This window comes from Nycticebus coucang, chromosome 1 (genome assembly GCF_027406575.1).
Source record: "Nycticebus coucang isolate mNycCou1 chromosome 1, mNycCou1.pri, whole genome shotgun sequence".
Classification (NCBI taxonomy): Eukaryota; Metazoa; Chordata; class Mammalia; order Primates; family Lorisidae; genus Nycticebus; species Nycticebus coucang.
In genome coordinates this window covers 162,233,667-162,377,845 of record NC_069780.1, presented here as the reverse complement: position 1 = coordinate 162,377,845, position 144,179 = coordinate 162,233,667, and the positions used below count along the sequence as shown (strand labels likewise).

Genomic DNA, 144,179 nt, shown 5'->3' with positions numbered 1-144,179 from the left:
TCACGCCTGTTGGCCTAGTAATTCCATTACTCAGAATCTATACCATGGAAATAATCTTCAGTATGAGATATCTCTATTCCCAACATTAAAATATATAAACCCTTCTAAATAATCACAATAAAGAAATTATCAAGTAAATTGCAATATATCTACATGGTAATTTGTATACACTGGTGTTGAAACTATTGATACAAAATCTTCGTGCCTCTAGGAAAAGGCCAGAGGGACTCGTGAGTGTCTGATAATATCCTATTTTTATTTGCTCAGTTACGTTGATTTTAAAAAATAGATCACAAAATAGTTAAAAGTTATAGAATATAGCTCATGTAAAAGGAGATTATAATGGTCAGTACAAAGACAGTTACCCATCTCAACTATTACTTGATATTGTGGTGAAGATCTCGGTCAAGAATTCCTCTCAATGGCGGCTCACACTTGTAATCCCAGCACTCTGGGAAGCTAAGGCAGGTGGATTGCTTGAGCTCAGGAGTTTAAAATTATCCTGAGCAAGAGTGAGACTCTGTCTTTACTAAAAATAGAAAAACTGAAGCAAGAGGATTGCTTGAGTCCAACAGTTGAATGTTGCTGTGAACTAGAGCTATGTCACTCTACCTAGGTTGACAGCTTTAGACTCTGTCTCAAAAAAAAAAGAATTCCTCTCAAGAAAAACTGAATTGAATCCAAAGAAGGGGATAGGGAGGTGGGGGGTGGGGGGTGGAGCAGGTTCCTTCCCAGCGGGAACAATGTTGAGGGTGTGGCACACTTCCTGTGTGAGGGACATAGCTACAACTTAGACTTTGCCTTACAAATGCAAGAAAGGTGGCCTAAATGTATGTATCCTCATATTAACTGGAAATTTTTTTTTATAAAAGAGTTTCTCATAAAAACAAATAGGTCCTGTGTGGTGGCTCACAGCTGTAATCCTTGCACTCTGGGAGGCTGAGCTGGGAGGATCCCTTGAGCTCAGGAGTTTGAGGCCAGCCTGTGTAAGAGTGAGATTCCATCTCTACTAAAAATAGAAAGAATGGCCCAACATGGTGGGGCAAAATAGGCAAAATATTTTAGCATAATGGCTAATGAGGTTGGATTTTTTAAAAGACCAATCTCAGCTACTTGGGTGGCTGAGGCAGGAGGATCACTTGAACCCAGGAGTTTGAGGTTGCTGCGAGCTGGGCTGAGGCCATGGCACTCTAGCCTGAGCAACAGAGTGAGACTTTGTCTTTAACAAAAAAAAAAAAAGAAGAAGAAGAATGAACACACCTAAACTGATATTCTTTTCATATAACTGTGTATCTAGAACATGCAACACAATCAATTGACAATGTACTAATAGTAAAAAGAGTTTACTAATCTGACAAAGAATCACCTTAGATATCAACAATTTCTGAGAGCTCTGTACCAAGCACTGAATAAGGGCTTTTTATGCATTAACTCATTTAATCCTAATAGATGTTGCTGTTGGTGTTGTTATTATTATTATTATTATTATTATTATAGACAAGGTCTTGCTACCCAGGCTGGAATGCAGTGGCATCATCATAACTCACTCCAACCTCAAACTCCTGGGCTCAAGCAATCCTCCCAACTTGGCCTCCCAAAGTTCTACAATTACAGGCATGAGGCACCACACCCAGACAAGAAGTTAATATTATCTTAATTTTTTAAATTAAGGTACAGATAGGTTAAATAACTTGTGTAAGGTCACACAGCTAATAAGTGACAGAGCCTAGAAGAGTTTATACTCATAATCATTACATTAAATTATTGTTCCAACAATAAGCAGCCAGAAAATCTAACAGGTTATAGTATCCTATTTCTAATACAATCAAGTGCCATTAAAACAAACAAACAGGGCGGCGCCTGTGGCTCAGTCGGTGGGGCGCCGGCCCCATATGCTGAGGGTGGCGGGTTCAAGCCTGGCCCTGGCCAGACTGCAGCCAGGAAATGGCCGGGCGTTGTGGCGGGCGCTTGTGGTCCCAGCTACCCGGGAGGCTGAGGCAAGAGAATCACTTAAGCCCAGGAGTTGGAGGTTGCTGTGAGCTGTGTGAGGCCACGGCACTCTACCGAGGGCCATAAAGTGAGACTCTGTCTCTACAAAAACAAAACAAAACAAAAAAAAACAAACAAAAAACACTAGGGATGATCTAACAAAAAGGAGTCATAATTGTTTAAAACTTAAAACGAGACCAAATTAGAAGACTAAAAATTATATGAATGTGACTTTTCCAAAACAACAACAAAAAAGGGGGGGGGGAGGGGATGGTGGATGAAAAGTAAGCCTTGCTCTCCAAATAGTCTAGTGTTTGGGCCAGTCAGCACTTAGGGAATTCATTGGAACTACCCATGGTATTCCAATCATATGAAGCGGGCTTAAATTCAGGAATCTGGGCCCAGTAGGGGGGCACATGCCTATAATCCTAGCACTCTGGGAGGCTGAAATCAACAGATTGCTTGAGCTTAGGAGTTTAAGACCATCATGAGCAAGAACCAGACCCTGTCTCTACTAAAAACTAGTCAGGAGCTGTGGTGGGTGCCTGTAGTCCCAGCTACTCAGAAGGCTGAGGCAAGAGGATCACTGAAGTCCAACAGTTTGAAGCTATTGTGAGCTAGGATGACACCACAGCACTCAACCCCAGAATGAGACTTTATAAAAAAAAAAAAAAAATTCAGGAATCTGGTTCAGTTATTTTGAGAAAAGAGCTTAAAGAAGAGAGGGGGAAAACCATGAACCCCAAACAGTGAATGGTATAGCATGAAGGGTTCTGCATCAGTTGCCATCCAAGATTAAAGCATGAGTGTGACAGCCTAATGATGCTAAGGTGTGGTCAGTGTAACCTTTGGCCACTGTTTTCCTGATAAAGACGAGATATAGGTTACAGTTCTCCCATTGTGAAGAAATAAAACAGCATTCCCTGAGTCTTAGAGTACCCGAAGAGGGTAATCAGATCAGACCATTGCTGTAACCCTTCCATTTATTTCAAAGTTATTGAGCTGAAGTCAACCACAGATGTGTTCCAATCAACTCTCCCTATTTACAGACAAGGAAACTGAGGTCTAGGACAGGTTTCTTCTCTCATTGCACAAAATTACTTTAAGGCAGAACCAGAGAGCTGACTAACCATCCCACCTTCCCCATGTTTCCCACATATAATATATATGTACATATATATACATATTACTGCACCTCTTTAAGCACATGGTATTAAATTTCTATGTATAGACTAAACAAGCATTTCCCAACCATTAGACATTCGCTTATCACTTTTGTGATTTTGTCATATTTGTATACTATCTCTACTATTATTCACTTCATATATTTTTGAATCTACACATTTTTATATAAATTAACTTAGCTTCATCCTGAGAAATATCCATAAAATCAGGAATGAGATGTGTATTTTTCCTAACACAATAAGACAAATATGTGTTTACTAAAGTCACAGTGTTTGTCTCTGAACCACTCAACAGAAATATAAACCATTCTCTGCCATATTTGGAAAGATTCTCTACATGTGTTCCAAGGAATTCTAATCTGTTTCATGTTAGTAGGTGTTATTGATGAAAGAGTGCTTGATTGGGCGGTGCCTGTGGCTCAGTTGGTAAGGCGCCGGCCCCATATACCGAGGGTGGCGGGTTCAAACCCGGCCCCAGCTGAACTGTAAACCAAAAAATAGCTGGGTGTTGTGGCGGGCACCTGTAGTCCCAGCTACTCGGGAGGCTGAGGCAAGAGAATCACTGAAGCCCAGGAGTTGGAGGTTGCTATGAGCTGTGTGATGCCACAGCACTCTACCGAGGGCTATAAAGTGAGACTCTGTCTCTATAAAAAAAAAAAAAAAGAAAAGAAAGAGTGCTTGATTGAATACATCTGGTGATGATAACTAAAACAAAGCATTGTTTTTTTTTTTTTAATATTATTAAACATCTCAGGGCCTTTCATAACATTTGTAATGAGATTTTTCTAATAAGTAAAGCACTTGCAAAATTTATTTGACTATAAAAACCTATTTTCTAGGCAATATAAGTATTAATAACATGTTCTAAGCTGTATTAATTATCACAAGGCTATAGTTTTTATTGGGCCTATAAATGATAAAAGTTGATACCATCTGAGAAGAAATTTAAAGAGTCAATACCACCCACTATAGCAACAATGAAAATAAAATACCTAGGAATATACTTAACTAAGGAGAAGAAAGATCTCCACAGGGAGGACTATGAAACTCTAAGGAAGGAAATCACAGAAGATACAAGCAAATGGAAAAACATAGCATGCTCAAGGATAGATAGAATAAACATTGTTAAAAATGTTCACTCTATCAGAAGTAATTTAAATTCAATGCAATCTTCATCAAATTATCAATGCCATACTTCCTAGATCTAGAAAAAATAATTCTCTGCTTTGTTTGGAACCACAAAAGAGCCAAAATAGCCAAAGTCATCTTAAGCAAAAAGAAAAAAATCTGGAGACATCATATTAACAGACTTCAAACTATCCTACAAAGCTATAGTAACTAAAACAGCATGGTACTGGTACAAAAATAGAGATATAAACCAATAGAACAGAACAGAATCCAGATATAGAAGTATAGACCTACAACATCTGAGTTTTGACAAAGCAGACAACAGCATACTTCTTTCTGGGGGAAAGAAGCCCTATTCAATAAACTGTGCTGGGAAAACTGGATATTCACAAGCAGAAGAATGAAACAGGAGCTCTGTCTCTTAACACTTACAAAAATGAATTCAAGATATGTAAAAGATTTAGATTTAGGAATAAAACTGTAAGAATTCTAGAGGAAAACATAAGTAAAACTTTTATAGAAAGAATTTTTGATTCTAGGCAAAGAATTTATGATTAAGACCCCAAGGCAATCATAGCAACAACAAAAACTAATAAATGAGATTTTATTAAACTAGAAAGCTTCTGTACAGCTAATAAAAGAACAAATAAACAATCTACAGAGTGGAAGAAAATATTAACCTACAAATTTAATAAAGAGCTAATAACCATAATTTACAAAGAACTCAAGCAAATCAGCAAGAAAAATCAAACAACCCTATTAAAAAATGGGCAAAAAACATAAACAGAAGCTTTTGAAATATAAGAAAGACAAATGTCCAATAAACATATGAAAAAAATTCTCAATGTCACTGATCATCAAGGAAATGCAAATTAAAACCACAATGAGATATTACCATACCCTAGTTAGAATGGCATTTATCAAAAAGTCCAGAAACAACAGATGCTGGCATGGATGCAAAGAGAAAAGAATACTTATACACTGTTGTTGAAACTGCAAATTAGTATAACCTCTTTGGAGAGCAGTATGGAGATTCCTCAAAAAACTAAAAGTACATCTACCATTCAATCCAGCAATCGTAAATGTTGGGTATTTACCCAAAGAAAAAAAATACTTTTCACCAAAAAGTCACCTGTACTCAAATGTTTATTGCAGCACAATTCACAATTGCAAAGATGTGGAATCAACTCAAGCGCCCATCAAGTTATGGGTGGAGTAATAAAAGGAGGTATATGGGGCAGCACCTGTGGCTCAGTGAGTAGGGCGCTGGCCCCATATACCGAGGGTGGTGGGTTCAAACCCGGCCCAGCTGAACTGCAACAAAAAATAGCCGGGCATTGTGGGGGGTGCCTGTAGTCCCAGTTACTTAGGAGGCTGAGGCAAGAGTAACACCTAAGCCCAGGAGTTGGAGGTTGCTGTGAGCTGTGATGCCCCAGCACTCTACTGAAGGCAATAAAGTGAAACCATCTCTACAAAAAAAAAAAAAGCTGGTGTACATATACCATGGAGTATTACTCAGCCATAAAAAGATGAATTTATACCTTTTGCAACAGTCTGAAATGAACTGGAGATCAATCTCCTAAGTAAAGTGTCTCAGATTGGAAAAACAAACACCATATGTATTCACTATTAAATTGGAACTAACAATGAGCACACATGTGCACAGAGGGAAGTAAAACTCAGTGGAAATCAACCAGGGGGGAGGGAGGACAAGGGGAGGGGCAAAAAGGTACTATGAACACTATTTGGGGAACAGGCACACCTTTAGCCAGGACTCAAGCATTACCACAGTGATCCATGTAACTTAAAACATTTTTATACCCTTAATGTTTTGAAAGAAGAACTAGATACTGTATATAATAATTTACACTGATTCCTTACTGGCATAATCAGAGTATTTTTGTGGTGGGGAAAAAATAATGGGTAGAAAAGCATAATATTTCCTCTTGTCATTTTCAAAAGGTCACTCTCTTAGAGAAAGGTGATGCATTTAGTTCAGAATGAAATATTTCCAATAAACTTAAGGCTGTTTTTCTTTTTGTCTTTTTTTTTTTTTTTGCAGTTTTGGGCTGGGGCTGGGTTTGAACCTGCCACCTCCAGCATATGGGGCTGGCGCCCTACTCTTTTGAGCCACAGGCACCGCCCAGGTTTGTTTGTTTTTTTAACACTAAGAGAAAACTTGACCTCTATTTTTTGAAGCATTTCTGAAAATAAACACCACACTAAGAGGGTATCCAGATAACCTACATTGTTAAGGCTTTCCATTCGTGTTTGGTTTTGTAGCCTTGGGGACTTCTAAACGTCTAGGAGGAACTTCAAGAGTAACATGCCCATAACATCACATTTGATCTGTGGGTATGACTGTGAGAAAATGTGTCACTTATTTACCACCCATCATTTCCTCTTTCTTTCTCTTCTCCTGTCTGTCTTTTCTCCCTCTCTGGCCTTCCTTCTTTTCACCCTCTCTCTCCTTCTTTCCTTTCTCCCACCCCTTTCTCACTCCCTCCTTCCCTCTCTCCCTCTCTCTTCTTCTCTTTCTTCAAAGGCTTTAATATAAAAAAGGAAAGGAATATTTATTGCATTTTTATCTTTAAGTATTTCAGTTATCATAGGGAAAACATCCCATAGTTACCAAACTAAATGCTTTAAACCACAATATATGAATACTTCTTTCTACTGCATGTTCAGTTAAAATCAAGAGCTAAGATTCAAGGCAAAGAAAATGCTGTACTACTCTTTATTTGGTATTCATGTTAATGAAATTAAGTACTGTATTATAAGGAAGGAAGAATGGTCACGTGTTGAGGACAAAGTATTTCATCATCCAGCCACACATGAATTCACAAGCCTGTACTAATCTTAAATACTTATTTTTCTTTTTCCAGCAACCAAAGTTTCTTTTTTTTATTTTTTTTTTTTTATAGTTGGGGATTCATTGAGGGTACAATAAGCCAGGTTATACTTATTACATTTGTTAGGTAAAGTCACTCTTGCAATCGTGTCTTGCCCCCAAAAGGTGTGGCACACACCAAGGCTCCACCCTTCTCCCTCCTTCCCTCTCTCTGCTCTTCCTTTCCCCACCTCTCCCTCCTTCTTTCTCTCTCTGTTCTCCCCTTCTCCCACCCCCACTGTGACCTTAATTGTCATTAATTGTCCTCATATCAAAATTGAGTACATAGGATTCATGCTTCTCCATTCTTGTGATGCTTTACTATGAATAATGTCTTCCACTTCCATCCAGGTTAATACGAAGGATGTAGTCTCCATTTTTTTAATGGCTGAATAGTATTCCACGGTATACATATACCACAGCTTGTTAATCCATTCCTGGATTGGTGGGCATTTAGGCTGTTTACACATTTTGGAGATTGTAAATTGAGCTGCAATAAACAGTCTAGTGCAAGTGTCCTTATGATAAAAGGATTTTTTTCCTTCTGGGTAGATGCCCAGTAATGAGATTGTAAGATCAAATGGGAAGTCTAGCTTGAATGCTTTGAGGTTTCTCCATACTGCCTTCTAAAAAGGTTGTACTAGTTTACAGTCCCACCAGCAGTGTAAAAGTGTTCCCTTCTCTCCACATCCATGCCAGCATCTGAAGTTTTGAGATTATGTGATGTGGGCCATTCTCGCTGGGGTTGGATGGTATCTCAAGGTGGTTTTGATTTGCATTTCTCTAATAGGGATGATGAACATTTTTTCATGTGTTTGTTAGCCATTCACCTGTCTTCTTTAGAGAAGGTTCTATTCATGTCTCTTGCCCATTGATATATGAGATTGTTGGCTTTTTTCATGTGGATTAATTTGAGTTCTCTATAGATCCTAGTTATCAAGCTTTTGTCTGATTGAAAATATGCAAATATCCTTTCCCATTGTGTAGGTTGTCTCTTTGCTTTGGTTATTGTCTCCTTAGCTGTACAGAAGCTTTTCAGTTTAATGAAGTCCCATTTGTTTATTTTTATTGTTGTTGCAATTGCCATGGCAGTCTTCTTCATGAAGTCTTTCCCCAGGCCAATATCTTCCAGTGTTTTTCCTGTGCTTTCTATGAGGATTTTTATTGTTTCATGCCTTAAATTTAAGTCCTTTATCCATTTTGAATCAATTTTTGTGAGTGGGGAAAGGTGTGGGTCCAGTTTCAGTCTTTTACATGTGGATATCCAGTTCTCCCAACATCATTTATTGAATAGGGAGTCTGTCCCCCAAGGTATATTCTTGTTTGGTTTATCGAAGATTAGGTGGTTGTAAGTTAGTTTCATTTCCTGGTTTTCAATTCGATTCCAAGTGTCTATGTCTCTATTTTTGTGCCAGTACCATGCTGTCTTGACCACTATGGCTTTGTAGTACAGACTAAAATCTGGTATGCTGATACCCCCAGCTTTATTTTTATTACTAAGAACTGCCTTAGCTATATGGGTTTTTTTCTGGTTCCATACAAAATGCAGAATCATTTTTTCTAAATCTTGAAAGTATGATGTTGGTATTTTGATAGGAATGGCATTGAATAGGTAGATTGCTTTGGGAAGTAGAGACATTTTAACAATGTTGATTCTTCCCATCCATGAGCATGGTATGTTCTTCAATTTTTTAATATCCTCTGCTATTTCCTTTCTGAGGATTTCATAATTTTCTTTATAGAGGTCCTTCACCTCCTTCGTTAGGTATATTCCTAAGTATTTCATTTGAAACTATGGTGAAGGGAGTTGTGTCCTTAATTAGCTTCTCATCTTGACTGTAATTGGGGTACACAAGGCTACTGACTTGTGGACATTGATTTTATATCCTGAAACATTACTGTATTTTTTGATGACTTCCAGGACTCTTGTGGTTGAGTCTTTGAGATTCTCTAAGTATAAGATCATGTCATCCATCAGCAAAGAGGGAGAGTTTGACCTCCTCTGCTCCCATTTGGATTCCCTTTATTTCTTTGTCTTGCCCAATTGTATTGGCTAGAACTTCCAGGACTATGTTGAATAGTAAAGGTGACAGAGGACAACCTTGTCTGGTTCCAGTTCTAAGAGGAAAAGCTTTCAGTTTTACTCCATTCAGTAAAATATTAGCTGTGGGTTTGTCATAGATAGCTTCAGTTTTAGAAATGTACCACCTATGCCTATACTCTTCAGTGTTCTAATTAGAAAAGGATGCTGGATTTTATTGAATGCTTTTTCTGCATCTATTGAGAGGATCATATGATCTTTATTTTTGCCTCTGTTAATGTGGATAACGTTTATAGACTTGCGTATGTTAAACCAGCCTTGCATCCCTGGGATGAAACCTACTTGATCCTGATGTATGACTTTTTTGATGATAAGCTGTAATCTATTGGCTAAGATTTTGTTGAGATTTTTGCATCCATATTCATGAGTGAAACTGATTTCAATCTATTCTCCCTCTAAGCCTTACAGAGGTTATCAAATCATAGAATGGTTTTTATTCTGAAGAATGTTTTTTTAATCCCCTAAATCACAAATATTTACTAATATTTACTAATTCCAAGCGTTAGCTGTGTTTTTCTGAGGTTCCCCACAAATCCCTGGAAGTCAATTAAGCATTTGGGGAAATGGTTCCGCTCTTACAAGTGTAGCACAACAGAATAGCAGAGTAAGCTTGATTCTCTGAAATAGTCAAGGCTGGTACAAACTGAGACTAAAAATTGAGCTTTCTCTTCTCTCTTGTTTTAAGGTCCATTGTGCACTGCACTGCATTTATAATAAGGAAATAAATAGTATTTTACTCTTTAGTATTGAAGGTGAACAAGAGTTCAACTAGTATAAATATAATTTAAGGTAAGTATTCTACTTTATACAAATGAGAAATATTAAAACACACATGCATCAAAAACAAAAGATAAAGTAAATATAATTAACGTTCAACTCTTCAGGAAAATATGCCTCCAAGATATGTATTAAATATACCAGAGGTTTTTAATTAATCAATTTTCCAAATATTCATTTTTGTGTATGTTTAAATTCCGTAAGGTACTTACTGAATAAAGTAAAATTAGGTTTTACTTATTTTCACCCTTATTTAATTCACCCTTTTTTCCAATCATTTACTTTCTAATTAGCTCTCAAAATTCTATTTTGGATATTAGAAGATTTAGCTACTTCACAACAGCTGAAAATCTTCAGACTTAAATGTCACAGTTTGACCCAAGTGTGATTGATTCCTGGCCCCTTTGGTTTGTGTCCTGTTGTTTCTCAAATAGCAAATGTGAGCACTTCACATCAAAGGCATTGATTAGGTAGGATACATTCCGGACACTTATAAAAAGTATCATTTTTATATGTGAATATGCTTTGCAGGACCCTCTCTCCTAGGTGAGATTATTTTTATAGCTACATATTTAATGATCATAATCACTCTCTTTTATGCCCCTTTCATATTCTGCTGGCACAAAGTTTGCCTTCCAAAGCAAAAATATTTTGATTGAAGATCTTCATAGCCCTTCCATATTCACCCAGGCAAAGAGGACCTCATACCTTCACAGGTTGGCAAAACACTGCCCCTTAGGGTCTCCTAGAATCAGTTCCATGCACATCTATGTTAGGTTAAACATGGCAAGTAAGTTTTATTTTTTGTGCCATCACTAGTAGACTAATTCAGGCCCTTGAAGAAAGCTTTTAGGGTGTTGATTAGCAATGTCTGTATGTGCGTAGGAAAGAGAAGAGAGGTAGATGTATCTCGCCCTTCCTCCATTTTCAGCCCTGACTTAATGATAATCCTTCTCTCTGGTACCTATTCTCACCCATTTCCCATAAAAGAGATACCCCAAACTGAATGCAGATTTTCTTACTAATTTTACATCTTCATAGACCTACAGGTTGATAAAGAATGTATTCTTATGGATCCTAGAAGCCTCATATGTGTACTTTTACCTGTTCCTGTCGAAGCCATGAATAAGCCTGCATGAGCTACTTAGTGAGGAAAGCAAGCAGAAGTTTGCTCTATTAGAGGTGATCTTGGCAGTGACATCTGTTGACAGAACTAGGAAACCACATAGTTCCAGTAAGTTCTAACAGCACAAGAAAAGGGGACATTCAGGAAGTTAATTTACCCAAAATCACACAGCTAAAGAAGGCTATATAGGCTGATGTTCCCTTAATCATGCTAGACCATCCCTCAGTAACTGAGTGGTTAGGTAATCACTCTCCAGTCTGGTCCTCTCACTAACACACTGAAAGCCTCTTTCTAAGGCTCAGTTCACTCATCTGTAAAATGGGGCAATAATGTTCCCCCCCAATTCTGTGGGTTTACCATAGACTTAACTAAGCAAATATTGAGGGCTTAGTAAATCCCTGGCACATAGCTTTCACTTGTCCTATGTTTTTTTCATGTTATTGACACAACTCTCCACTTAATCACTATGCAAATGCTCAACCTAAGCAGGAAAGTTGATTTCTGCAATGTTTGTGAACAGAATAAGCCAAAGATTCACAAGGAAGTATTCAATCATTGAAATGTCATAGAATTCATCATCAATCCACTGGCAGTTGCAGAAGTGTTAAATTAACCCCACATAAAACAGAAAATTAAAATAAGTGTCTGTAAGATCAAATCAGAAACATTGCGAAGAATGTTCTTCCTATTTCCGGCACCTGCTTCCTGGCGCCACAAAGGTAGGCAGTGGGTGGCTTAAATATACCATTAGTTTCAGGAAAAGTTTGACTTTTATTACTTTGTTGAAATGTGGATATTTTGTTTCCTCGGTTTTTAAAGGATGGAGTGAAAAGTTTAGGAGTGAGCCAGTATAATTCAGGGGTCAGTCATACATATACTCTCTGCCATTACACAACTTCTGTCTCAGTTTCCTCATTGATGAGACAGGGAAAATAATTCACTACAAGCACTGTGCACATTGCCTAGAATGTAACAGTACTTAATAAATGTTAGTTACTGAGGCTGCTGATAAAAAGTGAGAAATGAAGGGAAGAATGAAAAAAGACAGGGAGACAACTAGAAGAAAGGAAAAGAGCGAAGCCCTGTTTGGCCGAACTCAGCAAATCATTTTGGATGGTGCCTGGAATGCTGGTCATCTGGATTTCTGGATTTGCTACTTCAGCCCTCAATCCATGACTGCTATTCCAAGGAAGAACAGCGGGCTTCACCATGGTTGCACAGAGGTTTTTAAGGAAGGGATTGTGTAAAAGGTATGCTCCCAATAGTGACTCTTCATATGAATTCTAGGAAAGCTTTTCTATTACAAATGGAAGAGAAAATGGAAGCATCTGCCCCAAACTTAAAATGTGACTACAGTTAACATAGGGTTGATACTAGCTCTGTAAAGGAAATGATTCCCCCAAGCCTCTACAAGTAAACAAGTGCCTTTGAAGTCAAAGTTATAAGTGTGCCCTCACCCAGAGAGCGTAACTTATACGTGTGAATTTACCCATCTCCTCCTCCTATCTCTTAAAATGTACAAAAGCAAAGTATGTAACCAAAATGTTTGTATCCTGGTAATATTCTGAAATTTAAAAAGAATAAAATATATAGTGAGGCAGTAATATATTTTACGAACTTAAAGCGATTAGTTTTTTTAAATTTGAGGGGAATAAAGGAAAAACAAGCATGGTCCCCTAAACTTCACCTAGTAATCTAGTGATCACCTGGACAGAATTGAATGCTTTCTGGTAAATATAGCTTTCATGAAGCTATAGAGATCTCAGATACTCTTCTCTAAAAGTGAATGTGTTTGTGCAAATCTACAAACAGCGGTCCTGATTCTGTACCACCTCTTGTACAAATCTCATCCCAGAAAAACTGTTCACACCTAATAGTTACACTCTCTGGGTGAAGGGCACACTTACAACTTTGACTTCAAAGGCACTTGTTTGCTTTTAGAGGATTGGGGGAATCATTTCCTTTACAGAGCTAGTATCAACCCTATGTTAACTGTAATCACAAAAGCACATTTTGCCCAATTCTGAAGAGAGTGATCTAACCCTTATAAAATGCCAATAGAAAATCTTTAAAATATAGAAATTACTAATTTTTTTATTTCAGAATATTAAGGGGTACACATATTTTATCCACATGCTTTGTTTTTTGAACAGACTGTGTCAAAGTTATAAGTGTGATCTTTACCCAGAGAGCATGCACTATACCCTATAGGTGTGAAATTATTAAATTTTTAAAAGACAGATTGTTAAAACTTTCCTCCCTTAGGACCAGCCTTTGGTAAGGATTAAAAGATTTGACTTGGAATTAAAAGGAAGGAAGTATTGTCTGTCACCCTTGGACTTTCTTTGACAATCAAGGACAATGGGCACTTCATAAAATGGGCATTTCTAGTGCCACACCTTGAAGTTCAAGTGACTATGCCACAGGTTAGAACCTAAAGGAGTCTATAAAACAAGATCTCTGAAGTTATGTAAGCCCAGGTAAAACCTCATCTAAAGTATAGCCTCCTTAAGAGGAAAATATATTTTATTTCCATTCTCTTGGAGGTATTTTTTTTTTTTTTTTTGTAGAGACAGAGTCTCACTTTATGGCCCTCGGTAGAGTGCCGTGGCCTCACACAGCTCACAGCAACCTCCAACTCCTGGGCTTAAGGCGATTCTCTTGCCTCAGCCTCCCGAGTAGCTGGGACTACAGGCACCCGCCACAACGCCCGGCTATTTTTTGGTTGCAGTTTGGCCAGGACAGGGTTTGAACCCGCCACCCTTGGTATATGGGGCCAGCGCCTTACCGACTGAGCCACAGGCGCCGCCCTTGAAGGTATTTTTTTTAAATGTTCAATTTGGGAAACAAAATTAAAAATGAGATACAAGCCATTAAATAAAAAAAAACCTAAATAATACTTTTTCTTTTTTATGGCTTGTTTGGCTTTCAAAAAAAATTGCTTTCTGATGTATATAAAAAACAAAAAAAATTGCTTTCATCCATAGGCAAAATACTTACGTAAGAGCTGGCTGCTGTTGAAGTTTAAGTTGAACAGAGTGCAATTAGTTTCAGAGCAAGCCACATTTTAGACAACGTACTGCTATCATGTCTTACCAAATCCCTAGCAGGGATGGAAGACCATCAGAGATGAAGACAAATCATTAACACAGCAATACAATAATGAGTGTACGAAAATTTCACACATTTTTTGGTTCCTACCAATTGACACTTTTACACTAATTCAGGACTGAGAAAAAAAATCCACATTTTATTTCTCAGCCCTCAAGTTAGATACCCTCAAAAAAAGCCCTTACTTTTCTTCTGTTTGATTAAACAAAAGAATCTTTCACAGATTTGCTTTCTGACTCTTCTAATACACAACCAATAACTTTTTATAATTTTATTATATCGTTTTTTATTTCAAATTAATATGAGGGTACAGATGTTTCAGTTACATTGTTTCCAATTCTAAGGTAAAGTTCAAGTTGTAGTTGAAGCCCTCCCCAGGAGGCATGTGGAACACCCTCACAGACAATCGATAATTTTATAGGACAATATATACTCAAAATCATTTGGCATCAGAAAGGCTTAAGTTAACAAAACTGTTGTTTATATGAACAATCACATCTCATTTCATGTTATATCAAGCACTGTAGCTATTTTTTTAAAAGAGTACATTTTCCTATAGAAACAAACAGCACATCTAATTCATTTATTTTGAAGGGGATTACCTTCCTCATACTTTTCATACCTTCAAATCTTCTTAAACTACAGCAGAGTTTTGACTCATAACTTCCATTTCCTTTGTGATCAATATCCATTAATCTGAAAGGCAAGGAGCACATGGGGCCTAGAAGAAATTCTTGGCCTGAATTTCAACAGATGGTGAAGTTGGTATTACAAGTTGCCCCCAAAATCACCGTACATAGGGAAAAGAGAACATTGGGGTTAAATGTACCTTTACTTACAAAATATCCATTACAAAATTTTGCAAAGAAGTGGCCAACATGTAGAAAATATTTTGTAAATATTTTGTAAATTTTTTTAAATTATTTTGTAAATAAAAGTACATTTAGCTAGAATATCCCATTTTCCCTATGTATGGTGACCTGTAGGACATCCTGTATTATCAGAAAAAAATTCTACTTCATCCTCCCCACCCTCCAACCTCCCAATTAAGAGATTTGAACTTCTGTTGCAGGGGTTTGCTAAGCATCATAGTTAAGTGACAGATTCTCTCAAGTCATGGGTCCCTTTTTTCAAACTTTTCAATTATCCTCACTCACGTTTATTCAGTTCCTAATTACCATAGGATCTACTTTCTGAATTTGCAGAAACCTTTTACGCCTTACTTCTTGACTGTAGGATCTCAACCTGTCTTCTCTAAGGCATTAGATGGAGTAAATATGAAGCTCTGACCCAGAATGTGCTTAAGGCTTCCTGTACTTGGGGTGGAAGATAATCTGTTCTTATTAACTAGAGAGGAATTTTAAAGAGGAACCAACAATAGCCTCATTAGAATATCCCACTTCTTCAGAAGGGCCATACCTGATCTCAATCTGAAGAAAGCTGGTCATGTTTTTTGTTTCATAGCATTGATCAGAGTTTGTAAATGCTTATTTATTTGTGCTTATCTATACATTTAATGTCTGTTTCCCTTTCTGGACAGTAAGCCTTCCCCTATTACACAGTAAGCAGCATGAAGTCAGGAACTGTCATTCTGGTCAAACACTGTACTCAGAGACTAACACAGAGTCAGACACAGTCACCTCTCCATAAACACTTGTTCAATGGATGAATGAATGGAAGGATGGAAGAAAGTAATGTCTGTGGTTGGCCAGTTAAAGCACAGTGAGTACATCAGTCAAATACCCCCTGCTCACTGGGGAATGAAAACATCACGCTTCTCTGTGTTCTGGGTCGACAGGAGAGAGCTATGTCTGGGAATGCACGTGGGATGTGTTTATTGGTGGGATAGGGCAGTGACTTGTGCACACACCTCTAGGTTGGATGTATATCTATGTATCTATAGGTATTGGAAGCAGATTTTTGTGAGACAAGGTGCAACATGGAACATGCGCAATCAAAAGGTCAAGAAGTTAATACCTCGAACACTCATGTGACCCTGGATGAGACAAGCACTGTGCTGGAGCACAAAAGTTTTTGTAGGACAAGGTCCCAGCTGTGCCCAGAATGAACTGATGCCAGGGCAATAAACTTCATAGCTACAGTATCCGATAGGGCAAGCCGAGTCCTTTTGCCTTCAAATAACAGCTTCTTTCCTAGACACATCTTTGCTCACAAAGACACTTGTTCTTTTTCTTTCCATTCTTGACTGGAAAATCTTCCCCTCAATTTCCACCCCCGTGACACCTGCAAGGCCACCATGTTCACTCCTCCTTGCTTCCAAGCAGATCTGCAGTCATCTCTCCCAAGTACTTTTCAGTTTTTCTGATAGATAATCTCAAAATTAAATACCAAAAACTTTCAGTTTTTCTTACAGATAATCTCAAAATTAAATATCAAAAACTTATTCTGAGAGAAAGCCAGAAGAATTCTATGTCTGGGGTAAAATTCACTAGTTTTTCTCTGTAATAGCTGCACTGTAATTACATAGTCAATACCAAGTGTACTGCTGAGCAATTGTCTGTGAATTTAAGCAGTACAAGGAGGCAATGGACATCATCTCATTGAAAGTAATTCTCTCCTCTGATCAAAAGAGAAGGAAGGGGTTGTCTAAATTATCAGAATAATTACCTTAATCCTCTCTTTGTGGATATTCAGCCTAAGGCAGAGGCAAAAATAAGTTTCATCAAAGTCAACTTATCACGACACCTTCTAAACATTTTGTGCCCAACAAATAACTATGCAGTCATTAGAAGTGAATTTTGGGAACACAACTGTGTATACTAATAATAACTCACTATAATAGGCCAATATTTATTAGATTTTTAATATATACCAGACATATTATTTGTATAATTTTATTACTTAATCTTTTAAAGAACCTACTTTTTTTTGAGAGTGAGTCTCACTTGTCACTCTGGGTAGAGGACAGTGGCATTATAGTTCACAACAACCTCAAACTCTTGGGCTCAAGTGATCCTCTTGCCTCAGCTTTCCCAAGTAGCTAGGACTACATGTGCCTAGCATAATGCCCAAATATTTTTACAGACAAAGTCTTGCTCTTGCACAGGCTGGTCTCAAACTCATGAGCTCAGGAAATTCACTGTCTCCACCTCCCAAAGTGCTAGGATTACAGGTGTAAGCTACCATGCCCAGCCTTTAAAAGAACCTACTTATAGCTAAAACTCCTTTTCACCAAGAATTAGGTAACTTACCTGCCATGGCCTTGAATACAGATTTTCTTTATCCCAAAGCCAATGACATTGAGGAGAAAAAAGAGAACTATGTGGTTGAAGGTCCAGTTGGAGCTAAGAAACATAAAGGCTAGAGGTACAGGTCTGGAGATCAGGGAGACGTAGATTAAAATCCTTGCTGTGCCATTTATCAGCACTGTGATCTTACATAATTTACTCAACTTTTCTGTGCTAGGTAGGGCTATTATTTGAGAGCAACAGAAACTGAAAATTGTCAATTGAAGGAGGAAAGCAATTACCGGAAAGACAGTAATATAGTTGTCAGTCAAGCCAAAGACTCTTGGCAATAGCCAGTCAAGCCAAGAGTCAACCAGCTGATAGCAAGAAATTCAGCCAAGGTCACACCATCCTAACTGAGTAGTTAGAAGGCCTCTACCAACAGCCACTGACACTGCCAGCCCCATACTCAGTGCCACTGTGAATGACGCCTGGAATTGCTCTTCGTCTTTGTGCCATTTCCTCAAAGTGAGATATCTGGAGAGTAGTATCTGATCAGCCAAGCAAAAGTTACATGCTCAAACCCGGGCATGGGTTGGAAAAAGAGAAACCGACCCATTTAGATTCTCTTCTGGCAAGTCAGGTCTTGCCTCCAACTAATATGACATAGTGGAGAATTCCCACAAATGTGAAAGGGGTTCAGATGCTGGGCAGTCTTTTTGAAATGACAATTTGCCCCATATTCCTTAACTGAACTTTAGTCTGCTCATCTTTAAAATGGGCATCCAACTGCCTAGAACCTTCCTTTTAGGTTTGTTGTGAGAATTAGCTGATGCATTTTAGCATTTAGCACAGAGCCTGGGTAAATTTCAGCTACTCTTACTAATTCTTGTGCATCGGAGCACGTCATGTAGTATCTCTGTGCCCACATTCTCAATCACTGAAGTGAGCACTATGTTAGCCAGCATATAGACTACCTGCTAAAACAAGGAGCCCCTCAAATCGCAGTGGGTTATTTCTCATTTGCTTCATTGTTCAGTGAGGGTTGCTGAGATTTCAGTCAGGTCCCCATTCCCTACAGGCATTCGAGAACTCAGTCACCTTCTATCTAGTGACTCTGCCATAGACTAGAGATTTGCATTTTGCTGGCAGAAGAGGAAAAACAGGGAAACTGAGGATAGGGGTGTTATAGGGACAAGGCCTGTAAGTGGCATACATCTATTCTACCCCTATTCCCCTGGCCAGAATTCAGTCGCATGGGCTATACCTAACCACAAGAACCCAGTCTGGGAAATAACAATCCAGCTACTTGTTCCAAAGGAAATAGAAACAGGGTTTGTTGAAACATGGCAGTGTCTATCACACCTACCTAATCTCCTGAAGGGGTTATAATATGAATACATGTGCATGCAAACGTGAAAGTGCTAGAGAAAATGATAAACTAATTCAAGCTACAGATGATGCTGGTATTAATAGTTAAACCAGGGAGTGTTTATAGCACTCCTCAGAAGTGTTCAAACATATAGCAATTCAAGTGTGAGAAGAAACTGAAATATAATCAGAAGGTCCTGTATAATAGACTCCTAAATCAGTAAAATCAGCAAGGCTTTCTCTCTACCCTGTATCTTTTAAAATTGGGCCAAAGTAGATAAATAATTTCTTTTTTTTTTTTTTTTTTTTTTTTTTTTGCTCATTGGTCCAATCCATAATGGGAATGTGATGGATTATTTGCTGAGGCGGGGGAGGGAAAAAATAAAAGACGAGAAAGACATTGTTTTGAGGAGTATACATGTTGGAGCAGGAGGCAGCTTGAAGTCATCACTTGGTGGAGACCAGCATCCACAGCAATAATTTGTCACCACATGAAGATGTTAGAGAGTTAATCACAGCACTGACATGTGTGACAACTCCAGGCACTAGACTCAGAATAAAATTCATGCTTAGAAAATGAAAATAATTAGGAGACCACACATTTGAAATGTACCACTAAAAAGGGAGGACTGTCATTGGGGCCACAACCATAATGGTGGGCCTCTTTGCATGTCCAGGGTCAAGTTAATGCCATATGTGTAATCCACTGAACCAACCAGATGAGCGTGCCAAGGGCAAATGTGTAGGGCACTGTGTTATTTGTAGCACTACAGATGCCTTTTACACTCTGTTTTGAGTCTCCACATGGCCTGTCATGAAAGACAAAAGCAAACACAATTTGCACAGGCTTTGCTCATGAATGTTAGTGCTTCAGGAATGTGCTAAGATTCTGCAAGCTGCAGCATAGTTAGGGATGAGGCCAGATCTGATTCATCCTGCTGCCTTCCTCCCAGGGATCATCCCTTTTATTTCTCCATTCGTGCTAGTTGAACCCATATTTCCTTTGATTCAAGGACAATTCAACCAAGTCAAAGTGAAAGTGATTAGTAGGAAAAAAAAAAGAAAGAAAGAAAGAAAGTGATTAGTAGCCCCTGAGTAGCTTTTGCTTTTAAATGGATTCCTACCATAAAGTATTGACTCAAAAGAGCAGTAAAATAATTAGCAAGAACAGAGCAATCAAATTGATAGGTTAGGCATTTCCTGGACTAATTCAAACCTTCAATAAGGATTTCACGACCATTTTAAAGAGCTAAACTCAGGTCCTCCAGTGCAGAGAAGTAGGTATTGTGGCAGAAACTGCAAGGGAGAAGAGAAAACTTTTAGAATAAAAATCTCTTAACAATAGGGGGAAGTGGGAAAGGGAGGCGAGGGAGGGGGGTGGTGGGTAGAGGGAGGAGGATCGGTGGGATCACACCTGTGGTGCATCTTACAGGGGTATTTGCGAAACTTGGTAAATGTAGAACGTAAATGTTTTGGCACAGTAACTGAGATAATGCCAGGAAGGCTATGTTAACCACTGTGATGAAAATGTGTCAAATGGTCTATGAAGCGAGTGTATGATGCCCCATGATCATATCATTGTATACAGTTATGATTTAATAAAAAAAAAAGAATAAAAATCTCTTCATGGAAACATATAAACAAGGACAAGAATTGCCCACGTAATTATGGCAATGCTTCCTTTCTTTTGCGATGCAGATTCTTGGCATAGTGCAAGGGAAATTAAACTCCACTGTCTCTGTTTTCAAACTAAGAAAATAAAATAATTATGTTTCCCAAGCTTTCAACTTCTACTCTGAAGGCTAAATCTACATTTTAAGAACTTTGCACCAAAAGAGAGTACAGATAAATCTCAATACATTTTTCAGTCCTGAGCATTGTATTCTTATTTATTTTCCATTTTCCTAAAACTATTGTCAAAATAAAATTTAAAGAACTAGAAAAAAAAAAGAGCTCAATTGATACCCAGGTTATCTATGATATGTTAACACCTGTAATAGTTACTAATTGCCACAGCACAGTGCCTCAGTTTTCATATTGAATGTACTCTTCACTGTGATAAATTCGCAAGTGCCAAAACAATTGTTTTCCATTTTGTGGCTTCAAAAGGAAAGAAAATGGAAAAAATATTTTTATTAGCAGAAAGTGAGTATGAGGAACTTCCCCCTCCATATATTTACTGACCAACTGACAAGAGTGATAGAAAATCAATGTGTGAGGAGCCAGGAAAAGTGTGCAGTTTCCTTTTTTTTTCTAGTGTTTGTTTTCTATACTGACAGAATCCTAGAATTTACTGCTCTAAGGAAGCACAGACAACAGAAGTGGTTATTGCGGTGCCTAAAAAAAGACTGTGAGAAAATGACCAATCACTACCATTTCTTTTTGTATTGGCTAACATGTATGTGATTTTCCTTCTGATATTTACAAGGAAATAGTATAGATTATAGAAAGATGCTATATTCATATGTAATATATCCGTATACTGCTTTATGCCGGTAAGATAAGATTCCAGATATTTTATGACCTGTAATTAGTTGAAATCTGGAATGCCCTTTTTTGTTTCTCTTATTACTCATTTGTTACCGAGACTAACTTAAAATCAGTTAGGAGGTTTGTTCGTTTGTGAAATGACATTTAAAAATGAACGCCTTATTATCACATAAATGAATTATTTACTTACCCTGAGAGGAGATGTAATATGTTAAAATGCATGTGCACTGCAGATGGAAAGAGGTTTCTTCAGGAATTTAAATTGTGTGAAGGCCTACACAATCTTACTTTAAAAAAAAAAAAAGGATGAATCCATTATAATGACACTATAAAGTTTTACAACTTCTTTTTCAGTTTTTAGTTCGGATTTCAGGAAATAGAGTAGAAAGAAGTGAATAATGAATACATGGAAAAATTGTTACCCTCCAGACAAGAAGCCAAACTGTGAGCAAAGGGAAGAACGAACAGACTCTCTCGAGAATTAGGGGTCAGGTGCTGCCTGGAGAACACCTTTCCTTTCCTCTTTAGCCTTTCAGAGAATTCGTGGTGCAGGTGTCTAACGCGAATATAACAGGGCCCAAGGCCCCAAGCCCATTCTACCCGGAGGGAAAGGTCTCAGCAGCTGGACGGAGAGACCTCCCACGGTCACCCACTCTCTCTAGTGCCCTGGTCTCCGCGCGCCACTTCTCTCCAAGCCCGCAAGGCACCTGCGCCGGGAGACGTCGCCGTCGCTGCCTCCTTGTCTCCTCTCTCTCTGCCTCTCTCTTTTTGCCTGGGGTGCCCTACCAAGCACAAGTCGCAGCCGGGCACTGCCAACTCACTCCTTTTATGGTGAGAGCATGGATTCTTCGTCGTTTCCCCGCCCAAGCCTGGTACCCACACACCCATCCACCCACCACGTCCGCTGTGCGCATGTAGGTCTGGCCCGGGGCACACGCGCTGGCGCGCACCCCCTCCCACCTCTAGGCAGCTCCAGGGTAAGGGTAGAGCCCCAAAGCGGCCGCCCTCCCTTCCCAGGACCCTGTCATTGCGGCCCACTCAGGTCGGCAGGCAGTAAGGAGAAAGGGTAGCTGGTTTCAGTGCTGGCCCTAGTGGATGCCGAGCTCTGGGGTAGCTGAGGAAGTGCCCAGGAAAGCACCACGGTTCCCGGGGGCTTCGCTGGGCTGCTCCTTCTCCTCACCTCTCTGGGCGGGAAAGCCACAGGAGCCTCCCGGAGCAGCGCGGGTCCGGCCCCCGCCCCCGCAGCACGTCCCGGGCGGGGGAGCGAAGACAGGCTCCGCCCCCTTCCATTCCGGCCAATGGGCGCCGGGGCCGCGAGCTCCGCGACTCCGCCTCCGCCAGGGAAACTTGAAGGAGGAGAAAAGTTTGTACAGAGGGTGGAAGGGCGGGTGGGGAGCTCGAAATCCGGCAGCAAGAGAGGAAGATGAACAGCCCCAGGTCAGAGCCCCACGCCGTGTGGACCCCGAACCGCCCCCAGGGCTCCCGGAGTGGCCTCAGCGGCAGCCGCCAACCTCAATAGCCCCCAATACTGCCCGCGGCTGGGGACGAGGGCGGCGGGAGCCGGGAACCAGGGCTCGGTGCCACCTGCGCGCGCGGCCGCACACCTGGACGCTGTCCCCCTGCGGACTAGACCTGCGGGACTCCTCTCTGAAGGAAGGACAAAAAAAATTAAACAAGACATCCAAGACCTGTCTTCGCTGACCCATCCATCCGCTGCCCTTGTTTTCCAAGAGTTTGAAAGCTGACCACTCTGACCGCAGTTCTGAAATACTGGCAGCCACTGAGACCTGACTTCGAGAAGCCAAAGACTTGGCAAGTTCCAGACTGAGCGGGACGAGAGTGAAGGCAAGTTAGAGAGGGTCCAGGACATCTGAGGCCTGAGCCTGGGGGCTTCCGAGGCTGCCGCCGCTACAGCTGCTACAGGTGAGATGGGGTTGGGGTTGGCGTAGTCTGGTAGAGAGCGCGGAGGACAGGCGCTCCTCTCGAGGAGCCAAGGAAGGGAGAGTGCCCTTTCCAAATTGTCTTCCATAACTTGCTTTCAGTGAGAATTTTATTGACTCCGAATCTGTCGGGAATAACACTTTTAAGCTACTTTTCCCTTGAGATGGGTCTTGTTCATCTTGGCAGTGGAGTGAGTGGAGTGGGGGAGGGTAGGGACAACAGTATCAGTTTATAAATATTAATGTCAGCAGAGTGGTGCTGCGGGCAGGACGCGTTGGGAACCTAGAGATTGCAGTAGCCGCAGCTGGAAAGTGGCTAAAATCTAGAAGTATAATCAAGTTGCGCCTCCTGTCTCTGTTTCTTGGGCAGGGGTCTAGCGCCTTGCAAGTGGTGATTTCAGCTCACAGCGCCATTGTCTCTCTTATACATTCTCAGGCCCACCCTGGAACGCCACGGCTGTGCACCGCCGGCCACTATCATGTCCACTCCCGAGGTCAATGTGTCTGCCTCCTTAATTCCCACCCAGCTGAACAGCCCCGTGACCATCCCGGCAGTGATGTTCATCTTTGGGGTGGTGGGCAACCTGGTGGCCATCGTGGTGCTGTGCAAGTCGCGCAAGGAGCAGAAGGAGACGACCTTCTATACCCTGGTATGTGGGCTGGCGGTCACCGACCTGCTGGGCACGCTGCTGGTGAGCCCAGTGACCATCGCCACCTACATGAAGGGCCAGTGGCCCGGGGGCCAGGCGCTGTGCGAGTACAGCACCTTTATCCTGCTGTTCTTCGGCCTGTCCGGCCTCAGCATCATCTGTGCCATGAGCATCGAGCGCTACCTGGCCATCAACCACGCCTACTTCTACAGCCACTACGTGGACAAGCGGCTGGCGGGCCTCACGCTCTTCGCGGTGTATGTGTCCAACGTGCTCTTCTGCGCGCTTCCCAACATGGGCCTCGGCAGCTCCCGGCTGCAGTACCCGGATACCTGGTGCTTCATCGACTGGACCACCAACGTGACAGCGCACGCCGCCTTCTCCTACATGTACGCGGGCTTCAGCTCCTTCCTCATCCTCGCCACCGTGCTCTGCAACGTGCTGGTGTGCGGCGCGCTGCTCCGCATGCACCGCCAGTTCATGCGCCGCACCTCGCTGGGCACCGAGCAGCACCACTCGGCCGCCGCGGCGGTGACCTCGGTCGTCTGCCGGGGCAACCCTGCGGCCTCCCCGGTCCTGCCGCGCCTCTGCGACTTTCGCCGCCGCCGGAGCTTCCGGCGCATCGCGGGCGCTGAAATCCAGATGGTCATCTTACTCATCGCCACCTCCCTGGTGGTGCTCATCTGCTCCATCCCGCTTGTGGTGAGTGACAACGCGCTGGCGGGGTTCGGCACTTCGCCGGCATTCACCTTGCCCCTCCGCTCCCGCTCCCCTCCTCTCCCTCTGATTCTCTGGCCGTGAACTTGTGTTCCCCCGGCCGGGCTGGGATCTCACACGTGGCTTCTCAGAGCAGGCCTGACCTACTGAGACCGAACAGGTGCTTTCCCCCTACATCCCCAAGTCTCTTTCCCCGAAAGCCTGGGTTCCTTTCTCTCACGGGACTGCCTTTACCCCTTCTGCCTGACACTGGCCTTGAGGCTTCCGGGAACACCCCGCCCCTCTCCGCTGGAAGTGCGGGGAGCCCACCGGGAGTGTGACCTAGCCTTATCCTAGGGACTGCGCGCTGGGAACTGCAGAGCCTAAGACTCCAGGGATGATGATCTCTGCGTGGAAACGATTCCTTAGGAGTGCAGGGGCTTTGGTGTTTTGATTTATGCAGGATTTAGGGTACCCCTCCCCATGGATTATGGCAAATTTTAGGACTGGAAGGGATACCAGGTACTTTTACTAGTCTAACTCACAATGACTTGCTTAAAATAATCCAACAGAAACTTTCTGTCAAGCTAGGTTTCCTGTTCCCCATTGCGTGCCCTGGGAGAACATCTTAAGGTGCACGACAGATAATTCCTACACAGGGCATGGCCAGACACAAGTCCCTTCATTCTGCCTAGAGGCCAGGAAAGCAAGATTGGGGGGTGAGGAAGGGGGGGCTGATTATGGAGTCGTGTCAATGGAGTATTGAATTTGCATTCTCAACAACCAACCGTAAGAGGTACAGTACTGAAGTTTACAGATAGATGTCTTGTTGACTGTCAAGCCAGAGCCTCTGCAGCTTGTAATGACCTGAGGACATCTGACTCCAAACCCTGCTCATGTAATGTCAGGCCACGTCTCCCTTCTAGAACGCTTCTAATTTCTGTCTTTGTACAGTGTGGGTTTGAGTTTTGGTGCACTTCATTTTAAAGACAGCATCTTTAAAATTGTCTTTGGATTAACTTTTAAAATTTTACTAACAGAAAGGCTGAAACTCTACCTAGTTCTAGACCTTGCCTGCGGTTAACACGGAATGTCCCAGAAGCAGATAGGCAGAAGAACTTGAAAGTAACTAGTTCTGAGTTCTTTCGTCTCTCAAAACACTGCATTCCTGTAAATTCTAAACAACCAGACCGACTAAAAAGAGATGACTTCTCTTTCTGATGCTTATTGAGAGCAAGAAAAAAATAAATCTAATAAGGTATTATTCCTTCCTTTCTCTTATTAATACTATCCAGAGATAGTTGATACAAAAATATTGTATCTCTGATAAAAGTGACTGTAAATGGAAGGAACTTAGAGGTGGCTGAGTGCCAGCATACAGTAGCTTCTTGCCAATTTGTATAAACAGAAGTAAATATAATTGGCTAGGAGAGCCTTTAAGTCATTCCAGGACCCAATATAATTTACTGAGTTAAGTCACTCTTGAGCCACATAAATATATTTTACTATCTGTAATGGCAACACAGAACAAAGTGAGATGTTGGAAGAAGCAGCTGTGCTTCTGCTGGGGCCTCAGGTCCCTGTCCTCTGCCTTACATTTTACAGAACAGTAAATGACAAAGTAAATGGTTTTTATTTACAGAAGACCATTTTAAGGAACTGAGGAATTAGAGCTAGAAGGCTAGCAACATGCACATACTTTATAAACATGTTTTAGTTAGAGAAAAGATGTGAAACTATGGATTCCAACACAGTCACAGAAGAAGTATTTTCCTCCAGCATCCAAAGATGCATACAAGCCTTAATTCATCTTATGGGCTAGAGTGGTAGACCTGGCCCTCAGGCTTAGGGCTGTTTATCACAAAGCCTTTGAAATTATTTGAGGACTTAGAGGCAAGAAATTATAGGAGCAATATTTGTGTTTTGCAAATTAACCACATTTTAACTAACAAGATATACTTTCCACTCTGTTTAAGGCCAGTAACATGTAGTTGACAGTAAGTAATCTCAGCCTGAAAATTGAAACTAGCTCAGTCAAGCAGTAGTCACATTAATCAAACCTTTGCATACCTTTTTGTGAGAAACAAGGAATCATACAAGTAGCAGGGACATCAGTTTTTAGCCTTTAGTTTTGGCTACTAAAATAATTTCAGAATCAGTTGAATTTTAAATTAGTGATAAATAATGGGGTTATTATACTACCCACCCACCCACAATTCACCAGTTCATTTAAGATTCAAAAGAGAAACTCATCCAGCAAGATAGTCTTTCTTGGCTTACTTTTACACCTTCCTTTTTCATGTTTCTCATATTGATATTGTAATTTAAGATTAATAATGCTTCTGAGCTCTCTGACATTTAAAGCAGTTGGGCCTATCTTCAGATCCAAAGAAACTAACCAAGCATCTGAGTTTAACTTTATCAAATCCAGTGGATTTATAATCCCATTTGAGGAAAATCACACAACCCCTTGGAATCACTTATGCTTTGGAAAGACTAACAGCAAATATGGTTTGTCTGGAATTTTTGGAATCTTCACACAATATGTAAGGAAAATAAGCAGGTACTGAAAATCAGCCAAGTTTTTGTCTTCTGGACACCAGGAAAGAATAAGCTACAGTGCCTCTTAGAGGGTAGTTGATGCCGAGTTTGGCATAAAAGGCAAATTTTAATTTGTTATCCAAAATATACATGTCTCATAAATAGAACTACACTCAGAAAGGAGACTTGAGAAAGTTTGTAAAATTAGTTGTGCATATAAGGAACTGTGCTAAACTTGCAAAATTTTTTGAAGTGGGTCATAATCAATGAACAGGGAAGGTTTAAGTACAACCTCCAGGAACATTGCATGACAAGACTTAGTGGGTAGGAGACTGTTTCAATTTTGTCTGTGCTTCTAAACACAGTCTCAGGTTATTATAAATATAGGAGAAGCTGAAGAAATGAAAGAGTCTATATTTAAATAAAAGGGATAGCGTTGTCTAGAAATACCCAAGCAAGACGGCCTCCTCAAGTCCTGGTGTTAAGTGCTGTAGCTAGATCAGTTTCTGATGTCTAATTTTGCTGTTGCTAATGGATGTGAAGATAACGTTTATAATCAAATCTTTTGCCTTGGGCCAAATTAGTTACACTATAGGATTTAAAAAGACATTTCCCCCCATCCATAGGCAAGCTGAGGCTATATTTATTGTTTCTTTTATTTTCTATTCTTCTTCTTACTCTGAAATAAGTATTCATCTTTGTTAGGGATAGAATGGCTAATGTGATTAGTCTTCTGCCTTGGTTGAGTAACACTTAGGTCTTTAGGAAAATAGTTTCCTGTGAATGCGTATTGATTACTTACTATAAACTAGTTGTCTCTCCCAGGGGGAATCTAACCTGAGGCCTCTAAGGTGGGCTGCATGCTAATTTTGTGAGAACTATTTTTTTATTTTTGCTTAGAGGTATCAGATATCACAAAATGTATGCAGGGATTACTAAGCATCTTTTGTTACGGGATGTGTATTTACTGTGTGGCCCAAGACAACAGTTTTTCTTCCAATGTGTGACCAAAAAGAAAAAAGATTGGACACCCCTGCAAACCTTCACCGGCATTGGATGAGCAGAAATTTATAAAGACAGATGAAAACTGTGTAGATAGATGCACTTTTGTTTACTGTAGGCAAACTGGAAGTGGGATCATGAAACAACTGATGCAATGTCAGATAAGTAAAAATCACTTCTCTAGCTACAAGAGTTAATGCCATAAATTTGGGTACAAGTATAGCACAATCAAAAGGATTTTACTATTTTTTTCAAATACATTTGGCTAAGTTAGAAGAAAAAATAACATATCCTAGAAGCAGGTTTTAGTCACAATATAAAATTATAGACCCAGTAGGAATACCTTGAAGACTGTTGAGTAACACATAAAGGTAAGGTATTTCCACATCCGGTATCTCAAGAGAATCTTGCAAAAGCTCTAGGAAAATGCAGGCACAGTGCCTCATGCCTATAATCCTAGCACTCTGGGAGGCTGAAGCAAGAGGATTGCTTGAGGTCAGGACTTCCAGACCTGCCTGAGCAAAAGCCAGACCTTGTCTCTACCAAAAATAGAAAATAATGGCCAGATGTGACAGTATGGGTGTGAACCTGTAGTCCCAGCTACTCAGAAGCCTGAGGCAAGAGGATCACTTGAGCCCAGCAGTCCGAGGTTGTAGTGAGAAAGGCTGATGTCACTGCACTCTAGCCAGGGTAACAGAGCAAGACCCATCTCAAAACTAATAATAATAATAATAGGAAGAAAGTATAGCAGAAAAGTAATTTTGCTCTTTCTACATATTAGTTTCCCCAGCTATAGATAAAGAATGTAAGATCATTCTGCAACTTCTGGGTAGCTACAGGGGAGTCCTCACCTAATGCTCATTTCTCTGTGCTTTGTTGAACTGTTAAGCTTAGGTTTTATTGAATATCTATGAACAAGATTTTTTTTTCCCTCAGAGCTAAAGTGATCCCTCAGTCTCCTACTAGAATATTCACAATGAGAGTTTAAAAAAAAATTTTCAACTCATTGTGACTATTCTAATGGATGGGGGAGAGGAGGAGAGAGGGAGTTTGTGTGCTCCCACTTAATGGGCACAATGTAAGGGTATATGACACACCTCGCGATACAACCACAACAGGACTCTACCTAACAAATGCAAACCTTGTAACCTGTTTGTACCCTTACATTAATCTGAAAAAGAAAAGAAAGGGAAAGAAAAGAAATTTTCGATGTAGATTATTGGCCTGTAGAGATTAAGCAACTTGCCTACAGTAAACGGGCAGATAGTGACCCAAAAGGAATGAGAACCAAATTCTTATAGCACTACCCAACTGAGAACTCTTTCACTATTCTTTACTTAAAAAAAAAGAAAAAAAAAAAAAGGTGGTGAGAACTTCTAGTAATAGCTCTGTCAGTTTTGGATTCTTCACAAAACAGTGAGATAACTGAGCACATACAGATAATTCCTTTTATGTGCTTGGAACAGAACAAGTAGCTCACACAGACAAATCCAATTACAGATCTTGGCATTTATTGGAAAGCATCACTATTTTGACAGTTGTTACTAAGTCTATCTTGTCACCATTTCAACATTCTTTATTCAACATTCTCGGCAAACAGGTTGTTATTAAGTAGGAAGTCCATGTTTTTGATATCATATCATTGATTCATTCCCCAAAGTTACCTCTATGCTACAGTTTTCAAATTATTGATACACAGTGGCCAAGCTTCCACATACGGGTCACAGAATGTAATGAGAGCCAGCATTCATATTATATAGTAGGCACCGTACTAAACACGTTAATAATTTGTAAAAATTATAAGGAGCAGAACTGGGATTTGGACAGAGGATTCTTTGATTCTAAAGCTTGGGCATTTACCCATAACATACAGCCTCATTAACAGCTTTCTTGTCACCATAGCTTCTTATAAAGTTACTGCATTTTCTCCAAGTTATGTTTTAATATTCCTAATCTCTAATCAACCTCAGAAAGGTATAGAATATTGTAATATATGTCAATATTAGCAACAAACCACTTGCACAAATCAGCAGCTACTGAGAAAAAGACTAGCTTTAACATTGGAAGAAAGAAGACACATTGATTATATTCAGTGAAGTTTTTACGATTTTTTTTCTTCTGATTCAGAGATTCTGTCCTTATCAGAAGTACAGTCTTCAACACTGAAAACTGCCTGAACTTGTTTATGTGTGTAATGTGTAGGGCCATTGGACAAGAATTCCAGAAAAGAGCTTTCACTCCCTGGCTGCCTTTAAAGTACTCCTCTGAATATTCCCATCTGAATCTGAGTTTTTCTGGACAGAACAAATCAAGTAGCCTTTAAAATGAAGCAGAGGTTGCTATATGTCTTCAAACCTTACAAAATAAGCAGCTGGGCATGATGACTTTTGTCTGTAATCCTATCACTTTAGGAGGCAGAGGAAGAGGATTCCTTGAGGACAGGAGTTCAAGACCAGCCTGAGCAACAAACAGAGTGAGACTCCTGTCTCTATAAAAATAGACAAAAAACAGCAGGGGGTGGTGGTGCACACCTGTAGTCCCAGCTACTGAGGCAAGAACATCATTTGGGACCAGGAGTTTGAGGTTGTAGTAAGCTATGATGACACCACTTAACCTCTAGCCTGAGCAATAGAGTGATGCCTGTCCTGAAAACAAAAACAAACAATATAAGTTACAAAGTGAATGTAGTTTTTATTGTTGTCTTGTTTTTTCTCTACTTGAATAAAAATATCCATTGAGAATGTGACACAAAGTAAAATTCATACTGATTCTTTTCAAATAATTAATTGGCCAACTTTTGAGAATGTATTTACTTGAATTTGGGGTTTTGCTATCTATACTTTTTGCTACTCTGTGAACTCCCCTTTACTGAAAAGCTATTAAATGACCAGGTTAAGTGGCATATACTGATTGTAAGCTTTTCCCTGTGGATAGAGCATACTTTTAATACAGTTTCTTTTCATTCCTTTCTATAGTAGTCAAAATTAATTTCCATAGTGGATAAAGTGATGATTCTTTGCCTGCTTCTCATCACCTTTGATTATGAAAACCCATTATTTATTTTTTAACAACACACTGACTTTTCTAAAATGCAACAGAAATTTAGAAATAAAAAGCTAATGCTTAATATATATGTTTAAATAACTACAAATTTTATTCCATTTTAATTGTTCACAATTTCCTTCCTTTCAGTAGTAACCATGTTTGTTTGGTAATGGTGTGAGAAGCAAGCAGTAACAAAATATTTCAATGTTAAAAATCTCAGAAATGCAGTATTCAAACTTAGCCAAGATTCTATTCTGAGAGTTAGAGATGGCTGTACAAAATGCTTCTTAGGCCCCTCATAGGAGTGAGAATATGCAAGATTTATGGAAGCTAAATATTAAAAACAATTGATGTCATGGAGACAGAGAGTAGAATGATGGTTACCAGAGGAAGTGGGGAATAAAGGGATGGTTGATGGGTACAAAAACATAGTTAGAATGAACAATATTTGATAGCACAACAAAGTGACTATAATCAACAATAAGTTACAGTATACTTTAAAATAACTAAAATTGGAGTTGGAATGTTCCTAACACAAAAAAATGTTAAATGCCTGAGGTGATGGATACCCCATTTACCCTGATTTGATTATTACACATTTGTATGCCTATATTAAAATATCACATGTACCCTATAAAGAAGATGCAATTATTTTGTACATATAATAATTTCAAAAATTTTTAAATAAAATAGTTTGGGGGGGGTGGCACCTGTGGCTCAAAGGAGTAGGGTGCTGGCCCCATGTACTGCAGGTAGTGGATTCAAGCCTGGCCGTGGCCAAAAACTGCAAAAAATAAAATTAAAATAAAATAGTTTGGGGGGGGGGAAGAAGTTTCTTGGAGAAGTACTTGAGTACCAAAATCTCTCAAGTGGAGTAACACTGCCACCTAGTGGTGTAAAGTCTCAAGTTCACACAAACCGCTCCATAGGTCATTTCCAGAGGGCCACAGGAATTGATTCTAACAAATTTAAATCTATCATTTCTTCTACCTTAAGAAACATAATATGTGATGAGAGTAAAACATATATCTCACACGTTTTGCTAATAATTAACTAGTCCTGAAATAATTCTTAAATATAAATTCAGCCTGGTCAAACAGAAAAAGGAATGTGAAGATCACCTAGAACCTGGAGCCCAGACCAGCATTGGCCACCTGTAGGAACCTTGATAGATCTTCAAAACTTTTGGGCCTCAGTAACAAACACTTCATCTGAGAAAAGGACCGTAGACTCAAGGGAACTTCCCAGTTCACAGGCAGAAAGGAAGAAACTAAGATGCCAGTTTTTGTAAACATTTAAAAAGAAAATGCTGTGTCTTGATATTATCATTTATCCCAGCCTAGTTTCCAAAATTGATTTAAGACATCATATATTGCTATTCATTCTAGTTCATTATTTAGATGTCTCTGAGAGATCAAGATATACATTTCATCTTAGTTAGAGGCATCTGACCATTTGTTCTATGAGATTTACAAGCGCATTATTCCTTTTCAGAGCATTTAGGGGAAGATGTGTTTCAGAATTCACAATTTCTGGCTTGGCGCCTGTGGCTCAGGTGGCTAAGGCACCAGCCACATGCACCTGAGCTGGTGGGTTCGAATCCAGCCCGGGCCTGCCAAACAGCAATGACAGCTGCAACCAAAAAATAGCCGGGGGTTGTGGTGGGCGCCTGTAGTCCCAGCTACTTGGGAGGCGGAGACAGGAGACTCGCTTGAGCCCAGGAGTTTGAGGTTGCTGTGAGCTATGGCACCACGGCACTCTACCCAGGGCAACAGCTTGAGGCTCTGTCTCAAAAAAAAAAAAAAAAAGAATTCACAATTTCTTGGCTTTTAGAAAAGTAATCATTAATATACTGTATAGTATATACTATCTTCATCAGAATTGGGACAGTACTCCTGGAGCAAAACATAGGAATATTCACTCTCACTGGAATAAATAAAACTATAAATAGCATCACAGTCTAATTCAGTTCAGGTTAAAGTAAATTTAGGTCAGTCTTTGTAAATAAATAAGTTCCAAAAACAGAATGAGAGAATAACAATAAAACAATAACAAATGAAACAACAAAAATCTTTTGATAAAGGATCATGGACTTATAGCTAATTAAGATCTAAATTAAGGATGAGATAGAAATACAGTTATATCTCACTGATCCAGCACCATCCAGGAAAAGGTTTCATATGAGTTGAATTTATCAGAATGATGAAATTTATTTCTTTAAACATTTTAAATTTTCTTCTTTAATCCAAATTGTTATAATCTCTTAAAATATCCCTACTGAAATATGGTCACATCTGATGAGTGCCAAAAGAAAGCACTAAATTGGTCAATAAATCACCTTTTCCATTTTGAATTGCCACTTACCAACCTCAACTAAACTATCCCTACCCTTTCTTGGTGATTTATACACCATGAATCATTCACTATGACGCTGTGAGGTAGTGATATCCTCAAATCTCGGTAGAGATATTTGGCCCTAGTTAAATGGCCCCACCTATGCTTCAATGAGTTCTTGCTTACTCCTTTTTACGGTTTCTGTGCATCTTCCTTGGCTTTGAGACTCAACTTCTTCTCCATAACCTAAAATAATTATAATGGCAAGTGATAATTACCAAAGACAGATGGTAGTTATCTTAAATCCCCTATTTCTATATGAATTACAGATGAGATTTTTATAGAAATGATCCTAGTAGCATCAGAAAGTCTAGGCAAAAAAAGAAATCAATACTTTAAGGGTAAATTTGAGAGTGTGTATTTAACAAGTGTATTTTTCTTTAAAGAATAAAATGATGATCTTCCTTAAGTTTACACAAATTCATGCTGTCTTTGCTGAATCATTTGAAGTTCCCACATATTGACATATCATTTCATTCTTTCATGATTTTGCACATGGCACTACCTCTATTAGAAATCTAATGTCCTTCTTTCTATATTTAGAAAACTCTCACTTATCCATCAAACTCCCACTCATCCATTATCATTATTACAACTGGGGAACAGGGTCATAGAGAAAATAAAAAATTTGTATTTATTCGCTATGATAGGAAATCCTGATGTTGGTTTAAAAGTGTCCAGCATATTTTGTCTAGGCTTGGAATAAAGGAATCTTGGCTTTTCTGTTATGATTAGATGGTTAGTTGACTTACAAAGTAAGTTTCATTTAAATTTTATAAAATAGAAGCTGAAATAAGGGTAATCAGTGGCTTCTGGAGGAAAAAAAAGACATTTCATTAAAATTGCAAAAACTTCAAAGCACTTACAGAAATGAAGTAAATGAACAGCTTTTCAAGGAGACTTTACGTACATGTTACTCCGCTCAGACTGTATTTTTGTAACCATCTCTGCACATGACTTTGACCATGACTTTGCACGTGGAACAACCTCATGTGAAATCTTGTGTCCTTCCTTGACCATCTTTGATCTAGGGAAGATATTCATAATGCGGTGGTTCATGCCTGTAATCCCAGCACTGTGGGAGGCTGAAGAGGGGGAATTGCTTGAACTCAGGAGTTCCAGACTTGCCTGAGTGAGACCCCAACTCCTAAAAAAATAATGAAAAACCCAGATGGGCACCACAGCCAGTGCCTGTAATCCCAGCTGCTTCTGGAGGCTGAGGCAGTGGTTGCCCACAGCCCGAGTGTGAGGTTGCAGTGAGCTATGATGCCACTGCACTCTGCTCAGGGCATAGGGTGGGACTCTTGTCTCAACAACAACAACAAAATAAATAAGGAAACAACAAAAACAATAAAATAAATAAAAATAAAATAAAATCTCAACAAAATAAATAAAAATAAAACAAAATAAATAAAAATAAAATCTCAACAACAAAATAAATAAATACGAATATTTAAAATTATAATAGCTCAAAAGATGTAACTGTATTTTCGCAATTACTGAGTTTTCTGAGGCTATTTAGGCTGCTCTTTTCTTGAACCTTGTTATCAGAAAAGAGGGTAGCAACCCAGTGTTGCTAAGGTAGACATAGAATTTAAATGTTTTCCCAACTTATTAATGATAAAATCTAAACGTGTGCATCTCATTTATGCAGGTGCGAGTGTTCATCAACCAGTTATATCAGCCAAGCTTGGAGAGAGAAGTCAGCAAAAACCCCGACTTGCAGGCCATCCGAATCGCTTCTGTGAACCCCATCCTGGACCCCTGGATTTACATCCTGCTGCGGAAGACAGTGCTCAGTAAAGCCATAGAGAAGATCAAATGCCTCTTCTGTCGCATCGGCGGGTCCCGCCGAGAACGTTCGGGACAACCGTGCTCGGACAGTCGAAGGACATCCTCTGCCATGTCCGGCCACTCTCGCTCCTTCCTCTCCAGGGAGCTGAAGGAAATCAGCAGCACGTCTCAGACCCTCCTGCCAGACCTCTCACTGCCCGACCTCAGTGAAAATGGCCTTGGAGGCAGGAATTTTCTTCCAGGCGTTCCTGGCACGGGCCTAACCCAGACAGACACCACCTCACTGAGGACTTTGCGAATATCAGAGACCTCGGACTCCTCACAGGGGCAGGACTCCGAGAGTGTTTTGCTGGTGGATGAGGTTAATGGGAGTAGCGGGGCTGGGCCGGCCCTGAAAGGGAGCTCCCTGCACGTCACCTTTCCCTGCGAAACACTGAACTTGTCTGAAAAATGTATATAGTAGCAAAGGAAAGAAATACAGCACTGTCTCGGAAGCTGTGCAATAGACAAATAAAGGAGGCATTTGGCTGTGCTCAGAAGGGCTATGTCCATCCCACAACTCACATTAGAGGCTTTTGAGCACTTTTCAGACTATCAAGTTGATTCACACGGGTCCCAAGATTGAAGCACTTTGACTGAGACCCCACATTGACACGGGATTGTGGTCATAACTTGCTCGCTGGAAAGATCAACTTTTTCTACTGGATAGGAGGCTGGAAGGAGTTTGGCTGTTTTCATAACATCTGGACTTTATCCCTGGCACCCAGCAGAAGCCCAGATACTGGAAGGGCTCTAATTCCAATGAACTATGAGGACTACCTTATAGATGATTTAAGTGTCTCACTAAAGCATGAAATGTGAATTTTTATTGTTGTAAATATGATTTAAGGTATTTAAAGTATTTTCTTCTCTATGAGAAGGTTTGTGGTTAATACAAGGTATAACAAAATTATGGTAACCCCTCTCCTCCCAGTATAACCAGCTCGAGTTGCAGATGTTAGATATTTTTCATAAACAATTTCAGGCCAAGGTGTTGAAAATTCACAATAAGACTAGTGTCTATAAAATAGATATAAATTTTTAAAATGAAGAGTTTAATATTATCAAAGGAAAAAAGAAAAAAATGCTATTTAAGATGTGAAAATTATAGACCAAACTATTAAAGTTCTTTCCAAGCAACACATAGTGAAAATGTTTTAGTGGTAATATACTTATTTATCCGGGAAACTGTGATTTCAGGAGAACCTAACATGCTGGTAAACATTTTCAACTTTTTTCCCCACTAATTGGTACTTTTTAAAACAACAAACTTTTTTTAAAAATCTTTCATAAATAACCCATAATTGAAGTAATATAAAAGTCTAAACAGCTTGTTTTCCCTCCAAACGTGTGCATAGTGTTACTGAATGAATGACCTAGAACATCCTTTAAAATCTAAGAGTAAGTCTAAGTGCACAATAAAGACCTTTATTTTGAGATGTGGAAGGATCTCAAATGTGATTAAATCAGCCTTTCATGTATGTCAAGGGTGCGGGATTTGAGCACCTAAGGGTCACCTTTTAACAGTTTTGTGTAATACCCAGTGATACTGTACACATATGTGAGGAACTTTCTCAAAGAAATATTAAGCATGTTTTGTTGCTCAAAGTGTTTTTGTGAATTGCTTGGTTGTAAGTAAATTCTGAGCCTGATATTGACATGGTTTGAAGCAGTTGTACCAACTGAAATTATTTTGGAGATTATAATAAATGAATACATTCAGTCTGAGTTCCATGTCCTCAGTTTGAGAAAAATCGTGTGGTTTTTGTTTGTTGCTGGTCATCATTATATCCTTTCCAATTGAAATTTTTAAAATTTACTTTGCAACTTTAAATTTTAAAAAAAGTTACAAAAATAGTATAAACTCTTGGATCCACTAAGTGGAGAATGGTATTTACTCAAAGTCCTCAGTTTCTTTGGGTGGTAAAGCCACTATCATGCTTAGCTCACTACATATAAAAGACCCAAATAATTATTACCAAAACAATTCATATAAATGCTAATTTTAAACTTCTATTTTTGAATGTTTAAATGCTAATTTTTGTTTGTATTTTAATTGAGTTATATGCCAGCATTAGATGGCTAAGGCTACTATAGCAAAATATCATAGTAGGCTAGGCAAGATTGCTCATGCCTAGCACCCTGGAAGGCTGAGTCAGAAGAATTGTTTGAGCTCAGGAGTTTGCAATCAGCCTGAGCAAGACTGAGATCTTATCTCTACTAAAAATGAAAAAATAAGCTGGAAAAAGAAAAAAGAAGCTGGATATTGTAGTGGGAGAGCTACGATGACACCACTGCACTCTTTTGGGGCGACAGAAAAAGACCCTATCTCAAAACACTCCACACACTGAAATCTGAACACTTAGGTAAGGATATCTCCTTCTTGAGAAAAGGTGAAACAAGATTTAATAGAAAGAAGCAGCAAAGAGAATTCTAAAACCAAGGAGGAAAGAGAGCTCAAAGCAACAGCTCTGCAGAAAATTTCACAAAAGTCCAATGAAACCAGCCTAGGGCAGGAGAGGAGGATTAACAGATTATGTGATGTTTGGTAATATTGAGGAGAGTATTATAGTTTTATTAGATAGCCAGGAGAAAATGAGTATGAGTAATATGGAAAACTGAAGAATAACAAAAAAGAAAAAAGGCAATTATTTAATCCATTAATAACAGAGGTACAAGAAAGGCAAAACAAATAATATATGAGCTGAACTCAATTATTTGAAATAACCATATTAAATATCAAACATAGATTGAAACCAAAGTTATAAATAATGATACTAAGAATGGAGGCAGAAATAGTAAATATACTTATGGAAAGAGAGCATTTACTAAAATTATGTATGGTAAGAAATCAAGTCAATGTTTAAAAAAAATTTTTTTTTAATGAAGAGCAGTGAAACCACATACCCTTATACTCCAATCATATTTACAAAAATTTTGAAATCTAAAGATACCAAGTATGCTCAGAAAATTTCATATACTGTTGGTGTGATTGTAAAACTAATACCTCTACTTGAAAAATGAACTTAGTATTATCTACTACACTTCAGGACTAGAGTTCACCATCAATAAGAACATTAAGCACAGAAATTGAAACAAACACATCTCAGTGCATGACTTTGTAAAAATACAACAAAACAAAACACCTCATTGGTGATGTTCAGAGGATGCTGGGGAACCAACTCACTCATTTTCAAAAGTGATAAAGAGAAAAAAATAAGCCTTTACCATATAAAATGCCTTTTATTACATAAATTATTTTCCCACATAAAAAAATAGTGGACGAGAGAAAGTTTTTCTTTAAAGTTTTTTTTTTCACCACAAAGCTAAAAGAATTACCACCATGTTGCAGCCTCTAATGAAATAATGGACCTGGGTCATGGTAGTCAACAGCTGCTGACACTGCAGAGCGAAAGAGGGGACCAGAAATATGGAACCCAAAGATACCCATGAAGTACTCTTGTCAAAAAAAATGAATGAATTTGATAAACTGGTGTATTAGTACTAATTTATTGAGAACATGGATACAGAGGAGCATTAATGACATCAGATGTGCTGCAACAACCAAGATATAAAATGTGAAAAATTCTAAAGTACACATGATACAGTTCCTTTAAAAATAATTTGAAAAAAAGAGGAAGGAGAATCCATAGAGTATAAAGGACAAAGAAATGTATTAACAAAAGCACTATTTGGATCCTGATTTAATCAAACCACACTAACACCCAGTGTGACATAATGAGTAACAGCTACATTATGACTATTTTTAAAACTCAACTTGTAATTAAAATCTTTACCCAAAGAAAACTCTTTTCCAAATGGTTTATAAGTTCTGTTAAACATTACAGAAAAAAAAAAAACGAAATCTGTAGAAACTTTTTGAAAAAACTAGGTGGAAATACTTTTCATCTTATTTTTTGATGTATTATCATGATTCAAGAACTAGACAAAGATATTAAAGAAAAGAAAAATATAACCCAGTATCCTTCATGAACACAGACACAAAAATCCTTAATAAAGGGGACGGCGCCTGTGGCTCAGTGAGTAAGGCGCCGGCCCCATATGCCAAGGGTGGCGGGTTCAAACCCGGCCCCGGCCAAACGGCAACAAAAAAATAGCCGGGCATTGTGGCGGGCGCCTGTAGTCCCAGCTACTCGGGAGGCTGAGGCAGGAGAATCGCCTAAGCCCAGGAGTTGGAGGTTGCTGTGAGCCGTGTGACGCCACGGCACTCTACCGAGGGCAATAAAGTGAAACTCTGTCTCTACAAAAAAAAAAAAAAAATCCTTAATAAAATATTACCAAATAGAATCAAGCAATATCTATCTAAAAGGATAATCCGTCATGATTTAGTAGGGTTTATTCAAGAATAAATAAGTTGCCGATATAACATTTGAAAAATAAAAGTAAGTGAACACACAAAGACAATAAAAGAGAAACGTCATACAATCATGTCATAGGTGCAGAAATATAATTAACAGAATTCAGCACCTACTCATAAAGTGCTCAACAGACTAGGAAGGGAAATTCCTCAATTTAATAAAAAGCATGAATTAAAAATCCACAGCAACCATCATTCTTAATAGTGAAAGACTGAAAGAATGCAAACAAGACAAAATGTTCATTCTTAAAACTTCCATGTAACATTGTAGTGGGAAGATTTAGCAATCGCAATCAGGCAAAAGAAGAATATAAAAGGAACATAGTTTATAAAGGAAGAAAGAAAGCTGTTTTTATCCACAGAGACATGATAATTTTATAGAATATTCTAAGGAATTTGTAAAAACGCTAATGCAACTAAAAAATGAATTTGTCAAGTTTGCATAGACTATAAGGTCCATGTATAAAAATCAATGGTATTTCTATGTAATAGTTAATCAAAATTGAAAAATGAAGCCCTCTTTGCCTACTTGCCTTGCCACTGGAGGCCCATTTGCTGTCTATGGCAAATGCATGCTGCTCTGTAGGCTTTCTTACTCTGTAAGCCTATCTTTCTCTTCTTCAATAAACTTTGTTTCATGTTTGCCTTAAAAGAAAAAAAACAAATTTAAACACTCTCTATAATAGCATCAAAAAACATGGAATACTTAGGGATAAACTTAACACAATATGGGCAATACTGATACACTGAAAACTGAAAAGCATTGCTGAGACAAATTAAGTACCACAGGCTTGGGATCAAAGCCACAGTAACTGTTCCAATGGCAACACTTCCCAAACTAATCTATAGATTCAACACAATCCCAATCAAAATCCCAGCAGGCTTTCACATAGCTATAGATAAATTGATTCTAAAGCATCTATGGAAAGGCCAAGAAACTAGAATTAAACAGCTGAGGGGTGAAGGAGACGAAGTAGAAGGAATCATATTGATTTTTTAAACTTATTATAAAGCTACAGTAGTTAAGACAGTGTGGCCCTGGTATAAAAATAGACATAGAGATGAATCAGTGTAACAGAGCTCAGACAGACGCTCAAATACATCGTGGATGCATTTTCCATAAGGATGTCAATGGGGACAAAACAGGTTTTTCAGCTAATAGTGTATGAATAATTACAAATGAGTCTTGACATTTACCTCATACCCTACACATAAAAATTAACAAAAATAGGCCTAAACCTGAAAGAACCTAAATGTTATTAATGGATGAATAGCTAAATCAATTGTGCTATATCCATATGCTGGACTACTACTCAATGATGAAAAGGAATTCTATTACTTGATATACACAATAATGTAGGTGAATGGATCACAGACTTAATCATAAAAGCTTAAATTATAAAACTTCTAGCAGAAAACAGAAAATCTTTGTGATTTTGGAGCAAGCTCAGATTTCTTAGTATACCAAAAGCAAAACCAAAAGAGAAAAATCCTTATAAATTAGATACCATCAATTATCATTAACAAAACGAAGAAGCAATGTGTACAATGTGAGGGTGTTCAGCATGCCCCTTGGGTGAAGGGCTCAACTGTAACTTGAACTTTACCTTAGAATTGAAAATAATGTAACCTAAAAATTTGTACCCTCATATTAATTTGAAATAAAAAGAAAAAACATATGGGGGCAAGACATGATTGCAAGAGGGACTTTACCTAACAATTGCAATCAGTGTAACCTGGCTTATTGTACCCTCAATGAATCCCCAACAATAAAAAAAAGAAAAAACAAAGAAATATTAGTAAAGGAAAAAAGCAATATGAGGTAGCAAAATGTATGTAATCTAAAAATTAATACATATGTATTCATTACAATGGTTTTTGTGTAATGGGAAGAGTTTATGGAAAATTTCCTCCGGTTATTTTTAACACCCAATTATTTTCATCTAAAAATACTATTAATATCTTGTGTTTTATTATCAAAAGAGATTATTCCACTTCCTTAAAATTAAAAAAATACAAATTCTTATTTTTTCCTTATTGCTAAAAGCAAGCCATAAATGGGAAGAAAAATAAACTACAGATATATCTCACAAAGGACTTTAATGCAGTATAAAAGAAAAATTCTTACAACTCAGTGAGATAACCTAAATAAAAAATGGGCAAAATGTCTGAACAGGCACTTTCCAAAGGAAAATATGTAAGTGTCACATATGAAAAGGCTATGAAAAGATGCTTAACATCATTAGGGAAATGTATATTATAACCACAATTAGACACCACTGCATCCACTGAAGTGGCTAAATTTAAAAAGACTGACAATAAATACTAAGGACACCGAGCAACTGAAACTTCTTTAACACATTGCTGGTAGGAATGTAAAACGATATAGCCACTTCAGGAAACAGTCTGGCAGATTCCTCTAAAGTCACATATACTTGTCATAAGACTCAGCAATTCCACCCCTAGGTATTTACTTAAGAGAAATAAAAACATATGTCCACACACAGAATTGTGATTTACATACATAGCAGCTTTATTCATAATGGGTCAAAACCTGAAACAGCCTAAACGTTCATAAATAGATGAACAGCTAAACCAATTGTGGTATGTTCATATGCTAGATTACAATTTTATGATGAAAAGGAACATATTACTAATATACACAGTAACATGGGTGAATATCAACATGAATAGATTTCAAAAGCATTATACTGAACAAAAAATGTCAGACATAAAGAGTACACATTGTATGGCCTACTTATTTGAAATTCTAGAAAAGTCAAGTCTAATTTATAACCACGGAAAGCACATAAGTAGACAAGTAAGGGTGGCTGTCAGGGTGAAGGGGAACTGGCCGCAGAAGGGCTATCGAGAACTTTTGTACGATAGATACATACTACATCTTGGTAGTGGTGGTGAAGTAGGTGCCCACATTGTCAAACTCTCCAAATTATAAACTTAAAATACTTGGATTTTATTATATCTAAATAATTCTCATTTCAGAAAATTAATAAAGGTGGGCAGAGAGTATCATCAGTTGTCTCATATTCTTCCCTTCCAATTAAATCTAGAGTCAACAATATGGTCTATCACAATTCTAAGTAGACCTTTTAATATCCTGAACACATTTTTACATGTTGCCTTATAGTTAATAATACTCATTTGCAATCAAATTTCCATGATAACAAATTCTAAAATTAGAAAAGAATCCCTACCTTTGGTTTTTAATATATTTCATGCTTACTTTGAAATACAATCTGTACTAATCTCAGTTGCAGTTTGAGGAAGTCATAAAATAAGACCCTCCATTCCCTCCTGACCTCTGAACCATTTGAGAGACAGATAGATGCAGCTTCTACATCAGATTAATTGCTGGAAAAGGCTAGGTTAGAGAATGGAATTTAGCTTTGTGCCCACAATGGCCAGCTAATAACAAATGCATAATTCAAAAAACTTGTTCACCAAGGCATGGGCAGTTTTGCACACGCACAGGGCTCCCCACACGGAGGCAGAGAACAGTCACCACAAGGCTCACAACATTGTGTTGTCAAGAGACCACAACATAGCTTCTCTGCAGGTCTGACAAACCCAAAGAGGGGAAAAGGGCCTGGATGCCCAGTTGTGTGTCTTAAACTTTCTTCTTTCCTGCAGAGGTGGGAGAGATCAGGACTCTGGTTTATGTATGTCCTAAGCTCTATGAAAAGAATCCATCCCCATCCTCTGCTTTTTCACCAAAGTATAGATCAGCATTTCTCAATCTTTCTTCTACCTTGACATATACAACAGGTGAAGTTCACATATATCACATATTAAGGCACAATTCATGGTATGCTAGCTATAGGGCCACACTTTCTCTTCTAAAGTGGCTATATTAAATTGCAAGTGACATTAGGGATACCTCCTTTATTTCATTTTAATTTACTTTGGTAAGGAGGTAATTTACAAATTTCCACATTTTATGGTTGGTTTAAAACTCTTTATTTTCTCAATCTCAAAATGCCACCAAATACAAGATACACTATCAGTTTAATAATAACCCCTCAGGAACAAAAGAAAACTCATCTAAAATACTCTAAGATAATTATGATGGAACTATGGTCCTTGTGCAACTTACAACTCACTTAGAGATACACATGCTATGAAATCACAGCTCAGAATTGCTGATCCAGAGTCAATTTAGAAGGACATCTGACTCAGGAAGTTATAAGAAATGATTGATAATTTTCTTACTGCTGGGAAACGCAGTGAAACAAGCTTTTAAATTGTTTTGTAAAGCATGATGTTTAAACTGAAGTTATAATCACAGAAGCCCTAGTTTTCTGAGACAAAGCTTTTTAAAGTCTTCATTAGTTTTATCATATAGCATCAATTTACAACAGTTTCATACTTAAACCAATCTCACAAAATTTTGTATGTAGGCCCCAGTTGCAGTTGATCTCGGTTCTCCAAGCTATCAATTGCATGCTGTTCTCTGTTTATTTAGTATTTGTTAACATGTTTAAGGTAAATACTCTATAATCAAAGAGCTTATTTCCTAGAGAATAATATATGACTTTTGGGTTATCAGGCATGGTCTGAATGTATAGTGTTCTCACTAATGGATATGTATGCCATATAATTTTCAAATGATAATATAAATTATATTCAATATTATATTCAATATAACTTGAACACGGAACACTGTTACTTCAGGAAATATATTAAACATCTCTAACTATATATCATGAATATCAATTATTTGTCTTCAGATTCACAAAGATTTATTAGAACAAGCTTAGTAAATGTTTGCATATGAGTATTTACATCCTTGCAAAATAACAGAGGCATTTTTCTTCATGCACAGAAGAGCATATTGGCTAAAATAAGCATCTTTTGGGGAGCTAGAGAAGTGAGCTGCCTTCCTCCTCATAACTCCCTTTTCTCTTCAACCTTATGTCCATTTATGACTTACATCTGGGTAAGGAAGAGACTAACTTGGCCCACCAATGCCAATACACAGGAAACACAAGGTTAAGAGGGTCGAGTGGCCATATGCACTGTACCCGAGGTCTTGCCTCTTTGGGGGTTGCGGCATAGACCTCACATAACAATAACCCCCAAGTGATAACCATGTGTCCTACAATATCAAAAGTAGTGACTTCTCACTTTCAAATAAGGAAAGAATTGTAAAACAAGTTCTCCTTTCTTAAAGCAGAAGAAACTGAGGTTAAATATCACCAAATTAATTGAAGTTCTTCACAAAAATTGCTAGCACTTCCTGAGCACTTTGTGTGCAAGGCACCAGGCAGGGCACTTCACATACTTTATGTTCACATAAGAAATTAAGTAGATAGGCCTTTTTGTCACAACAAAGGGGGCCTGTTGTCTATGGTGAATATATCTTACTCTGTAAAACTGTATCTTGCTCTTGTTCAGTAAACATTTTTCTTTCTCAAAAAAAAGAAAAGAAAAATTAAGTAGATCAATCTAATTTTTCAAAAGTTAACAACACAAAATAAGTCTTCAAAACACAGGAAAAAACTATTTATTCACAAATTATACAATAAACAACCATCCATTGCTCAAGACAACGTATTAAATGTTGATTATTTATTCTCTAGATACCTATCTACCTTTTAAGAATTCTCCTTATTAAAATAATGTTTTTTTAGATCACTCTGAAACTGACCTCTTTAACCAGAGCTTTCTAAACAATATAACTTAGGGTAAAAATATAATACTTTTCAAGGCAAGTGCTGATTTCTCCAACTCTGAAAAGAAAGATATATCTGCATTCCAGTAAAACAAAATTTTGAAAAATCATCCTCATTACTTACATGCTCCAACAGCTCCTTAACATAAAGTAGCCTACTTGCATCCCTAACAAAGGTAAAATTAATTTTCCACCAATAGTATCTTCCTGAGTGTCAGAAATTACAGTACTCAATAGTTCTTTATAACTGCACTATAATATAGTTATAAAAATAATAATTCACATGCAACCACAGTATTGATTTATGAATGTGATTGTGGCTTTTCAATCTTTAACATAGCCTTCTCATAAACATGAGATAGCACTATAAATCACAATCCAGTTTCTATGTACTTTGTGCTTAAGTTATTCACTCATTGACACTGTAATAACATCCTTATTTTTTATTTTTAGAAAGGTATGATTTAGCTATTCCAATTTGTAATTATTTTTCATTTTACTAAGTATTTCCAAAAATGTTATCTAGAAAAGTAATTCAAATTATTAGAGTTACAAGCAAGAATTTGTCTTCAGGATTATTTAAGTTCTTAAAAATGAAGGAAAATACTGTTTTGAGACTGGGATGACACAGCAGTAAAATCTGTCACAATCTCTGTAAAAGCCATTCATTTTAAAAATGCACATTTTAAAAATGACTCACTTTTGATAAGGACTACTCTACCCACTATACCAATTTAAAAAAAACAAAAACACCATTCTGATATATTTCACACATCTAAAAATATTGAGGGAGAAAACTACTATTGTTATAACTTTAAGTTCAAAATAGAAATGCAAATCAGAATTAAATGTTCAGAATGTACACATTTGCATGCATTTCCAGCCAAACTTTCAAAAATTCCACATGTAACCAAATGACAACTTTGAATCAAATAATCAGTGTCAAAAATATTCAAGCTTTGTGACAGGCCTACTCTAATGAAGCAAGAAAAATGAAAGAATGAATAGTAACAGTATTATTTCTAGGAGGGAAAGAAATCACATACTTCCTTTATTATAAAACAAAATTTGAGTCACCATTTTAATAACATTGGCCATCAAGTTGTTCACTATTTAAGAATATACTTTTCAAGTTGTCTTTAAAATGTATTCATTTATGTATTCAGATTACATTAAGTTCATTAATCAAAAGCGATTTAACTCAGAACTCTAACCTTAGGGAGTATCAATCGTAACTTATCAAGGCATAGTCCGAACACTACATAACAACTCTGCCATTTAGTTTCTGTATGCCTCAACTGCCTTCTACATGTATCTCCGAGTAAATACCCCTACATCTAAACTTTAAGTGGCAATCAAAAAGATTCAAATAATTCTTCCATTATGCAAATTGCTTCATCGGGCTTTGATAAAAACAGAGCCATCTGGTGGTGTGGCGCCATCTTCCTTCTCAGTTACAGTCTCCACAGTCCCAGAAGCCGACACAATCACCATTGTTTTATTTGCTGAAACCACCTTCTGTTTTTCAGCAATAGCAGCACAAACAGCGACAATCTCATCACTTTCAAAGTCATAGTCTGGAATCGACTTTGGTGCTTCTTCAGGTGGTGCTTCACTTTTTTTAATCTTCTGCGCTACTTTCTGCTGTTCCTGGAGTGTTCTTGCCCAAGACAGGTCTTCTTTCCATATTTCAGGGTTCATTGGATAGATGTGAAGAGCTACCTGGAAACTTCGAATAGCCTGGGGAAAAAAATGTCAAGAGTTTTTCATTTGTTTTGTGTTCAAATAGTAGTGTTTAATATAATAATATATGTGTGTGTGTGTATTTATCACATGCATACACATTCTAATGTTAGTATTTTAATGTATTAGAATATAAAGAATGAAAGTTAGGGTTTTGCCCTAACCACTGGATGATGATTATGGTGGAAAAAATATAACGAAAGTATGAAGGAAAGTGACTTATAACATGCTGATGGACTAAAAGCTAATAAAAGATAAGTACTGATATTAGAATTCAAGATAAAGCAAATACACTGCTCAGCTTTTGCATGTCAACAAATACATATATAAACTGAGGGACTTCCTAGGCTAACTCATAGTCAGGAAGGTAACTCAAGAATGCATACCTCTGAAGCCAAGAGTTTAGATCTTAACAATGCTAACATTTGTTGCATATTTACTATGTTCCAGACACTAAATATTTACATATATTCACTCATCAGTTTTTCGCAACAATCCTATAAAATAGCTATAGTTTATTGTCTTCAGTCTTATTTTATAAAAACACAGTTTGGTATAGATACCAAAGCTATGAGCTAGGAAGTGGCAGAGCTGGGATGCAAACCAGTCTCAGGCAGGCTGGCTCCAGTCCATGCTCTTATTCAGTACATAATACCGCTTAATTAAGAGAACTCCACTTAGGTCTGGACCAAGGTCAATCTCAGTGCTCTCCAGACATTGTGAACTGGAAATACTCTTTATTTGACAGGGTCCTGTATGAAGCAGGATATTCAGCAACATCCCTGACCTATACCCACTAGATCCACTACAGCTCCCTCTTCTAGTTGTAACAAACAAAAATGTCTATGGACATTGACAAATATCCCTTGGGGGGCAAAACTGCCTCTAGTTGAGAACCACTACTCTATAACTGCTGCGTGTCGCTCTCTCTGAACACCCTTACTCTCTGGATAAAGATCCTCACACAAACATTAGTTTTAGTATTCCACATCTTCTGCAGATTTACAATCTATTCTAGGCCCTTTAGAAAGCATTATAGAGATACAGAGATAGGTATATAAAGTGATATGAACATAGTACAATGTAATGAGAAATGGTGATGGGTGTTTTTAATTACAGCAAGAATGCCAGGCAAGAAAGTACACAGTTTACATAATGAGAAATCACTGAAAGTCTGGAGTATAATATTTGTTATTTTTTTTAAGTTATCAAACTTTCAGTGGTATATCTTTAATTGGATTATCTTCAAACAAAATAATAATCAAAAATATAATGAAATTTTGATGACTTACTTTTGTTCAAAGATAAAAAGTAAAATTAATGAGGAAGTGTGACTGAGCATGTAAATACTTGCTTAGCCCCATAAGGTACCAGGGCATTGTGACTTACGTGTTCTTAATATTCTTAAAAAAAAGAAGAAACTCTTGGAATATGACAAAGTTTAAAAATAGCTCCTCATGGTATAAAGCTAATGCCTAAATAATACACTAAAAGGTAATTTTATTCATATTTACTAAATGTTTAACACAGCAATTAAGCTCATCCATTTAAAATGGTTCTTAGTATAGTCACAGAGCTGTGCAGCCATAACCACAATCAATTCTAGAACATTTTTATCACCCCATTAAGAAAACCCCATACCTATTTACAGTCACTCTCATTTCTTCCAAGATCCCAGTCCTAAGCAACAACTAATCTACTTGCTACCTCCACAAATTTGCCTATTCTGAACATATATAAATGAAATCATATGCTATGTAGTCCTTTATATCTGGTTCCTTTCACAAACCACATTATTTTCAAAGTTCACCCATTATCAATACTTCATTTCTTTTTATTGCTGAATAATATGCCATGTGTGGATACCCATATTTTGCTTCTCCATTCATCAGCTGATGGCATGTGAGTTGTTTCCACTTACTAGCCACTGTCAATAATAGTGTTGCTATGAATATCTGTGTATTAGTTTTTGTATGAGCATGTGTTTTCATTTCCCTTGGGTATGAACCTAAGAAAGGAAATGCTGTATTGTATAGTAACTATATGTTTTTTTTGTTTGTTTGTTTTTTTGAGGAACTGCCAGACTGTTTCCCAAAATAGCTGTAACATTTTACATTCCCACAGCAATATATGAGGGCTCCAATTTCTCCACACTTGAAATTGTCCATTTTTTTTTTATAAAAACCATCCCAGGAGATAGTAGTATCACTATGCAGCTTGTTCTTCATTTTCCTGATGAGCAAATGGTGTTGAGCATCTTTTCATGTCCTTTTTGGCCACTGATCCTTTACCTATTTTAAAATTATGTTATTTGCCTTTTCCTTTTTATTAAATTGAAAGAGTTCTGTATAAATTCTGAATACTAGACCCTTATCAGAGAAATGATTTGCAAATATTTCCTACTCTATGAGCTGTCTTTTCACTTTCTTGACAGTAACTTTAGAAGCACAAAAGTGTTTCATTTTGAAGTCCAATTTATCTACTTTTTTCTTTTGTTGCTTGTGTTTCGGGGGTCCTATCTTAAAAACATAGTAATCTCCCCATTATCTGGCACCCACAGGGATCCTGGCAGATTCTGGGTAAATGTAGTTTCCAGTCACTTGAGAGTTTCTATTAAAGACAGGCCTAATTCCATACCCTATACTATATATACCATAATATTGATATTAATAATAAAATATACTGCTAACAAACTAAGGCAAATAAAGACAAACTTCACTTACAATAATAGTTTTACTGTATTAAAAAACAGCTTTGTACACATAGAGTAAAATTTTGGTTACATGTAAGTCGATACAGTTTTCAACTTCATTAGTGTATTATTTTTTTTTTAACTTCGAATAATACACATTAACACTTATAACTGTTACAGAGAATAAAAGGCCCTGCGGGAGTAATGTATGAAGCCTCAGCTTACTGACGGCAAGGTGCACCAAGTTTAAACAGATTTTTTTTGGCCAGGTCTCATGCTGCTGCTTCAGAGTGCCAGTGGCTTGAGTTCCAGATAACAGGGAGTTTACTGCATTGCCAAATCCAAGGTCACAAAGATTTATGCCTAAGTTTTCTTCTAAGAGTTTATACTTTTAAGCTTACATGTTTAGGACTTTACTTTTGAGTTAATTTTTATATATGGTGTGAGACAGGAGTCTAGCTTCATTCTTCTGAATATCCCACTGTCCCAACAACATGTCAAAGACTATTCTTTCCCTTGTCCTGACACCTTTGTCCAATTAACTGTAAAGATGAAGGATTCATTTTGGACCTTCAATTCTACCCCATTGACCTATACATATGTTTATATTTATGCCAACACCATACTGTCTTGATTATTACAGCTTTTACATTTACTAAATTTTTAAAAAAATTGATTATTTAAGAAAAAAAAAAGAAATAGATCCACGGGGGAAAAAATTGATTATTTAAAGTAAATCCAAAGAACTCCCAATTACATGTTTAAATTTAAGACAGCTTAAATCTCTGAAGGGCACTTCTCCTCAACAATATCAAAGAACTTCACATACACACACAATGACAGGATTGATGTCAGCAAGATAATGGAGTAGGAAGCCCTAGATCCTCCTTCGCTCAATAAACATACCACTTCAACAAGAATTCATGTACACAATTCCCTTGTGAGAAATACAGACACTAACTGAAAGGCTCCTGCATCCTGGGTGTGTAAGAAACCAAACTCCTGGGCGGTGCCTGTGGCTCAGTGAGCAGGGCGCCAGCCCCATATGCTGAGGGTGGCAGGTTCAAACCCGGCCCCGGCCAAACTGCAACAAAAAAATAGCCGGGCGTTGTGGCGGGCGCCTGTAGTCCCAGCTGCTCGGGAGGCCAGGAGTTGGAGGTTGCTGTGAGCTGTGTGACGCCACAGCACTCTACCGAGGGCAATAAAGTGAAACTCTGTCTCTACAAAAAGAAACCAAACTCCTAACATTTTAGGACACCCTCTTTCTAGAATCCTATACCCAGCATGGCATCATCCAGTTGAGAAGAGACCCTTCAGCTCCAAGCTTCCCCCTAGGCAAGGAAAGAGTTGTTCCAAGTATATAGTGTTCTTACTGCTACAGCAGCTACCAAAAGGACTAGCTTCTGTCTTAGGGTGCTGACAGGTTGTACATAATCCAGCCACCTAGGGGAGAACAGAAATGGAGGCTTGAGCTGATAGTAACACATCTCCTCTCCTAGCTCAGCACAGCGTCAACAAAGGAAAAACTCTCAGCAACCAGTTTCTGCCTGAAGAGAGAAAGAGTTGGTCTGCACTATGTCCAATGGCCCAGCTTTTATGAGAGCTACCAAAAGAACTGGCTTCTGTCTTGGCTGTCATGTTGATGAGATTTATTATAATTCAGCTACCTGGAGGCTCATGACAACAGAGGCAGATGCTTAAGCTGGAAGTTGCCATCACCTCTCCTACTAGCTGAGCACAAAGTAAATGGATAAGCTGGAGGCATCACACTTCCTGATTTCAAAAAAATACTACAGGAGCTAGATGCAGTAACTCCTATTTATAATCCCAACAACTCCTGAGCCTGAGGTGGGAGGACCCTTTAAGGCTAGGAGTTCCAGACCAGCCTGGGCCACCCAGTGAAACTCTGTCTCTTAAAAAAAAAAAAATTACAAAGCTACAGTAATCAAGACAGTATATGATACTGGGATAAAGAGAGACATAAAGGCCAGGCAAAGTGGCTCATGCCTGTAATCCAGCACCTTGGGAGGTCAAAGGAGGAGGACTGCTTGAGGTCAGCAGTTCGAGACTAGCCTGAGCAATATAGTAAGATCTTGTTTGTCTCTTAAAAAAAATAGAAAGAAAGAAAACCACTAATTAGACAGGTACAGTGCATGTGCCAACTACTCAAGAGTCTGAGATGGGAAGACCGCTTGAGCCCAGGAGTTTGAGGCTGCAGTAAACTATAATCACACTACTGCACTCCAGCCTGGGCAACAGAGTAAGACATACAGACCAATGGAACAGAATAGGGAAGCTCAGAAATAAATCCACACATACATAGTCAACTTACCTTCAACAAGAATGTCAAGTACACACAATGGGGAAAGCATGATCTCTTTAACAAAAAATGTTGGGAAAACTGAACATCCAAATGCAAAAGAATGAAAATGGATCGTCACCTTACGTGGTAAACAAAAATCAACTAAAAATGGACTAAAGACCTAAATGTAAGACCTGAAGTTATAAAACTCCTAGAAGAAAGACAGAGATAAAAGTTTCATGACATTAGCCTTGACAGTTTCATATTAACACCAAAAGAACAGGCAACAAAAGCAAAAATAGGCAAGTGAGACTATATCCCAAAAGCTTTTGCAAAGGAAATAATCAACAGAGTATAAGGCAACCTATGGAACTGGAAAAAATATTTGCAATCATATCTTTAAGAGTTTAATTTCCAAGTACATAAAGAATAATTCGATAGAAAAACAAAAACAAAACTCCCCCCCCCCCAACAAAAACCCCAAATAACACGATTTAAAAATGGGCTAAAGATCAAGCATTACCCAAATATAAATATAAAAATTATATTTATAAAATTGGTTTATGTTAGTTTAATTAAGTCTTATTTTTATTTTTGGGAAACTGTAAATATAGTTTCTCATCTAAATATTTTTTGTCACTGATAGTTTAAAAAAGGGAAATGAAAAATGTATATTGGAAAATAGATGGAAAACATGTTATTATCTCAGGCAAAGGCTAAAAATTACCTACAAAAGAATTTATGAATTCTCCTTAGATTTTTTTGTTTGTATTAATAAAATTTGAAATTTAAAAAAAATTAATAAATAAATAAAAATAAAAATGGGCTAAAGAAGATATACGAATGGACAACAGGTGAGTGAAAAGATGCTCAACATCACTAATCACCAGGGAAATGCAAATCAAAACCACAATGAGATATCACCTCACACCTGTTAGAGCAGTTATCAAAAAAGCAAGACGACATGTGCCGGTGAGATATGGAGAAACTGAAATCCTTATACACTAATGGTGGGAATGAAAAATGGTACTGCCACTATGGAAAACAACATGAAGGTTCCTAAAAGAAATTAAACACAGGACTACCATATGATTCAGCAATCTCATTTCTGAGAATTTATCCAAAAGAATTAGGACCTCAAAGAGATATCAGCACTCCTCCCATGTTCACTGTAGCATTATTCACAGTAACCAATGTGTAGAAAGTAAGAATGGATAAAGAAAACAGTATATCCATCTAATGGAATAACATTCAGCCTTAAAAAAGAAATTCTGCAATATGAGGTAACATGGATGAGACTATAAAGACATTTTGCTAAGAGAAATAAGCCAGTCAAAAAGGACAAATGCTGCATAACTCCATTTATATGAGATATCTAAAATAAGGAAATTCATAGAATCAAAAAGCAGAAAAGACCAGGTGTGGTGGCTGATGCCTATAATCCCTGTAATCCTAGCTCTCTGAGAGGCCAAGGCAGGTGGACCACTTGAGCTGAGGAGTTTGAGAACAGCCTGAGCAAGAGTGAGACCTCGTCTATGCTAAAAATGGAAAAATTAGCCAGGTGCTATAGCAGGCACCTGTAGTTCCAGCTACATGGGAAGCTGAGGCTGGAGGATCACCATGAACCCAGGAGTTTAAGGTTGCTGTGAGCTAGGCAGATGCCACAACACTCTAGCCAAGGCAACAGAGTGAGAAAGAGTTTCAAAAAAAAGAAAAATGTAGAAAAGTGGTTGTCAGTGGCTGGGGGAAGGAATGGGCAAGGAGTTGTTCATCAACAAGCGTGATGATTCAAGTGAGCAAAATGAGTATGCCCTAGAGATCTGCTGTACAACTTAAAACGTACAGTTAACAATACTGTACCACACACTTCAAAATTTTTTTTTTTTTTTTGTAGAGACAGAGTCTCACTGTATCGCCCTCGGGTAGAGTGCCGTGGCGTCACACGGCTCACAGCAACCTCTAACTCTTGGGCTTACGCGATTCTCTTGCCTCAGCCTCCCGAGCAGCTGGGACTACAGGTGCCCGCCACAACGCCCGGCTATTTTTTTGTTGCAGTTTGGCCGGGGCTGGGTTTGAACCCGCCACCCTCAGCATATGGGGCCGGTGCCCTACTCACTGAGCCACAGGCGCCGCCCCACACTTCAAAATTTTTAAGAGGGTAGATCCCATGTTAACTCTTCTTGTCACAACAAAATAAAAATTGTTTTAAATGTCAGAACAACAATAAAGCTCTTATTTTTATTTTTCAAGGGAAAAAAATCAATTCTTACCTCAAGTATCAAAATACAACATTTATTCAAGAACTTGACTATACTATCAGTAATAGAAAATAAAACGCAGCTTAACTCATACAAAATGTACCGTAATTAATTAAACCAAAAACTCACAAGTGAAATCTTTATACCCCTGTAAGAATTCTCCTCCTTTTTTTCTGGAAATTTTCACGTATCTATCCCATTGTTTTACTGATAATTACCATTACAAGATGAGAACTAGAAGAAACAAATGATGCATGTGAAATTTCTAGTAAAAGATTTGCTCATACAAAATATTAAAACTATTGACGAAAATGAAACTTGAATGAAAATGAATTATGCACGTGAAATTTCTAGTAAAAGATTTGTTCATACAAAATATTAAAACTATTGACAAAAATGAAACTTGAATGAGAAATGAATTATGCAGTGACTAAAACGGAGGCCACAAAGCTATTTCCAGTACTGAAGGCCAAAGACCACAGAACGCTAACAGATTCATCCTTCCATTCACTGTCACCTCCTGGTGTTCCTACCTTTCCCAATCTCCTTTCCTTTCTACCTTCTCTTCTTCTTCCACTTGGAGATTCACGTTCTCCAGAATCAATCTCCTTATAGAACATTCCTTTCTCGGCATCCCCAATTCCTCACACAGAATTTTAACTCCCAGAAATGTTCTCTTCAGCTTTCTTACTCTCTCATCCTTTCTCTTCTTCAAAGCACATTATCATACAGTCTTTTTTTTCTCTCTCTCTCCCTATCTCTCTCTCTCTCTATATATATATATATTTTAGATAAGATATATATCCTATAAACATTTTCCATTGTACACATACAACTCTCAATCTAAATAATTATTCATGGAGATATACCCAATGATAGACTTTTAATCTACTTACGTACATAATGTCATACATTTTTGTCTGTATTTACAAGAATTATTAGGAGTTAGAAATTTTAGCTTGCTTTCAATATATTTTTCATAATATCCCTTTACTATGACATTTTGAATGAAGTTGGGGTTTTTTGTTTGTTTTTGTTTTTTATACCATTGCAGTCCTTTAAGAGAATAGCTTAAGTCTATGCAAAAATTACAAACTTAAGGTTTTCCAAATAGAGCCCTTAAAATTGTTATTTAATAAGAAACAAACCATCTTACTAAGAGTTAAAAAATAAATTTTTTAAAATTGCATTCATGGAGGGGGAATAATACTTTTCAATTCCTCCAGGGATTTCACAGTATTAATGGATAGAACCTTATCAATAAGAAAAAAAAATTGAGTAACGGGTATTCTTATTCAAAAAAATTCAATTAAATAACTTTATTTTTATTGTTTGTGTCATCTGCAATGTTATTTCTTTTTTACAAAGAAAATCTTTCCTGGGTGGCGCCTGTGGCTCAGTCGGTAGGGCGCCGGCCCCATATACCGAGGGTGGCGGGTTCAGGCCCAGCCCCGGCCAAACTGCAACCAAAAAATAGCCGGGCGTTGTGGCGGGCGCCTGTAGTCCCAGCTGCTCGGGAGGCTGAGGCAAGAGAATCGCTTAAGCCCAGGAGTTGGAGATTGCTGTGAGCTGTGTGAGGCCACGGCACTCTACCGAGGGCCATAAAGTGAGACTCTGTCTCTACAAAAAAAAAAAAAAAAAGAAAATCTTTCCTAAACATTATGTCCTAGAGATTTTTTTTCCATTACCATATATATACTATAAGCAAAAGATATGATTTAAGGTTTTTAACAAAAATGACATGGGAAAAGAATATTACACAAAAGAAGTTTTTCTTTTTTTTTTATTGTTAAATCATAGCTGTGTACATTTGTGCAATAAAGGAATACAATGTGCTGGTTTCATATACAATCTGAAATATTCTCATCAAACTGTTCAACGTAGCTTTCATGGCATTTTCTTAGTTATTGTATATGGACATTTGTATTCCGCATTTAGTAGGTTTCGCCTGTTTTTCTTATTCTCATCTAGTCTGTTAGGAAACTAAATTTCCCTGAATTCTTTCTTCCAACTCTGGGATGATTTAAGTCTTCAGGTAAAAAGAGAAAAGATGACAATACTAAATGGAAAGAAAACACCCCTCGGCTAAAATGGTTTCTTTCCATCACTGTGAATCTCATTTCAGGTTATTATTTTAAGTTACTTTGTCCAATCAATTATTTTCTCATGAAAATTCCTTATGATTTCTGAGAATCTGACAAACCCCTGTTTTTGGTAAAGAGAAACAGTGATATTTATAAGAGTGCCAGAAAAATCTAAGTCATCTATCGTCTACTAAAACAATTGTTAGTGAAGTTAAATTCAGGATTTTTCAGTAATATTAGCTTTCAAGAAACTTTTCTTTTTTTTTATTGTTGGGGAATTATAGAGGGTATAATGAGCCAGGTTATTCTGCTTGTATTTGCTGGGTGAAGTCCCTCTATTAGTAGTGCCCCTCAAGAAACTTTTAAAATTGATTTTATTTTTAAATGTAAAAGGCCAATAAAACCATTTAAAAACCCATTGATTTACTTAATAGCAAAAAGGAAATCTGGTACTACTGCAAAGCTACTACATTAGGTTTGCAAATACTTGTTAAGTTAAATTTTGTTAGGGGTCAGGTACATACAGCCCTGCCGAAAGAAAAACAAAAACAGGACAATTCTCGCAATTGATTCTTACCTATTTGGCTTTTGCTACCAACAAGGTGTCCAGACATCAGACATAATGGAGAGAGGCATTGAGTACCACTTTACAGTGGTACCACTTACGCAATGAGCATTTCATTTTCTTACCTTTCTACTCTTTCCCATTTCCCCTCATTATGCCTAGCAACTTTTCATTCTAAATATATGTCACCATTACTTGCCCATATTCTACTCTCTTCCTTCCCCTACTAATGTCAGTGGTTTTGTCTGCATGGTGATGCTAATATCATTTTATAATGTAGTAAATTTAATGATTCAAAGAACTAATCTAAAAGTTGCTTACTGTCTATTTAAATACCATGGTTTACCAAATGCCAACATTTTATGTTAATTTTTTTAATATTTGATGACAATATTCTGACACTGTTATAACTGGTATAATAAAACAAAATGTTTAGTAATAACTGTGATCTGTGCCTAAGGATTAATATCTTTAATAGGTAATTTGCTATTTATGTTTTACAAATATTTGATAAATGGCTATTTACTTTTTGGTTCAGTTGATCAAAAACATCAAAATAAACTTAAAATATCAGCATTATAATAATTTGACCTCCTTACCAGGATTATCTCTCCTAATCCAAGTTGAGCCCGTCCCAAAGTTTGCCAAGACTCCCAGGAATGTGGATTTCGCTGAACAGCCATTTCGGCTGCATGTACTGCTGGGAACATTTCATGAAGAGACATTAGAACCTGTAAGCCAAAAGGGAAGAAAAAGTCCTATCAGTAATATTCATAAATTAGTAAACTACTAAAGGATAACCACAAATAAACAACCCTTTCCATTTTTCAAATATATTTTTAGTCTGGTACATAGCATTTTAGTGGTTTTTACCCTCCTCCTCTGCCATTTGGGGTCAAGATTTACAGTCCTCGTTTCACTCCTGAAATAAGTATAAAAATATAAACTATTGACTTTCCAGTTATTGAATCCTATGTCTATCTGGTCAAAACCAAGTGGTCATATTCTAGCCATGGTGGCTGAGAGCTTATGAACTCTCAATTACACTGCTCTATTTATGATGCAGTCTGTGGAGACCCCAAGACTTGCTGTTAAACTAGGCGAATTTGTTCAATCAGCCGACCTGTGGCTAATAAATGATCTTACTGCTATAAAAGTCATTTAAATACTCTACAGGCAGCCTCGCCACTAGGCTTTTCAAACCATATAAACCAGAAAAATCAGACAGCTTTAGAGCCCTCCACTTTAGTCTGTGGGGAAGGGCAGAATTTTATCTGCAACATTTAGGACCACTAACATTTTAAAAAATTTGTAACACAAACATACTTATCAGGTTTCAAATAACAACTCTTCATATAGTTTGCCACAAACTCTGATGTTAATAAATATATTTAAGACTGAAAAGTAAAGGAATACAAATAAAGGTGCTTATAGCACTTAATTTAGCAGACATAACTTATTTGTGTTTTTCCCCAATAAACTAATGTCAAAGCTGATAAAGTCTGTATCAAATGTTTGAGACCATCATTTGCAAATTATTAGGTGGGCAGATCAAGACTGAATTGCAACCATTACCTGCCAAAAAGACTTTTTATGTTAAAATATGCTTGAGACTTTTTTTTTTGTAGAGACAGAGTCTCACTTTATGGCCCTCGGTAGGGTGCCATGGCATCACACAGCTCACAGCAACCTCCAACTCCTGGGCTGAAGCGATTCTCTTGCCTCAGCCTCCCAAGTAGCTGGGACTACAGGCAACCACCACAACGCCCAGCTATTTTTTGGTTTGCAGTTCAGCCGGGGCCGGGTTTGAACCCGCCACCCTCGGTATATGGGGCCGGCGCCTTACTGACTGAGCCATATGTTTGAGACTTTTAAAGTCACTTAGATAACTTAATTCAAGAGCTCAGAGGTCTTCTTTAGGGACTTTCCCACAGAATATTAGAAATGTATTTTTAAAGTACAAACGTTATTTTTAAACTATTAATAAATTGCATCTATTCTGACCTTTTGCTAAGGACAAAGCCATTTTTAGAGAAACTTCATTCAGGACCCAATCCATCCTTTAAAGAAAACTGAGCTAATGCTAAGTCTGCCACAATTAAATACAAGGAAAGCAGATACTATTCATTATTTAGAAATCACCAGCGCCTTTTAAAAGACACCCATCTACTTATAAAAATTAGGTTGAAATGAAAGGTAACTTCATTGTGAAGGCAAATGAATTTCTAATTTTATGCTTAGGCAGAGCCATAAATATCAAGAAGATATTTTTCCCAGCTATATAGTACTTAAAAAGAGCAATGCGAGGAAGTGCTATTTTAATTGCTCACCAAACAAACATAGCACAATTTCATAATGAAAGTAAAATTCTTCATAATTATTACCTGGGATTTCATCTCATACAAGGTAGCATCATTTGGGGTCAACTGTAGGGCTTCATCCCACTTCTGAATTGCCTCCCGGTATCTGTAGTTGTTAAAAGTTACATTAATACCATAATTTCAGTACATCGTTGAGAGTCAGTGACCAGATTTTAAAAATCTGGTACTAAAAAAAAAAAAATATATTTATCATATAATTCTCTGTTCATGAACTGGCAATAATGATGCAGAAAAAAAGAGATGAAAGGAAAGGATAGCAAAAGAGAGCAGAGCAATTATAAAATAAAACAGAACTTAGAAATCCTCTCCAAGATTTTGTTTTATTTTCTGGGCTTAGAAATCACCTCCAGATTTGTTTTCATTACTTCAGTGTCTGCCTACACTCTCATTCATTTTAGATGAATTTTAAAGGACATTTCTGAGAAATTTATGACCCAGTGTCAGCTAAACTGTTGGAACCTACTACAGCAATCTGACACAGATAACAGTTTAAAAATTTTCTGGGTAATATTGTAAAGATTCTTCAATCTATAAGGGCTTCAATCTATATCTGTTTTGTTCATCCCTAATAATGCATGGTAAGCTTATAAGAAAGAACACTCTGGAGATTTTCCCGCTACCACTCTTGCATTGATGTTCTCCCAGTCAGGTCTCTAAGTTCCAGAGCCATTTAGTCAAGGTAACATCTCCACCTAGAGCGCACCACAGACAACTCAAACTCAAAATGCCTAAAACTGAGCTTACACATTTGATGCTAAATCTGCAGAAGCACGGAAGGATTTTTTTTTTTGAGACAGAGTCTCACTTAATCGCCCTCAGTAGAATGCTATGGCATCACACAGCTCACAGCAACCTCCAGCTTCTGGGCTTAGGCGATTCTCTTGCCTCAGCCTCCCAAGTAGCTGGGACTACAGGTGCCCGCCACAATGCCTGGATATTTATGTTGCAGTTTGGCCGGGGCTGGGTTTGAACCCACCACCCTTGGTATATCACTGAGCCACAGGTACCGCACACACAGAAGGATTTTTTAAAATTAAGGAACAACCAAGTTCTACAAGTTCTACATGTTATCCAAAGCAGTCATCTTCAAAGCACCCTTCACAAGTGGTTAATCCAATGTACACATGTTTAGGTAATTCTAGAAGAATGGCCTAATCACTAGAACATTCTTCATTATAAGTTGAAACTCTCCACCACGTACCTATCCCTCAATGCTACTATTTTTGTTTTCTAGAAGTAAACAGAAAATACATAATCTAGCAATTTTCGTTCCTGGTTGTATTTGGAAGAGTCTAGGGAGATTATGGAGAGGATAACACACACACACACACACACACACACCCCCCACTGTCACTGCCTCAAAACAACTAAAATAAGATACTTGTGTAGTGGGGCCCAGGCATTTTTTTTTTTTTTCCAGAGTCTCACTCTGTCACTTGGGCTAAAGTGGAGTGGTGTCATCATAGCTCACTGCAACCTCCTGGGCTCAAGTGATTCTCCTGCCTCAGCCTCCCGTGTAGCTGGGACTATGGGTGTGTGCCACCATGTCCAGCTAAATTTTCTAATTTTTATAGAGACGTGCTCTGGCTCTTGGGCACAAATTCTAGCTACCCTATTTGTCCTACCTTCTCTAAAAAGTCCCGAAAAGCAGCAGAGACACATGGAAGACATGAAAGGGAGAAAGGAGGTAGCATGTCGATAATGTATCAGAAAAAACACAGCAGAGATGTGCATGGAAGACATGAAAAGAGGGAATGGGAGATAATGATGCTGATAATGTATCAGAAAAAAGTAGGAAGTATAAAGAAATTCTATCCTATCCTATAAAAGCAGCAAGCATATTAATTCTTATTGTGTATTATCTCATCATTTGAGGCACAGAAATTATGAGAAATCCCAAGACTAGGGGAAGGTGAGTATGGGTAGAAAGAACAAAGAGATCAGAATTCTGGGTATAACAAAGGGAACCTAAGACCTTGGACGTTTGAGGTCTCAAGAGTCTTTATGGATTTTGAGGAAGACGGGTCTTTGGTCTTCAGAGCAAGTGTTGAGATAGTAAAGCACCACACAGCCAAAAATTTAGGCTTTCTTGGCCAGATAGTCTGTCAACCACTTAATTCTACCACTGTAGCACAAAATCAGCCCATAGCCAAATGTGTATGGCTGGGTCCCAATAAAACTTTATTTACAAAACAGGCTATGGTTTCCCTATCCCTGATCTACTTGGCCCAACCACTATTACAAGCTTGTCATGTCTACAAACATCCTTTTGCTTTCCAGTCTTTTTTTTTTTGTGGAGACAGAGTCTCACTTTGTCGCCCTCTGTATCCCAACTCAGCAACCTGAAACTCTTGGGCACTACAGGCACCCACCACAGTGTCCAGCTACATTTTAGAGACAGGGTCTCGCTCTTGCTCAGGCTGGTGGTCTTGTCAGGCAATCCTCCTGGAGTGCCAGGATTACAGGTGTGAGCCACAACACCCAGCTACTTTCCAGTCTTATCTTCTATCTAAACCAGAGGCAGTTACCCCATAGAAGGCATTTATCAAAATTTATGGAGATATATTTTGTTGTCACTATGACTTAAAGACACTAGTTAACAGGGCATCAGGAATGTTAATATCCTACAAAGCAAAAAGCAATCCTAGGAGAAAGAGGAAAACTTACCCCATTCCCACCCCACAAAGCTGCTTAGGTACCTGAGCTTAAATTGTCCACCAGTACAAAATAAACTAGGAGGTTCAAGATGACACTGACCTTTACTAGTTTCCTTTTTTCATTTCATATAGGGAGGCATGCATAAATGCACACACATGCAAATATATTCATATGTACAAACACAGGAACACAGATTTTTTTTTTTTTTTTTTTGAGACAGAGTCTCACTTTCTTGTCTTCAGTAGAGTGCCGTGCCATCATAGCTCACAGCATCCTCAAACTCTTGGGGCTTAAGTGATTCTCTTGCCTCAGCCTCCCAAGTAGCTGGGACTACAGGCACCTGCCACAACGCCTATTTTTTAGATACAGGGTCTTGCTCTTGCTCAGGCTGGTCTCAAACTCCTGAATCAAGCAATCCACCCACCTTGGCCTCCCAAAGTGCTAGGATTACAGGCATGAGCCACTCGGCCTAGCAGGAACATAAATGTAAGAAAAAAGGAAAACATTCTCTCCTTCCATTTCACTGCTTTTACTTTGAAAACATAACCTTTCTGCTAGCAGAGGCACTGCTAGATGAAATGTGATTTGTTACCCACAAGCATACACAGTTTAAAAGAATAAATGAGGTGTTTTCCACCAGCGAAAAGTGAAGCAAGAAATGGCAGGCATTTACTTCACTATCATCAGCTTATTAAATTCCTCTCCCCTCTCATTTCTCCCCTTTGTTTACTTCTCTAAAAATAAAGGGTGCCACCCACTTAGGTCCTCTATTTTTGCATCATAGGAAATTTGGCACCTAATAAATGGTCTCTCGTGCCTTCTACAGCATATCTCTTAATTCAACTTCAGTTTGGAACAGACTGAGCAGACACAGTCCAATAGCAGCTGTTGGACACAAAGCATTAAAAGATAAAAAATCTTGGTTTAAAGTCACCATGGTTAATAAATGACCAAGGTCTGATTCAGCCAGTTTAAAGACAACCTTAACAGTATGCAACTGTACTAGCACAAGGAAGGAAGCAAAGTGAATAGTTCCAGGGATTACAAAAGGGCAGGGTGAGATAATACCCTACATTGAGGTAAAGAACAGCTGGTCACTAAGCCAAATAAGTTAGATAGCACACTCATTTATAAGACAGAAACGTCAGAGTGTTTAGCTACTTTGCCCCCAATTAGATTTCTAATTTACTATAGCATCAAATTCAATGAGCTATATACTTAGTTAACAGATTATTCATTTAATAAATATTTACTGGGCACTTACTCTGGGCCAGGTAGGATTCAAGGAACTGAGGATACAGCATTCAGTAAGATACAAAAGGTCTCTACTATTTGTTAGATTTTACTTTCTAGAGTGCATGGAAGTGGGAAGGGGACAGGGAGAGAGACGACAAACTAAGATAAAATTTAAGAACCATAATAAAGAAAATAAATGGAGGGATGTGACAGGGAGTGACCAAGTGGCTACTAAGAATAAGTGATCAGTAAAGATCTCTCTAAGAAGGCATTCAAGCTGAGACTTCAATGACAAAAGTGATCAGCCAACTGAAAATCCGGTGAAAGTCCATTCTAGACAAAGGCAAGAAAGAGTCCAAGGCAGGACCAAACAACATGTTAAGGAAAAGAAATAAAACTAGAGTAGCTGTAGTAGAGTGAGGAAAGAAAGTGAGATCAGAAAGGGAGGGTAGGGTGGCGCCTGTGGCTCAGTGAGTAGGGTGCCGGCCCCACATACCGAGGGTGGCGAGTTCAAACCCGGCCTCGGCCAAACTGCAACCAAAAAATAGCCGGGCATTGTGGTGGGCGCCTGTAGTCCCAGCTGCTTGGGAGGCTGAGGCAAGAGAATCGCGTAAGCCCAAAAGCTGGAGGTTGCTGTGAGCCGTGTGACGTCATGGCACTCTACTGAGGGCGGTAAAATGAGACTCTGTCTCTACAAAAAAAAAAAAGAAAGGGAGGGTAAAGTCATGATCACAGAGAATGTAGCAGACCATGACAATGAGTGTGGACTTAATTGACGTAAGAGAATCTGTAGTTTTATGAAATTGTGAGACATGAACTGATTTACAGTTTGAAAAGATAAGACTGAGGGTAAAATAGAGTGTAATAATATTGTATGGCTCAGCAACTGAAGCTCAGCGGCTAGGGGAAACCAGCCACATAATGAAGGCTAGTAGGTTCAAACCCGGCCCAGCCTGCCAAACAACAATGACAACTACAACAAAAAAATAGCCAGGCATTGTAGTGGGCACCTGTTGTCCCAGCTACCTGGGAGGCTGAGGCAAGAGAATCACTTACGCCCAAGAGTTTGAAGTTGCTGTGATCTGTGATGCAACAGCACTCTACCAAGGATGACGTAGTAAGACTGTCTCAAAAAAAAAAAAGATAATAATAATAATATTGTGCACAGGGAAACCAGTTGCGAGACTACCTAAGTAATTTAAGTAAGAGATAACCACCAGTTAGACTAGGATAACAGAAAAGAAAACAGAAAGAGAGGAGAAGATTTCAAATATGCTGAAAAGGTAAAACTGACTCAACTTGGAGTGGATGTGGAAAGTGAAAAAAAGATTCAAGACAGTGACTTATCTTGGGATACCCTGAGGCCAAAGTTTACTGGCTAATCCGTTACTGGGGGTCAGATCCCAGGGAAGCAAGAGTGAGGGAAAAAGAGAAATAAGGAAGGAAAGAAAAATAAACACAAAGCTTGTGTTAAGCTGGCAACAGCTCCAAAAACAAATACAGATGATTGTTGATTTTGTAGAACTTCTTCAAAGAGACCATACAAAACCACTGTGTCTTGGAAACAGTCCACTAAGAGAAAGAAGGAAATAGAATTTATCTGCAGGTTCTCTCCCATACCCTATCTCCTACCAAAGTCTTCACAAGGCTTTTAACCCACTTATGATTCAAGTGTGTGGCCCAGTGGTTCCAGAGCCTCTACAGGTCCAACCTACTGGCTGATGTCAAGGTGGGATGGTCTTTCATTGTCAGTCAACATCATACTTTGGGGCTCTCTAGTCTGTGTCAGCAGCAGCAGTCAGGGATTTACAGGCACAAGGACATTATGTGCTGTCAAGGGCAGGAAGATGGAGGTGAATGATGCTGATTACCTCTGGATTATCTCTGGTTTATGAACAGAGCTGACTCATGGTTTGGAGGCTAAACTGGGTAAATGGTGGTGCTTTTTACTAGTATGAGGAAGACTGGAAAGTACCATATGTTTAGGAGAAAAATCAGGCATTCTTCTTGGTATACAGTATGAAGTCTAAGATATTAACTAGACAACCAAGTGGGTATAAAGCAAGTATTCTGAGATTTAAGAACCTCACATTCAGGTGGAAGAACAGTACTGTAAGCATGCACACATAATGGTAGTCATCAGTATAGAGACGGAACTGAGTGAAGGAAACTATGTAAGCTTAAAAAGGAAGTTTATGGAAAAGAGAAGAAATACTCAAAATAGTGTAGCCAACAAATAGTTAGAAAATGAGGAAAGAAAGAAGCAAGCAAAGATTAAAAATGAGGGGACGCTGACACAAAAGGGAAAGTATAAAAGTGTGGCGGTACAGAAAATTAGACAGCAATGTATTTAGGAAGGGAGTGGTCAACTATTCTGAAAGATGAAAAGTACAAAAATTTGAACAGAGAACTGGTGAACAGATTCAACAACATGGAGATAACTGATAACCTTTACAGAAGTGGTTTCAGGGGATGAGCAGGAACAGAAATCTGATCGGAATGGTCTAAAAAGGATGATTCATGAAGAAATGGAGTTTCCAGTGAAGGAGGAGCAGAACATATGGAGTCAAGAAACATTTTTAAACAAATTACTTCAGGGTATGTCTGCATACTCGTGAGAAAGAGCTAAGAGAGAAAGAAGAGATGATATAAAAGAAATAATTTTAAAAATAATTTTCCTGAGAAGGCAAGAAGAGATGAGGTCTAATGAGCAGTAGAGGGCTAGGCCTTTGCTAAGAGCAGGGAACCTCATTACAACAGAGTAAAGACAAATACATTAGAAGATGGGCTAGCGAGAAAATAAAAGCATTCTACACTAATTACATCTATTTTCCCCCCAAAGAATATGAGGCAAAATCACTGCCATTAAATACATTGATTTTGGCAATCTGTACAATGTGTGCACACAGTTAAATCACTCTCGAATTTTCTTTGGTAGGTATACTTTTCTAGACAGGAGAAACAAATTCACAGTAAATTCTAATTGTATTTCTATTTCACACACATACACACTGATTCTGACAAAAACTAGACCTCTTAATTAGTCCAATACCACCATCTAGTGGTTAAAATCTTAAAAGCCAACATACTCTCCTTGGGACCCACATTGTTGATTCTTCACAGTAACAGTGTGGATGTGCAGTAATAATTCGACAAAAAAAGATATCTAATCAAAATAACTTTAAAAAGTCTTAATACTATAAGAAATATACCAATACCATATAAAATCTTCAAACGTAACAGCTAAAGTGCATTGACATAGCGCTTACTAGGTGCTAGAAGGCATGCTATGCTTCCACATGTGTTCTCTTTAATCCTCCCATATTCTATTACTGACAGAATTTCTTCTTTTTTTTTTTTTTTTGTTTGAGACAAAGTCCCACTCTGGCACCCTGACTAGAATGCTGTGGTCTTATAGTTCACAGCAATCTTAATTTCTTGGACGTAAGCAATCCTTTTGCCTCAGTTTCTCTATTTTTAGTAGCGACACGGTCTTACTACTGCTCAGGCTGGTCTCGAACTGCTCAGCTCAGGCAATCCACCCGCCTAAGCTTCCCAGACTGCTAGGATTACAAGCATGAGCTACCACACCCAGCCTATTACTGACAGAAGTAATAACCTGCCCAAAATTTTCACAGATGGAAATGATAAAGCTAGGATTTGAATGAAGGTATCTGACTTCAAACTCCACATTACTTATGTGCTTTTTTCCTTTTCTTGTAAAGTCCACACTCTTAACCACTATGCTCCCTTTATAGTCTCTCCACAAAGCATTAAGATTCCTTGGTGATGGCTCAGCGCCTGCAGCTCAGTGGTTAAGGCACTGGCCACATACACCGAGGCCTGCAGGTTCAAACCCAGCCCAGGCCTGCTAAACAATAATGACAATTGCAACAACAAAAACAATAGTCAGGCGTTGTGGTAGGCGCCTGTAGTCCCCACTACTAGGAAAGCTGAGAAGAGAATTGCTTAAGCCGAAGAGTTTGAGGTTGCTGTGAACTGTGACGCCACAGCACTCTACCAAGGGTAGAGTGAGACTTTCTTTCTTTCTCTTTTTTTTTTTGAGGCAAAACATAGTGAGACTGTCTCAAAAAAAAAAAAAAAAAAAAAGATTACTAGGGGGTTGGATGGGGGAATACAAAAGTCTTTTGTTATAAAGAATCATTAGCATTAAAAGGTAAAACTTCTGAACTTAAAAACCATTCAAATGCAAACCAATTTTTCTAAGAGTAATTATAATTCCTTACTTATGAAGTAAATTGTGAGGCTAAGGAACTGTGCCTCCTTTGGATCATACACATACTACATTTAATGTGTTGAAACATCTAGCTCAGCAGTTTTCAACCTGTGGGTCGTGACCACAGGAACTGTATTAAAGGGTTGTGGCATTAGGAAGGTTGAGAACCATTGATCTAACAGCTTAATAAAACAAGATGACGAAATATTAACAACTTTTTTTTAAAAGAAGAAAATCACAAGGAGGCAAAACAAAGTATCCCAGAAAGCAACCCCCCCCTACTTTTCACCAACCTCCCTCCTATTTTCCTCCTCTTACATCTCATGCAGAGGCATCTTTCTTTTCTACCTATGTAAGGTTTATTACCCATTCCAAATGCACTGGTCAGTATGTTCTTGCACTTAATCCTTATAATCATTTGACAAAAAAAAAAAAAAAAAAATTCAAAAAACATCCACACCTTAGCCTTAAAAAGGTTATATGATTGTTACACATCCTCTGAGAAGCTGAGGAGGTGACATTCAAACTTAAGATATGTGTGTTTTTCTTTCTTTCTTTCTTTTTTTTTTTTTTTTTTACAGACAGGGGTCTCGCTCTTGCTCAGGTGGTTCAGGTACCTGTAGTCCCAGCTACTTGGGAAGCTGAGGCAAGAGGATCGCTTCAGCCCAAAAGTTTGAGGTTGCTATGAGTTAGATGCCATAGCACTCCACTGAGGGTAACAAAATGAGATTCTGCCTCAAAAAAAAAAAAAAAAAAAAAAAAAACCTTCAAGATGTGTGAATATAAGCAAAGAAAAAGTATGCAACCATATCATAAAATTTCCACCCACTTCTAGATTAAGACACAGGAATTCTGCTATCATCCCACAAGTAGTGCATAGGAGTTACTGAAGAAGGCTGACAGTGATAAAATGAACAAGACTCCAAAACATAGGGAGGCAGACCAAGATGACAGAGACATCTCCTTAGCAACCACTTGTGAGACCAGGGACAGACAACTCCAGCCACCTCTGACTGAGGTGTCCTGCTCAGAAAGATCACTCTGGGGACACAGCAAAACAGCTGGGTCTCCAGGACCCAACAAGGAGATCAGGAGCAATGGAAGACTGGCACAGAAGGCGAGTGCCTGGCCATGGGCAGAGGCCAGTGGGCCTTCCAGCAGAGGGCCAGAGACAGGAGAGACCTGTCCTGCTGGTTTTTAGGGACTTCGATGCTTGCTGGAGCTGCCTTGGGAGGGAAAGGAAGTGAAAGAACTTGAACAGCACCTAATGGCCAACATTGAACTTGAACAGTACCTATTGGCCAGGGATGGAGCTCTTATCAGTTCAGCTATTATCAGGGTGCTGCCACTGTGGGAGGGGGCTGTCCAGGAAGAACAGCCGGCAGGGTCCTAGCATACACTGGCACAACCACTGAGCTTGGGTAGCCACCCTTGGGATGAGGTGGGTGGCTCCTGCTCCCATGGGAAAGACACTGTGTGGCCAAAGAACACTGTTTGGAAGGTCAAGGCTTATCTCCTAAGTAATCTGGCAAGAGCTTCAGGCTCCCAACTGTGCAGAGATTGAATGCTAGTGAAATAACCAAACCATGATCATGGGCAAATAAATCAGGAAGACGGGACAGGGTCTCCTCAGCAACTAGACAGTGGCTTCTAGCCCCCATCTTAGAAGCAGAATCAGCATGGGTGTTTTGCATTGCCTAACCCCAGTGTACCGCATGGTGTGTAGGCAATATTGCATCATATATCTTTTTTCTCTTTTATCCTGTCTTCTTGGAGCATCAACTAAGGTCCAGACAATATAGTACATTATATTTTTTAAATTTTTTTCCCTCTTTTTTGCTATATTTTTATTTTTCATTTTTAATTTCTTCAATACTAAGGGCTCCATTTTTGCTATGGTTTTTCTGCCCCTTTTATTCTTTCTTTCTTTCCCATGTCTCTCCTTTTTTCTTTTTGTAGAGATTTTTCTACTTTTCTCATCTTTCCCACATAAATTTCTCAAACTAGACATCTCCTGATTCTACATATTCTGCAATTTTATTCTTAATTTTCTTTGTATTACTGTTTTTTATGATTAGTCTTACTCTATTTCATTCTGTACTCTACTTATGAAACAGAGCCTTACTCTGAGGCCTAGGCTGGGGTACCATGACATTGGCCTGGCTCAAGGAGGCATTGAGCCCCTGGTTTGGGGTGTACTTCTAGCTTTGGCCCTTGGAAAGACGGTACTAATAGGTCCCCACTGCAACACCCTACTGATAATTTTTTTTTCTACATAGGCAGAGGAGGGGTGTTGCTTTTGCTTGGGCTGGTAAGCAGCCCCTGACCTAGAGTGACCCATCCAGCCCAGATCCCCAGAATCTTGAAATTGCGGGTGTGGGTCAAAGTATGCTGCCAAGCACCACTATGACTCCTATCTCTTTCTGTCCTTTAAGAGTTTTCTCCTTTCACTCTCTTTGTTCATCTCTTTCTCTTTTTCTCTACCTTCTTGCTCTTTACTCTTGTCTTCCTTTTGGCTTTGTATCAAAGGACATTTCAGTAGCTAAGGACAGAGACTAGGTAATTTAAAGAGGAGGAAGAGAGGAAAAAGTAGGGAAAGTAAGTAAACAAGAATAAAACATACATTAGGCGGAACCAACAGAAAAATTCTGTTAACATGAAATACTAGAACAGAGCAAGCCCTCACCCCCACAAAGGATCCTGAGGTACCACCTATGGGAGAGGATTCTACCTATAAAGAAATTATGCAAATGACAGAAAGGGAACTTAAAATGTGAATGGGAAAAACAATGAAGGGAATTGAAGGAAAAGAAGAAAGTCAAAAGAAAGAAATCCTAAAGCTGACCCCCCCCCTCCCAAATGAATGAAAGACATGAAGAAATTTTAGAAAGGATGTATCAGAGCTTAAGGAATTGAAGGAGTCAATGATGGAACTTAAAGATACAGTAGAAAGTATCAATAACAGATTAGACCATGGAGAAGAAAGAATCTCAGAGCAAGAGGATAAGGTTGTTAAGCTAACTCAGGCATTTAAAGCCGTGGAAAAGAAGAGAGAAAACGCAGAGCCATCACTTACAGAATTATGGGACTTCATTGTTTTTCCCATTCACAAGACTCCTGGAAGTGATCAGGAAATATGGTAATGCCTCAGGGTATTAAATCAACATCCACACATCAGGAGCTTTTGTACACACCAATAACAGCTAAGTTAAGAAGCAATTCAAAGGCGGCGCCTGTGGCTCATAGGGGTAGGGTGCCAGCCCTATATGCCGGAGGTGGTGGGTTCAAACCCAACCCCAGCCAAAAAAAAAAAAAGAAGCAATTCAAAATAGCTGGGCATTGTGGCGGGCGCCTGTAGTCCCAGCTGCTCGGGAGTTTGAGGCAAGAGAATCGTGTAAGCCCAAGAGATAGAGGTTGCTGTGAGCCATGTGACATCATGGCACTCTACCTGAGGGCAGTACAGTGAGATTCTATCTCTACAATAAAAAAAAAAAAAAAGAAGCAAATCAAAAACACAATTCCCTTCAAGGCAGTTTCAAAAAAAATGAAATACCTAGTAATATACCTGACAAAAGAGATAAAGGATCTCTACAAAGAGAATTATGAAACCCTAAGAAAAGGAATAGCAGAAGAAATTAACAAATGGAAGAACACACCATGCTCATGGCTGAGAAGAATCAACATTGTTAAAATGTCAATACTACTCAAAGCAATCTATAGATTTAATACAATCCCCATGAAACTACCAACATCATACTTTGAAGATTTGTAAGAAACAGTTTTTCCTTTTATATGGAGCCAAGGAAAAACCTATATAGCTAAGGCGATTCTTAGTAATAAAAACAAAGCCAGAGGCATCACTCTTACCAGACTTCAGGTTGTATTACAAGTCCACAGTGATTAAAATAGCATGGTATTGGCATAAAAACAGTGACTTAGATATGTGGAACAGAACAGAAAACCAACAGATGAAACCAGTCCCTTATTGCCACCTGATCTTTGATAAACCAAACAAATGTATACACTGGAGAAAAGAACCACTACTTAATAAATGGTGCTGGAAGAACTGGATAACCACATGTAAAACTGAAACTCAACACACACCTTTCATACTTAAAAAAATTGACTCAAGATGGATAAAAGATTTAAATCTAAGACATGAAATGACAAAAATTCTAAAAGAAAATGTGGGAAAAGCTCGTAAGGATGTTGGTCTGGGAAAAGACTTTATGAAGAAAACTTCAGTGGCAATTGCAACAACAAAAATAAACAAATGGGACTTAAGTTGAAAAGCTTCTGCACAGCTAAGGACACAAGTAAAGCAAATAGACAACCTTCAGAATGGGAAGATATTTGGATGTTATAAATATGACAAAGGGTTGATAACCAGAATCGACACAGATCTCAAATTAATCAACAATAAAGAGCAAACAATCCCATCTATCACTGGGCAAGAGATCTGAACAAAACCTCGCAAAAAGACAGACAAATGGGCTTGGCGCCCATGGCTGAAGTGCCTAAGGTGCCAGCCACATACACCAGACCTGGCAGGTTCGAATACAGCCCAGGCCTGCCAAACAATGACAACTATAACCAAAAATAAAAATAAAAATAAACAGCCGAGTGTTGTGGCGGGGGCCTGTAGTCCCAGCTACTCGGGAGTCTGAGGCAAAAGAATGGCTTAAGCCCAGGAGTTGGAGGTTGCTGTGAGCCTGAGGCCAGGGCATTCTACCCAGGGCAATAGCTTGAGGCTCTGTCTCAAAAAAAAAAAAAAAAAAAAAAAAGAAGACAGACAAATGGCTAAGAAACATGAAAAAATGCTCATCATCCCTAATCATTAGAGAAATACAAATCAAAACCACCCTGAGGTATCACCTAATGCCAGTGAGAATAGCCTGTATCACAAAGTTCCAAAGCTACAGGTGCTGGCCTGGATGTACAGTGAAGGGAACACTTTCACACCATTGGTGGGACTGTAAACTAAGGCAGCCTCTTTGGAAAGAAGGATGGAGAATACTCAAAGAACTCAAAATAGACCTCATTTGATCACCAATCCATCACTAGGCATGTACTTAGAAGAATAAAAATCATTTTATCATAAGGATATTTGCACTAGATATTACTAAAGCTCAATTTACTATCGCCAAGATGTAGAAACAACCTAAATGCCCATCAACTCAGGAATGGATTAATAAACTGTGGTATACGCATACCATGGAATACTATTCCAAGTGTCCATAAAAAAGATGGAGACTTTACATCTTTTCTGGGTTTTTTGTTTGTTTGTTTGTTTGTTTGCAGTCTTTGGCCAGGGCTGGGCTTGAACCCACCACCTCCGGCACATGGGGCCGGCACCCCACTCCTTTGAGGCATAGCACTGCCTGAGACTTTACATCTTTTGTATTCACCTGGATGTTGTACTAACATTCAATTAATGTGTAATTGAAACACATTCTTCTTAGTAAAGTGTCACAAGAATGGAGAAGCAAGACTCTAATGTACTGAGTACTAATATGAAGTCAACAGACAATCTAACACATACTCACATAAGAGAAAAACTTAATTCAAGTTGCAGGGAGCAGGAAGAAGGGAAGGAGGAGAGGAAGGAAGGAAGGGGATTGGTGTGCTCTCATTTAATGGGCACAACGTAAAGGTATATGACACACTTCAGGGTACAACTACAACAGGGACTCTACCTAACAAATGCAAACACTGTAACGTAATTGTAACTTGCATTAATCTGAAATTTAAAAATAAGAAAAAAAGACCCTAAAATATAACGTATTCAGATTCAGAATTTTACTGAAATCTAAATCGCTGTTTCTATAAACTAACTCATGAATTCATAGCAACTTCAGAAAAAAACAGAAATACATCCTGAACACATACAGATATAAAACAAATGCAAAATTATTTTATGTCTGATAAGCACTCAACTTTGTTTTTATTAGTCAAATTTATTGGAGTATAATTTATATAACCAAAAACTGTACCCACTTTACACATACTTTCTTTTTTTTTTTTTTTTTGAGACAGTCTCATTATGTCGCCTTCAGTGGAATGCTGGGGCATCACAGTTCACAACAACCTCAAACTCTTGGGCTTAAGCGATTCTCTTGCCTAAGTAGCTGCGACCACAGGCACCCGTCACAACGCCCAGCCATTTGTTGTTGTTGTCATTGTTGTTTAGCAGATCCAGGCCAGGTTCAAACCCACCAGCCCTGGTGTATGTGGCCGGCGCTCTAATCACTGAGCTACAGGCACCAAACCTCTTATTTTTAAACTATTATTTCTATTTTTATTTGACTTAGAGTAGCCAAACTACTCAATTCCATTAGATTCCTTTAATTGTTTATTTTCTAAAGCTGTGTATACAACAAAACAAATGCTAAAGAGCAAAAAACTTAATCATCACAGTGTTCTCCATCCAAAATAAAGCATCCAATTCAATGTTTGTGAAATGACTCACTGTTTTGATATATAATGCAGAAAACATGAGTTATTTTATTTGTCTACAAAGTTGATAATCTTTCCTTTGCCACAGTAAATTCAGAAGGAATAATTAAATAGCTTTTCCCTTCTACATACCAGTGTGGTCTAGAAAAACAACAAAGTTAATGAACTTTTAAAAGGGAAATATTGGGCGGCGCCTGTGGCTCGGTCGGTACGGCGCCGGCCCCATATGCCGAGGGTGGCGGGTTCAAAGGGTTCAAACCCGGCCCCGGCCAAACTGCAACCCCCAAAAAAAAAAATAGCCGGGCGTTGTGGCGGGCGCCTGTAGTCCCAGCTACTCGGGAGGCTGAGGCAAGAGAACCGCTTAAGCCCAAGAGTTGGAGGTTGCTGTGAGCTGTGTGAGGCCACGGCACTCTACCGAGGGTGGTACAGTGAGACTCTGTCTCTACAAAAAAAAAAAAAAAAAGGGAAATATTTACAAGAATTTCTAAAGATGTTTTACGGATATTCTGAAAGTGATTTCATAAATGTGGAAAATTTACAGTTGGTTTTCTTCTAAGACAGATGGTCAGTCTTGCAAAGTTCCACAAGAGAAAAATCTGTACGCCTAAAATATCACCAATGAGAATTCACAATCTATTAGGCTGCTACGATTAGTTAATTGATCTTGATTTTTATTTTCTATCCTTCATTTCCAATTTCAGATGCTAATTAATAAAGTTTAAGCATTTTATGCTTTCTATTACAAGAATATCCCAGAATCAAAAATAAAAACAGACCTAGAAACTAGTATGTTGGTTTTTCGACTTTGACTCATTTATGACAAAAATTATTAACAAGGAATCCTATGCCCACTTTGCCAGTATAAAAGAAGAGAAAAAGGGACGGCGCCTGTGGCTCAGTGAGGAGGGCGCTGGCCCCATATACGGAGGGTAGAGGGTTCAAACCCAGTCCTTGGCCAAACTGCAACAAAAGAATAGCGGGGGGTTGTGGTGGGCGCCTGTAGTCCCAGCTACTTGGGAGGCTGAGGCAAGAGAATCGCTTAAGCCCAGGAGTTGGAGGCTGCACTCTACTCAGGGCAACAAAGTGAGACTCTGTCTCCACAAAAAAAAAAAAGAAAAAGAGGAGAGAAAGAACAAAGACAAAAAGTGCTTTTTGCTTAATGTTACTTCACTTTTAAACTTGTTTTTGAGACAGAATCTCACTTTGTTGCCCTTGGTAGAGTGTCATGGCGTCATAGCTCACAGCAACCTCAAACTCTTAGGCTCAGGTGATTCTCTCGCCTCAGCCTCCAGAGCAGCTGGGACTACCGGCATCTGCCACATTGCCCAGCTGTTTTTCAATAGTCTCAGTCTTTGGTCAGGCTTGTTTCAAACTCCTGAGCTCAAGCAATCCGCCTACCTGGGCCTCCCAGAGTGCTGGGATTACAGGCGTGTACTTCACTTTCTTTTGGGCACACAGGCCTGATTTTTGATCTCTGGATGATCTGAAGAAGATTCTATTCCGACCAAAGATACTGCTAATGCTGGTCAAATCATTTTCTAAGAATCATACATACAGCGCAAACAAGTAGTTCTCATACTGTCAAGTATAATTTTCCTAATATGTATATTTTCTTTACGAAGGACAAATGCTTTTAAGATTTCTATAAAAATACGGCTCTCGACAAATACAGAACACAGCAGACAGATCCACACAGGCACAATGTCTTTCCAGTGGCTAGAAACTCGATATTATTTACCTCCTAATACGAAACAATACAAAGCACAAATATTATCTATAACATCCTCTTGTCAAAAATCCTTGGACTCTAAATCTAACCTCCACACCTAACTTTCAGTTAACAAGACGTGTAAGACAAACAAATTAAACGACATACTTAAGGAAACAATGAAATAGAAAACTGGTCAGGACTCTTCAAAAAGTCAATATCATGAGGGATAAAAGTAGGGGCCTCAAGAGGATTAAAAGTCACTAAAGAAACATAATAACCAAATACAACATGTGAACTCTGTTTAGATCTTGGTTTTAAAAACTACATACTGCTAAAGACATTCTAAGGAAAACCGTAAAAACCCAAATGTGAACTGAGATTATGAAATTGTTAATATCTGTCAATTTGTTAATGGTATATTAGGTGAGAGAATATCCTTATTCTTAGGAGAAATATGCTGAGTCAGAGGTAGGTGTCATGTTTGCAACTTTCAAATAGATCAGTAAAAAACCTGTAAATAGGGCGGCTCCTGTGGCTCAGTCAATAGGGCGCCGGCCCCACATACCGAGGGTGGCGGGTTCAAACCCGGCCCCGGCCAAACTGCAACCAAAAAATAGCCGGGCTTTGTGGCGGGCGCCTGTAGTCCCACCTACTCGGGGGGCTGAGGTAAGAGAATCGCTTAAGCCCAGGAGTTGGAGGTTGCTGTGAGCTGTGTGAGGCCACGGCACTCTACCGAGGGCTATAAAGTGAGACTCTGTCTCTACAAAAAAAAAAAAAAAAGATTATAATTAAAAAACCTATAAATACACAATTGTTCACACAATAAGTTCTTTTCCACCCTAGTTTAATATTTTCTTCTTTTAACTATATAGTTTTACTTTTCACATTTAGATTTTTAATCCCTCTGCAGTCCATCTTTGTATGTGGTATTAGATACAGATTCAATTTTATTTTTCTCTACATAGTAATCCAGTTTGTCAACACAATCTACTAAAAACTTTGTCTTTTCCTAAGTTGTAGAAGAATGATCTTTGGTCTTACTTACAGATCTAAGCAGAGGAAGGGGAAATGAACGTGTAGGAAGGAAAAAAGGAAAAAGAAATGGGTGCAAAAAAGGCAGTATTAGAGCTTAGCTCAGAAGGGCTACAAATAAATGAAGGTATTATCAACCAAGTCATATATATTAAAGTACATATAAGAAGTAAATGGGCTCGGCACCTGTAGCTCAGCAGCTAAGGCTCTGGGCACAAATAGCAGGGCTGGTGGGTTCAAATCCAGCCCAGGCCTGCCAAACAATGACAACTACAACAAAAAATAGCTGGACGTTGTGGCAGGCACCTGTAGTACCAGCTACTTAGGAATCCAAGGCAAGAGAATCGCTTAAGCCCAAGAGTTAGAGGTTGCTGTGAGCTGTGACGTCACAGCACTCTACCAAGGGCAACATAGTCAAACTGTTTCGAAAAAAAGGATGGGTGGTGCCTGTGGCTCAAGGAGTAGGGCGCCGGTCCCATATGCCGGAGGTGGCGGGTTCAAACCTAGTCCTGGCCAAAAACCCCCCAAAAAAAATAAAGGAAGTAAATGGCAAAGAACAACTGAATACCTATTTTTTTAAACAAATATACTATGGGGTGACGCCTGTGGCTCAAGGATTAGGGCACCGGCCCCATATACTGGGGGTAGCAGGTTCAAGCCCGGCCCCGGCCAAAACTGCAAAGAAAAAAAATATATATGCACACACACACATATATATGTGTATATACTATGGACGGCCGGTCACAGTAGTTCTAACCTATAATCCCAGCACTTTGGGAGGCCAAAGTGGGAGAATCCCTTGAGCTGACGAGTTTGAGACCAGCCTAAGCAAGAATAAGATCCTGTTTCTACTAAAAACAGAAAAATTAGCCAGACATTGTGGCAGGTGCCTATAGTCCCAGCTACTAGGGAGGGTGAGGCAAGAGGATCATTTGAGCCCAAGAGTTTGAGGTAATTGTGAGCTATGACTCTATCTCCAAAAAAAAAAAAAAACAAAAAACCCCAACAAATATACTATCTTCAAAGCTATTTGGGAAATACCTAATTTACCTGTTACATAATATCCTTAGGAGAAAACTTCTAGAGATTAGACCACCTTCTACTAATCAATGAACTGGATTCTACTTTACTTAGCACTTACTCTTCTTTAGACAAAATAAAAATGATGGCAAAGCAGACACATAAGCATCTTGCAAACTAGTTTATAAACTTTCATTATCCCTGAAAATGAAAATTTTCATGTGATTTTGAAACACCTTATTTTTTTTTTTTTGACTAGTTGCACCTAGGTAAGATTTTAAAACCATGGTATTACCAATTCATAACTCTTCATCCCATTACTCACAGTGAGCTAGAAAATATAAACTGTTGTCCAGAAGAAAATTCTAAAAACATACCTTTTATTTTCAGCCAAATTGGCTCCTTCATCCTTCAGCTGTTTACTTTTCTCAGCAGAGCCTTCAAGGAGAATCTCTCTCCTACGTTTAATGGCATGAAGCCAGTTCCCTTCGTCTTTCTCAACCACATCTTTCTCATCAGCAGCTTCAGCTTCAAACTGCTGGGAAGTGACCTTTGAGACCTTTTCACCAATCTTTCTCTTCCACCCAAAAGAAGCCATTCTGGAAAATTACAAAGAAATAGCTTTAAAACACACTTGGCCTTATACAGAAATATTCCAAGTAATAGGTAAAGAAGAAATATCAATAATAGGATTAGACTATCACCATTTTTTAGCTCTAATTAGTGTATCTAGGCAATAATCCTCAAACGGCTGCTGACACCACTAAGAAAACCAACGGGACGTTATGCGCCTCTGGATAGAGTGGAACTACCTATGAGGTACTCCTGCAAAAATGAATCCTGACTCAGATCAAGCTTCTACCAGTTTACTAAAAACATGGGAAACAGTTAAGCATGTTCCATAACATATCAGAGATGCTGATATCAAAAACAAACTGAAGAAAAATAGAAATGGTTTCTTCATGAAATAAACTGTCAGAAAACAAAGGGAAGAGAAAGATGAGGGGTAACCCCTAGATTAAGAGTGACTTAAGAGACATATAATACAGCCGGGTGTGGTAGCTCACACACACAATGCTAACACTTTGGGAGACCTGAGGCAGGAGTATCGCTTGAGCCCAGGAGTTCGAGACCAGCCTGGGCAATAGCGAAACCCTCAACTCTACAAAACATAAAAAGAAACCAGCCAAGTATAGTGGCGTACACCTGTAGTCCCAGCTACTTAGGAAGCTGAGGCAGGAAAATCACTTGAACCCCGGAGTCTGAAGTTGCTGTGAGCTATGATGACCCCACCGCTCTCTAGCCCAGGCAACAGAAAAACCCTAACCCAGAAGGGAAAAAAAAAAGACATACAAGACATACTAACCAAACACAATACACGTATGTGCATCTTACTTTATTACCAATTAAAAAAAAAATGGGGAGAGAACAGTAATGAAATAATAGGAGAAATAAGAACAGATTTGATAGTTGATATTAAAGAATTACTGTTACATTTCTGTAATTGTGCACTTATCTTTTAAGAATACATAGTGAAATGTTTTATATAAAATTAAAGGAATTGTTTCAAAATAATCAGTGTGAGTAAGGAATGCAGTGAAGAGGAAAACAGATGAAATACTGTATGACTGCTTTGAATAGGTAAGTGATGAAGTTGGCAGGTGATATACAAAGATCAGTGTTCTTTTCTCTCTCTTTTTATATATGGTGAAATTTTTTATAATAAGGTTTTAAAAGAATCAAACTTGCTAAATGTTGTAATTCACAAAATTATTGAGTAAATAAACAAAAGGTGTTGAATTACTTTGTAAGTGTGAAATGATACACAAATGTAAGAGATAAAAAGAGCCAACAACTGATAGAACAAGGTTATAGACAATCCTGGAAGAGCTTAACAGTTTATTTAGAGAAGGGATTAAGTGAATGATCCAAGAATTTACTAGGTGCACAGATGAGCTTCAAGATACTGAGAAACCCCTGGAATTGTATATAACTTATACAGAAAGTTCTTTTATGTGGAGGAACACTGTTAATTACTGTTGTAAAAAAAAATCTGTATGAAGTAAAAACTGGTTTCAAGAATATTAGTAAAGAAAATACTTTATAAAGTGGAGGTTAACTGAATATTAAATTTTGGCAGCAATTTAACAGAACAGTCCCAGATTGGTAAGGCTAAGCCCAACATCCAATGAGGATGAAAGCCTGTCTTAGGGAACTGTGGATAATACTCAGAGAAGTATTACACTACTATGCATAAACCAAACTGAATTATTTTTACAAGTATTATAAAGTTTCATATAGTAAGGCTTTTTTTTAATGCAGACTTCAATTTCACAGCAAGACTAGCATAGAATACCAAAACACAAAAGAGAGCATGCATGAAAGATAATCTAACTCCTTGATATACCAGTACACATAATTCAAAATGATTACACTACCATTCCATCCAGGGCTCTCCGTAAGTACAATGTAGTGATTCCAGAAAGCATATCCCCCAGCACCAACATCTACAAAACAACCACCACTTTCTACATGTGTTCTCTGTGTGTTTTCTTCATTTAACCTAATCAACTCTGCTACTGCTACTTCTTAGCAAAACAAATAAAAACATCTCTTCCTATAGAAGGCTGTTTCATCTATATTGAATATCTGTCGTTTAGTGTAGCTGCCTTCATTAACTAGCTAGATCTTCTGGATAACTTACTGCAGCATCTCCATCAGCACTTGCTGGTTCGCCTTGCAGTTTAAGGTCACGGAGACAGCTTCTTTCCTTAAATCTCATAAACAAACTTCTGCTAGTTTCAAATGTTTCTTCTGCAGCTGCCTCATCTCTCTCAGCCTAAAGGGAAATGAAGAGATCTGGGGCCTTGCTCTGGATTAGGCTTTTGCTCAAGGAAATGATGTAACTTGATCTTCTATCCAGACTACTAAAACTTTCTTCATATCAGCTACAAAGCTGTTTCGCTTCCTTATCGTTCCTGTGGCTGGAGTAACATTTTTTTTTATTATTTTTTTTATTATTAAATCATAGCTGTGTACATTAGTGCAATCGCCTATACCCATTCTAAGATGCACCATAGATGTGGCCCCACCCATTACCCTCCCTCCACCAAAACCTCCTCCCTCCCTTCCCCTTCCTTGGCCCTTTCCCCATAGTCTTGTGCTATAGTTGGGTTATAGTCTTCATGTGAAAGCTATAATTTAGCTTCATAGTAGGGCTGAGTACATTGGATACTTTTCCTTCCATTCCTGAGATACTTTGCTCAGAAGAATATGTTTCAGCTCCATCCATGTAAACATGAAAGCGGTAAAGTCTCCATCTTTCTTTAAGGCTGCATAGTATTCCATGGTATACATGTACCACAATTTGCTAGTCCATTCGTGGGTCGATGGGTACTTGGGCTTCTTCCATGACTTAGCAATTATGAATTGGGCTTCAATAAACATTCTGGTACAGATGTTATTTTGTGACTTTGTTATATTGTGACTTTTGGTCTTCTGGGTATAAACCTAGTAAAGGAATTATAGGATCGAATGGCAGGTCCATTTTTAGGTCTCTAAGTGTTCTCCAAACACCCTTCCAAAAGGAACGTTCCTAAAGAACTTTTCCTTTGCATTCACAACATGGTTAACCATATGGTAAAAGAAGACTAGCTGTCAGCCTCTGTTGGCTTTTGCATACCTTCCTCACTAGGCTTAATCATTTCTTTTTTGTTTTATAATGAAAGATATGAGACTGTTAATTTCACTCAAACACTTACAGACCTTTATAGGCCTAATTTCAATATGGTGTCTCAGTTAATAGAGACGCCTAAGAAGACAGATGGGGGAATGGCGGGTCAGTGAAGCCCTTCAGAACACACACGACATTTATTAAGTTTACCGTCACATATGGGTGCAGTTCGTAGTGTCCCAAAATAATTTTTTTCCTAACCACTACACTATGTGGGATCCCAAAATAATTTACAAGTGTAACATCAAAAATTACCAATCACAGATAACCATAACATATATAATAATAATGAAAAAGTTTAGCCGGCACCCATAGCTCAGTGGGTAGGGTGCTGGCCACATACACCGAGGCTGGCGGGTTTGAAGCAGCCTGGGCCAGCTAAAACAACAATGATAACTGCAACAACAACAACAAATAGCCAGGTCTTATGGTGGGCACCTGTAGTCCTAGCTACTTGGGAGGCTGAGGCAAGAGAATCACTTAAGGCCCAGAGTTTGAGGTTGCTGTGAGCTGTGACACCACAGCACTCTACCCAGGGTAACAACTTGAGACTCTGTCTCAAAAAAAAAAAAAAAGAAAAAGTTTGGAATATTGCAACGAGTAAGCACAGGCTGTTGGACAAATTGTCACTGAAAGACTTGCTAGAGGCAGGGTTGACACGAACCTTCAATGTTTCAAAAAGCAATATTGACAAAGTACAATAAAGCAAAGCACGATAGAACAAATCTCTAGAAGGAAGGAAGACCCACCCACCCCCAAAAAAAGTGTAAGGTTGTTACCCACATGCAAAGTCCCACAATAACAGCACAATTTGGAGGGGTTAGAAAATTGTCGGTCATTCGCCTAACTACTTAATGAATATTAGAATCCACCAATAAATCACAACAATCAAGAAATGTACAGGGTCTCTTAAAAAATAATAATTTAAAAATCTAAGGCTGTTTACTGGCTCATGCCTTTAATCTCAGCACTGTGGCAGGCCAAGGTGTGAAGATAGCTTAAGGCCAGGAGGTTTGAGACAAGCCTGAGCTATATAGTGACACCCTGTTTCAAAAGAGAAAAAAAGAAGGAGAAGGGAAGAACAGGAGGAGGGAGGAAGGAAGGAGGAGGAAGGAAGGAAAGGAAGTGTGAAAGGAAGGAAGAAAAGGAAAAGAGGAAGGGAAATGTACAGGCTAACATAGGTGAACCACATGCTTTCCACAAGAAAAGAGACTTAGAAAAACTGGAGAAGTAATAGACTATAAAGTAAGTATTAGGGCAATGCAAACTCTTGACCCATATTCATTATGGGAGAATGAGTTTCTTATGTTTGAAAATGACTACAAACATCCTGGGGGAAGAACCAAGAAATTTCTGAAAACAGAAGTGTGGGTAGTGTGATATTATGGAACAGAAATTCAGAAGCACAGACTGAGAGACTGGATTGTCAGGAAGGCCCCAAAACCTATCTAGACAAGATAAGAAAGACTTATGACTATTCCTAACCATAACAAGAATAATGATTAAGTTTTTTGGCTTTACATTTCCAACTAGAACTTTGTTTCTATATCAGTTATGTGAGCTGCCCGGCAGGGTGGGAACCCTCTTAATACTAACCGAAACCTGGTGTGTTTTCTGAAAGCAAATTACATTAAAAATCATTGGTCAGATCTGTAGATTATTAGGGGAAGGAGACAGAGTGGGGAGGAAAGGAGAAAAGGATAGACAGACCAAAACATTTTTTAAAAAGTAATAGGTCATTCAGATTCCCATTACCTTCCCCACCTTCCAACACAAACCACTGTTATAATGCTGAGAACAGGTTTATGTTAAGTACCCACCCAGGTGGTGGTTCTCAACCACGTATGAAAAAGTGACACACCATTGTCTTCCTGTGTTTGTTCTAGTTTTCCCCACAAATCCCTTGAGATATGCAGGGGCTGCAGCGGTCAAGACAGAATGAGGTTATAAGAAGGCTAATGACACTAGCAATTGAGAAGCTTAGCCTTGAAAAGAGGGACAAAAGTATTAATACATTCCCTTCAGACAAAAAAGAAATCAATACTGACTGAAAAGGACAGGCAGGTTCAGGGGCAAAAAGGAAAGAAAATGAGGAATTTTGTGCCCCAAACTTTGCATTTCTCTGGGAAATAAGAAGTTATTCATCTGTTCAAAAATACAGTAGAAGTTCCATAGCTGACCACCTACCTACAGTAATCTTAAGTTGACCTAATTTTCATAGACCAGACATGCACCACATGTAGTATCAGTACAGTAGGCCTCGCTCCTTATGCTGACCACCTTCTTATGTTGACCAGTCTGTTGGGTGGTCAAGTTACAGTGGTTCTGCTGTAGGTGAATCTGAGCACTTGACAAAATGGAAAAGATCTGAAATAGGCACTGAAGAGATTAGGAAAAGCAACAGTAGAGGAGGAGAAGAGCTATCAAATAGTATCAAGGGCCCACAGAGGTCAAAAAAGCATGAATCTGTTACCAAGGCCACTGGCGCGTTTCTACATTTTCTTCAAAATTGTCTGAAGACAACAGAGTACAGTCAATTACAATACAGGACAAATGCTACAAGACAATAAACAAAGGATGCTATGATGTCAGAGAAGGGGCATTTGAGGCACCACGGAGAACTTTTGAAAAATAAAAGTAGCCAGACTTAAAAAGAAGTGGAACAGAAAGTGGAACAGAAAGTGCAAAACACTTTCTGCTTTGGAAAATTTAACGCTCTGAGCTGATTCAGATATCCTAATTAGTATAAGTTAATTGTTCCTCTACGGCTGTCTGAACATGAAATTAAAACTTCTCATAAAGGAGGCTTTTCTGAAACTACTGTATAGTTACAGGCACAAGGCACCAACATCCTGGACTTAACATTTTTTTCACCCAAATGAAACCATACGTGTAAACCTTAATCTTAAGAGTTTCATGTTCAACTCATGAAACTAGACATATTCAACACTGTATTTAGAATTGTATTTAACGAATGCCATAAAAATTCTAAACAATGACGGCCGTCGTATTCTAAATTCGGATACTGGTACAACGATAACTACAGAATGTGCTCAAGAACTGTTAGCATTTTACCAGCCCCAAACCAGAGCATGCTTGTCTTGACTGCGTCGGAGGATGCAGCACCCAAGGTGAAAAACCACTAGATCAACACGATCGGGAAATCACAACCGCATCCTTCCGGATAAGGGGTTGTATTCAGATGTGAGGAATGCACAAAACAATTTACACAAAAATATCATCGCAATAGAAAAACCAGTATTAGCGACTATCCCTTCATTGGTCAACAATAATAAAAACGTTCCTAAAAGCGAAACTCAAAAGGGCTGCCCCGGACGTCACCTGCTTGTTCACCACCCGGCTTTCAGCCTCAAGACGCCTGCAGCGCGGGGTAGGAAGCCAGCTCGGTGCCAGCTCCATGTCGCCAGTCCCACTGCGGGGGGGAAGGTCAAAGCCGCACCAGCCTGCGGCCTCCCAGGCGGTGCAGCAAGAAAGGGCCCTTCCTGCACAGTCGATTGTCCCCAGAGACTAACCTTGATGTCCCGGCTGCGTAAGACCCGGTGGAGTTTCAACTCGGATTTCTCAAGCTCCTTTCTTCCCTAACCGCAACACCCACGCGCCTTGTTTTCCTCTTCTGCTGCGCCCCGACCACCCACGGCGCAGCCCCAGCCACCTGATAAGCTTTCCAGGGGGGCCCGTGTTTACAACGCTGCCCACCGGAAGCGGAAGTTAGAATGCCCTACTTCCTACCTGCTTGCCTTTGACTACTGGTTGCCAAGAAACGGATCCAGCCCACACCCGGGGCTTCCGAACAGTCCCCTGGAGCAAGCAAAGAAAAGCCGACTCTGTCTTTCTCGGCCGCCGACACCTCCCCAGGACTACAAATCCCAGGTGTCACTGCGCCGCCCCCACCGCGTTACCTTCTGGGATTTGTAGTTGGAATCACTTGGCCGAGCGCGCCCTCTAGCAGCTGCCGGGAGCGCCCGCGCACAGAGCTGCGAAGAGCGCGCATGTAAACGCGGCTGAGCCGCACAGGGTAGCGCGAGGAGGAGCCCTCCTCGCGGTTACAGCGAGCATCTAGTCAGCGGGTTAAGAAAGCATGGCTCGGGGTAAAATAACTTGGATGGGAATTCCGAGGCTAAAGATATGGTGTACAGCCTGGCTGATGAAGCCATCTAGGTGCAGAAAATAGAGAGGCAAAACTCGATCAAAAAGGGCGGATCGGGCGGCGCCTGTGGCTCAAAGGAATAAGGCACCGGCCCCATATGCTGTAGGTGGTGGGTTCAAACCCAGCCCCAGCCAAAAACTGCAAAAAAAAAAAAAAAAAAAAAGGGCGGATCGGGGAAGGTCATGGCTGAACTGTGGACTTCACGTCGGAAGTAACAAATAAGTTGAATCCAGAAGAGAGAGTTATGGCCAGAATCTGTCAGTGGGTCACGTCATGAAGATAAATAAGCGGGCAAATGTAACACGGGTAATTAATATAGTCAATTCATGGTGTAGCTGTCTTGTGCAAAAGACCCATTTTTGGAGACCAGGCTAATTCTTCAGGGAAGAGGGCGTCTTGCGCACAGTAGGGTGCTTAACAAGCATCTCTAGTCTTTATATAGATGCCATTAGCATCCACCACCACCATCGCCAGTTGTGACGACAAATTGTTTCCCCAGTGAAATATCCCCTGAAAGAAGATTCCTGTTGGGAACTACTGATAAATACTTAGGATTCTCCTGAAAAGTCGCTGACACCCTTTGAACGCCAAAGCTATTGCCATACTAATATGAGGGCGTTATTTTGCCCTTTTCACGGTGCTGACATCTGTACTGATAATGGAAAAGCAATGGTGGGTCAAACTGCTGGCACTTCAGTAAGGAAGCACAGGAACAATACCGAACTGTACTAGCGGTCATCGTATTCACCGTCACACACACTCCTAGTTAAGAAAAATAAATCCGCTCGAGAACATCCTCAAGGAGGTGTAAAAATTATTAAAACGACCCTTGAGTACACTAACATTCTGTGTGAAAAAAAAATGGCAAGTCCTCATAAAGTCCTGCATATTGAAGTATGATGTCTCAGGGACAAGTACTTCTGAGATCTTGTTCTAAACTGAACTAGAGACTTTCTTCATGGAACATTACTTGCAAGAACGACTGACAAACCGGCTATTCAGACTTGGTATCTGACATGACTTTTCATGAAAATGAACGAAGGGGGCTCAGCGCCTGTAGCTCAGTGAGTAGAGCGCCAGGCACATACACCAGAGCTGGCGGATTGGAACCAGGCCTGGGCCTGATAAACAACAACGACAAGTGCAACAACAACAACAAAAAATAGCTGAGCGTTGTGGCAGGTGTCTGCAGTCCCAGCTACTCTGAGGCAGGAGAATCACTTAAGCCTGAGAGTTTGAGGTTGCTGTGAGCTTTGATGTCAGAGCACTCTACAGGGGGCGACAGAGAGACCCTGTCTCCAAAGGAAAAAGAAGAAAATGAACAAAGGGAACCTGTTACTTTTTTTAAAAAATGGCCGTGTTTGTTGACAAGAAAATTAAAGTGTTTAGGCAAAAATCTTGATTTTTGGAAAAATTGTATTCACCATAAAATCTTGGCACCTTCCCAATACTTCAGACTTTTCCAGTGATACCATGATTCATATTATCAGGTGTGATTTTATTTATGTTGTTTGATTAGATGCAACAACATTTGTACAAGCTGCATTAAGCGAACAAAACTCAGAATTACCAATGCATAACTGGGGTAACCAGCTTCCAAGAAGGCCCCCAATGATTCCCACTCCTGCATTCACATCCTTGTGTGGTTCTCCTACCAGGGTGGCTCTGTGCCACCTATAGAATAAGGCAGAAGTGATATCGCTTCTATTAATTATAAAAGTCACTAACAGGGTGGCAATGTTTCTCAATCTAGGTAGAGGTTTACATCTCCACATTCACTATATATCTGAAACACTGAAAACTTATTGAGCCGAATACTTATTCGTACATTTCTCTTTCCTAAATTTCTCAAGTAACTTAACCTTGATCCTTCTCTACTCTGATAAAAGCCACTTCTCATTTAAGTTTTAGTACTTCATCCATGACTTAGCTCTAAGTCTGGTCCAGGATCTTGATCCACCCATTATATATTTAGTTTCCTATGCTTTTTATAATGTGGTCATCTTTCAAATTGCTAAAAATCCTCAAAATTTATCATAGCTAACATTGATTGGCATTTACAATAAGTAGAATGGTATATTTACAACCTGTAGAACTTTTAGGAAACTAATCAATGGCTCTAGGTATTTAAATAAAAGACTAATCCTAAAAGACTAATCCTATATGCTACTCATAATACTATTTTGCACTGTTTTGTAGTTTTAAAGATTTAGAATGCCAACAATCTAGCATAAGCCCTGCCTAATATGCTCCCTATGTGGATACATGATTTACTAATTAAATTCTAGAGTAGTGGGATTCTAACCAAATCTAATGTTAAGCAACTGATGAATGATAGCTACTTTGGCTTTTATTGTATATATATATATATATATTTTTTTTTTTTTTGAGACAAAGCCTCAAGCTGTCACCCTGGATAGAGTGCGATGGCATCACAGCTCACAGAAACCTCCAACTCCTGGGTTCAAGCGATTTTCCTGCCTCTGCCTCCCAAGTAGCTGGGATTACAGGCGCCAGCCACAACGTTCGGCTATTTTTTTTTTTTTTTTAGGTTGCAGCCATCGTTGTTTGGCAGGCCCGGGCTGGATTCGAACCCGCCAGCTCAGGTGTATGTGGCTGGCACCTTAGCCACTTGAGTCAAGTGGCGCCGAGCCTATTGTATATATCTTAATACTGTATTTAGGTGCTTGATTAATAGATGAAATCAAAGCTAATTTAGTTGAGATAACAATTACAAAATGTGGTCTAGTACTATGTATTTAGATACATTGATAAAAAGAAGGCACAGGCTCAGCCCCTGTAACTCAAGCAGCTAAGGCGCCAGCCACATACGCTGGAGCTGGCGGGTTCAAATCCAGCCTGGGCCTGCCAAACAACGACAACTCCAACCAAAAAATAGCCGGGTGTTGTGGTGGGTGCCTGTAATCTCAGCTACTTGGGAGGCTGAGGCAAGAGAATCACTTAAGCCCAAGAGTTGGAGGTTGCTGTGAGCTGTGATGCCACAGCACTCTACCCTGGGCAACAGCTTGAGACTCTGTCCCAAAAAGAAAAAAAAAAAAGGCATAGACATGAACAGCCTTTTTTGCCCACTTAGTTTTCCCAGAGGTTAAAAAAGTTTTAAAAAGTAAGCACATTGTAACAGATGAAATACAAAATTTTTCTTTATTATACCATCTTTCTAAATCAAAGTACTTGAAATTGTATATTTAAATATACTCTGGTCAAAATATACATTAACCACAAAGACTGATTTCTACTACCAATTTACAGTTACATTGTGTGTGGAATTCATTCATCTTGTCAGAACTCACAATGAAAATAAGACTTCTATTGTGGTTGCAGAAATGGGGAACGGAATTAAGGGAAAAAAACATGTAGACAACAGACATTTTTCATTCATTCCAAAGATGCCTGCTGGAATACAGATGCATGGAGCTCTACATCTGGCCACAGGCCACACCAAGCATTAATTCAGGGTGAACAGTTTCACTACAAGATCAAAAAGGTACTATCGGGCAGGGAGAACAAGAGTTTGTATAAAATCATCTAAAACTATGAAAAACTATAAAAGCCTATCAAGAAAAAAAATAAAGTAAAAGCCAAACAGTTTATTTCAGTGAAATCATTTTAAATTAGATATGATATATTAAGCTCCCATATGCCCCAATCTAGTAGAAAAGTTCCTCTCAGTGAGAAATCAATTATTTTAATGGAAAAATTTTTACATATCAGTAAAATCCATTATATTTAAAACTATGTATACAGTACATTTCTGGCAAAAACCTTATACATCTTTCGGTTGTCAAGACAAAGTAAAAATGTGGTTGCATAAAATCACAAAAAAATATAAATTGCTGAAAAGATAATAAAAAAAGATTAAAAATCATTTGCATCGACTCCCTTTACATCTTCAGTATTGGTAAGAATTTGCTAACCACAATAAATTCATGAAACTCCTGTCATAACCTTGATGCATTTAACCAAAAGTTATCATTTCAAATATTCTAGCTTAAAATATGTGCATTTATCATACTATTTGTACAAGTGCAATATTTAAATATTTTCAAAATAAAACCCAGTAACTAAAGGAATCACAATAACTTACAAAAGAAGTTTACAAAATTAACAATTTTTAGAGGGTCCTATTCAATTGGTTCCTCCTTTTCTTCTCCCCTCCCCACAACAGCTTATAGAGACATTACTTAATTCTATTCACAAATCTATAACTTTAAAAATACAGTCTTCTGTTCTTAACATCAGGAATATAATGCTGCATTTAGAGAATTAAGTGAAAGCAATATCCCCCAAACAAAGGGGAACAAACAAGTTATTATATAAATACAGGTTTTGAACACATATTTAAACATAATTTCTATTACTTTGTACAGTTTCCAAATTCAAAGTTGAATAGCACAAGCCTGGACAAAAAGAAACAAGATTTTTCAGTTTGAATTCAGTGCATGATTCTGTACGTGCTGGAGTCAAATCTACGACTAGAGTAATCATTCATACAAGCCACTGGACATTTGAGTGCATTGTATGGTTACATAGATGCTCGCTGTATTTGCCAAAAACAAAAACAATCCTAAAATACATACAATGATTCTTAAAATAGGAAAAAAAAAAAAACAACACCGTTGAAGTGGGAAAAATGACTAATACAAAAAATCAGTATCATGAATATAAGGCAAATATAAGTGGTACAATATTTTGTATTAATACATACATGATACCAGTTTTATCTGAGGTGACTTTAAATTTCATTTACATTTAATATGTAATACTAGGAGTATGAAAAAGAAAATATAAATGTAAATCTTAGGAATATTAAACATTTTTATACAATTTCCATAATGCTAATTTTCAGGAAAGTAATTAAAACCCAAAGCAAATGTGACCAACTGGAAGAACTGATTTGTTCCACATTTTATCAAAATAATAATAGTGTTATATCTGAGTAAAGCGATATAACCAAATGCAACATATAAACTTTAATTGGATCCTGGTTTAAAATAACCAGCTATAAAAATAATTTGGAAGACAACTGAGGAAATTTAAATATGGGCTAAGTATTAGATGATATTAGGAAATTATTAATTTTATATTGTTATGTTTTTTTAGAAGGATACCATTTTTTAAATTTTTTAATTTTTTTTAACCACGTACAATTGCTTTAGAGAATGTCGTAATTTTTAGTAAATGCTTAAAGTATTTAAGGGGGCAAATATATCTGTACCACCCAAATGATTCGTGAAAAAAGCATAGATGTACACGTTCACACACACATATGCATATCTGTATCTTTATACATATATATCATGGAGGAATAGATCAAATAAATATGGCAAAACACTAAAATTGTTGAATCTAAATGATAGATACACATGTGATCACCCTATAATATTTCAATTTTTCTGATTTTAAAAGTGTTCCTAATAAAATTTGGAGGAAAAGTCATATCCAAGCATTTAGAGTTTGTAAAAGATATTCTTTCTATGCACTGAATCCAATTTTACAATCATGTAATTAAATGACTAGAAATTTTTAGGTATACTTAATACTGACTGATAAGATAAGCAAAAGAATTTGTGAAATTGGCAAAAACATGATTTATTTATAGTATATGTAACTCAGTTTATATAACAAAAAGAATACTTTATGTACAAAATATAATGGGAAAATTATAAGATTAAACTTAGTGCTAGAGTATCTGAATATATAAATTCTGTGTGTTTTTTGGACTTATGAAGCTAAAGAAAAAATTTGAATTGGGTCTAATACTTGACATGACTTACCATACACTGTAGAATTTTAAGAGGGAAATATGGAAGAAGTTATCCAGAGTTACTACTATTAGAAGATACTAGCTATCTAAGAAGGTAAGGAGTCCAGGACACAAAATCACCTATAAAGGTCTCTGGGATTTCTAGGCAAATTATTTATTGAATAAATTTATGAAGTAAATATATAACATATCAACATGTAATAATACATGAAGGCCTTTATGGTAAATTAATATTCTCAAAGCCCCTGTGTACACTAAATATAAAATACCCCCAAATCAAGTGAGCCTGAGAGACCTACAATCCATTGTGTATATTATGCTCTCTGCCTACTGAACAAAAACAAAATGATCTTAATTCATTTCTGCACATTAAGCTTTTAATATTAATCAAGTCCCAATCCCTGTGCAAATTGCATTCCAAAGGCCAATCCTTAGTTATAATTCTGTATAACTTGATTACAAATGGAAGCATTTGGCTATGACTTAGTATGCATGCTTATTGCTGTCAAAAAATAAGCAAAGTTTTAGGTTTACTGTGCAAGAATTTTAATTAGATTCGCACACATCTCAAAAAATTCTATCGTGTGACTTCCAGGTCTTGGAGTTAAATCAATAGGAGAAGAGTCAAGTGAGGTCACAGATGAGGTAAGAGAAACTTCTGAGGATTTTCCTTGAGCCTCAGCATCTGAATCATTCCTTTGGCAAGATCGATAGTTGCTAACTGATCCCGATCTCTGTGGAGTAGCAGTCCCTGATTTGGCTTCTGTAATTTCATCTAGGTAAAAAGAATTTCAATTTATTATAACCTATAACTTCCCCTCCCCCCAATTTTTGTAACAGTATTGAATTTGCTTCTTTAAGTGAGTCTAGTGTCAGCTATCAAGAGCATTATTATTTTAAATAAAAAGAGAAGCAATGAACCAGTATTTATTGTTTTTGCTGTTTTTGGCTGGGGCTGGGGCTGGGTTTGAACCCACCACCTCTGGTATATGGGGCCAGCACCCTATTCCTTTGAGCCACAGGCGCCGCTCAATCCACTCTCCTTTTTATATTCAGTGTGTACTCCCGTGATGGCTGATCAAGATTGGGTATAGAATGTACCCCATGATCATATCAATGTACACAGCTATGATTTAATAAAAAAAAAAAAGAAAAAAAAAGAATGTAGCGACTCATCAATCACAATCTAAGATTAAGAGCCCAGTAAACTAATAGCCTAGAGCTTAATAAACATCATTATCTAGCAACAAAAATTAATTACCCTACATTAAAATCATAAAACCAACACACTTGACATTTGGAAGGTATCCTGGAAATCATCTTATCCAACCTTTCATTTTATTGATAAGAGAACAAACCTAGAGAAGTGATTTGTCCAAGGTAACAAATGAACAGAAAGTAAGTCTAGAACTCAACTCTCCTACCTCTCAACTCAGTGTTTTTCATTCTCCACTTTCTCTTCATTTTTCATTTAAGATGCCATAGAAGAAGGGCCGGCATAGTGGCTCACACTATGGAAGGCTGAAGGGGGTGGACTGCTTCAGCTCAGGAGTTAGAGATTAGCCTGAGCAACAGCAAGACCTCATCTCTAAAAATAACTAGGCATTGTGGCAGTGCCTGTAGCCCCAGCTACAGGAGGCTAAGACAAGAAGATCACTTGAGACTTTGAGGTTGCTGTAAGTATGAGATCACAGCACAGAGGCAGGAAAGTAAGACTCTATCTCAAAAAAAAAAAAAAAATCCCATAAAAGCAACAATTCCAATGAAAAAAATTTATTTAAATCTAAAGTTGGGAATACAATACAAAAAAAACAATAAACAATCATTCACCTGGTAAACGCAGATGTTAATAAATCCAAAGTTGCAAATTTTATCCAAATACAATGAGAAAACTAAAGATCATTTCATAGCTCAGACTGCATTAGTATATGTTAACAGATATGTACTGTCTGGATATAAAGATAACCAGTCAAATAAGGTTGGCCAGCATATCATGGCTCAAATCTGTGTCTTTCTGATACCAGGTAAGTACTACTTTGAGTTTAAAAAGCAAAAAATTCCAAGGTGAGCCTCATATTTATGCAATCTTCCATAAACAAAGATAATACCATATCTTAATGCAATTAATTTGGCCAGCAAAGAATTGCCATAACCTTATACTTAATTTTAAAACCCTTAATAATAAGTAAAAGCTTACAGAAAAGTTAGTATTTATTTCTAAAGAAAACATTTTATCTAACCAAAGTAAACCACACCTAAAAAAAAAATGTAGAAAACCATCACTTTAGGATCAGACAGCATCTGGCTTTGGGGATTTTACCAGATAATAATCTTCAAAGGACAAAATCATATTAGACTATAAGACTAACACAATTCACAAATAATATCATGCAGGCACACAAAGTCACATTTTATATTCCTTTGCTATTGAATTATTAGGAACAAGTCAAGAAGCCTCAAAAGAATCAAAGACTAAAAAACCAAGTTAGGGAACAAAGTCTAATATATCACATACATGGTTCTGTGGGATGTACATACCATCAATACTACGGAAATCCAGTAAGTAAGTTCTGCTATCCACTTGATATAACTGTAGACTCATTTTGGAGTATGTGCTTGTCACAGGATTCTTCCTTCGCACACGCAAATAATATGGGTTTACAACCTAATGTATGGCATGGAAAAAAAACAGTCAAAAGCAATTCTTCTATAAAATACAGACTACAGGTTTGCCCAATATTTTCTTTCTTTCTTACCTTCCACTCATAATCCAATTGTTTAATTGCTCTGCATACTTCTGCCATGATATCATTTGGTCGACTTTGACTTCTAATTCCTAAATGCCATTTTGCTTTCCGTACGCCTTGGTGTTTTGATTTCTGTGGATTTAATTCATCAAGGGTATGGCGTGCCCTTGGTGTTTCAGCAACCAAGAATGGTACTCTTTCAGGATGGGGCCGAGTCAGATGGTGATCATCAAGAAAAGAATCAGGTGGGCTCGTCGCCAAGTAGAAATCTTTGGCTTCATTCATTATTCTCCTGTTATCAATTATGAGATGGTAGGCAACTGCCAAAGGGTCCTGGTGATTCCTATTATAAAGGCAGCTGAGGACCTCTTCCTCTGAACACTCAAATTTTTCACATACTTCTTTTAAGGCTTCATCATCAATCATGGTTGAACTATATGATGGATCCTCAGGAAAGAGATATTTTGGAAGGTCCTGTTTAAACCATTCATGTTCCCTGAGAGAAAATGGCAGGATCAAGAGGATTCTGAGTAGATTCTGAGACTGAAAGTAACAGCTGGGGAATTTTGAACATGAATTCATTTATACTCATACCCATACTGTATTAGCATTTTCTATACTGAAATCATCTTTTTCTAGCTCACACTTTATTGTCTATATCAAAAGAAATGCACTAGTCACCACTGACTTTATGAATTGATGTAGCAGTGGAAAAGAAATATCTACACTTGTAAAGTTTTAGAAAGAATAATAAACAATGAATAAAACGACTCATTTCCAGCTGAGAGACAGAACATATTATGTAACTTCATTTTCATACTGTTTTGATACAATGTGTAACAACAAAAGTAGTAGACATCTACCATTCCATGAGTCCTTACTGTGAGCTAAGTTTTATGTTATCACTTCATATACATTATCTTCCCTCACCCTCAAAACAATTCTATGAAGACAGTACTATCCCTTTGTTCTAAATGAAAGAACTGAGGTTTAAACAGACAAAGGAACTTGCTCAAGGCCACGAAGACAGTTAAGTGGCAGAACCAGGATTGCTCCCCAGTTCTCTGTGACTCAAAAGGCCGTGCTCTAAATGATTTCCTATTCCAATCCCTTAGTCTCACAGAAAAGGATATGTTTTACCTAAATTATATCAAAAACTATGCTAGAACTAAAAAGAAAAAAAATCAAGAGAGGAAAATACCCAAAAGAACAATGGTTATCGTCCAGTGATGAGATTAAAGATTATTTTTTATTGTCTTCTCTGTTATTTTTTTTTTAGGGGGGGTATTTTTCTAAGTCTTTTTTAAATTGTCATACATTGCATCTTAATTAGAAAAAAATATGTAGGATACAAGCAAAAACATTTCTACCTTAGTTTTTTTTGTTTTTTTTTTTTTTTTTGAGACACAGTCTACATCACCCTCAGTACAGTGCCATGGCATCACAGCTCACAGCAACCTCAAACTCTTGGGCTTAAGCGATTCTCTTGCCTCAGCCTCCTGAGTAGCTGAGACTACAGATGCCTGCCACAATGACCGGCTATTTTTGTTGCAGTTTAGCTGTCCTTTGGTGTATGTGGCCGGCGCCATAACTACCATGCTATGGGCACCAAGCCTCCTTTAGATATTTTAAAATATAAATTTTAGAGAATGATCTGTCCTTTCCCTCTGGTGATAGAATTTATACCCTGCCTTTCATGGTCTCTTTTTCGGCTAAAGCAGATGGAGTAAATGGAAAGTAATCAAGGTATAAGTTCCACATATAATCTTTCCTTCTTCATTACCTTACTGCTTTCTTATTTACTATTCCTGGATCCATATCTGATTTCATTTCTCCCTTTCCCTGAGCCAAGAGAAATGTGCAGTCCAGCCATTAGCAAACCAAAAGAGAAAGGTCCATAGGGGGGAAAAAAGGAACAAAATGATGGAAGCAGCAGCAAAGTTTGCAGTAAATTTTTTTAAGTCTTCATCAGAAATGGCTTACTCAAGTTCAAAAAGATTTGTTGTCGTCACTGGTGCCTTATTTAAACTGTTAGATTGAGCCATATGAAACTGGTAATACTAACTTACCAAAACAGCAATGTCATAATGTGATTCGATATATACTACCAGGGAAAAACATGTCACTGATTAAATAAAAACTTCCTCCTTTCTTGAGATTAAAAAATATATAATAATTCATGAGATTTAAAACTCAAATAGCAACAATTTATTACTAAAAAGTATTTAATCCTAGAGCAGCGCCGGTGGCTCAAAGGAGTAGGGCGCCAGCGGCGGGTTCAAACCCAGCCCCGACCAAAAACTGCAAAAAAAAAGGTATTTAATCCTAATGCAAAAACATTAAAATCAAATATGAAGCATACTACAGAAGCATACTATGAAAGCTATTAAAATGTCGTTATAAAGCAGTGGCACACCTCTTGGGGGCAGGACACAATTAGAAGGGGGATTTTATCTAACAAATGCAATCAGTGCAACCTAATTATTTGTACCCTCAATGAATCCCAAACAAAACAAATAATAATAAAAAAACAAAACAAAAAAAGTCATTATAAAGAAGCACTACAAAATTTCATTAACACTCCACTTGGGTCCTTTTTACTTCTCATTAGCTTTTTAAAATTTCAAAAGTAATATAATGCTCACTGTAACAGTCTCAAAACAAAAATCCCTAAGTAAAAAGTGAATGCCTTTCTTCCTACCAATCTTACTTTTCTAAATAACCAGTTTAGTGTGTATGTTTAATACCAAAATAAAATAAATATGTCTGTATACTGTATTATTTTCATGTAACATTTACACTATATATTCAATTCCGCAACTTTTTCTTTCACTCAACTTATATCATAGATATTACAGCTCTAATAATTTCCAAATGGCTTTATTACCGGATGTCTTTGATTGTGGCCCTCTTCATGGGATCCACCTGCAGCATGTGTTTCAGAAGGCTAATCACAGAGGGATTTAAATACTGAGGGGTATAAAAGATCCCATCACAAATCTTCTTAAAAAGAGTTGGCACATGATCATCATCAAATGGAAGGGTTCCACATAATAAAGCGTAGAGAATAACCCCACTGCTCCATATATCCACCTCTGGGCCTGCATATAACCTGTAACAGAAAATACCAACAGAATTAAATGATTATTTGTAACTTAAAAGTAATCAATTAATCAAAAATTTCAAATATATATACCCTGTTTCCCCGAAAATAAGACATCCTCCGAAAATAAGACCTACTTACAGGAAAGATAAGACGTCCCCTGAAAATAAGACCTAGCGCATCTTTAGGAGCACACCTTAAAATAAGACACTGTCTTATTTTCGGGGAAACAGGGTATATTTCATAAAGAATTAGTAATTAGAAGACGGTGTTCACAGCCACTGTTGCACGCTACATAAAGATCTTATTTCCATCAGTATTACCTTTGAAAACCAAAGTCAAGAAATTTTATAAATTATTGACCAAGGCTAAAATCCTATTTTTACTACTTTAAGACCCTGAAAACATCCAAACAACAGGGCTAAACCTTGAACAAACACATCACTACTGAACTTGAGGAGAGATTAAATGATCTTTCCTCAGTTGAGAATGTTCCCTAATGATGGACTCTGTACCAACTATCTCCAGGAACCCAAGACCCCTTCCAGAGGGGTGTCGCACCTTTTTTCTTCTCTGCTGCACATTGGAAGAAGAAGAGTTGTCTTGGGCTACACATTAAATGCACAAACACTAATGAAAGCTGATTAGCAGAAAAAGAAAAGATCTGTGCATAATTTTCCTGATATCCGACAGCACAGATAAGCAAAAAATTACCACATAATCTGCATGTGGTATGTGGGCTGCAGGTACACCCCAAAAGGTAAAAGGAGCCTGAGGCTGTGGAAGAAAGCCAAAATTACTGGTTCACAGAAGATTTAAAATACGGTTTGCAGTATATTGTAGCCAACTGCATTAACTAGCTACAGACTAGTGAGATCTCCTGTTGAAAATATGGCTTCAGGAAAAGGATCTCTTTAAACTATTATTGAACTGATCAATAAATACTCTTTTAAAAGCAAAAGTTCCCATTCATCTAGATCTTAAAGAAACACCTTATCTAAACTTAGAAAACGAAATTTTAGTAATACATGCATAATTGCTACACATTTCTTTTTATTTATTTAACAATGCCCACAGTATCCATGTCCTGAATTTTCTTCCCAAAAGAATTAAGATAGACAATATAAATGAAATACTAATTTTAAAAAGAATTTTAGACATTAAGTTAACATAAAAAGACAATGATGAAACTTAACAAATCTACGATTGGGTACTCCTGACTTATTCATAGCCATTATCTTACAAATCTCATTTCTTTTAGCAGTCTAAGAAAGCAAGCTTAAGAAAATGGAAAATATTGGTGGAGCCTATGGCTCAGTGAGTAGGGCGCCGGCCCCATTTACCAACGGTGGCAAGTTTGAACCCGGTCCCAGCCAAACTGCAACAACAAAAAAATAGCCAGGCATTGTGGCGGGCGCCTGTAGTCCCAGCTACTTGGGAGGCTGAGGCAAGAGAACCGCCTAAGCCCAAGAGCTGGAGGTTGCTGTGAGCTGTGATGCCACAACACTCTACCAAGGGCAACAAAGTGAAACTCTGTCTCTTTAAATTAAAAAAAAAAGGGCAGCGCCTGTGGCTCAGTCAGTAAGGCGCTGGCCCCATATACCAAGGGTGGGGCGGGTTCACACCCGGCCCCAACTGAACTGCAACCAAAAAATAGCTGGGCGTTGTGGCGGGCGCCTGTAGTCCCAGGTACTCGGGAGGCTGAGGCAAGAGGATCGCTTAAGCCCAGGAGTTGGAGGTTGCTGTGAGCTGTGTGATGCCATGGCACTCTACCGAGGGCCATAAAGTGAGACTCTGTCTCTACAAAAAGAAAAAAAAAAGAAAATACTATAATATTTCTGTATTCTGAGTTAATCAGGATGTAAAATATTCAAAGAAACATGATTTAATTGAAAAGTTATTAAAAGTTCATTATAAAAGCTAATAAACTTTTCTATTTTCAATTTCAGTGGTATAGAAACAATAGAGTTACTTTATAAAAAATTAAATTCTTCTGTTTTCTAATCTATTCAAAAAGCTGCACCATACAAGTATCTTCATGTTCTCCTTGTAGTGGTTAGTAAACTGAGAGGTTAGAATTCTTATAGTATTACAGCCCTTAAAAGATTTAAAGACTGAAGTTTCAACATAAGTGAAGTATAACCTGATGCTAATACAAAAAGCCATGTATGTAAAAATAAATAAATAAATAAAGCTACACATTACATATTTAATTCTTTAAGTAAACAGCCAATTCTACTAGATATTTCTGTACTAATCAAATTTTCAGTGTCTTACCCACCTTTAAAACTCACTAGTTTTAAATCTTCAATTTCTTCCAGCAGAAAAAAAATTAAAATTACTCTCTTCTAACTACTTTAACAAAATGTTGCAAACCAACATTGTCCTTACCCTACTCACTTGTAATGCTTTATTCTTAGAACATGTTTCAATAAGAAAAAAATAAGCTTTATTATACTTCTTTCCAGTCACTAGAATTAAATACGACAATAGAGATTAACAGAACCTAGGAGAAAAACACAATTATAGACATTCTGGGAGCAGAAGGGTATCAAATACTACCTTCCTGAAATTACTTCTGGTGCAGCATAGTTGGGTGACCCACAACTTGTTCTTAAAAATTCACCATCTGACATCATGTTTGAAAGACCTGAAAGTACAAAAATCAGCTACTCAAGATTTCCCAAGGACAAAATGAAAACAAAACCCCATTAAACATTAAAACTGATTTTGCATGAAAGTGATAAATCATCATTTTGTTCTTTACTTCAACAAAATCCTATATAGTCTTTACATTCTGAAATACTGTCATCATGCTCTAAAATATGTAATCTGTTTCAACATGTGCATTCAGTGCATTGTTGAATTTTTAATGAGTATACATTAAACCACTGCTTACTAGAATCAACTTAGCATATTTAAATTTTATTGATACATAAATTGCTAGGAGAAAATCACCTACAAGTGATAAACAAAAGGATTTCTATTAACCCTGTTCAGATTGTTTAAAAAAAAATAAGATCCCTCCCAATTGTACTCCAAAAAGAAACTTTTGCTTCCTCAGAAACACACTCTGTAATAATTATCACAATTGAGGAATAAGGAATTCAAATAATTTAAGTCAGTTACAAAACAAAAACCAAACCAAAACAATACAACAACAACAACAACTAAATCCAGTTCAGATTTGGCTGGCACTGTTCAGTGAATCTCTAGATTTATGTATTTTTTATGGATGGGATCACCCTCTTGTCATCCAGGCTGAAGTACACGGAAAGACCATGGCTCACTGCAGCCTCATACTCTAGGTTTAAGCAATTGTCCTGCTTCAGCCTCCTGAGTAGCTGGCATGACAGGCACAAGTCACCTTGCTTAATTTTTTTACTTCTACTTTTTCAGAGACAGGATCTCACTATGTTACTCAGGCTGGTCTCAAACTCCTAGCTGTAAGCAATCCTCCTGCCTCAGCTTCCAATGTCACTGTGATTACAGATGTGAGCCACTATACCTGGCATTACAGATTTAAATGTATATATCCACACACATATAAATATAAATATGTATGTATATTTCTTCATTCAAAACTGAGGAAAAGGCCAGGCATGCTGGCTCATGCCTGTAATCCTAGCACTCTGGGAAGCTAGGCAGGTGGATTGCCCTGAGCTCACAGGTTTGAGACCAGCGTGAGCAAGAGCGATACCCTGTCTCTAAAAAAAATTGCTGGGTGTGATGCCAGGCACCTGTAGTCCCAGCAGCTGGGGAGGCTGAGGCAAGAGAATCGCTTGAGCCCAAGAGTTGGAGGTTGCTGTGAGCTGTGACAGCACAGCACTCCACTGAGGGTAACATAGTGAGACTCTGTCTCAAAAAAAAAGAAAAAACCCGAGGAAAGTAATTACAAGAATTTCCTCTCTTTTTAAAATTTTTTAGTTTTTCTTTCTAGCCTGCCATTATAAAGGGAGGGAATCTCCTCTCAACTGAACTATAATCAACTCAAATAAAAGAGTTGCAGAGATTCACTCTTAGATTTAATTATGTCAGTGGCAAGTCATATGGAAAAATAGAAAAACAAATTCATTTTTATTATTTTTTAAAATGTTTATTAAGATCTTTAGCATAAAAGGTAGATTTTTTTTTTTTTTTTTTGAGACACAGAGTCTCAGCTGTCCCCCTGGGTAGAATGGCATGGTATCATAGCTCACAGCAACCTCAAAATCTTGGGTTTAAGTGATTCTCTTGCCTCAGCCTCCCACGTAGCTGGGAATACAGGTGCAGGCTACAACGCCCGGCTATTTTTTTTTGTTGTAGTTGTCGTCGTTGTTTTAGCTGGCCCAGGCCAGGTTAGAACCCGCTACCCTCAGTATATATAGCCGGCGCCCTACCCACTGAGATATGGGCACTGCCCAATAAATTCATTTTTAACAATGAAAATAATGTACCTCAAGCTGAAACTATGACTTTTTATCATTTAAAATATTTATTGTAAATAATTTTGCTTAGGTAGTTCACCTGGCTTTCAAAGTTTTGGATAATTCCATCCTCCTCATTTTCCATTTTTTGTTATACATTACCAAAAAAAGAACATACTAGAAACAAGGTTCCTAGCTTCTCATTTCAAATGATCTCACTAACGCTGCCCACTTTAACTGGAATTGTTTACCAGCTATCGTAAGAATCAATTTTAAATACCTAAGCTAAGAAGAGAATTCCTTAGCTTTTCTCTTTTTTGTATGTTCATAGACAGAAGGTGAGGGTACTCTGTGACAATCTATTATTCAAAAGTTACCTGAAGAATGCTACTTATGTTGTTAGACATAATAAACATACCAAAGTAAAAAAATATCCTTACCAAAATCAGCTATCTTTGCATTCATGTGTGCATCAAGCAGGACATTTTCAGGTTTCAAATCTCTATGGACCACCATATGCCTGTGACAATAATCTACACCAGAAAGGATTTGTTGGAACAGACGTCGACTTTCTTTTTCATCCAGCTAAGAAAAGCAGAGAGGCATCTTAAAGGAGTGTCTTTCAAAATAAATTCTTCTACGTAAAATTCTCCCATCTATAAACTGCAAAATGCACAAAACCTTCCAAATGAACTTCATTCATGAGATATGTTTGACATGGAAAGAGTTACATGCAACACAAAACAGAAATGCTAAGCAGGTCCTGGAAACCAGATTAGTAACTCAGTTTTCTAATCATATCATATGCATATGACTACACTGTATGAGCGGCCTTCTTTTACATGTCCTAAGCTATTTCAAATGGTTTCAATTTCTACTTGAAACCAGGCATGTTTTCTCCTATGAACTAACAATGTTTAATCTTTCATTCTTTTAAAAAATGTTTAGATCCTAGGGTCAGCGTCCCTAGCACAGTGATTATGGCACCGGCCATATGCACTGAGGCTGGCGGGTTCAAACCCCACCCAGGCCAGCTAAACAACAATGACAACTGCAATAAAAAAATAGCCAGGTATTGTGGCAGGCGCCTGTAGTCCCAGCTACTTGGGAGGCTGAGGCAAGAGAATCGCTTAAGCCCAAAAGTTTGAGGTTGCTGTGAGCTGTGACTCCAGAGCACTCTACCCAGGGTGACATACTGAGACCAATCTCAAAAAAAAGAAAACAATAAATAAAAAAGATGCTAATTTAGTTGACAAAAATATATAGATAAAATGTTAAGGAGTGATAGTGCTTTATTTATTTATTTATTTGAAAAAGAGTCTTAGTCTGTCACCCTGAGTAGAGTGCCAGGGTGTCATAGCTCATAGTAACCTCAAACTGCTGGGTCAAGAGATTCTCTTGCCTCAGCCTCCTGAGTAGTGGAGACTACAGGAGACCAGCACACCTGGCTAGTTTTTCTTTCTTTTTTTTTTTTTAATAGAGATGGGGTCTCACTCTTGCTCAGGCTGGTCTTGAACTACTGAGCTCAAGCAATCCACCCACCTCAGCCTTCCAGCACCGTGGTTATGGCACCGTCCACATGCACTGAGGCTGGCGGGTTCAGACCCCACCCAGGCCAGCTAAACAACAATGCTTCCAGAGTGCTAGGATTACAGGTGTTTTCAAGAAAAATAAAGCAAAACATGAGTATAGAGAGTGATGTTGGGTAGGGGATATTATCTTAGACTATGAGAAAGTAACATTTAAACACTGTTCATGAACTAGCAAGCAACCATGTTGTTATATGTCCTGAAATAGAGTATGTTTTCATTTTCAAAAGAAGAAACTTTAATTCATTTTATAAAATGTGAAAGCACTCATCTTTAGTATGTTTACTAAAAAAAAAAATATTTTAAAAATAGAACCTACATTTTTAAAAATATTTTTTAAAAACTTCTCTATCCATATTTTATTTTATGATGTTTTCTAACTTAAGTGATAACCATTATGTGGACATGCCAGTTTCCAGGAAATTATATTTAATAAATAAGCTATTAATCCTCTATGCAAAAGACTCTTATATGCAATTCTCTAATACAAGTCATGAATTAACATTCTAAAAGCACAGTTCCACACATTAAATGACATGGATAACCTGGAATAAAAGACTAACTAGTTATTTCTTTTTAAAGAAAAATTAAAACTGTTACAATACTATGAGCTACCCTTCCTCTAGAAAAAAATACTAATTCTTTAGCAATCTGACACTTTTGTATTTAGAAAAAAATTAGGTTCATGGTGGGGGAAAAGACTATCTGTTCAAAATATGAAAGAATAGGAGACAACTTAGATGGTTAAACAAAATATAAGCGGTAAAGTAGGCTATAAAAATGAAAATTATACTATGTTCATAACAAATACAGTACAAAGGATGAAGCAGGGCATATCTATAAAGGATGATTACAGAAAAGTCAAAGCATATTTCCAATTAAACATGGTAGATTGAATCTTTTGTCTTCAAGCTTTGAAATATCACTAAAATGATACCAGTAATAAAAGAGGCATATAAAGACAAAAAGAACAAGAAAAGAGACAGCAGTAATCGAGGAGCCACCAAGCTGGACAGTGGATGACCAACGGTAAAGACTAAGCCAACAAGAGAAATCTGAAACCGAAGGAAACCAGTACAACATTGTACACTTATCTGCACACAGAACCCTGGAATGGCTTGGAAACTGGAACCTCTGGGAACTGCTACAGGAAAAAGTGAGAAGTGGGCTGGAAACAGGACAGATGGTTGAAGTAAGGAGCTTTTAAATTCACCCTTACTGGGGAATTAGACCTACCTACAGCTTATAAGGTCAAACCAACTCTGTTCTCAAGGACACCAAAGCAAGGATCATGAGAAAAACATGGAGATTAAGTGAAAGTCAACATACTAACTAATGAGACTTGCAGCCCTTTCCCCGACTCAGTTCCTGGAGCAATGGATGCTAAGCTAAATGTCTTCAAGGAAATTGGAAGATTTCTTCTTCTGGAATGAATATCTGATCTAAGAAAACATATTTGTTATTACTGGCATTTGGTGTACCTGTACCCCCCCCCCAAGAGGAACAAGTTCCTACTTATTCAACCAAGTTCCTTCCTATTCAAGCCCACCAATCAATAAGTTCTACCCACATGAACTTGGTATTTAGTACCTCACTCTTAAATACAAGAATCATCAGAGATCAGAAGAAGGGAGATACTAGACTATGAGAAAGAAAAAGGGCCATGAACAAAAGACAAAGACAAATAAAATGAATAGAAAAAATGGAAGCTGAGAGCATGGAAAGTACATAAACAATATGGAACAGAAGAAAAATCTTTAAAAATTGGCATCCTTGGACAGAAAAGGTTATTACATCTATGGAGTAAAAAATTTGCTATTTAGAGAAAAGAAAATTTCAGCAAATAAGAAAGATCTTTGAAATAGAAAATATGGCAGCTGGAATTTTAATATTCAACAGGTAAAGCTACATACAGGTAAAACAAAATGACTAAGAAATAAAAACAAGAGAAAAGAGAAGAAAAAAGTATCAGTTCAATTTGCGCCTGTTTCCATTTTTCTAGGCAGTTTTTGTTGGTTTCTTTTGTTTTGTTTTTTTTGAGACAGACTCTCACTATGTCACTCTTTTTTTTTTGGTTTTCGGCCGGGGCTAGGTTTGAACCTGCCACCTCCGGCATATGGGACCGGCGCCCTACTCCTTGAGCCACAGGCGCCGCCCCTCACTATGTCACTCTTAGTAGAGTGCCATGACATCACAGCTCATAACAACCTCTAATTCTCGGGCTTAAGTGATTCTCTTGCCTCAGCCTCCTAAGTAGCTGGGACTACAGGTGCCCACCACAACACCCAGCAATTTTTTTGTTGCAGTTGTCATTGTTGTTTTAGCTGGCCCAGGCTGGGTTCGAACCAGCCAGTCTCGATGTATGTGGCTGGAGCCATAACCATTGTGTTACGAGTGCTGAGCCAATTTTTTTTGTGTGTGTGAAGACAAAGGAAATACCTCAAACAAAAGTGAACTACATTAAGAAATAGAAAAATAAAAATTAATTTGGTTAATGAGTTTGATTTTGTTGAATGAGTGAATAATATAAATAACTTAAAGATGAGAGTAAGAAAAACTATCTTCTCAGCGCTGGATCCAGCTCTTTCAGATAGGGGCTGGAAACTTGCAGCCCTTTCCCCCACTGTTCCTGGGTATGACATAAGGTATGGGAAGGGAGCCTTCTTCAGTTTTTGAATCTGTACCTTAAAGTGGTATTGAAAATGTCATCTAACGTTCCTTCCAGCTCTAAATTATTTATGTCTAATTCCTACCTCCTTTATGGAGCCTGTTCTTACTTAAGACTATATAAGATTTCTAAAGCCAAAACATGAATGCAATTTAAATGTGGCTTTAGTGGACTACCAAGGCCTAGACCTTTAATTATATGCTTCAAGATATATATTAAATGTATTTATATACCCCAAAAGCACAAAACTGAGGATTATGATTTCAGGGATCTCAATCCAATTCTGTCATTAATAAATCATGTGACCTTGGGCAAACATACAAATGGTGAGGTTCATTATGATATGACTAAGGGAAATGGTTATTAAACAGACATCTTAAAATTGCTCTCTAACATTTTGATGCTAGAAAGGGATAAAGGGGAGTTATAAAATACATACAGGATTAAATGAGAACAGCTTACCCTTCCATTTTTACAGATATAATCAAATAGCTCTCCTCCTGAGACATATTCCATCACCATGAAAATATCAGATGGTGTACTGATGACCTGGTACCTGGTGAGAGAAAACATTGTCTACCAATATTAAAACATGTATATTCATCCATTCAGTAAATATTTACTAAGCACTTGAAATATACCAGGTACTATGCTAGGAGCTAGGAAAACTACAGGATATAAAAATTGTCTGTTCCCATGGAGTTTATATTCTAGGAGCCAGGAAACAGACACCAATAAATAAGCAATATCACAGGTGGTAGAACATGCTCTGAAGAGAAATGATGCAAACCTACGGAAATCTTTTTATATACAGCACTCAAGGAAAGCTTCCATAAAGTAATATTTAAGCATAGGAGCCTAAGGAAGCCTGAAGGAAGACAGGAGCAAATTATGCCATCAGCTGGGAGGAAGGTGAACCAGGAAGGGGAAACAGCAAGTACACCAGGTACCCTGGTAGAAGCCTCCTTGGCAAGTTTAAGGAGGAGTAGGAAGATGAGAGCAAAGTAAGCTAGGAGAGAAACAGGACGTAGAGTCTAAGGTATAACCGCAGGCCAGAGGACCCAGAACTTTATAAACCATGATGAAGCTTCAGCTTTCACTCCAAGGAGGATGAAAAGCTATCGAAGGTTTTAAGTGGACTAGTCATGTGATCTGGTATATTAAAATGAGAACTATGGCAGCAATGTGGAGGACTAAATGAGGATGATAAAGGTGGAAGCAGGAAGTACTGCAGGAGTCCACAAGAGAGATGACCAGGCTGATGGCAACAGGATCAGATCCTAGACACATTTGAAAGGAAAAGATGGAATGGATGGTAGGAAGTAAGAGAAACAGGGAAGTTAAGGATGGTTCTTACGTTTTTACCCGAGATAACTGGCTATGAGCTGAAAAAGTGAAGACTGTGGGAAGAGCGGGTTTGGGAGAGTCAGAATAAAGAGTTCAGTTGGGCCGTATCTGAAATATCTGTGAACATCTAAATGGAGATTTAAAGTTAGCAATGGGTGTACAAGTCTGTAGTTCACAGAAAAGATTTCAAAGCAGGAGATGTATTATTTGGGTATCATTAGCATGTGGACAGTATTTAAGACCAAGGCACCTCAACAAATGACAAGAGATGTGAATGAAACAAATTTTGAGTTGGCCAGTTCAGGAGAAAATCCTACGTAACGTGTTAGACTGCATAATGAAGAGGGGGTGAGCAGTAAATAAGTGTCCTGTAGACCTTCAACTGGCAACTGTGAACAATTCGACGCTTATTGAAATACTAGATTCCTGAAATTTCGTTATTTATACTGTCAGATATAAGCAGGATGGGGGAGAATCTTTTCTATTGCACCGTCTCTACAGAGGGTAACTGATATCTTGTAGAAATTTAAAAGTCAACAGTATTTACTAGCAGATTTTTGTTGGTTTTACAGCAATAGGAGCACTAAACATCACATAACCAAAGGGTGTCTGTCCATAAGATGGAAAGAATGAGAAGGGTAACAGTTGATAAGCAGAAAGGCAAAACATAAACACAGGTGTAACTGACCTGAACGGGGTTAGATAAATACATGAACAGGAAGATCGTGAGATTAAGTAGGTTAAGAAAAACGATGAAAAGATGATCGGACCATATTTATTATAAACAGAACTTACAGTTTTATTATATGAGGATGCCTGAAAAGCTTGAGGTTCTGGATTTCTCTGCGGATTTTTCCTACCACATCAAGGCTTCGAATCTTCTGTCGATTGAGTATCTTCACAGCAACTTTATGCCCAGTCAATTCATGTTTACCAACTGTAGGAGAAATAATTTTTAAAAATTAGTGCCAAGCTTAGTAATATTTATATGTATTCTAAGAACAGTAATTTAAGCATTCTCAGAAAAAATACTTGAATAAATCTAAGTTCCTTTCTCTTCTACCCAACTTACTGCTGATAATGTCTACATATTCAAGAGTAATTAAGAGAATACATAAGAAATGGTAATAGTGGTTTCTTCCAGAAAGGAAGCTGGAAGAATAAGAAGAGAGAAAGTAAAAAGACTTTCTTTTTACTGTATACCTCTTTGTACTTTTAAATTCTTTTATTTTGTTTTTTATTTTTTAAGCTATCATCCCTATAAACTGAATTTTTTCTTTTGGTATACAGTTCTATTGATTTTAGCACATGTAGAAACTGATGTAACCACCATTATAATCAGATATAAAACAGTTCCACCATCCTAAAAAACTCCCTTGTGCTAAAGCTATATTTCCTCTACCAGTAATTCCTTGAAACTTTTAAATTTTGGTTCACGGGCATATGATTTCTACTTTTTCAAATAAAGTTAAAAATAAGAAAAACAGCCTGGGTACACAGTAAGACCACCATCTCTAAAATAATTAAATTAATAAATTAGCTGGGCATGGTGTAGTACCAGCTACGCAGGAGTCTGAGCCAGGAGAATTGCTTGAGTTCAGAAGGTGGAGGTTGCAATGAGCTATGACCACCACCACTGCACTCAAACCTGGGTAACAAAGAGAGGGCCTCCTTCTCAAAGTAAGTAGTTAGGTAGGTAGGTAGGTAAATAAGTAGACAGAAATTTATTTTTAGTAAGAAAAAAGACAGTTTATCTTTCATTTTGAATGCTATACCCAGTTAACAGGCCATAATCCCAAGAGACATTATCCCAAAAGCCTTAATCCAGAATGTTGAATTCTTGAAAGATCAAAATATCTCAAGTCCAAAACCCCAAAATTCATAATCCCCAAAGGTGAAAGTTCTGAAAATAAAATTCTGGGGAAAAAAAGCCATTTTAAAAATATTCTTTAAAAGACACTTATTTATACATTTTTAAAGGCAATTTATTTGAGAAACATAAAACACAACAGAATACTTCACAGGCCACTTTACACAATAAAACAGCAGTAATAACATGCATATTCTTTGCAAGTATCAACGCTCAGGTATACCAATGAAAAGTCACACAAGTGTTAACAGTCAGGAATAGATGAACTGTATTCATAAGAACAGGTCAAAAAGCAAAATGCACAAACATCAATAAATATATATCACTATAGTAGGTTATTGTGTGCACTCAGCTTTAAAATTCCTTTCATCTGAAATACCAGACAACCTAAATCCTTTGACAAGATCAATCAAAAACCACAGTAGGTCACCACAATATACGCAGTCACCCAAAGAGCTGAGATGATGAGAAACTCTTTCACTCATGCAGATTTACAAAAAGGACATCTCTCCATTTACTAAGGAAGTTTCAACATTTTTATGTATATGCACAATGCTTACACACAAAGTCACTCATGATAATGCAATTTCATGGAGTCAAATTAGCAAAAAAAAAGGCATAAAACAAATTAGAATTCTCTGAAAGTCTTCACACACTTCATACCTCCAGTATTGTAAATGATGCAAAGACAAAATTCATGGCCTAGCAAATCAGCACTATGTGTGAAGGAGCACAAATTGCACCTGGCTAAATAGTTTGACAGGGGAGATTTCTTGTACTCTTCACCAGTGTTTTTGCTTCTGATTTTGGAAACACTTGCTGCATTTGTATTTGGAAAGTTTCTGTAGTCTACAAATTTTGTAAACATATGCTGTCCATTCAAAAGTCTGGTTAATGCTTGACCGTTGCAATTATGCAATTTTCTGCTTCCACAATACCAATAGTAATTAGCTTTTAAAGTTTTATTTTTCACCATTACATAGCCTCATACACCTCTTATAGCCTTTGCCAGGGAACAATTTCATAGATCTCTTCCATTATGTTGTAAGGAAAACAGTAAGAAGAAATATTTGGCTTCCCCAGTACCAAATCTGTATAAGTCAGAGTTCTCCAGAGAGACAGAATTAATAGGATGGGTATACACACACACTACTATAGAAGAGATTTATTAGAGGAATTGGCTCACACATTATGGTAACTCAGAAGTTCCAAGACAGGCTGTCTACAAGCTGGAGATCATGGGATGCTAATAGAATGGCTCAAACCAAAGAAGCCGAACCAGCCCTCATTCTTAGGCCAAAAGCCCCAGGAGCCTGGGGGTCACTAGTGTAAGCCCTGGAGTCTACACTGGGAGCATGGAGGCCTGGGAAGCATGGGGTTCTGATGTCCAAGGCAGCAAGAGAAAAGTATGTCCCAGCTCTGACAGAAAGACCAATTCGAAGTCTGTATTTGCTCTCTCCAGGCACCCAGAAGAATGGATGGATGGTAGCCACCAAGAATGAGGGCAGAGCTTCCCCACCTTCTCCTTCCTTTCAGAATTACACACTAATCCTATCCGGAAACTCCCTCACAGATAAACCTAAAATAATGCCTCACCAGGTTTCTGGGTATTCCTTAATCCAGTCAAAGTGATACCCAAAAGTAAATCCACAAGTCCAGACTTTGTCAACTTGGCACCCACAGTCATCTTAAACCATACTTAATTTCCAGAAGGTAACGGGTCCACCTAACAGGATACAGCTATCCTGCATACAACTGAAAATCCTTTTCCCAGAATTTGGCTTTCAGGATTGTAATTTTAGAAATGTTTAGATGTTAGAGAGCTTGAAAATTAGAGATTTTGATCATTTATGCTTTCAATATTCATGACTATAGCCTTAAGGATTATGTTTTTCAGAATTATGACTGTCTCCAGTAGAATTTATTTTTTTTACTTTCTTTTTTTAAGAGACTGTTTCATTTGTCGCCCTCAGTAGAGTGCCATGGCGTCACAGCTCACAGCATCCTCCAGCTCTAGGGCTTAGGTGATTCTCTTGCCTCAGCCTCCCGAGTAGTTAGGACTACAGGCACCTGCCACAACATCCAGCTATTTTTTGTTGCGGTTTGGCCAAGGCCAGGTTCGAACCCGCCACCCTCAGTACAGGGGGTCAGCGCCCTACTCACTGAGCCACAGGCACCACCCTGAAGTAGAATTTACAAACTGTTAATTATAGAGGCAAAGTCTAAATTTAATCTCAGAAATCTACTAGAGAATATACATTCCATCAAAATTAGGAAGAAGCCCCAGGAGGATGCAATAAAGAAGAAATCTAATAGAGGAGAAAATCTAAGAGAATCCCCCAAATGGTGATGAAGCAGAGTCTCGATAACACTTGTGTAGAAGCCCTAGAAGATAACAGATCCAGATAGGACTATGGCAAAAAATCTGAGAGTTATCTGGAGGAAGGGGAAGAATAAATGAATTATCTTACAGGTTTGAAAGTGTGGAATACCACACTGAGAGATTTTAAGGCGCTGGAAGAAATGTGAAATTCAGCCTCAAGTAAAACTAAGCCAAGGCAGAAAAATGATATTTATTAACTCCAGGAAAAATTAAATGTTCTCTAAGAAATACAATATAGTCATATTGTATGGCTTAACAAATAGTATTTACACAGTCATAATTATGAAGACACCAAATACAGATTATTTTAAGTACCAGATAACTATTATGAGGAGGATAGGGGTGTGGAGAGTTTCTAGGGTGTAAGAGAAGCAAGGAAGAAAAACCTATAATCACAGCTGAAATCAATTGTGGGAATCAAGCATATTCTTATTTCCAATAAAGCTTTCTCCAATCTCTAATACCAATTAGATGTGATTAAGAGCAGCCAACTTAACTGTTAAACCCAATTCAGGAAGTACCTTCTTTCTGATTTTATCAACACTGATAAGGTAGTAACCACATCCTCCAAGAATTTCCAACCTTAGCAGAAATTTTATCCCGTTCGCTGCTTAGCTGAAACACGACTGGGAAAAATTCTGACAGACTCAGAATTGGAAAGAATGCTAAGACAAAATCCATTTGGCCTGAACTCCAATTCATCACACACCAACCAGTCTCCTATGATACCTTGTTCAACTGAATTTCAATCCCAATTAACTTTAAGAAACTACGGGGGCTTATGCAAAACTTTGGACATATACTCTGTCATGAAACAAAAATAGGAGATATGAAACTGGAATAGGAGATTCAAAGCATTCTCTCAAATTCATTCATTTGGCATTATGTACTAAGCATCTCCTATTTGCTACTAAATATACCTGGGTAAAACAGTACTGACAAAAAGTAACCTGGGCCATACAAAACCAAAAGGTCTTACAATGCAAAAGAATAAAGTAAAAATAGATTTTAAATTCATCCAAGAAAGGCAGCGTCTATGGTTCAGTGGGTAGGGTGCCGGCCCCATATACTGAGGGTGGCGGGTTAGAACCCGGCCCCAGCCAAATTGCAACAACAAAAAAAAATAGCCGGGTGGTCTGGCGGGCGCCTGTAGTCCCAGCTCCTTGGAAGGCTGAGGCAAGAGAATCGCCTAAGCCCAGGAGTTGGAGGTTGCTGTGAGCTGTGATGCCATTGCACACAACTGAGGGCGATAAAGTGAGACTCTGTCTCTTAAAAAAAAAATTCATCCAAGAAATGCGTAAATGCTTCAGCAAAAATTACTATTTTCAGTGATAAGAAAAAGAAGAGTTAGAAATAAGAGCAAAGTAAGATGAATTTTACAATTAAAATTATTTAGAAAGTAGTAAATCGCAATAATAATGTGATGGAAGATTTATGGAACATATGACAAGAAAAATGAGGAACAAATTAGCAATAGGAGAGAGTGATAATCAAGAAATAGGGATTCAAGTATAACTCAATTCATGAGTAATACAAAGTAAAAGACCATTTTTACATGCAAATAGAATCTCTCCCCACCAAAAAGAAGGCAAAATAAAAATAAAAAATAAAAAAAAGAAGGCAAAATAAACAAAATCAATAACAAATCAAGAACAAAGGCTTTTTTCATTATTTGAGTATTTCATCAAATTATAAATCATTTACAGAAAGTACAGAGGTATAACTTCTTCGCATTTGAAATAAGAACCATAAAACTGTGATTGTTTCCAAACAAAAATTTAAAGACAGCAGGGAAAGGAGAAGTAACCTGTCAGCAACACTAAAGAGATTGTTTGAATTCATTCATACACATACACACACACACACACACACACACACACACGCAGAGTGACATTAAAAACTAAATCAGGCGGGGCACAGTGGCTCAATCCTGGAATCCTAGCACTCTGGGAGGCCAAGACAGATGGATTGCCTGAGCTCAGGAGTTAGAGACCAGCCTGAGCAACAGTGTGACTTTGTCCCTACTAAAAATAGAAAAGATTAGCCAGATGTGGTGGGAAGTGCCTGTAGTCCAGGCTATTCACTGAGGCAGGAAGATCGCTTGAGCCCAAGTTTCAGGTTGCTGTGAGCTATGATGGCACAGTACCCTACCCAGGGCAACAGCATGACATATTCTGTTTCCAAAACAACAACAACAACAACAACAATAAAAAAAAAAAAACTAAATCAACAGGCAGAGTAATGATTAATTTGTTTTTTAAATGGACAATTACTATACTAATTCCTTTCTTTTGATTGGGTAAACTTATAGAACACCTTAGGAAAACAAAAGGGCAGTCAATGCCCTAGGAGATTACAGACAACTAAGGCTCAGAAGGAAAAAAAAAAAAATTGCCCTGGGGAGATCATTAAGAGAGACAGCACATTTATTTTTGTAAAATCTGTAGTTTCCCACCTAAAAATTTAACTTAGAATTAAGTGGAAGAAAAACTGCATATAAATATGTTTATTACAGTGTATTATGTAAGAACAAAAAACTGAAAATCTGGCTCCGCACCTGTAGCTCAGTGGCTAGGGCACCGGCCACATACACCAGAGATGGCAGGTTTGAATCCAGCCCAGGTATGCCAAACAATAAACACAACTACAACCAAAAAATAGCCGGTATTGTGGCGGGTGCCTGTAGTCCCAGCTACTTGTGAGGCTCAGGCAAGAGAATCACTTAAGCCCAAGAGTTTGAGGTTGCTGTGAGCTGTAACACCAGGGCACTCTACCGAGGGTGACATAGTTAAACTCTAAGAAAAAAAAAAAAAAAAAAAAAACTGAAAATCATCTAAAGGACAGATTTCTGAGAACAGTTCTGAACACTGCTATTCCAACACACCTGACACTTACAGACTATAGAAAATGTTCTTATAAACATGAAGTGCAAACAAAAACCATATATGCATTCCACATTTTTAGCTATGCAAAAATGTATACATAAAAAATGACAATGAAAATAGTTATTCTGAAGCCCGGGCATGGTAGCTCACGCCTGCAATCCTAGCACTCTGGGAGGCTGAGGCGGGTGGATTACCTGAGCCCACAAGTTCGAGACCAGCCTGAGCAAAAGCAAGAGCTGATCTCTAAAACAGCCGGGAGTTGTGGCGGGCACCTGTAGTCCCAGCTAGCTGGGAAGCTGATGCAAGAGAATTGCTTAAGACTAAGAGTTTGAGATTGCTGTGAGCTATTAACACCACTGCAGCCTACCCAGGGTGACAACTTCAGACTCTGTCTCAAAAAGAGAAGGGAGGGGAGGGGAGGGGAGGGGAGCGGAAGGGAAGGAAGGCAAGGAAGGGAAGGAAGGGAAAGGAAAGGGAGGAGAGGGGAGAAAAAAAGAAAATAGTTACTCTACAGTGATTATTTTTCCTAATTTTTATTCAAATTTTACTGTTTTATATTCTTTCCATTAAAAAAAATGTCAAAGAGGGCGGCACCTGTGGCTCAGTCGGTAAGGTGCTGGCCCCATATACCGAGGGTGGCAGGTTCAAACCTGGCCCCGGCCGAACTGCAACAAAAAAATAGCTGGGTGTTGTGGCGGGCGCCTGTAGTCCCAGCTACTTGGGAGTCTGAGGCAAGAGAATCGCTTAAGCCCAAGAGTTGGAGGTTGCTGTGAGCTATGTTGATGCCATGGCACTCTACCTAGGGCCATAAAGTGAAACTCTGTCTCTACAAAAAAAAAAAAATGTCAAAGAAAGAAGAAATTACAGGTGTTGGCACATTTGCCTTTTTCAGGTGTGGACCTGAAGACCCGATTCCACTTGTACATAAGAGACCATATGTGTACAAAGCATAGATTTTATAGTCATATAGACCTGAATTTTAACGCTGCTTAAAGATACTTACTAGATTTTTGAATTGGGCAAATTAAAAACTTCAACCCTTAGCCTTTCAGTGCAACTGAGCTCAAAAAACTAAAAATACAGAGGGTGCAAAAAAAAAAAAAATACACTTATTAAGAAAGGAAAAAAACGTAACAAGCATTATCAGTATGTACAATTGCTCTGAAGGACTAAGGGTTGAAGTTTTTAATTTGCCCAGTTTAAAAATCTAGTAAGTATCTTTAAGTAGGGTTAAAAGTCAGGTTTTAACTAAATACTCAGTACATACTGACACTGCTTGTTAGCCTGCACATTGTATCAGGTATCTCTTCTAATGCAGAAGGCAAATGTGACCACATTTTTTTAGCACTCTCAGTAGATTTACTACTTGATCTGGCAATCCCAACACTGGGTATATAGACAAAGGAACTAAAATCAGATGTCTGGACTACCTTGTACACTGTAGCATTATTCATAATAGCCAAGAACTATAAACAACCTGAGTGTCCATCAGCAGATGAATGGATTTAAAAGATGTGGTATATATACACAAAGGAATAGTATTCAGCCTTAAAAACAACAAAAGATCTGTTATTAATAACAATATAAATGAATCTAGATCATATTAAGTGAAATAAACCATACAAAGGCAGACAAAAACAATATATTATGATCTCACTTATATTTGGAAAATCTAAACAAGTTGAACTTACAGAAACCGAGAGTAAAATGGTAGTTACCAATGGCTGAGGGGAGAGTGGATCAGGAAAGGGAAGACATTGGTCAACAGGTACAAAGTTACAGTTAGATAGAAGGAGTAAGTGCTGGTGATCTATTGAACAGAAGAGTGAGCAGAGCCAATGTATTATAGACTTCAAATAGCTCAAAGAGAGGATTTCTAATGTTTTTACCACAAAGAAATAATTATTGAAGATGATAGATATGCTAATTAGCCTGATTTGATCACTCCACAGTGAAACATCACAGTATACCCCATAAAAATACATAGACTTGTCAGTTAAAAATAAAACTTCAGGGCTGGGCCCACCACGGTGGCTCACAGCTATAATGCTAGCACTCTGGAGGCCAAAGAGGGTGGACTGCCTGAGCTCATGAGTTCGAGACCAGTCCAAGTCAGAGCCAGAGCCAGAGTGAAACCTCATCTCTAAACAAATAGGGCGTCAGGTGGCGCCTGTGGCTCAGTGAGTAGGGCACCGGCCCCATATACCGAGGGTGGCGGGTTCAAACCCAGCCCCAGCTGAACTGCAACCAAAAAACAGCCAGGCGTTGTGGCGGGCGCCTGTAGTCCCAGCTGCTTGGGAGGCTGAGGCAGGAGAATCGTGGAAGCCCAAGAGCTAGAGGTTGCTGTGAGTCCTGTGACATCATGGCACTCTACTGAAAGCGGTAAAGTGAGACTCTGTCCCTACAAAAAAAAAAAAAATAGGGCGTTGTAGCGGGTGCTTGTATCCCAGCTACCTGGGAGGCTGAGGCAAGAGAATCACTTAAGCCCAAGAGTTTGAAGTTGCTATGAGCTGTGATGCCACAGCACTCTACCCAGGCGACAAAGTGAGACTTTGTCTCAAAAAAAAAAAAAAAAAAAACTTTGGGGCCGAGTGTGGTGCTCACACCTGTAATCCTAGCCCTGGGGTGAAGGAAAAGGAAAGGGGATTGCTTGAGCTCAGGAGTTCGAGACAAACCTAAGCAAGAGCAAGACCCCATGTCTAAAAAATAATAATAATAAATACTAATAAAATAATAAAAATAAAACTTTTGGCCAAGTACAGCAGTTCACACATACAATCCTAGCAGTCTGGGAGGGAGAGGCAAGAGGATCACTAAGGTCAGGAGTTTGAGACAAGCAAGAAGGCAAGACTGTAGCCTTACAACAAAAAGAAAACATTAGCCAGGCGTGGTGGCATGTAATCCCACCTACCTGGGAGGCTGAAACAGAATGAGCACTCAAGCCCAGCAGTTTGAGATGGCAGTGAGCTATGATGACCCAACTGCATTCTAGCTAGGGTGACAGAGCAAGACCCTGTCTCAAAATAAATATGTAAATAAATAAACTTTTTAAAAAATGTTATTTTCTAAAATATGACATTCACCATATTTAACAGGTGAACAAAAGTAATGTTTTCTGAAAACAGGTTTCCTAACTATAAACCACACATGCCCAAGATTTCTCAAATGGAACAGACAGTACATAAAAGAACCAAGAAAATGTTTAACTTACATAAGCATAAACATATAAGCTCCCCTGTCCCCTCACAAAATTATGCCAGTGGGAGTTATTTAATTGAATAGGACTTTTGTTTTTCTTCTTTTTTGAGACAGGTTTTCATTATGTTGCCCTCAGTAGAGTGCCGTGGCGTTACAGCTCACAGCAACCTCCAACCATTGGGCTTAAGTGATTCTCTTGCCTCAGCCTCCCAAGTAGCTGGGACTACAGGTGCACACCACAATGCCCGGCTACTTTTTGGTTGTAGTTGTCATTGTTGTTTGGCAGGCCTAGGCCGGGTTCGAACCCACCAGCTCCAGTGTATGTGGCTGGCACCCTAGCCGCTGAGCTACAGGCTCCGAGCCGTGGATAGGACTTCTTCTTATTCTTGGCCTATTATATTCCAGCTCCTGTGTTTTCCTGCTTTTTTAAGTTGTGTCCCATCCTCCAGAGCCTATCACAAACCAACTGTTACAGCTCCCTCTTCAATATTCTATTACATAATTTGGGGATTCTAATCTTCTATGGGCTAAAATTTGTGAAACAAAAATTATTACAATAAGTTTTCCAAAATATGCTCTACAAAACACTAGGACTAGAGGGGAGAGGGAGGGAATTAGTGTGCTCCCACTCAATGGGCACAATGTAAAGGTATATGACATTCTCTTGGGTGCAGGACACAACTAAAAAGGGAATTTACCTAACTAATGCAAACATTGTAACTTAGCTGCTTGTACCCCCACATTAACCTGAAACGAAAAAAAAAAAAAAAAAAACACTATGACTGAAGACTCTCCACAGAAAAGATTTCATAATTAAGAAAGTCTGGGAGAGTATCTAAGTTGCCCCTTTTGAGGACTCACTATGCTTAGTAACCCAGTAAAGGCTCTGGAAAATCCTATAGCTAAACAGAAAAATCTCTTAAAATTTAACTTGGTATTTCTCAATCTTAATTTGATACAAGCTTTTGCCTCCAAGATTTTGAAATAATGCCCCAACATTGATGACTCTAAAATATTTTGTCTCTCAGGTTAGATAATATCCCTTTCACCTTACCCATTCTTCCCCTTCTCTTTCATCTCAACAAAATCTTATTAATTTAAGATTATCATATTATAAGGGATGCAAGGCTGGTTTAACATACGCAAGTCTATAAACGTTATCCACCATATTAACAGAGGCAAAAATAAAGATCACATGATCCTCTCAATAGATGCAGAAAAAGCATTTGATAAAATCCAGCATCCTTTTCTAATTAAAACACTGAAGAGTATAGGCATAGGTGGCACATTTCTAAAACTGATTGAAGCTATCTATGACAAACCCACAGCCAATATTTTACTGAATGGAGTAAAACTGAAAGCTTTTCCTCTTAGAACTGGAACCAGACAAGGTTGTCCTCTGTCACCTTTACTATTCAACGTAGTGCTGGAAGTTCTAGCCAATACAATTAGGCTAGACAAGGAAATAAAGGGAATCCAAATGGGAACAGAGGAGGTCAAACTCTCCCTCTTTGCTGACGACATGATCTTATACTTAGAGAACCCCAAAGACTCAACCACAAGACTCCTAGAAGTCATCAAGAAATACAGTAATGTTTCAGGATATAAAATCAATGTCCACAAGTCAGTAGCCTTTGTGTACACCAATAACAGTCAAGATGAGAAGCTAATTAAGGACACAACTCCCTTCACCATAGCTTCAAAAAAAATGAAATACCTAGGAGTATACCTAACGAAGGAGGTGAAGGACCTCTATAAAGAAAACTATGAAATCCTCAGAAAGGAAATAGCAGAGGATATTAACAAATGGAAGAATATACCATGCTCATGGATGGGAAGAATCAACATTGTTAAAATGTCTATACTTCCCAAAGCAATCTACCTATTCAATGCCATTCCTATCAAAATACCAACATCGTACTTTCAAGATTTGGGAAAAAATGATTCTGTGTTTTGTATGGAACCGGAAAGGACCCCGTATAGCTAAGGCAGTTCTTAGTAACAAAAATAAAGCTGGGGGCATCAGCATACCATATTTTAGTCTGTACTACAAAGCCATAGTGCTCAAGACAGCATGGTACTGGCACAAAAACAGAGACATAGACACTTGGAATCGAATTGAAAACCAAGAAATGAAACTAACATGTTACAACCACCTAATCTTTGATAAACCAAACAAGAACATACCTTGGGGGAAAGACTCCCTATTCAATAAATGGTGTTGGGAGAACTGGATGTCTACATGTAAAAGACTGAAACTGGACCCACACCTTTCCCCACTCACAAAAATTGATTCAAGATGGATAAAGGACTTAAACTTAAGGCATGAAACAATAAAAATCCTCCAAGAAAGCATAGGAAAAACACTGGAAGATACTGGCCTGGGGAAAGACTTCATGAAGAAGACTGCCAATTGCAACAACAACAAAAATAAACAAATGGGACTTCATTAAACTGAAAAGCTTCTGTACAGCTAAGGAGACAATAACCAAAGCAAAGAGACAACCTACACAATGGGAAAGGATATTTGCATATTTTCAATCAGACAAAAGCTTGATAACTAGGATCTATAGAGAACTCAAATTAATCCACATGAAAAAAGCCAACAATCCCATATATCAATGGGCAAGAGACATGAATAGAACTTTCTCTAAAGACGACAGACGAATGGCTAACAAACACATGAAAAAATGTTCATCATCTCTATATATTAGAGAAATGCAAATCGAAACAACCCTGAGATTTCATCTAACCCCAGTGAGAATGGCCCACATCACAAAATCTCAAAACTGCAGATGCTGGCGTGGATGTGGAGAGAAGGGAACACTTTTACACTGCTGGTGGGACTGCAAACTAGTACAACCTTTCTGGAAGGAAGTATGGAGAAACCTCAAAGCACTCAAGCTAGACCTCCCATTTGATCCTGCAATCCCATTACTGGGCATCTACCCAGAAGGAAAAAAATCCTTTTATCATAAGGACACTTGTACTAGACTGTTTACTGCAGCTCAATTTACAATCGCCAAAATGTGGAAAGAGCCTAAATGCCCACCAACCCAGGAATGGATTAACAAGCTGTGGTGTATGTATACCATGGAATACTATTCAGCCATTAAAAAAAATGGAGACTTTACATCCTTCGTATTAACCTGGATGGACGTGGAAGACATTATTCTTAGTAAAGCATCGCAAGAATGGAGAAGCATGAATCCTATGTACTCAATTTTGATATGAGGACAATTAATGACAATTATGGTTATGGGGGGGAACAGAAAGAGGGAAGGAGGGAGGTGGGTGGGGCCTTGGTGTGTGTCACACTTTATGGGGGCAAGACATGATTGCAAGAGGGACTTTACCTAACAATTGCAATCAGTGTAACCTGGCTTATTGTACCCTCAATGAATCCCCAACAATAAAAAAAAAAAAAATTATCATATTATAATCTATTAAATTTTCCTTGCTTATAGAAACAGAAATATTTGCCTTGAACCTGATTAGCAACAAACTTCAATATTAACTTTAATATTATGTTAAACTTTCAGTAACAACATTTCTAAAAATATAGTGCCTTGCCTAGGCATAGTGGATCACTCCTGTAATCCTAGTACTTCGGGAAGCCAAAGAGTGCAACACACACCTGAGCAAGAGGACAACCCGTCTCTACAAAAAATAGAAAAACTAGCAAGGCGTGGTGGCATGTAGTCCCAGCTACAGAGGAGGCTGAGGCAGGAGGTTCATGTGAACCCAGAAATTTGAGGTTGCGGTGAGCAACAATGATGCAACTACACTGAAGCCCAGGCAACAGAGGAAGACCCTGTCTCACTAAAAGAAAGAGAGAGAAAGAGAGAGAGAGGGAGAGGTGTGTAAATACACACATACACACACACAATGTTGACAATTAAGTTCACAAACTTGTCCTAGAAAAAGTACTACAAACCTCATTGCTAAATATCACTACAGTCACCATCAAAGTGACCCTTGGGAAGCTATGCACTGATGTCAGAGCCTAGTCCACCCTTCAAAGCAATTTTGGAACTCTTTTTCTGGAATGGCCATCAAAGCTATCAACATATTACCCCTAGTGTCCTGAATGTCATCAAAACGTCTTCCTTTCAATATTTCCTTTTTCTTTGGGTTAAATAAGAAGCCCTGGGGGCTTTTTCTTTTAAAGGTTGAGTAGAGAAGTGGTCCAATAAAGTTAGTTGTTTACTAACTAAAACCTCACTCCCAGACAGTGCCAAAGGAGCTGGTGATCATCATGATGCAAGAGCCAGGAGATATTGGTGAAAAGTTCAGATCATAGGCCGGTGAGATGGTTCATGCCTGTAATCCTAGCACCCTGGGAGGCCAAGGCAGGTGGACTGCCTGAGCTCACAGGTTCGAGACCAGTCTGAGCAGGTGTGACATTCTGTCTCTAAAAAACTAACCAGGCGTTGTGGCAGGCACCAATAGTCCCAGCTACTCAGGAGGCTGAGACAAGAGAATTGTTTGAGCCCAAGAGTTTGAGGTTACTGTGAGCTATGATGCCACAGCACTCTACCAAGAGCGACAAAACGAAACTCTGTCAAAAAAAAAAAGAAAAGAAAAAGTTCAGATCAGTTCCAAACAGTAAACTTGACTATTTGTCTAGTTGGCACAAATTGATAATGAACGATCCCTCTGATATCAAAAAAAGTAAGCAACATCATTATAACTCTTGCTTTGGACTGATGGAACTTTTTTGCTCATAGAGAGTTGGCTGACTTCCACTGTGCACTTTGACACTCTGTTTCAGGATCATATTGCTACAACCATGTCACACCACCAGTGACATTGCCCAAAACACTGTCTTGCCTCTCTAAAAAGTCTTGGCATATTCTGACTTTTGCTTTTGTTCATCAGTAAGCTCCTTCAAGACCATGCACACACGTTTCTCATGCCAAGATTTTCAGTTAAGATTTTCCTGTTTCTCTATCCACGTTTACTTGCTCTGCTATGCTTATCACAATCAGTCAATCTGATGCACAATTCTACACATTTTTGCAATGTTTTCATCAATTCAGCTTGTTACTGGCCACCCGGACCTCTCTACATCAGTAATACTTTCTCTCTCCTTAGAAAAACTTTTAATCCATTTGTACACGGCCATTTCCTTCATGGCATTATCCCCATAAACTTGAACTAGCATGTCCCTGATTTCACTTTCACTCTTGCCAAGAAGTTTAACAAGAAATTTAATGTTCATTCATTTCTCCAATTCTAGCTCCACCATTCTCAAAATGGCACACAAAAACACACAGTAACAATGAACTCTACTCAGGACTCAGGAAGGCACCATCACACATCAACATGAACATACTTGTGAGACAATGACATATACCCAGATTATGAACCCTTACTGAGCTGTTTGTACAGTGCAGCCAAGATAAGCACATGGTGGCAAGTTCATGAACTTAATTGGCAGACCTTGTAGTATAGCAAAGGGGTGGGGAAGTTAGGGTTGGGGGACACCAAAAGAAGGCACACACATTTTAAGAAATGTTACCTGTGTATTAACTTTTCAAGGTTGAACTGAATTCCCTTAGCAATGTGCAATATGACATTCACTCAAAAGATGGTGTTAATCACATGAATGCTAGCACAACCTTACAACATCCAGGACAAAGAAAATAGTGGGGGGAAGCGCCCGTAGCTCAGTGGGTAGAGTGTGGGCCACATAAACCAAAGGCTGGCAGGTTCAAACCCAGGCCAGGCCAGCTAAAATCAACAATGACAACTGCAACAACAAAAAATAACTGGGCATTGTGGCAGGCACCAGTAGTCCCAGCTACTTGGGAGACTGAGGCAAGAGAATCACTTGAGCCCAAGAGTTTGAGGTTGCTGTGAGGTGCGATGCCACATCACTGTACCAAGGGTGACATGGTGAGACTCTGCCTCAAAAAAAAAAAAAAAATGAAGAAAAAGAAAATAGTGGAGGGCGGCACCTGTGGCTCAAAGGAGTAGGGCACTGGCACCATATGCTGGAGGTGGCGGGTTCAAACCCAGCCCTGGCCAAAACTGCAAAAGAAAAAAAAGGAAAAGAAAATAGTGGAAACACAGTTGTCATCTGAGAAGCACAAAACCACTTTGAAGTGGTATTTGAAATTCAAGAACACTGTAGAAATATGACTACAATGGAGGCATGAGCATACAACAGAACCTCCAAAGGCATCTAACAACTGTATGCATCCCTGTGGAAGAAGAAGTCATTTTACCGGCCTGACATGGACTGTCATTAAAGGGACTAATTGGACCATTCTTTTTTGGAGATACTGTTATTGGTCAGGTGTACCTAGACGTGCTATGCACATTCATTTCAGCTGCAATTCAGATACTTTTGGGGAATGACAGATTTTACTTCCAACAAGATGGTGCCCCATCGCACTTCCACTGAGACGTGGCAGGCCATCTCAATGAGAATTTGCCAGGACAATGGACAGGACGAAGAGGTGTGGTTGAGTGCCCCCCACATTCTCCTGACTTAATACCCCTTGACTTCTACCTATGGAGGACCTTAAAGGATGTGGTGTATCACAGAGAACCAGCCACACTGGCAGTACTTCAGGAAGAAATTGAAACAACGTGCAGTCAAACAAGTGAACGCCTTCATCAAGGCTGCTCAAGCAAGAGTTCACTGTAATGAGAAGTGTCTGAACACTGATGAGTACCTCCTGTAATTGCAGAAGTTAAACGTGACTTTTATTCATCTTTTGTTATTGGTATATATTGAATATTACAATTTTAATAGTTTTTTCCTTAAAATGTGTATAAATTTTTTGGCACCGTGTGTGTATGTGTGTCTGTGAGTGTGTGGATAGTATCTTACAGCTTAGAAAAGACCCACATTATAAAAACTAAGCTGGAGCATCACTCTGCCTGGTAGAGTCTACCAGAATTCAGGTTATTAAGTCCAAGTGATGAAAACAGCATGGTATTGGCACAAAAATAGAGACAGAGACATATGGAACATAATAGAAAACCAACAGATGATACCAGTCCCTTATCACCATCTTATCTTCGATAAACCAAACAAGAACATACACTGGGGGAAAGAATGCCTATTCAATAAATGGTCCTGGGAGAACTGGATAACTACATGTAAAAGAGTGAAGCTGGATCCATACAAAAATTGTAAATTCAACACTTATAAAAATCAATTTAAGATGGATGAAAAAGGCCCTGGCAGGTGGAATGCCTGAGCTCAAGAGTTTGAGAACAGGCTTGGTGCTCATAGCACAGTGGTTACAGAGTCGGCCACGTACACTTAGGCTGGCAGGTTCAAACCCGGCCCGGGCCAGCTAAACAATAATGACAACTGCACCAAAAAAAATAGCCAGGCATTGTGGCCTCCTTGGGGAGGCTGAGGCAAGAGAATCGCTTAAGTCCAATAGTTTGAGGTTGCTGTGATGCCAGGGCACTCTACCGAGGGCGGCACAGTGAGACTTTGTCTCAAAAAAAAAAAAAAAAAAAAAGAGTTTGAGACCAGCCTGAACCAGAAGACCCTGTCTCTAAAAATAGCTGGATGCTGTGACCGGTGCCTGTAGTCCCAGATACTGGGTGGGGGGCGGGGGCTGAGGCAAGAGAATCTCTTGAGCCAAAGAGTTTTAGGTTGCTGTGAGCTGTGATGCCACAGAACTCTACCCAAGATGACAGAGTGAGACTCTGTCTATAAAACAAAAAGAAGAGTGAGACTCCATCTCTTCTCAAAATGAAAAACTGAGGCAACAGGATCACTTGCGCCCAAGAGTTTGAGGTTGCTGTAAGCTATGATGCCAGAGCACTCTACCAAGGGTGACAAAATGAGACTCTATTTCAAAAAAAAAGATGATGAAGATTTGAATTAAGACATGAAACAATAAAAATCCTAGAAGAAAATGTGGAAAAATTCTTAAGAATGTTGGCCTGGGGAAAGATTTTATGCAGAAAACTTCATAGGCAATTGGAACAACAAAAATAAACAAGTGGGACCTAATTAAGCTGGAAAGCTTCTCCACAGCTAAGGACAGTAAGTAAAGCAAATAGACAACCTTTAGAATGGGAAAAGATACTTGCATGTTACAAATCTGCCAAAGGGTTGATAACTAGAATCTACAGAGAACTCAAATTAATCAACAAAAAAGAGTAAACAATCCCTTCTATTACTGGGCAAGAGACATGAACACAACCTTCTCTGAAGAAGACAAACAAATAGCTAACAAACATATGAAAAAAATGCTCCTCATCCCTAATCATCAGAGAAATGCAAGTCAAAACCACCCTGAGATATCACCATCTAACCCCAGTGAGAATAGCCCACATCACAAATCCCAAAGCTGCAGTTGCTGACACAGATGTGGAGAGAGGGGAACACTTTCACACTGTTGGTGGGACTGCAAACTAATACAGCCTCTTTGGAGAGAAGTATGTAGAACCCTCAAAGAACTCAAAATAGACTTTCCAGCTCAGCACCTGTGGCTCACTCAGTGAGTAGGGCACCAGCCACATACATCCAGGCTGGTGAGTTCAAGTCCAGCCTGGGCCTGCTAAATGACAACTGCAACAAAAAAAATAGCTGGGCATTGTGGCGGGCGCCTATAGTCCCAGCTACTTGGGAGGCTAAGGCAAGAGAATCATTTAAGCCCAACAGTTTGAGGTTGCTGTGAGCTGTGACTCCAGAGCACTCTACGGAGGGTGACATAGTGAGACTCTGTCTCAAAAAAAAAAAAGAAAAAGAAAATAGACTTTCCATCTGATCCCACAATCCTATTACTGGGCATCTACCCAGAAGAAAAAAAATCATTTTATCATAGGGACATTTGCACTAGATATTTGTCACAGCTCAATTTATAAATCAATAAGATGGGGAAACAACCTAAATGCCAATCAACCCAAGAATGGATTCATACGCTATATTGATACAATGGAATACTATTCAGCCATTAAAAAAAGATGGAGACTTTACATCTTTTGTATTAACCTGGATGGAATCGAAACATTCTTCTTAGTAAAGTGTTACAACAATGGAAAAGCAAGTATCTGATGTACTCAATACTAATGTGAAGCCGGTAGATGAAGTAATGTATACCCACACAAGAGAAAAACTCAAATCAATTCAAGCTGGGGGGAGAGGGAGAAGGCGGAGGGGTTGGTGTGCTCCCACTTAACCGGCACAATGTGAGAGTATATGACACACCTCCTCGGTGCCAGACACAACTACAACAGGGATTTTACCTAACAAATGCAAACAATGTAACCTAATCATTTGTACCCTCACATTAATATGAAATAAAAAAAAAAGAAAAAGACCCACATTATCAGTTTTGAGCCTCCCAATAAACTTACAAGACAAGTATCACCTTCTTTTAAAGATAAAGAAACTGAGTCTGTGAAAGAGTCTTTAAATTGCCCGAATAAAGCTATTGTGATCAACTTGGGGAAGGTCTTCAGACTCTGTCTACCCCCACCAACCTTGCACAGTAGAAAAGGGAAAAATAGCTGACCACAATCTCAGAATCTGAACCGTTTTCTCAAAACTAGGCTAAAGATTTTCCAGTGAGTAAACTAAGTTGCAGCCAAACTAAATGCTGCTCTACACAGTCAATGAATGTAGTAAATGGACTTTGTCAAGAATATTCATTGCTAAGGGATCCCCTCCTCCACCCTGCCTTTTCAAAGCTCAAACTTTACTCTTCACACTGTCACAGTTTTAAAACAAAGCTAAGATATTGCTTTTGAATGAAATGGAAGACAGATATTTTGACCAAGGAAGACTTGCACGCCACTCACTGCAAAGATTACCAGCATTCATAAAGTCTCCCTCACAAGAACAACAGGTTAGTTAACTATACTTAACACTAGCTAACAATCATTTTATTGCTCTCTAAAGGGAACTCTAACTGTAGAATAACAAACTTCTAATCAGATTTATAATCCTGAAATGAAATAAAACCATACTTTGAAAGAGAATTTTAATAGAATAAGAGATGACACAAAGATAGAAATAGTTAGTGAAGATATTCTAACCACCTAACCATTTCATTCCCACTTTAAAATTAAAATAGTAAAAATTTTGGCCAGGGATGGTGGCTCACGCCTATAATCCTAACACTCTGGGACGCCAAGGCTGGAGAATCACTTGAGCTCAGGAAGTCCAGACCAGCCTGAGTGAGAGTTAGACCTTGTCTCTACTAAAAGTAGAAAAATTAGCCAGGTGTTTTGGTGGGCACCTGTAGTCCCAGCTACTCGGGAGATCGAGGCAGGAAGACTGCTTAAGTCAGGAGTCTGAGGTTGCTGTTAGCTAGGCAGACACAGCACTCGAGCCAGAGCAACACAGTGAGACTCTGCCTCAAAGAAAAAAAAAAGAGAGAGAGAGAGAGAGAATAAGTTTTACCATAAGAAAAAAATTTAAGAAATAAAATTTTAAAACAAAAATAATAAACAATATTTTTAGTTCACTATTAAAAAGTATTAGGGAAATAGCTTAATCCTGGAGAAGGATGGGCTTTAAAAGCTATAGATGGTAATACAAGAATGCTAACAAAAAATTTCAGGCATACAAAATACCCATCATCAGCTTAGGCAGTAAAACATTACACAACTAAAGTCCTATACAACTCCTCCCAGATTAATTTCTCCTTTCTATCTCCCTAGAGGTAACCATTATCCTGACTGGGTGTTTGTCTTACATTTTACTACATATGTATGCATCCATAAACAATATAGTAATACAGTTTTTTTGTTTTGTTTTTTTTGCAGTTTTTGGCCAGGGCTGGGTTTGAACCTGCCACCTCCGGCATATGGGGCCGGCGCCCTACCCCTTTGAGCCACAGGCACCACCTATAGTAATACAGTTTTTATGATTATTTTTAAATTTTTAATGTTTTGTATCATGAATACATAATACCTGCACTACACACACAATTCAAAAGCACAAATGCATACACAATGCAACATTTTTTTACTACTTAGTTCCCCTTCCCTGAGCAATGAATGTAACAGTTTTGTGTATGTATCTAAAGATTCACACTATACATACAGTCACACTTTGATACACATTTGCCCTACTGCTTATAAATAATGGTAGGTATACATACTATATACACTGTTTTACTTTTCCTGTTAAAAATATACCTTGGTGGTTCAGTGCCTGTAGCTCAAGCAGCTAAGGCGCCAGCCACATACACCAGAGCTGGCAGGTTCAAATCCAGCCTGGGCCTGCCAAACAACAATGATAACTACAACCAAAAAATAGCCAGGCATTGGGGCAGGCGCTTGTAGTTCCAGCTACTTGGGAGACTGAGGCAAGAGAATCACTTGAGCCCAGGAGTTGGAGGTTGCTGTGAGTTGTGATGCCACAGCATTCTACCCAGTGCAACAGCTTGAGGCTCTGTCTCAAAAAAAAGAAAAAAATATATATATATACCCCTTAGCAATTGTTCTCTAAATTATATGAAGTTCCTTTCTTTTTTCCTTCATGTTCGCAAGGTATTTCACTTTAAACTATGAGACTGTCTCAAAAAAAATTTTTTTAATAAATACTGACACATCCTAAAGAGGTGATACCAATTTTTACTTATACCTACAATGTATGAGTCATTTTGCATATTTTAAAAATGTGTTTAAATAACATCAAACTGTAAATATTCTTCTACAACTTGCTTTTGAGGCTTCACCTTATATTCTTGAGAACCACTCATGATGTTATTATATAACTCTGCTTCATATTTACAGATAAATACTTTCTACTGTGACTCATTCACAAAGAACAGTCACCTATTTTCCTGAAATTGCAGTTTTACATAGAAATATTAACTTAGTACATAGATTATATGTATAAATTGAGTTGCTGAAGACTCAGCTTTCCCACTACAAAGACCATTTTCTGCAGGAAAACTAACAAAAATTGCCCTTTAATTCGCTGTAATAACATGACTTTATTCATCCATGCTTTTAAGGAGGGGCAGGGGGAAGCCTCACAAAGACATGGAGACTAACATCTTGACAACCAAACCACATGCCATGGCTCACTCCTGTAATCCCAGCTACTCAAGAGGCTAAGACAGGAGAATGGCTAAGTCCAGGAGTTTGAGGATGTAGTGAGGCATGATCACGCTACTGTACTCTAGCCTGGGTGACAGACCAAGACCCCATCTCTAAAAAAAAAAGCTTGACATCCAAAATGAAAAAAATAACCCTCGGGAAATAATAATTTTAAGCATAATCCCAAACTAACCCTAGTTTTCTGTTTAAACTTTCCCCTCGAAATGTTAACATTAAGCAACTGTAAAGAATATTTTTTAGCCTGTAATATGAAACAATCGCTATTAGTTTATAGCCCATGCCCCCCAAAATTAATTTTCCTGTAAGCATGGAATATCATACTAGAAATCTTTCCTAATATCAATGTCACATCTTCCTTAATGTTCTGCATTATTAGCCCTTTTCTATTTTAAATTTACCAGAGTTTTTAAAAGCTCTGTTCCTGGGCCGAGTGACGTGGATCACGCCTGTAATCCTAGCACCCTGGGAGGCTGAGGTGGGTGGACTGCCTGAGCTCACAGGTTTGAGACCAGCTTGATCAAGAGGGAGACCCCATTTCTAAAAATATCTGGGTGTTGTGGTGGGCGCCAATAGTCTCAACTACTCGGGAGACTGAGACAAGAGAATTGTTTGAGCCCAAGAGTTTTGAGGTTGCTGTGAGCTATGACACCACCATACTCTACCAAGGGTGACAAAGTGAGACTATGTCTCAAAAAAAGTAAAAAAAATAAAAGCTCTAATCCAAATTATCCCGATTAAAATATGATTAATCCTATTATTATAAAAATTCTTGTCAAATTAATGTTGTTGGTGTTAGTTATCAACATCACCAATATAGTGGCTATTTCTGTCTGCTCACTGAGCATCCACGTTCCCCTTCCTCTCTCCTAACAATACCATTTCTGTGTAGGTTGTTATCCTTTATCCCCACGTTATCCAAGTAATTCAGAAGACGATGCCCCATAGGCTTGATGAGGTGTCCCATACCTGAAAAACCAGCACTTTGGGAGAACAAGGCAGGAGAAACACTTGAGACCAGAAGTTTAAGACTAACCTGGGTGACACAATGAAATGTGTTCTCTTCCAAACCCAAGAAAAATTAGCAGGGTGTGGTGGCACACGACTGTACTCATAGCTAGTCAGGGAGGCTGAGATAGGAGGACCACTTGAAATCCAGGTGTTCAGGGCTGCAGTGAGCTATGACTGTTGCTAGTGCCTGCTTAGATATATAAGCCTAAGCGAACTAGCACAGGGCATCCCTAACCAGAGGGACTGGATGAGCCAATGAGACTCCTGAGAAGCATGCTGAGTCTGCTAGCTCTGGAGAGAGAACCACAGATACGTTCTTGACTAGGTTGAGCTAGATTTTCTATTACTTGTGGCAAAAAGCATCCCATCTGTTTAATAACTTAAAAAATGAAATGGTTAAAGATTCTGATCAACATCAGCAAATGTGTTTATGAACAAACTTAACCATATCCATGAAACCTATGATCCTCTAATACTGGCCTTTCTATGTTTGGGAGGTTGTTGAGTTTAACAAAGTAACATACTTTAAAGAGAAGCACATGTGGGTGGAGAAGTGAAGATTAAGAAACAGCTAAAATCAGTGGAGAGATTCACGTCATGGCCACATCACAGATCAAATCCAGCAGATGAAATACGTCTTCTTACTTTCCTATCTGTGTGCCAAAAGCCACTTAGCAAATAAACCTGACTTTGACTCAGGTTTATATTAGGGGAATGATGAACACTCTAATCCAAGGAGAACTCTGGGAAGGGTGGGGGCATTAATGAGCATTTCTTACAAATACTTGTAAACTTGAAAGCAGTTTTTAATTGGTAACAAGAAATAACATAGCCAAAAATAAAAAACTTTTAAGGGGACAGAAACATTTCACTGGCCTAACATGGACCCGCCCTAATAACTGTTATTACCCTATTCTGGCATTCGTTTCTTACTTCCTTACATTGTTGGCCTTGCTGATTTTCACAAGAAGGTTTAGGCAGTTGCTTCCCTGTGGGCTATACAGCAATTTTCCAGTTCTATGACTCACAAAGGGCAAGAGAAGGAAGGGTTCTCCTCTTCCAACCCTAGATAAAATCAGAAAATGTTTATTTAGCTCTGGAACAGCGAGGCTCAGTTAATTCACTGTATACTTTCACAACCTTTATTTCTTTCATGTCAAGTATTTACCAAGAACTTAGTATAAGCAAGCCATAGTCTATAATTTATCCAAAGCCAATACACGAATTATTTTTACCAGTTCCAAACTTCCTTCCTCTACATTCCTAATAACAAAGTCAAACATTCTAAAGAAAAAAAATTTAGACTCCACAAAATTTGCAATTAAACTTTCTGTGCCAGAAATGGTGGACTGTAGAGCAGGTTTATTATTTCCTGAATACTATTTTGAAACACGGGATAAGAGATTCCACATTTTTCTTCAAAAAAAAAAAAAAGTCCAAATGGTGTGCACTAAATGTTTTATTAAAATATAATTATCCTTTGAAAATAAGTGCAAACTAACTGCATTAATAAACTAATACATGCTATCTGGAGGCAGTATCTGCACTGCCTACCAGGTTTGGCACATAGAGACTGCAAAACTCTCGATAATGAAGAAACACTAAAGGCACAGAGTCTCATTCACAGCGTAAACTGTGCATCGCAAATATAGGACCAGTTTAAATTCACCAACTGCTCCGAAGGAAATCGGTGACCCTTTCTGACGAGAGCCCCCGTCCCTTTTTTTAATTATGCAGACAATCCCCAAAGCAACCTTACTCTAGGGGGAACACATCTCAGGGGAACAGTAAGGGCAGGTAAGTCGACAGCCTCCTGAAGAGGACGGAAATACGGACAACGCCGAGAACCGCCAAGGAAGCACAGCGGGGAGAACAAGAGGCCACCTTTCCCCGGCTCCCGCCCAAGACCCCGAGCGCACCGCTCAGCTCCTCACTCCCTCCGCCTGGGAAAGTTTGCACCTCCGCATCCCTGCCCCTCACACGGACCAAGCCTCCCCGGCCTCGGCGCCGTCGCCATGGCAACCGGTCCCCACCCCACCCCGAGGCCGCCGGGGAGAGCCGCGTCGCAGTCCCGCGGCGGCCTCGGGCTCAGCTCTCGCAGGAGCCAGGACGGGGGCTGCCGATCCCCGGAGAGGAGGAACGCAGGGCTAGAGGAGGATGAAGAGGTGCGAAAAGCGGAAGGCGCCTGGTTCTCTAGCTGAGACCGAGCCTCGGCCCGGGGATTCTCACCCTTCACTTTGCCAAAGGTGCCGACCCCCAGCGTGTCTCCCAGGATGTAGTGGCCGATCTTCACCCGCCCGTCGTGTTTCTGCTTCTCGGCTGTCGCCATCTTTCTCCAGGAACTGAGTCTGCGCATGGCGTCGCGGGAGGGGGCGGAGGGGGCGGGCGAGGCCGCGCTGGGGGCGGGCGGGGGGTGGGTGGGGACGCGGGAGGGCAGCGGCGGAGCGGAGCCACCGCCCTGCGCCGCCGGGCCAGTCCGGGCAGCCGCCGTCGGGCGCAGACGCTCCCCCTGGCGGGACAGGCGAGGGTCGCTGCGGGAGGCATCAGTATCCGCTTCCTCGCTCCGCATCCTTACGGCCCCGGCCCCCGCCCACCTGCACGCGGGAGAGGGCTTCCTGGATTACTGAGAAGGGCAGTAGCCCCTCTGCTCCCTCCTCCCTTGGAGTTTCTAACCGCAGTGGTCTCCCCTAACCACCGCTCCTGGATCGGAGCAGACCCTTGTCCTTGTGATTCCAAGGGAGGAGATGGGCACTGGGAAGCCCACTAGGGTTATGCAGTTATGTGCAGCATGAATTGAAACATGGCAAGGGACACCGCTTTGCCACTTTTCTAACCTTGATTCTCATCTTTCCTTCTTTGACGGAATCTGGATGCCATATGGAGATGGAGTTTCTCTCTCTCCACCCCCTCCCCAACCTACACGCTCTTTTTCACTTTGCGCTTGTAAGTTGCTATTGTGTACCGCGGCGATTTAAGGGGTGAAGTTGGTCTAGCCTCCTAGATGGTATCCTGAAATTTCTTCCCAAAGCAAGCTTTGTTGCAAGGAGCAGGCTGGGACTGTGTGAATGTCTGAGTACTGGAGAAAGGGATGTTAGCCAGACCTTTGATGTAATAGGAATTAGTAAAATGATCAATACACTTTCCTTGGATTGAAAAGAAAGCTTACAGTTACATTAACCATCTCAATAGACAAATGTTTATTGTACATAAGACTTAATTATCTGTGTAAATAAGTAAGAATTATTATCTGTGTAAATGAAACCATACCATATCACAGAAAAAAGTTTTTTTTTTAAAGTATGCTTATTTGTAAAAGAATATTTCAGTTTGTTACTCAATTCCACTTCTAACAGTAGGCAAAATCAAGTGTTTCATCAAAAAGCAGGAAGTTGGCTTGGCACCCGTAGTACGTTATGGCGCCAGCCACATACATCCAGGCTGACGGGTTCGAACCCGGCCTGGGCCAACTAAACAACAAGGACAACTGCAACCAAAAATAGCTGGGCATTATGGCGGGCGCCTGTAGTTCCAGCTACTTGGGAGGCCAAGGCAAGGGAATCGCTTAAGCTCAAGAATTTGAGGTTGCTGTGGGCTGTGACGCCACCGCACTCTACTAAGGGCGGCATAGTGAGACTGTCTCCAAAAAAAAAAAACAAAAAAACCACAGTAACTTTATAGTCCCTGAATTTTGTAGCACCATAGTTGTTGGGCCAGTGTCAATGAGTAAAAAATTGTACTTTTTTTTTTAAAATGTCACTTTTCTTCCCGATGAAAAATTTGCTACCCGATTGTCTGGATTTTCTCCTTTCTATTTATGAAATCAAATTAAATTCAATACCTAAGTATTATTTTGTTCCAGGGGAGATATTGGAGGGAAAGCAAAAGTCTCTACCTTCTGAGCTTAGAATTACATCAGACAAGCAAAGAACAGTCCCAACTAGACTTGAACCACAAATCCTCCTGTATGGACTGAATATTTTTTAAAGAACACGTAGCTAAGAAATCTTTGATTACTAATATGTTTGGGGGCAGGCAGGAGTTATTGTAACTTTTGCTGTCTGGCCTCTTCACCTTTACCTGTTTTCCTTGTGTATTTCTGTAGCTCAGGTTTTTTGGATCTCTACAAAGCAAAAATAGCTCTCTGGCTTCTCTTAAGGAAAAAAAAAAATAAAATAAACAAAAAAAACCTTTAACTCCCTCCCAACCCCTCCACCTCCAAAATATCATCTTAAATTACTTTAAATTTGTATCTTGTCTAGAATTTAGCCTTGGAAGGTTTTGTTATTTCTTTTATCCTAAAAGAAAAAGATTACAAGTTACCTCAGCTCGCTTAGGTGAGCATTTTGTAAGGGAGCTAAATTTTGCCTGTGTTTGCCAGTCTTCTCATGAAACTGTGAAGACTAAAGAAATATAAACTTTTATTTTTTTAGTAAGCATCAATTTGTGCTTTGTGATATTGTAGATTATATTTAATAAACAGTCATTAAATGCCATTTTCACTTAAAACCATTGTTGAGGAAATAAAACCTAGAATTACAGATAAAAAAAATGGGATGGGAACTTAGACACCATCTTATCCATTTTCCCATAGTCTTTTAGTCTTTATTTAAGCAGTTTTAACTGCTTGGGGTTTATTGTTTTTGTCTTATTTCTTTATGCTGAAGGAAGTAATACATAGTAGTACATAATAACCTCCTGTATTCCTATGCTTTTTCTTTCTTTTTTAAAATTTTGTCACATCTTCTTCCACCCTCTGTTCCTTTCATTCTCCCATTGATCCGTCCCCAAACCTTCACTTTCTTCTTTCTTCAAACATTTGTTAATTGTCAAGACACTATGGCAAATTTCATTTTTCAAAAAAATGAAAAGTCATGGTTTCTACACTGAAGAGGTTCAGGATCTAGTTCTATAGTTCGCCACCCCCAGCGAGGACAGATAATATTCGCACGCTCAACATTCTTCCAGTGTGGAAACAAAGATAAGGTAGACTATCACTTACACCCAGTTTCCTGACCTGTCATTTGTAACTCTCTGTTCCTATCTCAGCAAAATGTATTAGAATGTAAGTGGATAGGAGAACATTATAAAAGTAATTTGATTCCATTCTACTTTAAGAGGGGAAAAGTAAATTGTTTGCAAACTTCAGTACTTCAGCTTTTATTAGTATAAATATGTTTGAATACATCCTAGTACTGATGAAGACATAGCAAGATGACCCAACATGATGGTGGAGAACCTCCAGTCTCATGGAAGAGCCATGTAGTTAGTTGCCAACTACTTCCCCTGTAGCCCTTTAGACAGTCTAAGAGACCTTTGCTTCCTCAGTCTTTTCTTCTTAAGGCCATCATAGCATTACTGGACTCTACTCTGTCAGATGGTTTTTACTTTTCCTCAATGACTATGTCTAAATAAGGTGGCTAGAATGAAAAATTCTGGGTACTACACTGCTATTAATGCAGCCTAGTATTTCCTTAGTTTAGTTGTAGTTATGTGTGGATTTTTTTGTTGTTTATTTCTTTTATTTATTTATTTATTTATTTATTTTTTGAGACAGAGCCTTAAGCTGTCACCCTGGGTAGAGTGCCATAGCATCACAGCTCACAGCAACTTCCAACTCCTGGGCTCAAGAGTTTCTCCTGCCTCCGCCTCCCAAGTAGCTGGGACTACAGGTGCCTGCCACAACGCCCGGCTATTTTTTGGTTGCAGCCATTGTTGTTTGGCGGGCCCAGGCTGGATTTGAACCCGCCAGCTCAGGTGTATGTGGCTGGCGCCTTAGCGGCTTGAGCCACAGGTGGCAGCCTGTTTATTTCTTTTAAAAGAGAATATCTCTCTGTGTCACCCAGGCTCATAGCACACTATAGCCTCAAACTCTTGTGATCCTCCCACCGTGGCCTCCTGAGAAGCTAGGACTATAAACATGGGCCACCACACCAGAATGTAACTAATATTTTATATTTAGTAAACAAAAACTATGTGTTGGGCAGCACCCATAGCTCAGTGGGTAGGGTGCAGGCCACATATTCTGAGGGTGGCGGGTTCGAACTGGGCCGGGGCCAGCTAAAGACAATGACAACTGCAACAACAATAAAAAAAAAAAAAAAAAAAAAGCCCTGGTGTTGTGGCAAGCACCTGTAGTCCCAGCTACTGGGAGGCTGAAGCAAAAGAATCGCTTAAGCCCAAGAGTATGAGTTTGCTGTGAGCTGTGATACCACAGCACTCTACTGAGGGTGACAAAGTAAGACTGTGTCTCAAAAAAAAAAACCTATGTGTTGGACAGTTTGCTAAATCCTTGGGACTTAAAAAATAAAGGAACGAAGTATCTCCTCCCTTCAAGAGCCAAATAAAGCAATGTGGTTAAGTGGTGGAATAAAAACACATACGTGATTCTAAAGGGCATCATACAAGAAGGATGTAACCTTTATCTGTGGAGATCTGCCAGGGCTTTATGTCATCTTGAATATGTTTAGGGAAGAGTATTACAGATGACATTTTCTTAAAGAAGTGGCATGAGGGATTGAGGGATCTCTGGGGAAGCATTTCAGATAGGAGAAAAAGCATATGTAAAGTCACAGAGGGAGCTAAGACTTGGGTTGTTTAGGGAATAGCTTGTTGTTAAGGGGCTGAAATATGGATGTTAGAAGAAATGAGAGAGAAATAGGACTAATTCCTAAAGGACCTCGTGTGCTTCACTTTGTTCACTATCTTGCAAAAAGGAGCAAGCCATGGGAAGATGTGAAGTAGATGCATTTTAGAAATATATTCTTTTCTCAAGAAATTGATAGCTATGGCACCTTTGGGAAAGGAAACCAGGTAACTAAAAGTTGGGTACAAGGGGCAGACATTTCCCTTGTATCCCTTTGTAACTTTTGCTTTTGAACATTGTGCATATGTTACAGGGTAAAAAAAAAAAAAAATTCTTTTTTGAGACAGAGTCTCACTTTCTTGCCCCCTGTAGAATGCCATGGCATCATAGCTTCCAGCAACCTCAAACTCTTAGGCTCAAGCTATTCTCTTGCCTCAGCCTCCCAAGTAGCTGGAACTATAGGCGCCTGCCACAACCCCTGGCTATTTTTAGTAATGAGGTCTCACTCTGGCTCAGGCTGGTCTTGAACCTGTGAGCTCAGGCAATCCCCCTGCCTCGGCCTCCCAGAGCGTTAGGACTACTGGCATAAGCCACCATGCCCTGCTGAAAAAAAAGAATCTTAATCACCTAACCACGTTTCTGGTGGGATTTGAGGGGAATGATGAATAGGGGTTCCGTTGAAACAAATTCCATTTTTAATACTACATCTGAAGGCATCTAAGAGACATTTAGGGAAAGATATCCATGATGATACTATTAATAACAGGTCTACAACATCAAAGAAATGTCAGTCTAGAGACCCTGATCACCACTAAACAGAAGGTAGACAAGTAAGGCAACAAGTATGAATGAGGTCTGTTCAGTTTGTAGAGCTAAGGGAACCAAGGATAGAGCACCTTACTTTGAAAACATGAATAATTAAGATAATCCTGGGCGGTGCCTGTGGTTCAAAGGAGTAGGGCGCTGGCCCCATATACTGGAGGTAGTGAGTTCAAACCCAGCCCCAGCCAAAGACTGCCAAAAAAAAAAAAAGAAGTTATATTGATTAAAATTTGTTTGTGAATAATTGTTCCCCTTAAGCTTAGGTAGATGATTTCTAACTCCTAGTTTGAAATTTATTTCTAGGCTAAAATGTTTAAAGCCTGTTCATGATGATAAGTTTTAAGTTTCAGTTACCCTTGTAGAAACAGACCCAGAATAGTTTTCTAGAGAAAACATTGGCACTGTTCACAAGGACTCTTTTGGCCCATCCCCATGTGGATGTGGATGACTGGTCCTGGTAGATTCTTTAGTGTTTACTTACATCTACTAGTTTATAACAAAGGATATTACAAAAGATATAGATGAACAGCCAGATAGAAGAAAATAATGGTGCAAGGTATGTGGGAAGGGGCACAGGGCTTCCATGCCTTCTCCTCCAAGAACTTGCATGTGTTTATCAATTCAGACGCTCTCTAAACTCTATCCTTTTGGCGTTTATGGAGGATCTAATACATAAACATGAGTGATTACATGATTGGCCACTGGTGATAAACTCAACCTTCAGCCCCTCTGCCCTCCCCAGAGATTAGGGAGTGGAGCTGAAAGTCTCAATCCCCTAATCACATGGTTGGTTCTCTTGGTATCTGGCCCCATCCTGAGACTATCCAGGAGCCCACCAAGAGTCACCTTACTGGAACAAAATAGGCTCCTCTCACCCAGAAAATACCTGGAAATTTAAGACCTCTATGTCAGGAATGCAGGCTCAAGACCAAATATTACAAGATTTTCCTAGCACCCATATGTGTAAGGGTTTTAGGCGCTGTGTGCCAGGAAACATGGGCAGAGACAAAATACATATATTATTGCTTATTGTATCACCATGTCACAGCTGTTGCAACTAAGACAGTTGCCATCTCTGCTCAGGCACTTCTGACAGTTTCTGACATTCCTTGCTTTTGATCACCTTGACAGTACTGTGGTGCATTGGCCAGGTATTTTGTAGAATGCGTCTCGATTTGAATTCCTCTGGTGTGTTCCTGTGACTAGTCTGGTGTTATGGGTTTTCAGGGGGAAGAACACAGAGATAATAGTCCATTTCCATCACATCAAGAGTATATACTGTCAACCCACTTTGTTGCTACTGATGTTGACCTTGGTTGCCTAGTTAAGGTTTGTCAGATTTTTCTACTATAAAGTGACTCCTTTTTTCACCTTTCAAATATTTCGAAATATTTTATATTTTCTAAAGAAATCATACAGTGGTACAGTTTTGTTAAAAGCTACATTAAATGTATATTTCAATAGAAAATACTCTGAAGACTTAAGCAATTTATAGCTTTGGTGGTTTCCTCAATAATAAATTATATAAAGAAAAGAGATAAATATTTCAAAAATTTTCTGTAAGGAATATTATTCCTTACATAACGCTATGGTCTAAATGTTTAAGTCCCCTCCCCCCCAATATTCTTACGTTGAAACTTAACCCTCAATGGTATTAAGGAGTGGAGTCTTTGGGCTGTGATTCAGTCATTAGAACTTTGCTCATGTGAATGGAATTTAATGCCCTTAAATAGACCCTGGAGAGCTGCATTTCCCTTGCTTTATAGGGCATTGAAGAATGGCAGAGCACCCTTACCAGACATTGAACCTGTTGGTGCCTTGATCTTGGATTTCCTTGCCTTCACAACTACGAGCAATAAATTTTTGTTGTTTATAAAATCACCCAGTCTAAGGCATTTTGTCATAATAGCAGATTAACATACATATATACTTAGGAGATGGAATTACTAATCTATGCTTTTTTTTGTTTTTTTAATTGTCTATACTTTTTATCTATTATTTCTCTACATAGAGTAAAAACCTCAAGTACATTATGAAATCGATTCAGCTTTTAGTTTTAGAAATTCAGTTGGTTTTATGCAGAAATTTTACTTTGTTAGGAATATGTTCTAATATGTTTTATTTTTACTGAAATGTATCTAGAATACTTAAATCTATGAAATTTTAACACAGAGGATCTTCTAGATACCTTATTGGATTACATACTTTATAACTAATCTTCATCAAAAGACTTTTTGTTCTGGCTTGGCACCGGTAACTCAGCAGTTAGGGTGTTGGCCACATACACCAAGGCAGGTGGGTTCGAACCTGGCCTGGGCCAGTTAAACAACAATGGCAACTGCAATAAAAAAATAACTAGTGTGGTGGGTGCCTGTAGTCCTAGCTACTTGGGAGGCTGAGGCAAGAAAATTGCTTAAACCCAAGAGTTTGAGGTTGCTGTGAGCTGTGACACCACAGTACTCTACTGAGGGTGACATAGTAAAAGTCTGTCTCAAGAAGAAAAAAAAAAGACAGACTTTTTTGTTTTTACTGGGATTGATAGTTTATCATGTTTTTTATTTGCTTAGATTTCTATGTACCTACTGTGGATTACTCTCTTATCAGTTGTCTAAAATCTTCTGTCAGGACATTGAAATAACATTGAAACATATGAGGTACATGATCAGTTTGATTTTAAAGACAACTCTCTGGGAGCTTTCTTACCTGCTCAGTTTTTTGCCCCTTCCACCTGTCTCTGAGTTCCCCCCCAACATTCTTTCTTCACAACCATACTGGATGTCCTTTCCCTTTCTCTTATGTTGGATTCATTGTTGCATTCATTCATTCATGTGTACACCAATGATTTTCCTCATGTTCGTTTTGGTTTTGTTTCCTGCCTTCCCCCATTTTGGGAGAAACATGTCCCACCAGTAGTTTTATAAGAAAAGCTCAAGAAAGTAAATTTTCCAAAGCACATGTGCTGGAAATCTTTATTCTACCTTACACTTTACAGTTTGGCTGAATATAAAATTTTAGGTTTTTCTTTTTTTTTGGCCGGGGCTGGGTTTGAACCCGCCACCTCCAGTATATGGGGCTGGTGCCCTACTCCTTTGAGCCAGAGGTGCCACCCTGAATATAAAATTTTAAATTAAAAAGAATTTCCTTGAGAATTCTGAAGTTATTGCTCCATTGTTAGAGCTTCCCTTAATCTTCTAAGACAAGTTTATTAAAGTGTAATTTATATACACTAAGATTAAGCCTTTTTATGTGTAGAGTTGAATGAGTTTTGAAAAATATATGCAGTTTGTAACTACCATCACCATAAAGATACAGAATACTTCCATGGCCCCAAAATACTCCTTAAGCTTTTTTCTTTCCTGATAGTCTGTCCTTTTCAGAGTGTCATATAAAGAGAATCATACAATATGTAGCCTTTTGCATCCAACTCCTTTCACTCAGCATAACCATTCTAAGACTCATCCATGTTGAGTTATGTCTATCAGTAATTTATTACTTATTGGTGAACTGCATTCCATTGAATGCTTATACCAAAATATACTTATCCTTTAGTTAAAATTTTTGGGTTTTTTTAGTTTTTGTTATAAACATTCATATAGAGGTCTTGATCTTTCTATTTTATTTTTATTTTATTTTATTATTATTATTATTTTTTTTTTTTTTTTTTTGCAGTTTTTGGCCAGGGCTGGGTTTGAACCCACCACCTCTGGTATATGGGGCCGGCACCCTACTCCTTTGAGCCACAGGCACTACCCTCTGTTTTACTTTTTTGTATAAATATACTTAAAGAGTAGAATTGCTAGTATTGTCTAGTAACTGTATTATTAACTTTATAGGAAGTAGCCAGATTTTTTTCAAGGGACCCATACAAGTTTGCATTTCTACCAGCAAAGAATGAGCATTCCAGTTCTTTCTCATTGTCATTTGGTATTTTTATCTTGTTTATTTTTTACTTTAGGCATTCTAAAATACATAAAGTAGCTGGGTGCAATGGAGGGGAGATCCCTTGAGCTCAGGAGTTCTCATTAGCAACCTGAGCAAGAGTGAGACCTATCTCTACTAAAAATAGAAAGAAAAAAGAAATTGCCAGGCTGGGTGGTGCTCACCTGTAGTCCCAGTTACTCAGGAGGCTAAGGCAAGAGGATAGCTTGAAGCCTGGAATTTGAGGTTGCTGTGAGCTAGCTAACGCCATGGTCCTCTAGCCTGGGAAACAGAATGAGTCTCTCTTTCTAAATAAACAAATAAAAGATGTGAAGTGCTATTACTGTATTGTGGTTTCAAAGTGCATTGCCTGAATGACTAATGATGTGGAGCATCTTTTTATGTGTTTGTCATGCACATTTATTCTTGGGTGAATTATCTGTTCAAATCTTTTGCCCACTTAAAAAATTTGGTTTTGGCTCAGCACCCGTAGCTCAGTGAGTAAGGATGCTGGCCATACACCCCAGGGTGGTGGGTTCGAATCCAGCCCAGGCCAGCTCATCAACTTCAACAAAAAAATAGCCGGACCTTGTGGTGGTCGCCTGTAGTCCCAGCTACTTAGGAGGCTGAGGCAAGAGAATCCGTTAAGCCCAAGAGTTGGAGGTTGCTGTGAGCTGTGACACCAGGGCATTCTACCGAGGGCAACATAGTGAAACTCTGTCTCAAAAAAAAAAAAGAAAGTTTGCTTTTATTTATATTCATTTTCTTGTGTCTTTTGAATAATTTTGGTAAAGTTTAATGTATCAATTTTTTCTTTTGTAGGTTGTGCCTCCTATGTCATATCTAAGAAATTTTTGCCTAACCAAGATTACATAGATTTTCTTCCTGTTGTTCTCATAGATTTTATAGTTTTATATTTTACATTTAGATTTATTTTGCAGTTTTTGGCCAGGGCTGGGTTTGAACCCGCCACCTCTGACATATGGGACCAGCACCCTACCCCTTTGAGCCACAGGCGCTGCCCTACATTTAGATTTTTGATCCATCTTCACTTAATGATACAAGGCAAGGTTTGATATTTTTTATTTCCATTTGTTACATATGGATATCTATTTGTTCCAGCACTATTTCACTTTTTTTTTTTTTTTTGAGACAGGGTCTCACTATGTCACCCTTGAGAGTGCTGTAGTGTCACAGCTCACAGCAACCTCAAACTCTTGGGCTTAAGTGATTCTCTTGCCTCATCCTCCCAAGTAGCTGGGACTACAGGCGCCTGCCACGACGCCCGGCTATTTTTTCTTTTGTAGAGACAGAGTCTCACCCTATGGCCCTCGGTAGAGTGCCATGGGCTCACACAGCTCACAGCAACCTCCAACTCCTGGGCTTAAGCGATTCTCTTGCCTCAGGCGCCCGCCACAATGCCTGGCTATTGATTGGTTGCAGTTTGGCCCGGGCCGGGTTTGAACCCGCCACCCTCGGTATATGGGGCCGGCGCCCTACCGACTGAGCCACAGGCGCCACCCAGCTATTTTTTTTTTTTTAATTGTAGTTGTCATTGTTCTTTAGCAGGCCTGGGCCGGACTGGAACCTGCCAGCCCTGGTGTATGTGGCTGGCTGGCGCAGTAACCACTGAGCTACAGGCACGGAGTCAACCAGCACTATTTGTTGAAAAGACTATTCTTTCTCAAGTGAATTACCTCTGCATTTTGTTAAAAATCAATTGACCACATATGGGTAGGCCAGGCGAGGTGGCTCACCTGTAATCCTAACACTCTAGGAGGCTGAGGCGGGTGGATTGCCTGAGCACACAGGTTCAAGACCAGCCAAAGCAAGACCCCATCTCTAAAAATAGCCGGCATTGTGGGCAGCTGCAGTCCCAGCTACTTGGGAGGCTGAGGCAAGAGAATCGCTTAAGCCCAGGAGTTTGAGGTAGCTGTGAGCTATGATGCTACAGCACTCTACTAAGGGAGATAACATGAGATTCTGTCTCAAACAAACAAAAAATATT

The 144,179-nt window shown here is 38.7% G+C and overlaps 3 protein-coding genes across 6 annotated transcripts; 1 reads left to right on the top strand and 2 right to left on the bottom strand.

Annotated features, from left to right (window-relative positions):
- Positions 1 to 23,145: 23,145 nt before the first annotated feature.
- Positions 23,146 to 37,184, top strand: PTGER4 (prostaglandin E receptor 4). The gene is made up of 3 exons (XM_053591741.1): positions 23,146 to 23,278; positions 23,732 to 24,647; positions 35,278 to 37,184. Exons 2-3 carry the CDS (start codon positions 23,775 to 23,777, stop codon positions 35,875 to 35,877), a joined length of 1,473 nt encoding a protein of 490 aa, XP_053447716.1. The 5' UTR covers positions 23,146 to 23,278; positions 23,732 to 23,774; the 3' UTR covers positions 35,878 to 37,184.
- A 5,165-nt stretch (positions 37,185 to 42,349) lies between these two features.
- On the bottom strand, positions 42,350 to 85,481 carry TTC33 (tetratricopeptide repeat domain 33). Of its 3 annotated transcripts, none has more exons than XM_053591725.1 (5): positions 85,385 to 85,481; positions 78,279 to 78,500; positions 59,555 to 59,636; positions 57,770 to 57,901; positions 42,350 to 47,266 (listed from the first exon to the last, which is right to left on the bottom strand). In XM_053591725.1, exons 2-5 carry the CDS (start codon positions 78,497 to 78,499, stop codon positions 46,922 to 46,924), a joined length of 780 nt encoding a protein of 259 aa, XP_053447700.1. In that variant the 5' UTR covers position 78,500; positions 85,385 to 85,481; the 3' UTR covers positions 42,350 to 46,921. The 3 variants fall into 3 exon arrangements, with proteins under 3 accessions (XP_053447700.1, XP_053447693.1, XP_053447705.1); XM_053591718.1 differs by lacking the exon at positions 85,385 to 85,481 and adding an exon at positions 85,168 to 85,333; XM_053591730.1 differs by lacking the exon at positions 85,385 to 85,481 and adding an exon at positions 84,977 to 85,060.
- Positions 85,482 to 89,394: 3,913 nt separating this feature from the next.
- PRKAA1 (protein kinase AMP-activated catalytic subunit alpha 1) lies at positions 89,395 to 133,204 on the bottom strand. 2 transcript variants are annotated; one of them, XM_053591697.1, is made up of 10 exons: positions 133,078 to 133,173; positions 131,790 to 131,913; positions 108,243 to 108,384; positions 106,563 to 106,656; positions 102,284 to 102,428; positions 100,000 to 100,087; positions 97,222 to 97,446; positions 94,344 to 94,830; positions 94,126 to 94,252; positions 89,395 to 92,362 (listed from the first exon to the last, which is right to left on the bottom strand). In XM_053591697.1, exons 4-10 carry the CDS (start codon positions 106,620 to 106,622, stop codon positions 92,118 to 92,120), a joined length of 1,377 nt encoding a protein of 458 aa, XP_053447672.1. In that variant the 5' UTR covers positions 106,623 to 106,656; positions 108,243 to 108,384; positions 131,790 to 131,913; positions 133,078 to 133,173; the 3' UTR covers positions 89,395 to 92,117. The 2 variants fall into 2 exon arrangements, with proteins under 2 accessions (XP_053447672.1, XP_053447665.1); XM_053591690.1 differs by lacking the exon at positions 131,790 to 131,913 and having other exon boundaries at positions 133,078 to 133,204.
- Positions 133,205 to 144,179: the final 10,975 nt, after the last annotated feature.

Coding starts and splice junctions, on each gene's coding strand:
- PTGER4 (XM_053591741.1), top strand. CDS start 23,775: ATGTCCACTCCCGAGGTCAATGTGTCTGCCTCCTTAATTCCCACCCAG. Junction 24,648..35,277: donor TCTGCTCCATCCCGCTTGTG/GTGAGTGACAAC, acceptor TCATTTATGCAG/GTGCGAGTGTTCATCAACCA.
- PRKAA1 (XM_053591690.1), bottom strand. CDS start 133,204: ATGCGCAGACTCAGTTCCTGGAGAAAGATGGCGACAGCCGAGAAGCAG. Junction 102,429..106,562: donor ATATCTGTAAAAATGGAAGG/GTAAGCTGTTCT, acceptor TGCTTTTCTTAG/CTGGATGAAAAAGAAAGTCG. Junction 94,831..97,221: donor GCCACAATCAAAGACATCCG/GTAATAAAGCCA, acceptor ATTTTCTCTCAG/GGAACATGAATGGTTTAAAC.
- TTC33 (XM_053591725.1), bottom strand. CDS start 78,499: ATGGCTTCTTTTGGGTGGAAGAGAAAGATTGGTGAAAAGGTCTCAAAG. Junction 59,637..78,278: donor AATTTGGCTGAAAATAAAAG/GTATGTTTTTAG, acceptor TAACAACTACAG/ATACCGGGAGGCAATTCAGA. Junction 47,267..57,769: donor GATTAGGAGAGATAATCCTG/GTAAGGAGGTCA, acceptor TTTTTTCCCCAG/GCTATTCGAAGTTTCCAGGT.